The following is a 117756-nucleotide window of genomic DNA, read 5'->3' as shown; positions in this document are numbered from 1 at the left end:
AAAACCACATGGAGAATATACTTGTCACCTGTAATCTTGCATTAATTGAGAATTAAAGGTAGAAGTGACAATTGTGATTTGCAAAAACCTTTCCTAGTTATAGGTTTGGCAGCTTGTTCTTGAATTAATTTAAAATTTCAGAATGTGGTTCTCATTTAATATCGGACGCATGTGTGTTGTGGTAAATAAACCAACTTTGATTAGAGAAAAGTGTATTCAAATATAGTAATTGATCACATCATTTTTTTGGACTTATTGGGCTTTGAATGTTTTGGACTTATTGGGCTTTGGATATTTCTAAGAGCCCAAAACGATCGAATCATTTTTTCAGAACATAAAGCTTCGAGGATATAAACCTCGAGATTTATAAAGGATAGATAAGACAGTGGCTGTGATTGTTTGTGGTTATAAAAAAGCATGGTAGAGGTGATGATGGATGAGTTTGTTTTTTGTTTTAAAAGTAATTTTTTTAAAAAAAAATTATTTTAAATTAATAATTTTTTATATTTTTATATTATTTGATACATTAATATTAAAAATAATTTTTAAAAAATAAAAACTATTATTTTAATATATTTTTAAATAAAAAATATTTTAAAATATAATCATTACCCTACTTTTAAATACACGTGACTACTCGCTTTCAAAGGCGACTTTATGGTGCTTGGATTTTAAGAGAGACCGATGAATTTCGGGACAGGATTTTAGATTTGGAATTTTAGGATAGTTTCTTTCATTTTTTTTTTTTTCAATTTTTTCATGTTTTATGTTTTAGATCTCTAATAATTAATTAAAAATAAATAAATAATTGTGTTGTGGGGCCATGATGACATGTGGCACGTTTCATTGTAGTGTTTGGATGATAAAGTGCCATAAATGCTCAACACTAACCGCGTTATAGCAGAGGGACCCAAACAGCATGAAGAAGAGTACAAATTCTTAATCAAAACAATATGAAAAGTACATCATGAATCATCAAATTAAAGGCAAAATCTGCTAATAAAATAAAAAATAAAGAAAAACTCAAAGCTCCACTTCCAGTTAAGCACGCTCTATATTCCGTTAGAAGTTCCACACCAAGTTCACTTTCCAGTTCGACGGAAACCAGTGAAAACAGCCGGAGAAGACGAAAAACTTACTTTTCAACATAATGATTCAATGGTTTGGTAGGTGAGGGGCAGAAGTCTTCGGAGCTCTTTTCATGGTATTAGGGTTTTGCTATAGAATAGTATTGACAGCAGCGGTTAATTTCAAGCAGCAGTCAGCTCAATATGCTTTTAACTTCGCTCTTGAAACTTTGCTAGTACAGACAGGCACTGTATTATCATGTCCATCGCACCACAGATCTGTGAACTAACAAGTCAAGACTACTATACGCATCTAATTTATTTATTTTTTTAATTTAATAATTAAAATTTTTAGATGATATTTTAAAATATTATTTTTTAACACATACTCTTAAGTAAAAAAAACCTTTTGAGTTTGAAACTTATATAAATTTATATTATTTTTTGTTTAATTTTGTTTTATCAAATAAATAGAATGGTAAAATTTAAATTTGTAATTGTTTGGTTATTAGAGCTTTAATATAATATAAAAAAATTATTCTAACTTAATAATTTAAATTATTAAATAATATTTTAAAATATAATTTATATAATTTATTAGTAATGTATTCGCAACATCGCTGTTGGAGACTAGCGGTGGTGGATAGTTTACGAGCAAGATCTAGCAAAAATCCTCAGAGCCACAATCTATAGTAAATGAAGATGGTATACCAACCAGCAATAATAGATTTGGTATGCCCGTAAGTAGTTCAAGCACATGATGGAATGAATTGCATCCCATGTTTAGGTGCCAGAAAATATTGGCTGGAAATTAACATGAGAAAATCAATTTGATAAAATATTGGTTGGAAACATGAGAAACCCTAAAAAAAATCAATTTGATAAAGCAAATGCATTCCTCATTTAGCTCCTTAATTCGGATTACCAAATTACAAAAAGGAAAAGTGTTCAAATAAAGGGTTTAGAATAAACCAAATCATTATATATTCTAACGGTAAATTGTCATAGAGGTAGTGTTTTATAATATAGTAGTGGTTGTTTTTCAAAGTATTTTTTATTTGAAATATATTAAAATAATATATTTTTTTAATTTTTAACATCAGCATATCAGTACATCCAAAATTATATATATAAAAAAAAATTATCAAACAGCATACCCAAATACTAGTGATATTAGTTAATTATGCTAGTCTAGTTATGTAATTATTTGTTTTCCTCCTAACTAAGCACTTAAACCCAAGGTTCATTTTCATGAAAAGGAAAAAACAAATTTATGCAGATGTAATATATTCATTTGAGTGATATCTTCATTTGAGTGGTGCTGAACTGCTGGGTGTAACGACAACCTGGGCGAGATGTAATATAATGATGGGGCCATTTATTACTTCAATCTGACTTGTGATTTGTGTGGTGTTATATTTATGCAGTTTTCATTTTATTTTACACAATTTTCATTCAATGTCGTTTTATAAGATTTTATAAGGCAGTTTCTCAAAAATTTGAAATTTTTTTGTTTAAAATTATTATTTTTATTTTTAAATTATTTTATTATGTACTAATATTAAAAATAATTTTTTTAAAAATAAAAATATTATTATTATATATATTTTAAATAAAAAATATTTTAACTATAACTATTATTATACTTTCAAACATTCTTAAATAAACTAGAAGACAAGAAAAGTTTAAAAGCGAAAAAAAAAATCAGCTCTCAAAAAAAGTAAAAACACTGTTATTAAACCAAAAGTCATGACAAAGTTGTACTAAAATAGCTACATTGTTGATATGGTTTTTTTTAATAGTATAAATATAATATTTTTATGTTCATTCAAATGCAAAAAAATCATCTTAACAATTTATTTATATTTTAATATATTCAACATTAATAATTTTTACTTTTTTGAGAAAATCCATTGAAAAAAATTAATATTTTTATATCATTTTAATGTTAAAAATAATTTCTAAAAAATATTATTTTGATACATTTTTTAATAAAAAAATACTTTGAACTACACCACTACCACACTCTCAAACAATCTCAAAGGACTTTATTTTTTAGGTAGTTTTGTGGTTATAATTTTTTTTTTAAAAAAATTTTAAAAACAGTATTTTTAATTATAGTTAGTTCGATTTAGATATATGTTTGGTAAAAGCTATAGTAAAGTTTACGTTTAGTAAAAAACATGTGTAAAATTTTGGATAAAACTTTTTGGCTTTAATATTTACAAAATTTAATTTAAAAAACATGTAAAAAATGTTGTATAATACCCGTATTTTGAACTTAATTTTTTAATGAATCCCGTAACATTAAAATTTTTATTTTAAAAGTAAATTTAATTCACCACTAATATAAAAGCTATTAAAATACAAACACAGCCTACTGAGACCAGCAGACAAGAAAAATATTTAAACGCAAAGAAAATTTCAGTTCTCAGTGAAACACTGTTATTAAATCAAAAGTCATGACGACGTTGTAGGAGCAATGATATGTTAATATTAATGCCAGAAAGTCAGTTTAAAATAGCTGTTGATATAATTTTTTTGAACAGTATAAATACAATTTTTTTTGCATTCAAATGCAAAAAAATCATTTTAATAATCTATTTATATTTTAATATATTCAATATTAATAATTTTTACTCTTTTGAAAAAATCCATTGAAAAAAGTTTATTTGATGAAATAATAAATCTTTAAATAATATATTTCAATGTTTTTGGCTATATATATATATATATATATATATAGGGATGATTTTATTTTATATATTGAAAAGTCATTTTGGTTATTGATTTGGCTATTCTTTTAAAGCTGTAAAATCAGGGACAAAAACTAAAAAAATATTTTTTTTTTTTTTACTTTTCCGTTGAAAATGCCCCTGTAATTTCAAGGTATCATCGATATACCAAAGAAGGCATGTTTCGTTTCTTAATTTTTCAAGTTCAAATTTAAGAATTAGTTTGAAGATAAATTTATTAAATTCATCTAAATACATTAGAATTAGGATCACGTAAGGAATATATCTTTATAATCTTTTGAGAATAAAATCTAATCTAAGTTTATATTTGAATTAATTTGAGAATATTTTTTTTATTTTAAAAAAATAAACTAGCAATTAGAGCTTAAATATGAAAATATTTGGTCTACTATTTTTCATAAATCTCATCAAAATCAATATTTAAATGGAAAATAATAGACATAGACAACCAGTGAAACAAATATATATCTCATGATTATGATCTTGAAGAGTTGACAAAATAATTTATATGTCTATTTTTATGTTTTAAAAGTATTTTTAAAAAAATTTAGAATATTTTTTATTTTTTTGTTTATTTTAAATTAATTATTTTTTGATATTTTTAAATTATTTTGATGTATGATATAAAAAATATTTTTTAAAAAATTATTTTAATATTTTTAAATAAAAAATATTTTTTTAAAAAACTACACAACTAGTTAAAAACATCATCTTCAGTAGCAAAAGGTACTCAATAAAGTGACGAACGTGGAGGACAATTCAACTGGAAAGATTTGAATTTTCAAATAAGTTGTAGATTCGAGAGGGAAATATTTCCATGGAAATTTACCGAAATGTCGGCCAGGGAACAAGGGAGGTCCACTTGCTAGTCGGTGCTTGAAGTTGACTAGCCACAGCTGGTTTTATTTTTGAAGAGCCAGTTAGCTGACATGGAGGAGCGGAACCGGGATAGTCGCACGCTTCAATGTCTTACACGTGGAGCTAGCACCGACAACTTCGTATCAGAGTGACATGGAGACGATTTCTGATAAAGATATCAGTACCTTCTAATTTAAAAACAATTACATCGCTAAATAGCGTACGCTAAATCGATGGCGCGCACTACGCTGTATTTTTTTAATACATATAAAAATATATTTTTCTATTGCTAAAATAAATTACATGGAAGTTAGCCTAATATTACTTGATTGATTTTTTTTATAGATTTAAGTACAGCTCATATAACTAGTAAAAATATAATTTAGTTTATAAAAATTCAAGATTGTATTGTTTTTAAAAAATAATATTGAATCAATAATATATTTGAATTAATTCGACCCAACCCGGATTAACTTGCTAAATCCTCAACTTGAATTATAAGAATATGATAACCTCGCCACTTGCTTGAAAAACCTAGTGTTAGTTGTTGAAGGAATGAAATAATAATTAAAAAATAACAAAATTTGACATAAGTTGACTTGCAAAACTCGTGACTTAAATCATGAGATGATGATAATCTTATAGAAAGTAAATAAAAAAAAATGACATAAATCATGAGATGATGATAAACCTTAGTGTTTTTGCTTGTTTGAGATTGTGATAGGGATTGCGGTTCAAGTATTTTTTGCTTGAAAATGTATTTAAAATGTAATTTTTTTTAAAATTATTTTTGATATTAGCACATTAAAACAATATGAAAATATATAAAAAAAATTATTCTTGGTAAAAAATAATAAATTTTTTTAAAAAAAACACGATTTACACTGCATTCCCTAACAAACAACAACATGGAATCTTAGCTCCAACAAATAAATAAATAAATAAATTAAATATGAGCCTATTTGTTTATGCGTTTCAAAATTATTTTTGAAAAAATTGAATTTTTTTTAATTTTTTAATTAATTTTAATTAATATATTTTTAATATTTTTAAATTATTTTAATATAATGATAATAAAAATAATTTTTAAAAAATAAAAAATATCATTATTATATATTTTAATATAAAAAATTATTTACAAAATAACCATAATATATTATAAAAAAAAAGCTCACATCTTGCCGGAACCGAGTTAAAAAACTTGGATAAGCAGTTATTTTTTAAAAAAAAAAAAAACACATGATGAATAGATGTCACTATCTGTCACCAAATCCATAAATTCTCTCCTGGCGAGCTTTGAACTTGTTAACGAGAATCTCATTTCTACCCGCTGTACGGCACAGGTGAGGTCCCTGCTTCCTCATTCGGTTATTGCGAGTTTACAAATCACGTCATCTTGGAGGCGTTTATCGTGTTTTGCACATGGCGCGCATTAATCACGAAATTAGGCAGAGAGTGCATGTACTTTCTAGTCAAACAAAGCAGGTCCTAACTCCTAATTAAGCAGATTAATCATCTCCCTCTGTCTTGAAACGTGACCGGTTTGAACCTGCCTTCGCTATTTGTACTGCTTTTTAGGCACGTGATTAGGATACAGTACGTTGACGGTGAATTTCAAACATCATTAGTACTGGTTTTTAGGCACGTGATTAGAACAAATCACATTGAGTTCTCTTGTTCATGAATTATATATATATAGATATATAACATTAATAATTTTAAAAACAATACATTCAAGGCCTGTTATTTTAAATAATTAGATAGTATTATAAAAACAAGAGAAGAGTTTTTTTTTTTGGAAGTTGTTGATGAATTATTGAACAATGTAGTATTGTTTTTATTGCCTATTGTAAAAATTGGAAGACATGATTTATAATTTATATAAATGAAAAATCATTTTTCTCATGTGTCTTAATGCATGTTTAAAATCAAAGGATCAATATAGTAATTGATTCTTGACTGGGGATGGAAGACTTTATTTTTAAAATACAAAATCTGACTTCAAACCTATCCTAATAACACATTTATTTTATATTTTTGTCTCTATCTCTTTCACCAAGTACGTGTTTATTCTCACTATCTTATCTTTTTTATCTCAAGATAGTAATCAAAAGTTACCTTGTAATGTTGTTTGAGAAAGAAAAATATATTTATGGTGATACAAAGGATAAATAACACATTTTTTATTGCACTCTTTATTTTATTGGCATTTACCCCAGTACAAATTTTTTTTATATAGATTTTACCATCGAACTTATTATTTCATTAAGGAATGTGACATTTCATCTAACCCTGTTAGTTTAAGTTATATGTATGGATTAACCATTCCTTAAAACATTAGAAAATAAAATGTGAAATCTAGAAAAGATATAAGAAAGGGAAAAAAGAAAAAGAAAAGAAACACATTTCTTAAATTTTTAGATAATAATCACGCATACTGAATAACTTAACTTCTTCAGTTGATGAAAAATAATGATATTAGATGCTAACAATGGTGTTTAGATAATAAATAAAAACACTTTCTTATTCAAATACACCATTAAAGATCGTATATGTAGATTCCTATGTTGTGATTATTGCCTCGGGACAAAAAAGGTGGAGGCATAGAAAAATAGGGAATATATCTCCCTATACGATATATAATTGCAAATAAAAACATGATTATCTATAGTGGTTTAAGCTTAAACAAGCCGAGAGAAAAAAAAAATTCCTCATAGATTATTGTTGTTGACATATCGCAATCCTCTACTTTCCATATATCAAAGAGTCTTTTCAATAAGATAATTCTGGTTTAACTTTTTTTTTTTTCTCTCGTAACAATTGGGTTATTAATTTAAAGGCTATTCTTATATTACTAGTATTTATTTCTTATTTTATTCATTGAAATCTTTGTTTGTCAAAATTATTCAAGCTGCTAGGGCTGAACATTTCCGGGAATTTTTTTTTTTTAAATTTTTTTGAATTGAACCGAAAAACCGGTTCAAACCATTAATAAACCAGTGACCGCAATTTTGTAGAAATTCAGGAATATGAAAAACAAAAGAAAAGGAATGGATCTACTATTCCAATTCTATTTGTGGCACAGACTCAATAAGAGAATTAAAACCCAAAGGAACACAAATCCATTCAAAGGCAATGAGGGGGCGGCTAGGGTTATTAGCAGAGGGTAAAGTGAGAGAGATAAACCCCACTGTAAGAGCCAAGGCTACGGATCTGCTTGAGCTCCATTAGACGTTGTCCATCTCCAAAATCAGCTCGTATAACATCCATCATAGCACTTTTAAATCCTGGAGTATATTTAAACATAATCCCCCACCAATTTCCTCCCCTAAATCCTCTTTCTTATCTCCTGATATATAACTTTCCTTATTCTGATGCAGAGTGGAACTTCTCACCAGGGAATTCTTGTAACTAAATGGCACGGAGTTAGCTTGTGTCTCCTTCAAACTTTCAGAATTATTTCCAGCAGAGAAGAAAGAGAGTGAGGGGTCTTGAAGTGCTGGTTGATTGAACTGGTTCGGTTCGGTTCAATCGGTTTTAGGCTTCATGAGATTTTTTTTGTGATTTTTTAATTGGTTAATTCGGTTTTTTTTTTCCTCAAATTCCTTTCCTCTATTAATAAACCTACCAAACATCTTAACTATTTTATAATTGTTCATTTTATTTTTTATATATTCCAATATAATCTCATGAAGATGATGATTATAACTAGTAAGGAGAAAATAAGTCTATATTGCTTGAAAAGAATCAGGGCATTACATTATGATCCACCCAATGTATTTAAGTAAAGAAATAAAAGTCTGACTAAGAGATTTTTTTATTTTAACTTTGTCGTTTTAATTATTCTTCGTTTTCTTACATATAATATTTATCTTCTTAAGTTGTCTTATGATATTTATATTTCTAACTTAAGATGTGAACCATTTATGCTAACAATCATCATGTTCATTTTAAATTTGGTTTCAATAAAAGTCTAAATCCTTTTTCAAACATTTATAATGATGTTTAAGGTCCATTTCCTACCATTTTGACTTCAAGTTATAAATACTTTATTTATCTCATTAATGATTGTATTAAGATAATTTAGGTGTATTTTCTAAACACTAAGAGTTATGTTATCCATGTTATCCCTTACTTTTATAAAATGTTTGTCATTTAATTTCATTGTCAACTTCATGTCTTTCAATTTAAAATGATCATGAATTTGTGAATTGATCTCTTGCTAATTTCTTCAAGGCTCATAGCATCCTCTACCAGATAATATGTGCTTACACACTATAATTGATCATGTCTTTCAATTTAACAATGGTCATGAATTTGTGAATTGGTCTCTTGTTAATTTCTTTATGGCTCATAACATTCTCTATCAGATAATATATGTGCCTACACACCATAATAGAGTAGTAAAAAGACTTAAGAATCAATATATTCTAGAGGTAGCTCGATCATTATGTTTTACTATACATGTTCTTAAATTTTCATAGGCTTATACTATTTTGATTGTTTTTTTTTCTTATTAAAAGGATGTCTACTCATATTATTAACTATCAAATTTCTTTAAGGATGTTATCAAGGTTCCACTTTATTTTTTTACTCTTAATCTTCATTATATGATTTTTAACTATGCATTTTATATCCATATTCACTATATTTATAGGTACAAGTTTGACAATCGTGCTCTTTAGTATGACTTTTTTTGTTATTCTAATTTTTAAAAAGGATGTAAGTGCTTGTATCCTTTTATATATATAAAAAAATATTATAAGTTCATAGATGTTTATTTTTGTGAATAAATGTCTTATTTTTATAGGGATATATCTCTTGTTCTGTTTTATAAGGAATTAGTAGTAAATAAGAAGAATATTTATTGTTGGTGGATAGGATATTATGGATTTCAGGTAAATAGAAAGGTTTAACTACTTTAAGTTAGGGTGAAATCTCTTTTAATCTTGTACAAAAAGTTGTACATGAAAACCAAAGAGGGTAAGTATGAAATCCCCACTAGATTGCTATAAAAAGGTTACACAAAAAAAAAAAAATTGCAATTCATGAGCCTTTACATATAATCCTCCTAACTCTATTACTCCTTTTGATGATATTATTATGTCATAAAATGACTCTTTTGAAATTGATTCTATGGTAAGTGTTTGTTTTTCTATAGATCTATATCATGTATCTTTAGAGTTCACCGATTTGAAAACACAATTTAATGATCAACATAGGAGATATCCCATTTATAATCATAAAATGCTTAATATATTTGCTTTTGTCCAAATAATATTTTAATATCATTTATCTAATATCTGATTTTATCTCCTATCATCACTTGTTTAAGTCTCACTTATATTTTATCATTTTGTTATCCTTTATGTCTATTCCAAATCATTTTCAATAAACTCTCATGATATGGTTGGGTTGCCTTAATAAAAGAAGGTAATGAGGTGTATATAGGTGTTTGTGTTAGAGTATGGATCAAATGTGGTAGCTGATAGGTACATGGATATACTAGTTGTTAAAGGTTACATTCACACATGTAAGATTAACTATCAAGAGACCTTTGTTCCCATGATCAAGATGAACACTACTAGAGGCATACTCTCTCTTATAATTAACTTAAGTTGGTCATTATAACAACTCATTGTGAAAAATACCTTTCTTTATTATGATCTAGATCTAGTGAGAGAGGTGTATATAAACTCTTATCCAAGATTTATATAAAAAATGAGGTAAACTATGCAAGTTAAAAAAGGTACTAGATAGATTAAAGTAATCTTTAAGAGCAGCACCACTCAATACAAAAATATGGATTTAAGTAAGACTTGGAAATCACATTTTGTTCTATAAATGAAAATGATAATATTATATTTCATATTGTTTAAGTTAATGATATAATTATTAAGGGTAGTGAAATAAGTGGGATACAAAAGTTTCAAACCTATTTGGATAAGGAGTTAGAGATGAAAGACTTGGAAATTCTAAAATACTTATTGGCATTAAAATATTTGAATCCAAGCAAGGATGTTTTCTCTTTCAATAGAATTACATATTAGATATTCTTACCAAAACTAGTATCTTTGCATATGAATTTGTAAATACTCATATTAAGATGAATTATGGTCTTGTTATCTACCCTAATTAGGTTCCAATTAATAAAAAAACCAAAATTTAGTAGAAAAGTTGATATATCTATCCCATACCAAACCTGATAAATCATATGTAGTTAGTGTTGTGAGACAATTCATGCATAGTTCAAGTAACTAACACATGAACTTAATGAATGGTGTCTTGGCTAACCTGAAACTCTCTCTAGCTAAAGGTGTTATATGTTTTTGATATTACCACTTAAATATTATGGGATATCTCGATTCTAATTTTGTTATATCTATATAAAATAAAAATCTATCTTAAGGTATATTTTATATGTTAGAAGTAACTTAGTGACATCAAGAAGTAAGAAAACAGAATATGGTATCATTGTTTAGTATGAAAACAGAGTATTATGTCCTTTATCATGTGTTTGTAGAGCTTACTTGTCTTAAAAGCTTACTAAGTGAACTTAGAATGGATTTAAAAAACTCATTGATGTTTTTTTATGATAACACAGTATCAATCCTTTATACTAAGATAGTGAATCAACTAAGATGATATAATGACCAAGCACGTGTAATATTTATGCATCAACTTGATAAGGGAGAGTTGATCTATATTAACTGTATACGATTGTCAGTTAGTTAGCTAACTTTTAGTTTCTAGAATTTAGCTTATCCAACTATTGACTTATCTAATGGTTGACATGTATCATGTATAAATACCCTTCATTAATATGAATAAAACTCATCCAATTTAATTCTATTTTTTAATTTATATAGTGTTTGTTTTAAAGCAATCAAACCATTCAATATGTACAACTATTTTGTTTCAATGAGTGCAACAAATGATCATTTTTTCTCTTTAATTATAAAATATGTTTCCTTTTCTTTTTTTATATCCTTTTAAAAACCATGTTATATTTTGGTGATTCAACATATAATTCATCAACACGTGGCATTCAAACCAACAAAGTTGGACACAATTGTCAATGGAATAACAAGTTATTAAATGAAATTTTTTATATATATAATAAATAGGAGTATAATGAAAAAACATGTCATTGAAAAAAAGGAAAAAGAATATGAAAAAATAGTACAATAAGAAAAAAAAAGTATTAAATAAGTTTATAATAATCATTTAAAAAAATTTAAGGATATTAAAGTTGTTCAATAATATTTAAGGTTATTATAGTCAATCAACAAATTTTATAGAATTTGAACTTTTATATAAAATTATGGATTAAAAAAATTTATAATTATAGTGTCTCCAAATTATAAATTACTTTTATTTATTTATTTTGAATTAATTAAATACTTCGTAAAATGTGTTATTTATGAGAGATATAAAGCAATTACATTTCAATAAATATTATTACATTAAAAAAGAAAATAATATTATAGAATTTGTAACGTTGAAGTATACTCATTTATCAAATCATCAAAAAATAATCTTATCATTTTCAATTTTACTAATTTTACCATAATTGTGATAATTAGTAACGATAAAATATAATTAACAATTACTCATATTTAATGTATCGCAAATCTTATTAATTACTTTATAAATTTAAAATCCATTATAATTATAGTGTAGAAGAGCAAAGCTTTCTTGAAAAACAAAAAAAGATAGCAGAACCTAACTCCCTAGAACTGCCTAGAGCAAGCAACCTCTAGCTTGATTTTTTGCTTCATACGAAAACTGAAAAAAAAAACATAGTTTTTAGGGTGTGTTTGGCCGTGTTTTTTAGTTGGAGTTTTAAAAAATTCTGATTTTTTTTTTAAATTAATTTGATATGCTGGTGCAAAAATAAAAATTTTAAAAATATATTATTTTAAGATTTTTTAAATAAAAAAAATTAAAATCATTACCAAAATCTTAAACAATCTCTAAATAATTTCATGGGCGACCACTTTAAATCCTGTATAATGATGGCTTTGCGTTGCTTTGGCAATAATTATGTCAAGTGCTTTTTACTTAACACGAGAAGATGATTATGACATGATACTCTTCAGAACCACAAATCTGGGATTGATTAGTGTAATCAACGACTGCCCCAAAGGTTTTGTTGATTTTTCACCTGATGGCCCACCGCCAAACTAGTTGATGATGGCGTCATCATAAATTAACGACAGCCAATCGTCAAAGCGTACCGGAGATTTTTCACCTGACGGCCTTGGAATTTGAATAGCAAGGCGGAGTGCCGGATTAGAGATGGCGGCACGGAAAAGGACCGACGAAAAAATAATTAAATCCGCGCCACACACAGAGTCCAGTCCTGGTTGGTGAGCGCTCCATTTTCTTCGGTTCAAATATCGTTAGGCCTCAACGTTGACAGCACGTGGACATCGAGCGTCCTTCTTCCGTTGATCAGATAATTTTAGAAATACTGATAGTTCCAGCACTATAAAGAAATTGATCGATCGAAGGACCTGTCAGCAAAATCTCCTAACAGAGACAATAGTTTCGTACCTTAATCCAAACGGCATCCTTTAACATTAATTATAATTTATGCATAATAGCCAGATTTTTTACTTTTATAGTACCGGAACGTTAGACAGAACCACTCTCAAAGAGAATGATTTTTTAAATAAAAAAACTCGTAGAATGTCCACGAGATCAGAGGCTGCGTTTGTTTAATTGTAGATTTTGCATTTGTGATGCATAACACATAAAACTATATTTTTTACTGTGACAGCTATTAAAAAATTGAGTTTCAATGTAATTTTTGAGAAGTAGTTTTTACGTGTTTTTATAACCGAATTTCGTAAAATTCTATTTGTTTTTTTTAAAAAATTAATTTTTTATTTTACTTCAAATTAATATTTTTTTTTGTGTTTTTAGATCATTTTGATGCGTTGATATAAAAAATATTTTAGAAAAATAAAAAAATTATTTTTATATATTTCTAAGTAAAAAGCCATTTGAAAAGCAATCGCAACCACATAACTACCAAACATTTTATACATGTTTTTTCACTACACATAAACCTCAACAATAATTTTTACCAAACACTTATTTAAATTCAACTAACTTATATTTAACCATATTTTTTAAAAACTTATTTTTTTTCAAATCACGATCATATATAGAAACTGTCTAAATAACAAACGCACTTAATATAGAGTAGGGATATCTTTTGCATATCAAAGTGAAGTAGCGGTTTAGGAATGCATTTAAACTGTATATATTAAAATTTTAATTGTTTTTATAAAAAAATATAATTTTAATATATTTTTAAATAAAAAATATTTTTAAAAATAATCGCTATGACATTAATTAGCTATTTGCATTCATTTAATGCATGCATTTATGAGTGATTTACTATTTTAACTTTCAAATTAATTTCAACGTAAAAGTTAATTTTTTTTTTATTTTGATAACTTTGTTATTGCTGGATTTATTGTTTATATATATATATATATATATATATATCTGTGTGTGTGTGGATTGAAAAAAAAAAGTTTTATATATATGTTTTCAACGTTATCATATTAAGAATATTTTTAAAATATTCTATATTATTTTTAAAAACACTTTAAAATGCATTTATGAGTCGTAATCTTTCATTAGATAGTGAGAATCAAAGGTCTTCCCAAAGTCCTCCCCATTTCCACATCGAGCTCAACGAAAGCAAGAAAAACCGTTGCATAAATCACGCTTAGGCAAAGAACAAAATTAAGAAGGAAGAGAGAGAAGAGAGAAAGCGAAAGTAATTTATAATCTCATGTGAGACTCACATGCATGTGAGACGTACAGAATCCTACACTACACAGATTGAGGACACGACTCAAAGCCACTGCGATCCCTCTTTTCCCATCTCTCCCTCCCTAGCCCCTAGCCCCCCTTTACTCGCTTCAAAAGAATAAAAAGCTCGACAGGGGAGCTGGGAAACAGGGGAAAGTTGATGGCCATGGAGAAAAAGCAGCAGCTCCAATGTTATGGAGCAGCTCCAAAACCCACCTTCAGATTTGCAAAACACTGGGCTGTTCTCTTGATCTCTATCTTCCCCATCTTGAATACAGGTCTTTCTCTTGACTACGGTGATGCCTTAAAAAAGAGCCTTCTTTACTTCGAATCACAACGTTCCGGTCGCTTACCCTACAACCAGAGAGTAACATGGCGTCACCATTCTGGACTCACTGATGGCTTGGAACAAGGGGTCAGTATCAACTTAATTTCGTTGTCCCGGTGAGTTCTACATTTTAGTTTGGTCAAAATAATGAAGGATGTTGTCTGTTTAATTCTGTGCAGGTGGATTTGGTCGGAGGATATTATGATGCAGGGGACCATGTAAAATTTGGACTACCAATGGCCTTCACCGTGACAATGCTTTCATGGACTGTAATAGAATTCCAACATCAGATAGCCGTTGCCGGAGAATTGGAACACGCATTAGAAGCAATTAAATGGGGAACTGATTATTTCATCAAGGCCCATACTAGCCCGAATGTGCTATGGGCAGAGGTAAGTTACATTGCATCCATTACAGTTCAGGATCGTAATGCATTTCTGCTTCCAAAACCATAAAAGCTAATATCAATTTCAAACTTAATTACTCCATAATTAATATTTTACAGGTGGGTGACGGTGACACCGACCACTATTGCTGGCAACGGCCGGAGGACATGACCACATCACGGCAAGCTTACAGGATCGACGAGAATAATCCCGGGTCAGATCTTGCTGGAGAAACCGCGGCGGCAATGGCGGCGGCATCAATAGTGTTCAAGAAAACAAACCCTCATTACTCTCACCTGCTCTTGCACCATGCCCAGCAGGTAAAAATGATAAAATCAAGTCAAATCTTAGTCAATAGATAACTGAGATCCTGTGGGGTTATGCTAACAACTTACAATTGTACACAATTCTTTGTTCTAGTGGTTTCTTAATTAGGGCAACAAAATTTAGTATTAGGAATGTCACTTTATATAATGGACAACATTTGCTTAGTATAATCAATAAGGATTGTGCGGTTGAAGATATGTCCATAAAAAATACATTTAGATCCGGACCGATTCCTCGGTAAGGATTATTAATTATTGCCCGTAAGTGTTTTTTTAAACATCTTTCTAGTGGGTTTGGTTGACTAATACATATATATATATATATACATTTTTTTCTTCTTCGGTGTAGTTGTTTGAGTTTGGAGACAAGTATAGAGGTAAATATGATGAAAATATGGGGGTGGTGAAGAGCTACTATGCGTCGGTGAGTGGATACAAAGACGAACTGCTATGGGGAGCTCTGTGGCTGTACAAGGCCACCGACAATGAGAAGTATCTGGAGTACGTCATTAACAATGCTCATTGTTTTGGCGGCACTGGTTGGGCCATGGCAGAATTCAGCTGGGATGTGAAGTATGCTGGCCTTCAAATTATGGCTGCAAAGGTAAAAAGACATCCCATCACTCTCATATGCTTCAAGTTCAAATCTTGGGTTTACTGGTTATATAGTCAAGGAATATTTTCAAATCTTTATAGGATTTTGCTTATGTCCAGTTTCAAAGATGAAAAGACAACGATTTACTTTAAGAAATCACACTTTTACTTTTCTTTTTTCTCCTCCTCCCTGACCTTTCGGTAAAGTTGAGGGGTGGAGAGAGCCCTAATTAATGTACCGGGGTGTCATTGCTAGAGTTGAAAAAAGGTTACCCAGAAGCATAAAACCATGTGCAAGTGTTTAAATTTCTGGCAATTTTCAAATCAATCCCTCCATGCAGTGATTCTCTGAGTCTCAAAAGCACAAAACCAGTTGAAAGAGCATCCTAACATGTGATGACATAACATCACATGAATTTATCTCGTTGATACAAAAAAAAGGAGGAAATGAGATGGATATCAGATGCCATGTGTAGAAGAGCAAAAGGGGTAGGCCAGTCTAAACTTAGGTAGGCCCTGCTCCACAGCTCGTGGGAAGGGACACAATTCTTTCATTTATGAGTGCTTCCCTGTTAGATGAGGCACAGCAGCACAAGCTTGTTTTAATTGAGTAGACCCACAGATACTGTTGTGCCACTTATTGCAGTAAATCTCTGTGTTCATGGAACATTGCTGGATAATTACATGGGATTTATTATTATTATTTTTTTATTTTTCAGAAAATGATTTCCTAATAAATTTCTCTTAGAGGGTAACGATCACTCTTGTTTAGCTATTCATGAGCTCATCCCTTTTAAGGCCAAATTGAATGGCAAACTCATTTAATTTGACCCCAGAGGCTTTATTCTTGGGTCATATGTTTTTCTTTTCACAACTTCAGGCTCTTGTGAATTTTATTCATCTTTAAAGTCCCCTGTTTTCCAATATTTTCAATGGACCCTTGCGCATTTTATCATCAATTAAACCGCATTTATGTTTTTTGGTTGTAACTGCAGTTGCTCGTGGAAGAAAAGCACAAGGAACATGGCGACACGTTAGAACAATACCGATCAAAGGCCGAGCACTACCTATGCTCATGCCTTGACAAAAACAACGGTACCAATGTGAATCGTACTCCAGGTGGTCTTTTGCACATCCGGCAATGGAACAACATGCAGTATGTCTCAACAGCAGCATTCCTTCTCACTGTATACTCCGATTTCCTTCTAAACTCGAATCAAAAGCTCAAATGCCATGGTGGATCTGTGGATCACGAAGAGATCCTCGGTTTTGCTAAATCCCAGGTTGATTACATCCTAGGTTCTAACCCAATGAACATGAGTTATTTAGTGGGATACGGCCCTAAATACCCCGCAAGAGTGCACCATAGAGGGGCCTCAATTGTGTCATACAGAGAGAACAAGGGGTTCATTGGGTGCACCCAAGGGTACGACAACTGGTATGGCCGGGAGGAGCCTAACCCAAATGTTTTAGTCGGAGCATTGGTCGGAGGACCTGATTATCAGGATAACTTCACGGACCAGAGAAGCAATTATATGCAGACTGAGGCCTGCACATACAATACAGCGCCACTAGTTGGAGTTTTTGCCAAGTTATTACAAATGGAGGGCCAAAAGAGCCATGATAATCACAATCAGCCTTTGGTTGCTTCCTATTAAGGTTAATACTTGCAAATTTATGGAATATGGTATTGGATTTTCTACAGGGTGCTTTCTAGGCGGATGGACTAAGGTGTCCAAGCCTTGTTCGCGCTACTAGCCCTGGCAAAACAGAAAAAAGAAAAGAGGTCATGTTGTATCGTCTCTTCATTTTTTTTATATAAAAAAATGTTTATAACACTAAGTATAAAGCTCAATGTTTTGGTTACCAACCTCCAAAGATTTTGGAACTTTTTTATACATTATGGATAATATTGTGAAGTAACTTGAAAATGATGACGTGTACCTTCAAATGTATATGAGATAATAAAAACAATCAAAATCACTCAATTTCTGGAGACAATTTCAGTTCCCATCAATTCAAAAAACTTCATGTTTTTAATGGGCTTGTATCCTATGCCATGACGTGCGTGTGGGCTTTATGTATGAGCATAGTTAAAGGCTTGATCTTTCTTGAAATCCTTTACAAGAGGCTGTCTAATATTTCAATCAGTAAATATATGAAAAATAATAAATGAGTAGATATAATATATGAGATATCTACTAGGGATCTTTTGATGCTTAAGTTAATGGGTATATGAGAGAAGTAATATAATAAAAAATGATAAGAAAATATAAATGTAAAGAAGTGTAGAGTATGAGAAAATTGTCTATCCTTTTTTATACCTAGTGATCCAAAATATTTATAGACTCTGATCACGATTGGCTCACATTAAGACTTGAAGAGTTGCATTAATTGGTGCCAACCAGTAGATGCAGAGTCTAGTACTTCATCGATGGAAATGCTGGTGATTGTCAGGGAGATGTTGGCTAGAAATAATCAGTGGTCAAGGAAAGAAAAGTTTAATTTGCATAAAATATTCGGCATGTTTTCACTATTTACTATTAGCTAGAAAATATATGCTAATATTGCATAAAAGTTTTTATATATAAAGAAAGTAAAACCATGAAAAAAATTATATGCATAAGGGTGTGTGTGCAACGTTCTAACTCCTCATAGCTCGAGAAATATTCAAGTATGGGCATAATGAATAGTATGCTAAAAAAAAGTTACAAGGAGGAAAAAGAACTACCATTTTGGGCTTTGGCCCAAAAGGTATGGCATGGTGGTGGCCATGTGGTTTGGACCTTGGCGCAAAAATGTGTATCATCACTGTTAGATAATAATATAAATTATATCGTGAAATCTTATTTAACAGTTTAGGCAATTAAGTTAAATCAATCCTTTGACATAGTATCAGAGCCTTGATGACCAAACGGTCACAAGTTTGAATCTCATCTTCTTCATTCTCTCTTCTAATTAAAATCTAATTAATAGCACAAGTTAATGTGAGCATGTGAAAGTTTCAAGTTTAAAGAGCTTTTATTTAAAGGGATGTGTCATAAAATAATATAAATCATATTTTGAAGTTTTGTCTAGATAGTTTAAACTATTGAGTGAAATGGTTTGTTGAAAATCACTAGTTATATAGTAATTTCAATAATAAAGTTATTCTAGTTTTATTTTCTAAAATGTTTTGGCTTTGGAGATTTTTTTAACTTGAACAGAACTCTATATGATGTGATGAATGATTTTTAATGAACAACATATGAATATAAACATTTATAACTATTCAAAACACAAAGCTTATCATTGCATTTGATCGTGATTTATCTATTTGTTGCATTTTCTTCATGTTATGCAGCATTTCTTGTTTGTACGGTTGTGATTATAACCAACTAATTTTAAAGATGCAATTATGGATAAAAAACTCTTTAATTTACAAGAACAACATAGTCAAATAAAGCTTTTTTGGATATAAATCATACTTGACTAATTCAAAGAGAGCACCCAAATTTACTTGAAGAATATCATAGCGCTAAGATGTTTCTAGTAAACCAATTCTGGTTCGCAACTTTTTTTTTCCCCCAGCAAATTTAGACTTTAATCAAATTATCCATACTTTTGAATCCTAACTCTTTTCTAGAAGAGAGTTTGTTTGTTTTTTGTGTTTTAAAAATGTTTTTGAAAAAAATAATATTTTTTATTGTTTTTAAATTTTTTTAATGTGTTAATATCAAAAATTAATTTTTTTTAAAATTAAAAAAATATTATTTTGATATATTTTTTTAAACAAAAACATTTTAAAAAATTAATTTCTATTATAATATAAAGAATCCGTTTGGTATTGTGATGATGATTGCTTTTCAAAATACTCTTATAAATGCATCGAAATAATTTTTTTTATTTTTTAAATTTTATTTTTAACATTAAGATATCAAAAATATAAAAAAATAATTTAAAATAAAAAAAATATTTTTAAAATATAAAAATATACATGGTCGCTCGAAATGGAGATCGCCTTAAGAATTGTTTCTTATCTGGAAGATCTTGTCAACAAAGATCACATTCTTGGACTTAGGCCGACACGCCATTTTTTAGTTCTGAGTTGGACTCCTCCTTGAAATACCTTCCTTCGTGGGCTTAGCCATTCTTTTTAGTCTGCCTTTTCTGTCCTTCTCCTTTTTTCGAATACGTGTTCTTTTCAAAGAATGGCCACTTGATGAAAAAACTCGGGGCGTTTAGCTGGGTGGATACAACCATTATTTTATTAAAATTTATTTTTTATATATTTTTAGATTATTTTAGTATATTAATATCAAAAATATATTTTAAAAAAATTTAAAATTATTATTTTAATATATTTTTAAATAAAAAAACACTTACAAAAACAATTTTTATCACCGTTTCAAAAACCCTATACACATCTCTAACCCTTTGATTTTATTGATTTTATAACCAATAAACTTTAATTTGCACATGCTCATCAAGAGTTTTTCCCCGAGACACCAAAACAAGCCTTAATTTTCTTTAAACAACAATTTTAACATTGATCATAATAAATCTTGATATACTTCACGAGCTAAAACAAAACAAAAAAGCTGCAGAAATATATATATAAAAATAAAACTCTGACACTTGGGATTAAAAGATGCGGGGAAAAAATTAGACAGATACTCAATTATTGGACGTGTTCTTTTAAAAGAGTTGACAGGGAAGCCAAGCATGGCCATAACCCAGGTAATCAAGCCTTGCAGATCAGCCCCAAGAAATCTGGAAAGTGTGATATGCAACCTCGAAAAACACTGAAAAGAAAAGTAGATGGAAAGGAAAGGCACATTAAAAGTGCTGTTTGCTTTTTTATGCCGGACAATAATGGAGACACTGGTTGGCCATCAGCCTTCATAAATGATCTTGCATTACATGTCTGGACATGACATTTTTAGACTAGTGCATGATACAAGTGTCTTTCTGTGAGTTACCTAAAAGGTGATTTTTTTTTAGTTTAACGTGGGTGTCCGGGTTAGCTTACGCGCACCTCGACTAATCCCACGGGCCCTGAAGTTAACGACCATGTAAGCCTCCACCATCATATGAGCAACCTAAGGCTCGAACCTTAAACTCTTGGTCCCAAGCTCTTACCACTAGACCACCACCTAGATGTCGTCTATGATCTTCTTTATGCAAGTTCAAGAAAAAAAAAAAAACGATAACTAAGATTTCGTTTAATGCCATGTTTTAGTGGGAAAAAGAAGAAGATATCCGATAAAGTCAAATTTAACAGATCTAAAAAATCTATAAAAATCTAAAAATCTACTATTTTAAGCAATCATGTATGAGTGCTTATTTTTGGAGAAGAGACAAGAGTTGAATTTGAGAGAAAAACTTGGCTCTCGTGAGCTCAGGCTGGGGGGAAAGTCTATCAAACCATATTGTTGTAACCTATTTTTTAGTCTCCGCATAAAAAATAATAATAATAAAAAATCAAAAAAATATTATTAAAAAAATATTAGCAGTGAGAAGAGGATGTCAAAGCTCAAAAAAATGGTTAAAAATTAATTGAAAAGGTAAAAAAAATACAAAAATTAAAAATTTGAACAGTATCTTATTGATTGATGATAGCCCTGTTGATAAAGAAAATTCAATTTGAAAGAAAAAGTCCAAAATCAAAAGTTTATGTACTTAATTAAATTTTATCAGAGGTTCAATTGAATTTATATAGGTTTGAATTGCAAGAAGAATTGATTTTGGAGTTAATTTGGGCTTTAATTAGAAGAAATTAAAGTTCTGGAGTCAAATTATAATTTTTGAGAGTTAATTTAGTCAAATCAAGGGCTTAATTGCATAAATATTAAAGTTTGATAGCTAATTAGGAACTTAATTGAAGAAATTTGAAACTGGAAAAGGCGCGTAAATAGAGGAACTATAATTAAAACCGGACCGGGGGCCAAATTGAAGAGATTAGAAGTTTATTGCTCAATTGAGGGTCAAATTGCACTAATTCAAGACCAAGGATCAAAATGAAAAAGGCGGCCAACTTCAAGGCGTTGTTGAATTTGGCAGGATGTAATTGAATTGAGTTTTACAATTAAAATTACAATTGAGGACGCGATTGAACAAAATCACAAAGTTGAGACAATGTGAACTCTAACATTTAACTGCCTTTTTCATTTAAATGACATGTCATGTTTTTTGCAAAACGGTGCTGTTTCATGCACTGTTCCAAAAAAAAAGGAAAAAACCCAAAACAGTGTTGTTTCTTCTTCTTCCTCTGGACGCTCAAAACAAGGGAAAAAAAAGATTTTTCTTCCTTTCTCTGCCACCGACATCCAACCTTCAAAAAGACATCGCCTCCCCTTTAAAAAAGAAGCTGACTTGCCAACCGCTTTCCACGTGTTGGACGGGTGGTGCAGGGGCGGCAACACATTGCTCGCCCCAGCCACGTCCCCCCTGTTTTTGCCTATAAAACAGGGGAGGAGGACGAAGAAAGAAGAATAGGAGGAGAACAAGAGACAGAGAACACAACAGAGGGGAGATGGAAGAGAGAAGAGAAGAGAAAGAAGAGAAAAGAGGAGAAGAAAAGAAAAAAACAGAAAGAAAAAAACAGAGGAAGAAGGAGGAGAAAACCGTCGACCACTGTGCCTTCGCTGCTAGCAGCACTGCCTCGACGCCACCGCAGGTAACCTCCTGCCGCCCCGTCTCTTTCTCCTTTTGCTGAGCTGCTATCTGCATTTTCATGTAGAACGTGAATTAATTCTCGTTCTGCAGAAAATGGAGGGCTGGATACTGTGCTTAGACACAATAACCAACCCATTTGGTTTTGGGCCGGGTCTGGCCCAACTCACTGATATGGGCCAGGTCTGGCCCATTTTAAAAAAAAAATTAAGATTTTTTTTTTTTGTGTTTAGAATTTTACAATTTTTTAGCATAGTTTCTTTTATCCATTTTGGTCAATATTGGTCTGTATTTTATGTCATAAAAATACAAAACCAGTATTAAATACCCAATTTTCATCAAAACTTTCAAAAATACAAAAATTTAAAAGAAAAAAAAAATATTTTTGTGCATACGGCCAAAGTGTCTTAAAGCTAAAAAATCATATTATGTTTTTTCAGACACCAAAAAAATAATGTTTTTAGCATGCATTTTGGCTGTAATAACTAGTTTATTAAAGTCAAGAGAACATTGGCCAAAATTGCAAAAAACAATAATTTTTTTTATTTTGTTTGTCTTTTAGTATCCAGGGTACAATATTACACGTAATACGTATTCCAGATATTAAATTCTCTTTTCGGATGCTAGAACAGTAGGTTCTACCCCATTAAGATAAGAACCTCCTTATTAAGGAGGGTTTTTTTTAAACCTTAGATAGCCAACAATTAAAAAACACAACAAGACTTTAGATTTTATCAGACATTCAAACAATGTAGCCTATCTTAGGTAGGGCGTAGTTGGGGTGCTAATACCTTTCCTTTACACAACCAGTCTCCGTACCTGATATCTGAGATCAATTAGGGTTCCTAGTGATCAGAATACTAGGTGGCGACTCCTAGTCTATATTTTACTGAGAAGAGACAAGAATTTTTCCTTGTCTCTACACATTTGCCAGGAATAGACCATTCCATTTTTCCTTGAGGGTGGATGATCACCGCGACGCCGAACACGTGCGACACATATGACAAACCTAAATTTAATATGTCTAAAAATTCCATAGAGTTATAAAAACTCACGGTCTCAAGCAAACATATATGGGTTTATTCGTTCATGGGCTTGATTTAGGAAAAAAACTTAGCCATGGTAGGCTCGACCCAAGAAAAGAGCCCAACACTACGAACCTGGTTTTTTAGGACCTTACACAGGCCCTCCATATTTTTTACCGACCATGTACATTTTGAATCCTACTCTCTCTATATATTTTTGTTTCATTAATGTTTGAGTAAGTGATGTTTATATCTCATTAATGCTATTAGAGCAAAATAAATCTTTAGCCCCTCCATTAAATAAAAGACAAGATTCATGGGTTATAAATATTATATAAATTGCTCAGGTTCAAAAGACACATTTTTTAGCTTATATATTTTCATAATTTATCTCTCTAAAATATTATTACACTTTCTCTCTACAAAGATACTTACTTAAATATTTGAAAGTTCATGCATCAATCTAAGAAGACCTTTTGCAAGTACCAACTTCCAGCCATCTCAACTTACCAAGCATTAGCCACATTGGTTTACCATCCACCAGTTACTTGCTACCAACCACTTGATTTATCAGCCACTAGATACTAACCATCTTGACTAGAATGAATGAATTAGATTACTAGAATTAAAAGATTAACTAGTTATTCAATACATAAGCCTTCTTCCTAAACTATTTGTATATTTTAAGACCTAATCATTGATGTCTTCTTTGAGAAACTTATCAAAAAGCCAACAATTTCTTATAATACTTATTTTTGATATTTTTTAGTATTCCATCGAATACAACCAAAACACACCTAGGTTAGGATGCATGACAGATTTACCTGTTATTGTCGGCACTCCTACCCAACCATGTGGGCTTGCCAAGATTTTTTACTAGCCTAATACAATTTGAATCCTACTCTCCCCATGCTTCTAGGTGTATAAAAAAATATCTCTCAATGACCGATAATATTTATATCTCATTAATGTTTATGTAATGAATATTTATCTTTTATTAATGCATTTGTAAAAATATATTTATTTTCTCATTAATGTTATTAAGGCAAATGACTCTCTAATCCTTTTACTTTTTTAAAAAAAAAATTATGGATTATAAATACTATATGACTCTCCAAGGTTCGATGGGCACAATTTCTTTTCATTCTCAATATTTTTTAGCATATATATTTTTAGAGTTTATTTTTCTAAAATATCATTGCACTTTCTCTCTCTACAAAGATATTTACTTAAGAATTTTAAAGTCCCTATAACCATCAAAGAAAACTTTTTATAGGTATTAACTTCTAGCCACCCCCGACTTACAAACCATATTGACTTACTTAGCACCGATTACTAGCTATTCGTCACCTTAATTTATCAAACACTAGCTTCTAACCACCAACCATCTTAGTTAGGGAAAATATATCAAATTACTAAAACTAAATGATTAATTTATTACCCATTATATAAATCTTGTTTTTAAACTAATTAAATATTTTAAAACCTTAACATTATCTCCTTCCACAAAAGAAAATAACGGGCATGAGACGACATTAAAAAAACATGAAAAAGTAGTCATAAGAATAAAATGTTAGCGTCCATGTCATTAGAAGGCAATACCAAGTGGATTACTTTTAATTCATTTGGTAAGAGAAAAAAACATAAAATTGGATTGTAAATTCTAAAAGCTGGTTTGATGTCATTTTTCTGTTCTATTTTCAAAATTTTGAAAATAAAAACGAAAAGCTTAAATGTTTTGAGTTTTTCTATTGACAAAAAAACAAAACTAACATCATTGTCACAATTTATAACTACTATTTTGTTTGATTAAGAAAACCAATAAATAAATTCTCTTTCTATTTTCAAATTTGATTTTAAAAATAAAAATTAAAAAAATTGAAAACAATCCCAGATGACCTCTTAACTTTTTTATAAGCTAGATACATGTTCATGTGTGTAAACTGTCTGGTTACATTCAGATTTCTCCTTTTGTCAACATGACAAAAGGCTTGTAAAAAATATAATGTTTGCAAATATACTTGTGTCACTTATTAAACCCAGCTTAAAAAGTTGATCTAATTAAAGAGTTAAGTTCTAGGTAAATCAAAATCAATCCAAGTCTATCAAAATTAACTTGAAAAAAATTTAAAAAAATTATATTTGATATTTTAATATCCCTCATGTCTTTGAAACAATGCATGTGAAAATAAATTATATATATGTATTTCATAACAAAAAAGTTAAGAAAATGGAAATAGATTAATGAGTGTTTTTTGGTATTGCGGTAGCTTTTGTGGTTGTGGTTTGAAAAAAGTTGTTTTTTATAAAAAAGTACTTTAGTTGAGGTTGGTTTGAAAAAATAATTAGGTGTTTAGTTAAAACTGTGGTTGAAATTGAGGTTGAAGAAAAAGTAGTTTAATGTGTTTGTTAAAAAATGCTTTTCAAATTGAGGTTATAAATAATTTTAAAAAATATATTTAATATTGATGATTTTAAATTTAAATATTTGTAGAATTAAATTACTCCTATTACATCATGAATAATTAATACTTTATATAAAATATTATTTATTATTCCATAAACTATTTATAATTTCCATTACGTACAAAATTTTATCCGATAAGGACTATAGGTTCCATGGTTTTTTGAGCGTGCAACAAAATCAGGTAAAAATCATCAGAAACAAAATTAGAATTGTGATCAAATTCACAAATACTACGTCATCATTCGATATTCTTTTAATTTATGTAGTGTTATTAAATAATATTAAATATTATTTTTTTAAGTAAAACATAATTTTAAAAAAATTAAAATTTTTTTACCGGTCCAATGAATTATGCTTGCGTGAATAGTGAAAAATTCAACAGTGACATGTTAATGCTTCTCGCATTATAAGTGAATTAAATTCACCTGTCATTACCTGCAATAGGCACTGTTACGAACAGTGTACAGGTAAATAAAGAGAAGCAGCTCCAGCTGCTTTTGCAAAACCATGGTTTGATGGAAAAAAATTATAGGACCACCAAATTAAAAATAGCTTTTTTACGTTACTAAACGCTTGGTTTATGCGGTTAGCTTTAAAAGCAGAAGCTACCGCGTAAACAAACACCCACTATATATATATATAAAGTCAAATCTCACCTGGTCTGTGTTAGGTGACTCGAGTTTTGTGTTTCCTAGCCAATCATTCAGATTTAACAAGGTTAATTACGAGTTTATCAATATAAAACTCAGTTAAAACCTCTAGATAACTGGATTTGGAGTTAACATGTCGGTACAGAAAAAGTTTTTATTTCCATGGTCACCATCACTGCTTGCGCCAGCGTTTTTCAGATCACGGAACTTAAAATTGACGACACTTATTTTGGAGAGTCAAGAGGACAAAGGTGGAGCTACAACACCATCATGCCTTGCATCTATTATTGATGGATTCATCATTTGTAAAATATGTGCCGAATTTGCCTTTCTTGAACTGGCGAAGAAACCAAAAAAGCTTTTTGCGATGGGACCCTGGTCTCGATGAGTATTCAAATTTGAAGATACTGGTAACGTGCTCACCAGCAGTGGCAGGCCATGTCATCTTGTACAGTTGTACTCTATGATGAGTGGTAGCCATAGCTTACCACGTCATGATCTCCACCTCCATTGATGGCCACAGCTCCTCCTTTTAAAGCATGGCTTGTGGGCACTGCGTTCAGCCAAATTCCAACCACATCCTTCTTCTTCTTCCTTTTTATTATTATTATATTCGGAAACAGAGAGCAGAGAATAAGTTAGAAGGAAGTGATATGGTCGGTTTTGAATGCTAGAAGTAAAATAAAACTGTAAAAAGGCTATATTTATTTGCTGAAAAGTATTTTTTTTAGAATGTAAATTTTGAGAAAGTGAATTATTTTCTGATATTTGATAGTGTAATGAAAAATAAGTTGAAAAATATTTTTAGTGTTTGGTTATGTCATGGGAAATGAGCTGGAAAATAACTTATTAATGTTTTATTTTTTTCAAGTTTATTAAAATAATGAGTAACAAATCTTACAAATTAAAAAGTTGAATGAGAATGAAATTGAAAAAAAATATAATTTCATAAATTATCTCAAATAAAATAAATAATAATCAAAATAATAGATACCAAATCTAAAAAAATATATGAAAGATGAAGAAATTTAAATAATAATAATTAATATTTTATAAATTATTTCAAATAAAATAAGTAACAATCAAAGGAATGAGAATTAAATTTGATAGATAAAAAATTTCAATAAAAAAATAATAAGGAAAAAGCAAATAACTAGTATAAAAATAAGAACCAAAGCTAATATAAAAATTAAATTTTAAGAGATGAAATTGAAAAATAAATATTCAAAACAAAATATATATAACTATCAAAAGTTTGAGAACCAAATTTGATATAATCAACAAATAATATGACATTTCAAAATTTTTCACAACTTTCAGAAAATATTTTTTGCTCAAATTGTCTAAAAAAACACTTTTCTAGAAAGCAAACCAAAATTTTCTTTGACTGAAAAATATTTTCTGTTAACCAACTTTTCTAATGACAAACAAACACAAGAAAGTTCAGAAATCACTTTTCAGGAAAGGTCCAAATTTTATTTTTTTTTCCTCTAAACATTAAGAAGGGACTTGCCCCCATTCCATGGAAATGGCTTATAAGAATATTAATGGAGGAATCATCAGCTGTCCCTGAGAGCAATGGTCAGGAATCAGGATGGGTTTCGCTTTCTTTCCATGTAATTGGATTGGATTCGAATCCTCATTCGTGGCTTCTCCATGCTACTCCCTTTTGATCGAAATGAACTGAACAAGCAGTCATGGAAAGGGGAGAGAGAGGTGAATTTTTGTTCGTTCTCTTTGTTTAGAAACGATCAGATAGACCTAGCTAGAGCTGCTCTTTCTCACCTGCACGAGAAAATCATCCATTGACAGAGGGAGCATGAGCCCTGTATAGCTTCTCTTGATCTGGTTGGGTACCAAGCAGAGCTTGCTGGGAGATTTAGCCACCATGACTCCATATCTTGAGCTCGCAATAGGGTCACTCAACCTCTTGTTGCTAACGACTGTTCAGAAGAACAGGAACGAATTGAAAAGTTTGGTCGATTCATTGCTTAGATTTCTACCCCAAACGTCCCTGTAAAATTATATTCGATGTGGTTTCTTGTCGTTAGTCAGATCTTGCATCTCACAACGATGGTCAAAAGACAATTTCGGGACTGACTTGAAATGCTTAATTAATCGCTCCTTAGGATAGGACTAAAAGTTCATGACCTAGAAAACAATAACGATAGGACTGCAGTGAGGGATGTGGCCCAGCAGTAAAAGAAATTTGTTTTTTTTACATGAATTGGAATTTTATTGTGCATGTTTGTCGTTCTCGTAATGTTTTACATGATTATTGAACTTACAAGATGCAAGATGTTTAGTGGATCCCAAAAATTAGTTGTGATGCGTACAAACTAGCATAAACATCTCAAATTACTAAACAAAAAAAAAAACCTGATATGACCAGACATTTCTCTAAACACCAAAATCAAGGGAAAATCAGCAATTTGGTTCACGAGAATGATCTTTTTGATAAAATAATTGATGAATGCATCTTACCAAAACACAAAATCACAGAGTTTTAACCCTACCATCCTCAACAATTCTCTCAAAGTAACTTTTCTCACAGAGTCATCTTACCTGCTATCTCAATCTAAAACAAACAGGGCCTACAAGCAACGTTTCTCCTCCATTGCATCAGGAAAAAAAAAAAAAAACAAGAGAGGTTTTTGTCTAATTCTGCATTATTTCTCTTGCATATAAGCACGTAACATTATAACCTCACTTGATTACTCCGAAGTCGCCAATTTGCCATCATTGCTGAAAGAAATCAAAAACTGGTGGGGACACCACAAATATTCATTCTACGTAACAGTAACATACGTGATTCTTGTGGATAAAAGTATGCTTTCCTGGGTGATGATCCAATATGTACAAAAATAGTGTTTTAGTATTTGAAAAGTAAATGGCCATTTCTAGAGATAGGAATAGCAATGGTGGTAGAAATCTCAGTTATTACTGTAAAATAATCTTTTTTTTCGTAGGGTTTAGGACTTCTTCAATGATTATAACAATAACTTTATAGTAAAAGATTCTAATAAATAAAGCGAAAAACATTTAACTCTAAGAATAAAACTCTTGCTATTAATTATTAGTTTTTATATAATAAATGCTTTGAGAATGTATTATAAAAGAATAAAGATGTGTATCTTTTTATCTAGATAATTCAAAAGATATTTATGATCATTGTATTTTGAGCCTTATTGTTTTGCTTAAGGGACTGGAAGTCTTTTTTTTTTGAAGATTTTAGTAAGGAAAAAAATCTCTTGTATCAATATCAATGTTTATGAAATTATCCTTACATATCATTAATGTTGATAAAACAAACAAAAGAGTTATAGATTATCATTATACATCATTAATGTTAATGAACAAATAATAGAGGTATATAGAACTTTTATGTCTTATTTTGTATACAATATTTAATGTTAATGGAAATGACTCAATCATAACATTAATATCAATTGAAATATAATAGACTTTTAAAGGATTTTTTATATACCTAGGTGTCGGGGAATGATTATCCTAAGATCTGATATTTGGTTAGACTCACATGTACTTAAACTCAATGTGAATCTGAGAGGTTTGGGTTTAATGTCTTGCAAGACCCACCTGCATTTGGACTCTGTGCACAGCTAAGTCCAAGAGAGTTGGGTCTAATATCTTGCTAGACCTACGAGCGGTTGAACTCGGTGTATAGCTAAGCTCAAAGAAATTGAGTTTGATATTTTGCCAAACCCCTTGGGCTCAACTCTGGTATCTTACTAGATTCATAGGTGTTTGGGCTCGGTGTGTAGCCGAGTCTAAGACGGTTAAGTCTGGAATATTGTTAAACTCATAAGCACTTGGGCTCAGCACGTATCCGAGTTCAAGGGTATTGAGTTTGAAAATAAAACTATACTCGTATCATTAAGGCTTATTATTCTATCAAGCTTATAAATGTTAGTTCATCATTTTACATTAATGAATTGTGTATAAAATATGTCGATGCATAACTAGGACACCACTTGACTCGACCTGAAAAAAAAAAAAAAAAACAAGCATCTGGTTTAAACGATACAAAGCAAAGGTGTTGGACGACGTTTGAAATCTCATAATAATGATGTGATGAGAAGATATACGAAGCGAAATTAGAATGCAAGGATTGTCACTTCCCCAAAGTTTGCGAGGTTGTGGCTGTTGGGACCTGAACCCCAAGATGATGATAAGTCCAAACAACAAACAATCACAAGCCACTCTTCACCACTAGCAGAAAACGTGAGACCACTTCCTTCTAATGTCCGGCCCCTGTCATCCTTATATTCCCTCCCAACCATGAACTCATTCAATAATTATCTTAAGAGTACTACAGAACTAAATACGTAGTCCCTAATGCACCTCCATTCTGTTCTTCCTCTGTAAAGTTAAGGTCTACATAACACCGATCTTCGCTCTCTGTTTCTGTCTCTCTCTTCAATCATGGTAACCACTTGCCTGAACATCTCCACTGTGATACTAAATATTTCATCGGTAATATCTTATTCTTTTATCATCTCTCAACTGTAACAGGTTTTAGCAACAAGCCACAGTGGGAAGGATGGTGCACACGCTGATCCTGCAGTAGACTTTCGAGGAAATCCTGTGGACAAGTCCAGAACTGGAGGATGGCTTGCTGCGGGGCTCATTTTGGGTGCTTCTCATCAGCAAGAGCATGTGTGTTACTAATTATATGTATTGAAGCACTCTGTTAATCTCCACCTTAATTTGTTTTGCAGGGACCGAGCTTTCAGAGAGAATATGCGTCATGGGCATATCCATGAATTTAGTGACATACCTAGTAGGAGAGCTGCATATTTCATCGGCAAAATCTGCAACCATAGTCACCAATTTCATGGGTACTCTCAACCTTCTCGGCCTCCTAGGAGGTTTCTTGGCAGATGCTAAGCTTGGTCGGTACTTGGCAGTTGCTATCTTCGCATCCATAACTGCTTTGGTAAGCTTCTAACTAAAACATTGCATGCCTCCATGTCACTAGCTTAAAGAGGATAAAATCTCTGAGAATTTATGTTGCTCTAGTATCGACGTGCTATGAGAGCTGGAAATCAGCCATTGCATTGAACATTGATACCCTTTCAGTTCCAGCTAAGAAAACCAGCAGCATATAATTTAATCACTTAGCCGAAGATTGATGAAGGTGTCAATAACATGGACCTAAAAATGAAAGGAGCTAGGCCTACCAAAATCTGCGCACAAATCATCTCTAATTTAAGGCCACACTGCTAATTCCTTATCATATGCACCAGGGGCTCAGTCTATTAACCATGGCCACAACCATTCCTACCATGAGACCCCCACAGTGCGATGACTACAGGAAACAGCATCATCAGTGTATCGAGGCCAGTGGAAATCAACTGGCTCTGCTATATGCAGCACTTTACACCACAGCACTTGGTGGTGGTGGAATTAAGTCTAATGTCTCAGGTTTTGGATCTGATCAGTTCAATCAAACAGATCCCAAGGAGGAGAAGGCGATGCATTTCTTCTTCAATAGGTTCTATTTTTGCATCAGCATCGGGTCATTGTTTGCGGTTATAGTGCTTGTATACATACAAGATAACGTGGGAAGAGGGTGGGGATATGGAATTTCAGCGGGGACGATGGTGATCGCAGTAGCAGTATTGCTCTGTGGGACACCGTTGTACCGTTTCAAGAAGCCTCGAGGTAGCCCATTAACTACCATATGGAGGGTATCACTCTTGGCATGGAAGAAGAGGCGGCACCCTTATCCTTCCCATCCCAGCCTTCTGAATGATTATGACAGTGCCACGGTTCCCCACACAGAGAAATTCAAGTAAGTTCTGACTTGGCAAAACAATTACTTCAGAAACAATTATTTATTGGCTTATTCTCAGGCCCTTAAGGAAATTTTCCTTCTTATATCCCAGAATTCAATCATCATTACTGTCACTGCTGATATAAGTTTGCTCATCTGTTATTCATCAGGTATCTTGACAAGGCTGCAATCATGGATCCCACCTCCAGCGCACAAAAAAATGACCCTTGGATAGTATCAACTGTTATGGAAGTTGAAGAAGTGAAGATGGTACTAAAGCTCATCCCAATTTGGTCTACATGTATCCTCTTTTGGACAGTCTACTCTCAAATGACTACTTTCACCATTGAACAAGCGACCTTCATGAACAGAAAAGTTGGCTCCTTGGTTATTCCTTCAGGTTCATACTCCACCTTTCTCATTATCACCATTCTCCTCTTTACATCCCTAAATGAAAGACTCTTCGTTCCCCTGGCTCGGAAGCTCACCCGCAATGCACAAGGACTGACAAGCCTTCAAAGGATTGGAATTGGACTCTTTCTTTCAATACTAGCTATGGTGGCTGCTGCTATCATTGAGAAAGAAAGAAGGGAAACTGTTATTCAACAAAATACAATGATAAGTGCCTTTTGGCTAGTCCCTCAATATTTCCTAGTGGGTGCCGGGGAGGCTTTCGTTTATGTTGGGCAACTTGAGTTTTTCATCAGAGAGGCACCAGAAAGGATGAAATCAATGAGCACTGGGCTTTTCCTTAGCAGCATCTCAATGGGTTTCTTTGTTAGCAGTTTGTTGGTGTCTTTAGTTGACAAAGCTACCAAGAAAATCTGGCTCAGGAGCAACTTGAATAAAGGGAGGTTAAATAACTTCTATTGGATGCTTGCAGTGCTAGGACTGTTGAACCTATTCATTTTCCTAGTTTTTGCAAGGGGCCATCAGTACAAAGTCCAGCAGTATATCAAGCCCAAGAACTCTGAAGAGAAAGAGCTTAAAACTGCAAATGATTTGACTGTTTTAGAGATGGTGAAGGAGGAGCAAATGATTCAACTGTCATAAACATACAAGAGGAAAACAACATTGAGGAAAAGGAAGGACCGTAGTCTACATGCTCTCCAAGGCCTTCCTGATGTTCTGAAATTTCTTTACACAGCCTTTAAAAACACAATTATAGAGTGCTAGTTTATACTCAATTTTCAGACCTATTGAAAATTGAGCTACTTTAGATGTGATGTTGGGTGTCCATTCATTGTATGATTTAAGACACGATTTTCAGATTCATATATTTAAAACCAAGTACTTTTTAAAATCATTGGTTAAACAACAAAGCTTGTAGATGCAAATGATGTTGCTAATTTTGAATTCTGATATCTATGTCAATACCCAAGCAAAGAGATGTATAATCCACTGACTCCACTATGTAGAATAAGGACAAGTGTAAAATCAACATCCTTATAGAAATACAGTTCTGAAAAAGAAAAGAAAAAAGATATCTTGAGCAACACATGCAAACTTTGAGAAACAGAAAGCTGACCTCTGAAGAATTACATAGAACAAAATCTTAAGAAAAACTGCTTGCAGAGGCAGGCAAGTGATTTATGACCAATGGCGAGCGTAAAGCTTGGTGGTTTGCCTCATTTTGTTTGCGGGCCTTGTACATCTCTTCTGTCTCAATCACAACTAACCTCTTTACCTGATGGGAAAAAGAATTACATTCAAAACAATGACCTATGAGTCGAAGCAATTACAAGGATTTAAGACTTTATTTTTCTGACAAAATGCAACTGAAGACTTAATCCGAGCTTATACTAAAACCTGCTGGAGCATTCCCATGGCTGTAGGAGTATTCCATCGCATGACAGTCCGATTGCACTTGTGAAGACGCAATGCCTCTAAGGTACGCTTGTGAAGTCTCCTAGTTCCTGGAATGCCCCTCACCAAAGTTATATACAGGTGCGGACTCCATGCAATTGGAACTTGGGCTTTGAATGCAGTCATGTTTTCTCTTTTGTACCTGCATTGGACGCTAAAACTTCTTAGCAATGTTATTTTTCATATGGAATGAAATGCTAAAGGGACAGAAACTTCAAGAAGAGATGACTCCAAGTAAATGAATGGAAATACAGAAAATGCATTCAAAAGGAGTAAAGAACATGATATCTTGTTTGATATATTATATGAAAGGCACATTAATGACAACTGACTGGTACTGAGTAATGAAGGCAGAAGAAACCTGTTCTCTAATTAAATGTCTCGAGAGATAACAAACATACCCGCATTCTGTCTTACTTTATCAGTAAATATTAAGAAATTGAATTGGTAAGACTATTTACAAACCTAGAAATTTAAGGATGTCCCAACTCTTACCCAACAACATTGTGAAAAATTAGGGGAAAACCCCAAAACTCGATAAACCTCCAGCTGATACACAAATATGTCAGGTAAAGTACCTTCCCCACATTAGTTTTCCCCTTGTTAAATATCTGATTCAGATAAACAAAGCATCCTCTATCCAAGGTACACAGAAAGAATCCAAACAGTAGGCGTACAAATTTTATCAATGGAATCGCAGTATTAGCACAAAAAGAATTACAAAGGCCCAAACAAGCTACGAAGTTAATACCAAGATAACGAACCGGGTCCAAAACAAAGAGAGCAAGAAATACTATACCAAGACAGCCCACTACGACATAGTAAAAGCTCAAGGCAAAGAACAAGAATCAGCAGAGTGCAACCTAATTAGAGAACTCAAGAAATGACACACACATACACTCTGTGGCATTGCATCGAACAGTTAGCGTGCAAACTTGGAACCAGCTAAAGGGCTTTGTTCGTTTAAAATTGACCAATCCTACTTCAAACTTTCCATTGCAAGTTTAATTGGATGCAAATCGAATGAAAATGATGGCTAAAACATATCTAAGTAATTAAACAGCAAGATAACTAGTTTACCAAGTTCGTCAATTGAGAGAAAGAACTAACCTGTGATTCCGTCCCCCGGCAGACGCTGCTCGTTTTTCTTTGTGAAATTTGCTGCGGCAGCTATTCAATGGACGTTCATTTTCTTGTGGTGGCTCCTGGGCTATGATTTACCAAGCCCATCATAAAATGCAGGATGAAATAGGCCCACCTCTTTCAAGCTCAGAAATATTTGATTTTAGATTTATCCCAGGTATTAAGCGAAGGTCCAATAAGTCTCGAAATTTAGAAGGTCCACAAGAAGATTTATTACTACAGAACTAAACACGTAGACAGAAACGATTTACATACTCAAATAACAAAAATAAAAACAGAGACACTCAGATAGAAGATTTTGATTGTGCCCCTAAATTACAAGCTCAACAAAAATCAAAGGATTACTTCAACTGTTTTTTGTTATATAGGGACTAATTGGCTAGTTTTGAACCCGGAAAGGAAATTCTATATAAACGCAGAAGGAATAACAAAAGACAGGTGGTTCCTGATAAAAGTAAATTCGAACAAAAATGAATAGAAATCTCATGTCAGTTGCTAGAAAAGCTTTAACAAAAGCTCACAATCCCGCCACCAATAATAAACTGTTTGTTGCAGGTCTATCTCCGTCACCCATGTTTTATTTTTGCTAGACTATCTTGTGTGTGTGTGTGTGTTTGTGAGAGAGAGAGAGTGTGTTGAGATTTGCCCTTACTTTCAGAGATTTTTGTGTTTTCAAGGTTTGTCATGGTCAGTTGACGAGAAGTCATTGAAAGATGCTTTCTCTTCCTTTGGAGATGTCACGGAAGGTACTAGTACTTTGCAAAATTATTATGTCATCCATCTGTTCGATGAATTGTCTCAGTGAATATTTCAATCCCCTTCCTTTGTCAAATCTAATCTAACGTAATCTGTGGTGATCTCGAATTCATTTGGGATGGTCGTGGTTCAGTGAATATATTGTACGATAGAAACAGTGGTAGATCAAGAGGGTTTGGTTTTGTTAGTTTCTGTAAAGAAGATGAGGCTGCATCTGCGAAAGATGCAATGGATGGAAAGGTGAGCACGGGTATTCTTGCTTTGTTTTCATTTCTTGTGTCAGTGGTCGAAGTGCTTCCAGAATAAAGGTAAATAATTTCATTGCAGGCATTGTTAGGTCGTCCATTGAGAATAAGCTATGCTCTTGAAAGAGTTCGAGGCGGACCAGTCGTTGTGCCTCGCATTCCAAACGGAGGAGATGAGGGCTACAACGGCAATGCTTGAACTTCGTCAGAATCGATTGAACATGACGAAAGGGGAAAGATCAAAATGCACCTCTGATCCCCTTTGTGATAATTACGAAATTTATTTGGATGAATGTGGTAACAAGCACATCTTATTGGTTTTGTGCGGCAAGCAAATTATTTTCTTCTCTGATTTATAGCTGATTTTTAATTTTGTTTTTCCTTTATATATATATATATATATATATATATCATTAAACATCTTACAAAGGATTATTTCAAAGACAACTAAACAATATTTTGATGTTAAAATATGATAGTTAAACAATGGATGCGTGATATTTATTGTAGTCGACCATGTCTAATCATGAGACCTAAATCCGGCCTCAAATCTTGTTATCTTGATACATCCATGCAAAAAATAAAAATAAATATACAAGACAAACGAAAGAAAAAAAAAACTAAAAACAAAATAAATCCTCAGGGTACCATAAAACCTACATGGTAGCCAAAGAGAGTAAATAAAAAATGAAAAATTATGCTTGGTTTATATATTATATTTTAGATTGGTATTGTTAAATTAATTGCAATTAAATAGACAATAATCACTTTGGCATCCACAAGAATAAAACATGAAGCAATATTAAGCAATATTTTAAATGATTACGGGGGTATTCGGTTTGAAAGTGTTGTTGGTTTTTTTTTTTTTTTTTTATGAAACTCACATAAAAAATATATATATTTTTTGTTTTTATAAGATGTAGTTTATACTTTTAAAAAAATTACACCTTAAAAAAAAAATAAACACGTCTTCAAGCAAAACAGTTACTGTATATAAGTCATTATATTTTATTATGTTTTTAACATTATAATTACATAATATACTACCTTTAAGTAAAACATGGTAGAGAAATGCATCTAATTTTTAATATGTGTTTTTCAATTAAAAATATATTAAATAATAATTTTTATTTTTTTTAAATTTAACATATTAAAGTCATATAAACTTATGTAAATAAAAAATAAATTTTAAAAAATAGTTTATAACTTTATAACGTAAAATCAAATACTTAATTAGCATAAAGCAATTTTATATTTATTTATATATTTATATAATTATTAATTTGGAACCGTTCTCTTCGCGTGCACGTATACATTTCGTGTCCCAGAGAAGAGGACAGTGTCTGTCACCGTTGAGTTCAAAAGGCATTCCGCTAAACCCAAACAAACAAACAAACAAATTCTCACAATCGCCAATCCATCCATGGAAGACAACACAGCGGCATCTAATCTCGATCTCAATGACACTAACAACGCTGCCTTAATCGACGGTTTCTGCGAGATCACCTCTTCTTCTAAACAAGAAGCCCTGTTTTTCTTAGAAAGTCACCAATGGGATCTCGACTCCGCCATCTCTACCTTCATGGACAGCGACTCCGACCCTCCTCTGGTAACCGCAATCCCTCCTCTTCCTTCTCATCCTGTTAACTCTCCTTCTCCGCCCCCTCCACAGTCTCACTCTCCCTCCCAGTCGCCGTCTCGCTCTCGCTCTCCTTCTCGGGCTCCCAATAGGCTAAGATCGAGGGATAAGAAGCCCAGCGCTAACCGGACACGTGGCGGAGTCAGAACGCTTGCTGATCTTAATCGGATTCATGATGGTGGGTCCGGTAGCGATGATGATGATGATGAGCCGCAGCAGTATTATGCTGGTGGCGAAAAGAGGTATCTAAACCCTAGAATCTTAAATTAATTAAGCTGAATTGTTGAATTAGGGTTAGTTCAATTTTGTGTTAATCGGAAGTTTTTTCTAGTGGAATGCTGGTTCAAGACCCTACCAAACGTCACAATGTGGATGCAATTTTCGACCAAGCTAGAAATTCAGGAGCAACTGCTGATTACCTTCAGCCGTCTTCAAGTTCGAGAAGCTTCCCTGGAACAGGGAGATTACTTTCAGGGGATACAACAGTTCCACCTGCTCCTCAACCACCTGCAGCTGTCAATCACACTGTCACTCTATGGAGGAATGGGTTCACCGTGGATGATGATGGTCCTTTAAGGAGGTTTGATGATCCTGCTAATGCCTCCTTTTTGGAAGTAAGTTTTTAACCCTGTTCTTTATTTTCAAGTAATTTTTTTACGAGGCTTTGAGGACTAGTCTAGTTTGCAAGGTAAAAGGTTATTGCGATTGGATCTAAGCACGATAATGTTATTGGAGTGCAAGTTGGATTTGCGAACCGTGTCAAATAAGCATAACAACATGCTTTTTTAATGGTACACCATTGTTAATTGGTTTTATGTTTGCAAGTATCTTTCTGACTTCTGGGCTTAGCTTGATTCTTTTCTGGTTAAATGCTGGATTTAATTTCGCAGTAAATTCTGCTTTATCCAACTTCCATTGGATATGTGAAGTTATGATGCTTATGGAAGGACTTGCATTTCGTTTAGTGTTCACCCTCTAATGGAAAGTTGTGCTTATTTAAATGCTTTTCTTGCAGAGCATCAAGCAGTCTGAGTGCCCGAAAGAGCTTGAACCAGCAGACAGGAGGGCTCAAGTGCATCTTAATCTCATGAGGCGAGAGGAAAACTACTCTGTGAGTTCCCTTTTTCCACTTTATTTTTCTTAATAAAATTTTATTTTCTGTATTTATCTTTTCATCACTGTTCCCTCGACCTCCTGTTTTTATGCAGGAACCAGAGAAGCCTCAGGTTCCTTTCCAAGGTGTGGGAAGAGCTTTAGGTAGCACCAGCACCCCTACCGGCCCTGCTGCCCCTGAGCCAACTGTCGCTGTTGCTCCTCTCAAGGCTGCTCCCCACCCAACCCCAGTTCTAGTTATAGATTCTTCATCACCAACTACCTTAATTCAGCTCAGGTTAGCAGATGGCACTCGCATGGTCCCTCGCTTCAACTTAAACCACAATATTAGAGATATACGAGCCTTCATTGAGGCATCAAGGCCAGGTGGGGCAAGCAATTATCAACTGCAGATAATGGGATTCCCTCCAAAACTACTCACCGATCTTGATCAGACGATCGAGGAGGCCGGCATGGCTAGCTCTGTTGTTATCCAGAAATTCTAACTAAGTTGCTGGTGGAATTTTGTTCCACTTGATTGGATTCATGACACTTACATTAAATATGCTTTTATTTCCAAAGATCATGGAATTTGTTTATACGTAGAAAGTTTTATTTAATTAGTTATAAAAATTTGTTTTCCTACTAGAAGAATTGATTGAGGCAGCAAGTCCCATCCGCATCAAATTTCTATAGTTCGAGGAGACAACAGAGCTAGGTATTCAGGCCCTATTCGCTTAAACAGTTTGAATTGCGTCCTGCTGCTTAGGGTTAATAAAAATTTTTTGATTAAATTGATAAAACTGAACTAAGAATAAAACTGAATTAATTAATTAAAAAATATAAAAAAAATCTGGTTTGGTTTGGTTTTAAAATTTTAAAATTAATTGAATTAAACGGTGGATTATACATACACCTATAAAAATTGAGTTTTTTTAGTGATATATTATTTATTTGAAGAGTAAAGTTGCTCTTCACTCTTCTTCCTCTTCTTTTTTTTTTTATCTTTTTTACATTTTTTTAATATTTCATCCTCATGCTTTTTAATCATTTTATGATGTAATTCTAAGAGATAAAATTTTTAAATTATAGTAGAATGTTAAAATTAAAAGAAAAAGGATCATAATGTAAAAGATGAAGAAAGTGTGTGGCCATTTTTTTTTTTTTTTTTTTGATTTAAAAGTTCATTTTATTTATTTTTCAGTTTTTATGTTTGAGAGATGAGAGAGAAGCTGAAAAATAACAAAGAAACAAAAAAGTTGTCGATTGGTCATATTCCAGTTACAAAAAATAAGGATATTTGTGTAAATAAGTTCTTTTTCTCTAAAGAAGTTCGATGGAGGTGGGTTTTTTCTTTAAATTTGACAAAAAGGTAGATTGGTTCTGTTTGATTTATTTTTATTTAATTGATTTTTATTTTTTAGAGTAATTTTAGTATTGTTAAATGTTTTTTTTATTTTAATGTTTATATGATGTTTTAGAGGTTTATAATTATGGATACTAATATTTTAGTCATTGGACTGAAAAAGTGATCAGTCAGCGATATCCCGCACAAATAGCTTACCATTATAAGTGATATATTGCCCACCTTAAACAGTAAAAGAAAAGGAAAACATGGAAGCTAACCCCAAGGAATTGTTTTTAAAAACAAATACTAGTGTAGGCCTAGGTTATTGATTAGGGTCTGACCCATCAATGCCCATTAATCCTCTTGTCTCTCTTTTTTTTAAAACAAATTGAATTAACTTTATTTTTTAACATAGTATTTGATCTTTTTAATTTTTTTTTGTTGCATGATACTTCAAAAAAATTAGTTTTATTTATATTGAATTTGTTTTTTCAATTGTATTTACATCAAGTTTATATATATATATATATATATATATATATATATATATATATATATATAAAATCATTTATTATTATCAATAATTTTTAAAATTAAAATAAAAAACAATTAATATAAAATATTTTTATATGCATCTATCTTTTATTTCTACAATGAAGATTTTTCTTCTCACTTTAATATTTAATTAACGTTCACAATGTTTTTTTTTATTTAGCAGTTCATATATTTCTTAATTTATTTTATAAAGAATAAACATCTTTTTTATTCTTAATTAAAAAAAAAGTGATATATAAAAATATATCCATAATGTAATTATTTTTTTCAAGTTAAAAATTAACTTGAAATACTAATGGCAACATAAACAGTATGTTTGCATTTCCAAATTTTAAAAAAATTATGATATTTTAAATTGCATCAACAACATTGATACATTTTTTTTTTATTATATTCAAAATTAACTTGGAATTATACTTGCAGAGTGGTGCGAGTGAAAATACCAGCTATACCTCTTCATCCTATATTTATCAGTTTGAGGTGGGATTTAGTACAATAAAAAAAATCTATAATTATTTTATACTCACATTCCAATATTATATCTATAATAATAATTAATATATAACATAGTTTTTTTTTCTTGAAGTTTCTTCCTAGTATTTATCATTTCTCATTAAATATGTAAGTAATAAAAAGGCAAACTCATCAACAAATTTATTATAAAAGTATCAATTATTTAAAAAAATGTATCTAACAAAGGAAAAAAAAATGTATATATTTATGTTCCTCGTATATCAGAGCATATTCCTCGGCCCACTTTATATATGCATTAGAAAAATTATCCACTCCTATTTGATCAGGTTTTGTTTGGATAAATAAGTTTTTCATTCATGCCTTTTTCCTTTTAATCTCAAATCTGAGACTCATGTCCATACTTTTTTATCATCTAAGTTTTGCAGGACTTGAATGTAGGGATGACGATAAATATTCCACCATTTAGCGTACAAACATCAATACACTAAAAATATATATTATATAAACTCAGATTATAAATCAAATTATAAATAATTTTTTTTCATACATAGTTTATACAAACAATAAGAAATTTTATCAATTAAAATGTGATGTACTTGTTCTTATGTTATAAAATCCTATCATGCAAGATCTAAGAAAAAAAAGTTGGAAGTGATTGGTAAGATTCTATGTAAAAAAAAAAACATTAAAAACAACTATATCACCACATCTATGCTTCATTGTTGGCTAACACTAGTTCTAATGCTCCCTCCAAATACATAACTATCTCTAGTGTTTTAGTTTATCTGATGTCTTTTGACTTGATGAATAATACAACACTTTTAGATAATATTATGCTTTCTTTTAGATATTGTTATACTTACATAAGTTTTATATATTGTTTGTTACACACCATAAATCTCAACAAGTGGATCAATAAGTGATTGTAGGCTTTGTATGAACTAAAATAAATAAATCAAATAATTCAAAGTGTGTGTGTGTGTGTAATCTTGAAATCTGGTTTATTGTTAGATCATATCTTAGATAAGTTATGAGATTTTCTACAGAGAAATCATAATATTATAAACTTGTTTAAAAGACTATGATATTTAGGCATAAACATATAATGGATCAAATTTTAGATTATACTCTGTAACTATTTTTTATAAAAATATCCTTGTAGAATAAGAATTTTCAAAGTTTTTTCCCATAATAGATATTTTTATTTGTTAGAAAAGTTTTAAACAAGATTATGTTTTCTTCATCCTTGCACTTTTGATTGTAGAAAAAATCCATGGATACAAGCACTTGTGGGGCTCATGTATTAGTGAATAAACACAAGGGTATTTGATGAGAAATATAATAATTGAAAATATAGGATTATTGTAAAATAATATAATTGGTAATAAAATTTTGATCTTACCCAATTTTACACGACTTTTTTTTTTTGATTTTATTATTTTTTTATTTTTACATGATTTTGCACGATAATATATGTTTACTCGTAAAATTATATGATTTTACGAATCAACTCGTAATTTTAATAACCTTATCTATATAATTAAGTTAGAATTACTTGCTTGTCTTTGCTACTTCAGCCTACATAAAAAATGCTTTTTTTAAGTTTTCTATTTCTATACAAAAATACGATGGCCTTCTGATCAGCTTTCTCCTGCAATATCCTTATCAAGTGTTTTCATCTTAATTGTTTTCACATACGATTTTATCATCTTCAATCAACTCTTTTTTTTTTTTGTTACTTTTTTATCATATTTTTCAAAGTAGGATAGTAAAAATAAAATATTAAGAAAATAGTATAATTAAAACATAATTAGAAAAATAGCATAGTTTATAAAGTCACATGTGACATTTGTAACTCATGAATTGTATTTGACATATACGACTTTAGTTAATTAAAACATCAAATTCCCTTTTTTCTTCTCATTTCTTTCCTTATTTCTCCGCTCTTTCCATCATAGCCGTCAATCTACTTTCTCTTTTTCGACAACGATAGTCTTTTTCTCTCTTCATCATGACATGCAACCTCTTTTTCTCTAACACGATAGCCTCTCCCCTATAATTTGTGTGACTATTCACAAATCCAGTCTTCATCACCATATTTTGCCACCACTCACCACCCAGTTTCAATAATTTCAATTATATTACACCCCCCTCTATTAATTAAATGTTTTGAGCTAATTTCTTATTTTGATTATATTAGGGTTTAGGGTTAGAGTTTTTAAGATAATTTAGGATTTTTTTTTAGTTATGTATAAATTATATTAATTGGTTGGTTATAAATTAAGATCATACAAGGTGATGACTCCTTTACAAAGATAAAACCTTTCCTCCTTCTCAAAAATATATAAAAGAAACATTTCCTTTGGGTTTCAAGGAAAGAGAGTGGGTCACTATGATATTAAATAATGACATTAGGGTTAAGGTTTTTTTGTTAATTTAAAGTTTAGTTGAATTAACTATATATTTTGGCAATTATCTTTGAATTACACCAATTGAGTTCATAAATTATGTTATTTAAGGAAACAAATATGATAAATTATGGTTCTATTGATGATGTTATGGTTTAGTGTTTTGTTGATTAAAGTCTTGTTGAAATTATATACATTGATTAATTTGCAATATTCATAAATTAGGATTGAATTTTGTTGTGTTGTTTTATAAAATATCTTTTAGCATTGAATTAATATGCTTTTATGGTGTACTATTGCCGATATCAATAATGGTATCACTTATAATAAGCTCTTAACTACTAGATTAGAAATGTCTTTTAATAAGCTAAAAATATTTATATATGGTCAAATTGGGTGGAATTTGAGAGAATTTGAAGTTAACATTAATTGGAAGATGCAAGTTAGGGCGTGTCCTATTCTTTATATTGATGAATCCATTTCTAGTTATGGTAATTTAAATTTAATGTTTGAGATGGACACCGAAAATGAGTTGCAAACTTTAGAGCTTTGTGCGTGTTTGGCACAGCGTTTCAAAAGCGCTTTTAAAAAAATTTGAAAATTTTTCTCTTTTTTTTTGCTTTGAATTAATATTTTTTTTATGTTTTCAAATCATTTTAATGTGCTGATCTCAAAAATAATTTTTAAAAAATAAAAAAATATTATTTGCATACTTTTTTAAGTGAAACGCATTTTGAAAAACAACCGTAATCACTTCCAATTACTTGAATAATATACCTAGAGGAGAAAACTCTTTTAATATGAAGTTCACTTAGATCTTAAAAGACACATAAATGAGCATACAAACATCACAAGCTATTGGTCCTTTTAGTTTTGGTGGTGATGAAATGCACCTAACATTGGCACAAAAACTTATGGATATAAAAGCCTGGTTGGGTATAACAGCTGCTCTATATTATCATGAAGAATATAAAGCAAGTGACGACGAAGATGATTGTCATATTGACATAGTTGAGAAATATAAAAAAGATGAGTTAGTTGAGCCACTAAGCTAATTAATGGGACCTCCGGTTCCTAAATTTAAGGTTATGAGTAGTTATGCCCAAATGACATTCAATGACTAGACTTTGAGTTGTTGGAATTCAGGCTTATTAGATAATAAATCAAAGGTTGAATAAAAAATCAAATATAAGTTTGAATGTACTATTATAGTTAAGTAGTGGCATATATAGAATTAATTACAATATAAGGTGCAATATTCAACCAAAACTTATGTGCAGTTGCAATGTATTCATGAATTGGCCTTTAATTGGTATTTGTGTGAGGGTATGACCAAAGATCTGAATCATTTGAGATCTTAAAATTAAAAGGCTTATAAAAATATCTAAACCATTAGTTTTGCAAGGCCATCGTTAGATTAGATCAGATCTCATTATTAAGGTGATGATGACAATTATGAAAGCCCATACAAGTATGTAAATTGTAAATATTCAAGTTACTACACATAGGGATCATAAGCATAATGTCTTATATTACAAGACGTGGGTAGTTAAACATAAAATATTGGAGATATTGTTTGGTATGCACAATGAATTCTTTCAAATATTACCTATGATTATATTAGCTTTTAAAGAATCAAATTCAAATACAGTTTTTTAATGGGATTATAAAATGGTTTATTAAACTACTTGTCAATGAAAAATATTAAGAGGATATTTTCAAGTAGATTTAATCTTGAAATTTATTTATTTCAAGTTGAGACCCTCATATAGCTGGCAGTTGAAGAGAGGTGAGACAAATAGTTAACAATAATGAAATAAGTTTTAGTTGTGGTAAATGACAACTATACCATCAACCATATTTATACCTCATTGCATATTACACCTTGTAAAATATTGACCATCAATAATTTATAGATCTTTTCTATTATAATGAAATATATAAAAATGCATATGCTTTTTATTTTTAATCCTTACCAGACGTACATTGAGGCCTAACTAGATAGAGAATAAAAAATGGTTGAAGAAAATCCATTCATCTATATAACAAAATGGATGCAAAAGAGAGGCAAACACAAAATAAATATGGTGTATGCGATGAAAGGGGCTATGGAAAAAAAAAAACATGCCAAACTGCATAACATATATGAATATTTGGATCTTTTTCATTCTTACTATTAAATTTATGTGACATTTTATTGCAATATTAACAGCTTGTTTTGATGGGGTCATGAGACAAACATAATATGAACTAAAAGAGGTACATCAAGTTCTACTATAGGCCACCATTAGGACTATTTAACAATGTATCTAGGTATTAATGATATATCAGTTTAACAATTGTAGGAATAACATCATTTAATATAAAAAAAATTAGAACGAACATGTAAGTTGGCTTGAATAAAAATATAACATATTTGTATTAAAATTCATAATCATTTTAATAATTGTATATAGATTGACTATCGGTGATGATCATGTGACATCTTGTTAGCATACTGTTATGGATTTACATGAATTGGATTTCTCATATATTATAGAGGTTGGTTTTCATAAGGACAGCTAACTTTACAATATCAATCTTGATAAAAAAGAAAAAAAGAAAAGTAATTGCTACATTAGTTAAGCAATGAATATAGAAGACCCGTATGTTTTACCTATGTGTTAGGTAGATGTCACTCACATTGCATGATGTTTTCATGTCAATTTTCTATTTTATAGACAAAGCCTCTTTGACAGGTAGATGGGTGATTTATCAAGATAATCCATGTTTTCATCTATTAAAATGCGTGCCTCCACCCACTAGTTTTAAAGGTGATAATATCAAGTTGAAGTAGTTGTCTGATAATTTTAAGGACCCTCCACATGATGCGATGAAGATGCAATTGACTATGTATGCTCAAAAATACATAATGCGTATGTTTGTGAGTATCATATTCACAAGTTTGATTGGTAATACAATGTTAATCTACTTTTTAACACAATTTGATGACTTATAAGCCATTTATAACCATATTAGGAGCCATCTATGCATGTATATCTATATTGGCAACCATGTAAAGTATGCATTCACATAATCTGATGCATTACAAACACTATTTTTTTGAGATAAAATCAATTGGTATGCGTTATATTTTTATAACATTTATTAAATATCTTGTTTATATATTATAAATGATGAAGATTTTTTTTTTATATAAATACTATATGCATTATTTAATAGAAAAGCTCAAAAAACTATTGTTGTAATCAAAGAGTTGATAAGATGAGATATGTTGTGACCAACACCACACTTTTTTAATGTCATAGTGGACTTTAAGAAGAAGTTGGGAGGATAAGCATTTTGAAATGACATTAGTGGGGGATGAAAGCATTTTTCATTAAGGAGAACTTTTAGTTGGGGAGGCAGATTGATTAGTACTTAAAGTTGCATTTTTATCAAGGTTTTATATCATTATTTTACACTTGAAGTATCAATAACTCCTTAAATAAAGCATGTTTTATGATAACAAGTCTGATACTATAAGATACCTTAATATATGGTAAATGTTCATCTTAAATGCAGGCTTATCATATAAATCAAAGGATTGATTGATGAATTCAACTACTGAAATTGTGAAGATAAAGAGAGGGTGAAGCTTAGAAAAGTGATGCTAGTTCAGTTCAAACTGGAACACTGTTTGGTAATTGGGTCATATCTGGAGCTGTAGATCCCGAATTTAGGTCTGCTTTATATGGATGGAAAGATAAGACATAGGCCTAAAACTTTCATGTGGAGTCCAAAATTTAAAAAAGTCGTTTTCAAGTTCAAATTATAGCAACAATTGAGAAGTTCGAATATGTCCTGTAGCCCAGATACTGTTCAGTGTTCAGTCTATATCTCAAGTTTTAGAAGTCCAAATGACCTCAATTTTTTTTTTGGAAAGCTGAGATAATTTTCTAGAACTTTCATGAGTAAAGTTGATTTAAATTCTGACGTTAGCAATGACGTTTTGTTAAGACAAGAAGATAAAGATTGTTACCAAGTCAAGATGTGGCCATCCACTCAGTAATTATTCATCAAATTAATAGTTCTAAATTTTAGCCTATAAAAGGAGACATTTGCCATGTATTTAGGCATCTTGGTGTTTAAATCAAGATCATGCTCTTGCTCTTTTTCTTTATAGTTTTGTAATGTTCAAGTTTTATTTTATGTTATATTAATCTCTTGTTTATGCTTTTCATTTCATTTCCATAATTATTTTCTTATCTTGTTTATTTATGTTTCTTTCTTTCATTATGTTTAGCTAAATTTATTATGTTAATGTGAAAAGGTTACACTAATAGTGTAAGAATAAGTATAGTATAAACTCAACATGGACTTCAATGCTTGATATTAACATGTTTTATATTTATTATCTTGCTCACTCTAAATACCTTGCTTGTTAAATGGTTAATTTAGATTTGTACTGAACAACCATTGGTACAACAAATACTTGGCACTTTCATAGCCCAATTGTATGGTATGACCGACACTTGTGCTATGAAAGGAACTTGATTTGTTGTTAACATAAATTATCACAATGAATACCTGATAATATTTACAAGTATTGGCATTACTCGAATAAGATAATTAATGTAATCATGTTAACAATTTATAATATAATTGGAACCTCCTTTGTGTGTGGTTTCCAGTTGAGTAATAAGAGTTTATACTATACTTGTTTGAAGTACCATGAGTGGATTCTCTAACCTTGACATTTGTTTTTTATCATTGTTTAATCCTCACGTTAATTTTACATATCAAAATCCTCTTTACTATTACTATTAATATTACTACTACTACTACTACCACCACCACTACGACTACTACTACTATTGTTATTATTATTGTTGTTGTTGTTGTTGTGTTGTTTTTATTTATAATTTATATAATTAACCTCCTTGTGGTTCGACCTCGGTTTTGCCGGGTTATTTATTACTCCAACACTCTTGCACTTGGAAAAAAACATCAATCTTTTGGTCGTGTCACAAACCCATCCACGAGCTTAGGTGATTTTGGTGTAGGGCCCTTCATGAGCAGTTCAAGCCTGTTCAAAAGTTGAGGTGATGTTTAGATATAGTTAATTGATATACTTAAATGTTATGATAATTCATTTTATTTAATTATAAATTTAGTTGAAATTAAATTAAATTAAAGATTTTGTGAATTATGATTGAGTTGAATAGTAAATTATTGGGTTTATTATTTTTTGTGGCAGAAAGTTGAGAGGTTGAGGAAATTGTCCATGTAAAATATTTTTTGAATCAAGTCATATATAATTTCATAAACTGTGTTATTTCTACAATTAAATTTTTAACCAAATTATTTCCTCAATATTTTATTTCTATTGCGTTACTTTGAAAAAAAAAAAGTTTTTTGGTAGTAGATTATTTATGATGGCTCAGAAAAAGTCAAAAAATATTTTTCAGGGACTATACCAAAATGGCTAGACACTTTAGCTATTTGGGATAACCCAAATGATTGGAGTTTGTCTCTTTTTCTTAGCCCAACACCCGATATTTATTTTGAGTTTATCCAATCTTATCCGATATATACCTTTATGTATTTTTCTAGTTTACAGGATTATGCAGGGATACATAATTCTATATGCAAGAATGTAGGCGCACACAAATTTTCTATGCCCATAATATTTTTTAATATAGAGAAGGCATCATTTTTACACACCAATGGTTATTCCATCACTAACATTTGTTTCAATATTATAACAAGTATCACATCTAATAACAACCAGCAACATCTTCATCATTAACACATTTCTATTCTCCACATATACCGAGGTATCTGCAACACTCTATTAAGTAAGCAGACATGACTATGGTTTATAAATACCTTGTTTACAAGGTAAGTCTAAGACATGTAATTAAATGAGCTTTTCACAACCAAAATCATACAAAAACCAGTCCACATGACTTCACACACCACTCATAACCTTCAAAGGCCACATGCTATTTCATATATGAGCATTAATCACTTAATAATTTTTAGAGCAAAAAACAACCACTAAATAATTCCTAGAGTCATCAACAACCACTCAATAACTCCTAAAACCATAAAAAACCACTCAACAATTTCTAGAGCCACAAACAACCATTCATAAGTTATACAAATTTATAGATAAAAATACAAAAAATAAATATACACATTCCCTACAATTTCATTCCATTTTCTTCTAATGTTCATTAGTCTTTCCTCCAACATTTATTAACTTAAGCATCAAAGGTCTATTATTTTAACAAAGAACTTGTTTTTTCAAGTGTACACGAGACCAATGTTAAGACTAGTCAACAACTCAGAGACACAACCATGAAAAGCCCAATTCTATTTTAAAGTTTTTTCATGACTTCATCAAATTAGTTTATTAAAAACACGAAGTAATAAATTAGTTTTTTTTATGAAAATCTTTAAAGGAACAAAGTAGAAATCACCTTCTTGTTATTGTTTTATAAATGGTTTGACAATATTATAAGTAGTATATCAGTTACTTTTGTGCACCTATTTATTTTCTTATATTGTTGTTTTATTGCTCATGTGCCCCATTATAAAAAAAAAAAAATTTATGTTTTTTTTTAAAAAAACTTATTAGAATAGGTTCAACAAGATGATGTTCTTAGATAGAAAACTCATTTACAATCCATGAAGAATGAACCCCTGATTAAGTATGACACTTTCAAATCAACAAGATAATACCTTAAAGATGACTTATACATCCAAATCCTGCACTATCTCATGGTCAAACCTAATTTATTCATTAGTCTAATCTTGTTAACATGTATAATGTGTGTGTATATTATTAAGGAAGATATTTAGACCAGTTTGCATGTATTTTAATTAATTTTATAAATTTTAAAATTAATAATTATATAAGTATTTAATAATTTCGAAAAAACTCATACTCCTGACAACATTTACAATATATTCTTAATATTAAAAGAAAATGTACAGGTTCTTGTCACCATTATTTTATAGAGTTTCTGTGCTGTATACCATGCCTGCATGTATACTTTTCATTAAAAAAATGCATAAAAAAGCTGACGACGGTGATGATGTGTTCTCCACCTTGTTTCACAAACAAAATCCACCTCACTCGCTCTCTCTTACCCGGTCCCTCTCGCTATATGCTCACTGTCCCCAATTTCTCAGCTCCTGCCCCGCCCTAGGGTTTCTTTTCCTTCCACTTCCCTGTCAAACAAACCTTAACCCCTAAGAAAACCTCCCGTAATCCTTACACTTTTAACATCTGTTGATTATTTTTCTTTGTGTCTCCAGAAATAGAAGTAAAAATCAGCGCTTGACTACCAGCTAAAACCAAGCAATTCATGGCCAAAACCAAACCTGGCAAAAAAGACCTTGATTCTTACACTATCAAAGGCACCAACAAAGTTGTTACACGTGAGCATTTACCTTGTTTAAAACCCATAATTTCTAGCAACAAGCTTCTTCTTGTTGCTATACAATTAAAAATCCATCAATCTCTTGCTTAAAGTTTCCCTTTTAGACCCTAATTGCCAAAATGTCTCCCTTTTTCCTTTCAATTCTTGAATACCCCATCGTTTTTAACTCTCTTCATTCATTCTTTGTTTTTTTTTTTTGGCTTTTTTTTTTCTGAATTTGGGTAGATTCATGCTTGTTATTGCAGCTGGTGATTGTGTGTTGATGCGCCCATCGGATACAGATAAGCTTCCATACGTGGCACGTATAGAGAAAATCGAGGCAGATCATCGAAACAACGTTAAAGTTCGTGTACGGTGGTACTACCGGCCGGAGGAATCCATTGGGGGACGCCGTCAATTCCACGGAGCAAAAGAGTTATTCCTGTCAGACCACTTTGATGTGCAAAGTGCACATACAATCGAAGGCAAGTGCAGAGTGCACTCCTTCAAGAACTACACTAAGCTTGAAAATGTTGGAGCTGAGGATTACTTTTGTAGGTTCGAATATAAGGCCTCCACTGGTGGCTTCACTCCCGATCGTGTAGCTGTGTGAGTTCCCTTTCTTTGATAAGATTTTGAGTTGATTTTTCTGGGTTTTGAGTGTTGAAATGAATGGCCTTTTGAATTGGTGTCTTTGTAGGTACTGTAAGTGTGAAATGCCATACAATCCGGATGATCTCATGGTGCAATGCGAGGGATGCAAAGATTGGTAATTTCTTGATAATGCACTCATTGCTGTAACTAGCAATCATGCATTGTAACTGCAAGTTTAGTTTGTTTATCTCATCTGATCTCTGAAATTATTGGAGCTACATCAGTCAGAATCATGCTTTGTTCTTCACTTGAATTCATTGCGTTGCTTAATGATTAGAACTTATGATAGCTTTTTCCATTTGTTTCATTCCTCTAGTAGTTTCTAATTTTACTGGAACTTCAAGAAAAACTGTGATTGGTGAGAGAAATAGGAATTCATTCTAGAGTGTAATAGTCGTCTGTCTATTGCTTTTAAGTTTACGTGGGCTTCTTTCAACTCTGTTTTATGTTGCAAACTTCATGAGAGCTTAATAGGGATCAGTAAAGCATATCAAGCAGGCATGAGAAGTAGGTTCTGTGAGATTTATCTAGTTTCATCAAGTTGTAAGAGGTCATTTTCTTCTTAATATATCCAGTGATGGCTTCTTTTGGATTTAAGCTGATACCTCTTATCTTGTATAGAAAGTTTACTTCCTATGCAATAATGCTTTTATGGAACTAAAGATACTTTATTTAACACACTGCAGGCTTTATTTAGCCATTCTTAGGCCATAGCTTATTTGTTCTGCACCAACTTCAGCTGCCTGTAACACATGGGGATAACCATTGAGCTTTCATGTTAGTAGGGTTTTGTTAATCCTCCCTTTTCATTTTCCGCACCACCATGATCCTTGCATAGTTTATCATGTTGTTATTGTTTGTAATTTGTTTCTGCAAGTCTTCTCCCAATTTTCTCTAAATTGATTAATAGTTGGTAGCATTAAACCCGTGTGTACTTCTCATGCATGCTTACTACTTATATGGGGCTCTTTGTGTCTGATCCTCATAGTCATATATGTTGAAAAATCTTGGCAGAGGTGAATATCTTATACATATTTTGATTGAAATACTGTTCTTAAAACAGATATCTGATAGTGCTGGACTTTTGTGTGGTTCACATGCTGAGAATGAACTCTTAGGACATCAAATTAGTTAATCTGTCAAGTGGATATCTCATTTATCAGTTTTGTTTTCCTTCAACCTTGAATTTGCTTGGCTTTTGAGTTCTTAATGGTTGAATATCGTAGTTTAAGCATTAAGTATTAACAATTGAAGAAGTGAAAGATGATTAAAGTACAAAAGTATCATTTTAAAAGAATTATTAAGTATTAGTGGAAAGGTCAATACATTTCCTAATTTTGAAGGGTGAAAGACAATATTCCAGTTTACTGTGGTTATTTTTCCATTGGTTGTTGAAATTACTCGGTGACTAATTTGCATGCCAAATTTTGCTATAAATTTCATTCTTTCATTTAAGGACCGTGTTAGAAATTTAAACCTAAGATGGGTGAAGGAATTTGAAATTGGCATCAGTTACCGTTGTCTTTTGTATCGCAGATGGTACAAATCAAGGTTGTAAGGCTCCTTACAGATAAGGAAAAAGGGGGGTGGGGTGGGGAAGAAAGAAGCCAAAGAACTTATGTGTTATACTCTTGTACTATCAACTTCAAATGAAGTATGGGATTTAGCTGTCTAATGAGAGTAGTGAATGGTATTTAACAATTCCTTTTCAAATAGGCAGTAATTAGAGGATGTAGCAGGCAATGTTGAGATGCAATTAGGAAACTGATATTATATAGGAGGTGATTTAAACATTCACAACTTTTAGAGTTTGCATCTTAAACATGCTATAATGGAGTTTGAGAGATAGTTTGGACAAGAAGATCCTCATTAGGCATCGATGTAATGTCATTTACTAATGCTTTCAATGAAAATCATGAACATCACATTTTGTAGCATCATCAAAAGATGATGGTTGGATAGATTGATTGAATTTTCCTTTTTTTGTATTATTTCTCAATTTTGTCTTGGTCAAATCTGGTTGATCTTGTAGATAGCATATGATTCAATGAAAAGAACCATTTCTTTGGAAATAAGAACTTTCTTTGCAATTTTATAGATGTAAGTTTTGCACTTGTAGAGATATTCAATTCCCTTCTTTGCTGTGTATTTGGAAATGACTGAAAAACTGGATTTGATGGTTGAGAACTTATCTAATTGTAAAAAATGGTTTAGATTTGAAGGCTGTTATGGAGAGAAAATGAACACCTTGTATTTGTTGTTTGGCCAGAAGTGAAGAACTCATACAAAATCAAACCATAAACAGAACTTAATCAAATTAAATAAATAATATCTCTAGGAATTCCATCTCATTAAGCATTCTGCATGTCTGCTATGTATAGTGTTAGCCAGATATCTTTCAAAGAGGTTAGAGATGATTCTTCTCTCTTAAATGCTCTTTTCTTATGTTCCTTCAAGCATATTCCAAATGTAGATACATGATACAACCTTTTCTTTCTATCCCACCCTCTCCCAACTCCAAGTCAATTAGCTTAACCATGACCATGGAAATTTCCATCAATCTCCGTTAGTGAAACTGGCAAAAGGGAGGAAGTCAAGGCTGAAGCGTGACTCAGGCACATTGTGCGAAGTCCCAAAAGCTTTCCCATCCAGTGTAATGGTTGATCTACAGTTTAGGGTGTTGTTATACAGAAAAAAAGAATGATTCCATGCAAAGATCTTCTCTTCTTTTGAAGATCATTAATAATTGAACTTCTTCCCCAAATAGCCTCCATAGGCAAAAATGGTGAAGTAAGAACTTTGGGAGGAGATATGAACTTCTACAGTGTTATACAAATTAAATTAGGCATTGGATATGACACACAACAGGATTTGATGCTGAAGTTGCCATTTTAGCTGATCTGTATCTAGCTTCATTTTTATTTAGTTCTTTGGTCTTAACGGTATAAACCAGCTTGGTTTTGGTTGCAGGGAGGTTCAATATGCTAATCCTGTGCTATCATATGATGAATACCACTTTCAATTAATGCTATTATCAATGATGTCTAAGCAGGAGCTTATCAAGATAATTTTTATCTGTAGTCATCTCTAAAAATTCATGATTTGATTGGTCTGTGAGAAGAGAGAACTATTTATGTTGTTTAGTTGTACGGTTTTTGTTGGTATTCCACTGCTTGTTGGTTTTATAATATTTTATGTACTAATTACGGTTTATGTCACGTGTGGTTTCTTGTAAATTCAAGGGTTATGCAATAATAGCACAAGAGTGTATTGCTTCCTGATCATTTTTTACTAATGTGCTGCAGGTTTCATCCTTCTTGTATGGGTATGACAATTGAAGAAGCTAAAAAATCAGATCACTTTCTGTGCTCCGACTGCTCATCTGATGATGATGCAAAAAGATCTTTGAATGTATTCCCAGTATCACCATCACTTGAAGTTAAGGTAAGAATGTACTCCAGTTGTTTCAACATCATTAAGGAAACTAGAATCAGTTTAGCTGTGCAGCAACATCTTTTACTGCAATTTATGTTTTATCATTATGAATAAATGAGAGAGAGAGAGACTGTAATGGGTTAAAAATGAATTATGTCCGGTTTATGTTAAGTTGGAACTGCCTACTTGACCATTTTTGGTTTCCATTGATGGGTATGGAATGTTGTATCTTAACCTGGAGGTCTTTCAACCAAACTGATTGTAGTACCATGAGAAAAAGATCTTAACTTCAAGCATATATTGTTGAATTGCTGTGATTCTATCAGTAACAACTTGCAGAAAACTAAAATTTATCTCATAATCAGGCACCGTTAATTTTCCTAGGATTTTCTTTCTAGTTTTAACAAGGATTCCAGCTGATTCTGCTTGCTGCATAAGCAGGGTGAGGAGACAGAAGCTTTATGAGTTTTATGTTTCATTATCTCCAAGGAAAAGGTAGTCAACAAAAATAATACATACCTGGTTAATGTTGATAAGAGAATGCTAGTTTACAGAGAGAGTTGCTGGTGTAACTTGTATTTTTTTAGCTGCAATAGAATCAGATCTATTAGGATATTTTGAAGTGCTACCTAAAAAGTGGACTATGGATGTTAATAATCAAGGGTATATGGGTTCCTCTGCATTTTTGTGGAATTCTAACTCATGAAAAGAAAGTTTTTTGAAGGAAAAAGGATATTCCCTTGTTAAAAATCATAGTTACATGGGATGGGTTATTTCAAGTGATGAAACCATTGCAGAGCTATCACAGTAAAGCTGTCATAACCAATATATGTGTTAAGGCTGTAAGATGTGACTTCTTAAAGTTCAGGTGGAAAGGAAACGAGACATCTTGATTAAAAGCTATGTGATTTTACTGAATATCTTTGGTCGTTAGCAATTTGTTTCACTAGTTGTCTTTGCTCGTTCTCACTCACTCATAACCATGCAACCTGGAATCTTCTTTATTATTTTCTACCCTTTCTGAGGTAGTTGTCTTTGATTTTATTGCTAGGTGGAGACAAAACGCAGGAAGAGATGACTGAAGTTGCGGTGCATAACAAAGTGTTAGTAAATGTTCTTGCACTAGCTCCACCATCGCTGTCATCTCTGTTGGGTTATGTTATGGAATTGTACAGTGCAGAGAAGATATCGTGCTTGCACAAACAAGAGGCATTTTATTAATTATCAAGTTCCAGTGTTTGTATGTGTTAATGGACTTGGGAGATGGTTTTGTGATCATTGATCTCCTTGCGAGTCTCTGCCAAAAAAAAAAAAAAAAGCAGTCTCATAAGTACCTACCACGACAGTGAAATTAAAATTTAGAGAACTTTTAGATTTTCTTGTGATATTCTGCAACTCTGTCATCATAGCATTGTTCTTTGTTCTTTTTCTTTTTTCTTTTTTCTTTTTAATAAGAAAGGGGATATAAAAGTAGATAAGATCGGAGCTGAGCAAGAGCTCTGATGGAATCTCCTGGTTGAAGCAAATCACAAGAGGGTCTGCTGTTCTTTTTATAGGTTCTGTAGAAGATTCCTTTGTCAAATTTGGAATGATTTGTTTCATTTACTTTTGGACTTTATCCTTCCTGATCTGAAAACATTGAGGTGAAATACCAATTAGCCTTCAACAAGCAAGAAAAGAGGGGAGAGATTATATATCATCAGCTGGAAAATTTTCATAAACTGTTTATTGAGAAAGCTTACATATCTGGGAAGTTGGATTTCACCAAAGGAAAGTGTGATGCTGTCACCAGAACTTCCTAGAATTGCATGCGTAGCAGTAACAGTTTTAATTAAGATAACCTTAACAAAAAAAAAAATAAATAATTTGAGTTATTTTAGATTTACCTGTTATTCAACAATGAGATTGAGATAATTTAATAAAAAATAATTTAAAATAAATAAATTATGAAGTATAATTTTTTATAACTCATTGTTAAAAAATATAATTGAAAAAAAAATAATAAAAATAATAATAATAATTTAATTAAAAAAACTTTGAATGATGAATTTTTTTAAAAAAAAAACTTAATTAAAAATATATATATATAAAAAAACAATGCCAATCAACGTAGATTAACACATTATAATCGTAATTTAAATTATTAAATCAAGATAATTTTATAAAAAAACTAATCAAAAAATAATTTGAGTTAATATGAGATAATTTATTAAATTCATGATTTAGGTTACATAGACTTAGACAACCCCATAAAAAACAAGCCAAAACAAATTATAAAACATAATTCTTAATCAATTTAATATTGAAGGGTAAAGGATAAAAAAAATTCAATTAAAAAAAGTCAAAAAAACTTGAACCGAGTCAACTTGGATCAACTTACTAACCAATTAATCAGGTCATGAAACCAAGATAACTTCATAAAAAACAAACTAAAATAAATTATAAAGCCTAATTTCAATCAATAAAAAGTTGAATGAAGAAATTGAAAAAAAAAATTAATAAATAAAAGAAAAAAAAAATGAATCAATCAAGTTAACTCGCCAAACCTGTGACTCGGGTCATGAGCATGAGATAATCAAATTGAAATAAATTATAAAGTTCAATCCACAACAAACCAAATATTAAAGAATAAAATTGAAAAAAAAAAACAAAAAGCTATTATTCATAATGAATAATGCTATATGAGGTGGTGCGCAATAAAAACATCATCTTTTTAATGTCGTGTAACTAGATAATTCTGTGTACTATGCTATTACAGGACCAAAAAAAAAGTCTAGATTAAGAAAAATTCTTTGACAATGTCATTAAATCCAATTCAACCAGTCAAACGTGAAATCTTCCAACCATATTCTTTGTCTAGCTCAAGTTTCAAATTAAGGAGTTATCTAGTTGCGACCCGGTTGACTTGGAGGATTAAAGAAAAGTCAAACGACTGGTAATAACATGATTTTGATCTATTTTTTTTTAAATGATATATTTTCTTATAAGAATATTAAGATAACGACACATTAGATCAAGATAGGTTAATCTACTAAATCCATGATTCAGATTATGAAACTCCATTGAGTTTAATAAATTTATTTTTTTAAAACTATTTTTATTTAATTATATCATAAAAAATATATATACTTGCAAAATCGAGCATCAACTCAATATCTTGATTTTTTTTTCTAAGATCACAATAACCCATAAAAATTAATTTGAAATAAATATTATACTTAATTGTTAATAATTATCTTTTTTTTTTGAAATAATTTTTTATTTACTAATATGATAAAAAATAGATGCTAAAAAAATCAAGGACTAATCTAATATTGATATGTTATTCTAAGATGGTGATAACCCATTAAAATTAAATTAAAATAAATTATGAAATACAATCGATAATAATTATATTTATTTGAACCACTTTTTATTTAACAATATAATATATCATTTTTTAACGAAGGTGAAACAGTAAACACTGTCACCGGAATCTTTGATTCTTACACCATTAATTTTGTTGACTCTTCTGTGCTATAAAATTCTTCCTGAAAATCCAGACAAATGGAGAAACAGACAGAAACTTAGGAGGCAGCTCCTCGATCGCTGGTTTCTCTACATTAATTTTAAAATGTATTTCGTTTTAAAATAATATTGTTTTAAAAAAGTTATTTTTGGTATAAAAATATAATAATTTATTTTTAAAAAAAAATTTGTAATGTAAAAACAAATTTGATAGACAAGATCGTGAGTCAATTGGGCAACCGCGGAACAAGTTAGGTTTACCAGCGTGTTGATTTTGAAAGGCACTTGATGAGAGTTGACTCGACTTTAAGCTGACTAATGAGAGTTGACTCGATTTTAAGCTGACTGATGAGAGTTGACTCGATTAAGCTGACTTCATTTTGTTTGGTTACTTTGGTAAGTTTAGAAATTAAGGTGGAATGAACCAAGTTTCGTAGATAAGCAGTGACGGTTTTTAATGGTATAGTTGTAATTAGTTGTTCGTGCGATGTCAAGGCAATTTTTTTTGAAAATGTTATTAAATCAAATTTCATAAATAAATAAACAGTGGTTCACCGTTTCGGTTTCTTTATAGTGGATTAAGCGGGTCAAAATTAACTTCTAATTACTGGGAGTTTGAGTGAGAAAAATTAGCTAGTTGGAAATCAATTGAATATCCTGATCCACAAGTATATAAATTTAAAAATATTATCCTGGTTGTTTTTTAAAATATTTTAAAAAATATTTTAAAATTTTATTTTTATTTTAAAATTATTTTTTAATATCAGCACACATCAAAATAATCTAAAATTATATAAAAAAATAATTTAAGAAAATAATTTTAACTTTTAAGAAGATATATTTTCAACAGGTCTTAGTCAAAATAAACGGTGGACGATGGACTTCATCCTTGTCCCCAAAACTAAAAAGTGTATGCCTTGGATTAATTCGAATTTTGCATAGTTATAACATACTTCCATGAAAGTTTATAAACCGGCTACTGTCAAGGGTCATTATAACTTAATTCATAACTTGATTCGCTATTACATGGAAGTGAAAAAGGTTGTAAGAATGTGAGTTGTTAAATATTATAAAGGATTATCACAATGGTCAAGTTCATGTTGTAATAAGATTAAACAAGAAACTTAGCATACATTTTAGACATATAAAATAAATTTATATTTGAAATCTAGTATGCATACCATAGTTTTTAAACTCGACCCAATTCAAGACCCGAGTTCTAGGTTTTGAGTGGACCACTGGATTTTGATTGGGTAGCCGGGTCATTCGAGTCAATTTTTTTTTTTAAATCAAAATGATGTCATTTTCGTAAAAAATAAAAGTCAACGAGCTACAACTGGATCTTGTCAAGTCAACCAGGTTGTCAGGTTAACCCACCAAGTCACCCCTAGTGTTTTCTCTTTTTATTTTTTTTTAAACCTAGCCCGATTTCAGCTGAAGGTAAATCAATCGAGTCAGACCAGGATTCAAAATTATAATGCATACTTTCAAATACATATAAACTAAAACTAGAGAACCAATAGTGCTTATTTATTGAAGAAACTAAGATGCATAAAAGCTAGCAACTTTTTAGCTTTAAAAATGAAATAAAAACCTCACAGTTTTTAGTTTTAAATCTATACATTTTTCCCTGGGAAAAAATTGTTCAGGAATATGAATAAGACTGACCGTTCATGCATTTTATTAATAGACTGGTAAAAATAATTTTTTATAAGACAAAATTATTTATAATAAATTAAAAGTCAAGTCCTGAATAGGTTAGCTAAAAACAAACCCGAGTCTCCTTGTTTGACAATGTGGTTATGGTTACTTTTTAAATAGCTTTTCGTACTAAAATACATGCCAATGATGTTTTTTGATTTTTTAAAAATTATTTTTAACATCAACACATCAAAATGATTTGAAAACACTAAAAACATATTAATTTGAAGTTAATAAAAAAATAAAAAAATTTCAAAATTTTTTAAAAGTGCTTTTAAAACACAGAAACTCATTAGCCTTTAACTCTCTACTATATAACAAAAAATAAATTCTCTTTTCTTTTCTATATAAAATAAAAACTCTTACGTTTTACAAAAAAAAAACATGCAAACCTAGAGTTTTTTTTTGAGAAAAATTTCTTGTTTACCCATTATTTGTTTTAATCATTTTAATATTTTATCTTAAAAACAATTTGTTGAAGAATAATTTTTGACAAAATTTTAATCCTAAAAAGTGATTTAATCTTAATTAACACGTAAGTTGATATAAAATTATTTACATTGTCAAGTAAATAAAAGTTTACCTTCCTCTATCACACACACACACACACACACACACACACACACACATATATATATATATATATATATATATATATATATATATATATATATATATGCCTTGTAATCGTAGAAGTGGAATGCCCTCCTAAAATAAGTTTTCCCATTTCGTTTCTTAGCTCGCCACGCGCAGGAAAGTTTTGCCGCCTTGGTCCTTACTTCTTTAGCCATGAGTGGCGTGGACTGTACAATCCACGTAAGAAGGAATTTACCCAACGTATAGAAAGTGTTATATAATTAATTATTTAATTTAAATTTCAATGCAATGATTGTTGATTAATGTAGTACGAGATAATCATGGTTGATTTTTATCTAAAAGAAAAAAAAAAGACATTATTGTGAGTTTTTTACTGAATAAGAAAAGGGTGAGATCTTGAGTTTTAATTTTATTTTTTCAATCTATAATTTTAAAACTAATAGAAGGACTGGAAGGAGAAGAAAAAAGAAGTTTTTAAATTATACTTGAATCTTAAATTTCTTAACAATACCATTCTTACTCGATGTATCATTAAAACTAGTATGAAATCTGCTTTTTCATTTGCAATAGGAAAAATTACATCAAGCTAGCTTGATTGTTTTTTCACTTTTTTTTTTTTCATTTTTTGACACGTTACGTCATCAATTTAATAACTCCATAACACTTTAATTATATCCTCAAGTCGGTATAAAAAAAATCAACAAAAATATTATTGGATTATTTATAAGTTTGTGCTATTATATTCTACTTATAAGAGACTTTATATATTGAATATTACACCTTTATCTTCATATTAAGAACTCTAATAAAAAGAACTTTTATAAAAAAATATTTTCATTTTTATAAACAATAAAATCAAAATAAAAAATAATGTCAAACTATGATGCAATTTTTTCTTTGTAATAATAAAAAATAAATTAAAATTCACTATGGCAAAATCAAACTAGTAACCACAAGTCGGTTTGTTTTGAAACACAAAATAAACTGACTTGTGATTACTAGTTAAAAAAAATGTTTTTTTTTAAATAATTTTTTTATTATTTAAAATTAATTTTTTATTTATATTTTTAAATGATTTTGATATATTAGTATTCAAAAATTAAAAATATTATTTTAATATATTTTTAAATTTAAAATATATTAAAAAATAACCAGAAAATACTTACTGTAATAATAAGAAGATGAAAAAAGAAATGTCAACTGCGGGTGATGCAAGTAAAACCAGAAGGAAAGAAATTCAATAATACCCATTAAGAGACCAGGACAACCCAAAAATAAATAAATAAATAAATAAATATCTGAAGTATTTTTATGTGATGGCTTGGATGGGAGGAGAGATTAGTCAATTAAGCAAGTCAACCCAATCCACAGAGCCCCCATTGCTCACCTATACAGAATATGTGATGATACTGGGTCCATTTGCATCATAATCACTGGTCATAAAAATTAAATCCACCAAGAATAAATAATTAAAAAAAAAAAACGTAGAGGAGGAACTAATGGTAATTTGAACTAATCTTTTTGCCCTGACAAGAAAACCAAATACCAACCTGTTTTCAGTCCTGGGTTTCGATTTCCTATGTTTTTGTTTTTGTTTTTGTGCTCTCTCAAATCTTCCTTCTCCTAAACTTTGCACACAAAGTAAGAAACACAGAGAGAGAGAGAGAGTGTCTCATCTCTCTATTGGCTATTTCTGTAAATGCAACTACCATCTTCCTTTTTGTTTTTTTTTGTCTCTTATGGATTTTTAATTTGACTTTTGTTTTTGATAACCTTGTTCATGTTGTCTCCCTCCCTCTCTCTATCTCTCTGTGAAATCAAGTTGTGGGTTTTATCAATCTCAGATCAAATTTCTAGGGTTTTCTCGGATCGCTCTGTTCTTGTCGTCAATGTAAGTAATTCCCTCCTCCGTATACGAAATTAGGCAATTCATCAAGTGGGTTTTTTTTTTCTTGCTTTGTTGATGAATCCTGAGGTAGGAGTTTGGATTTTAAGAGCCTTACATGCGCAGCCTCGTTTGATTTTTCTTTTTTTAATTTACTAATTTGACTAGGCTTCTGTTGCCTAGCTGTGAAAAATGTATTGAATTTGAGGTGATTAAAAGGTGGAGACTTTGTTTTTTTTTTTGGGTGGGAATAGATTAGGATTAGTGTTGGGGTTTGGGTTTTGGCTTAGCAGCAGAAATGATCAAACAAATTCTGGGTAAGCTACCTCGAAAACCCTCAAGATCATCGAGTAACGACTCAAACAATGATGGTGGACTCAATGCCCACTCGTCTTTGAACTCATCTCATGGAGCGAATTCCATTAACAACTCAAAGCCCTCTTCCAATTCATCCAAAACTTCGAATCCGAGTTTGGGCGCTTCACGCTTGAACAATGGGATCCTGGCACCGAATAGCAAGATGAATCAAGGGAAAAAGTCAGCTTCCCAATTGGGTCCTGTGATGACTTCTGCGGTTTATGAGGCATTGCCTAGCTTTCGTGATGTTCCTAATTCAGAGAAGCCGAATCTCTTTGTTAAGAAGTTGAACATGTGTTGCGTTGTGTTTGATTTTAGTGATCCCTCTAAGAATCTAAAAGAGAAGGACATTAAGAGGCAGACTTTGCTTGAGCTTGTTGATTATATTTCAACTGTGACTTCAAAGTTCAATGAGATGGCAATGCAAGAAATTACAAAGATGGTGGCAGCCAATTTGTTCAGAACACTTCCATCTGCAAACTATGATAACAAGAATCTAGAAATGTTTGATCCCGAAGATGAAGAGCCAGCTATGGAGCCGGCTTGGCCTCATCTTCAGATTGTTTATGAGTTTCTGCTTAGATTTGTGGCTTCATCAGAAACTGATGCCAAGCTTGCCAAGAGATACATTGACCATTCATTTGTGCTGAGACTGCTGGACTTATTTGATTCTGAGGACCAAAGAGAGAGGGAGTATTTGAAGACGATACTCCACCGCATTTATGGAAAGTTCATGGTACATCGACCATTCATTAGGAAGGCTATCAACAATATCTTCTACAGATTCATTTTCGAGACAGAGAGGCATAATGGGATTGCAGAAATGCTTGAGATATTGGGAAGCATTATTAATGGGTTTGCTCTGCCATTGAAGGAAGAGCACAAGCTTTTTCTTGTTCGTGCCTTAATTCCACTTCACAAGCCCAAGTGTGTGTCGATGTATCATCAACAACTGTCATATTGTATCACTCAATTCGTGGAGAAAGATTTCAAGCTGGCTGATACTGTAATTCGAGGTCTCTTAAAGTATTGGCCCATAACTAATAGTTCCAAGGAAGTTATGTTTCTTGGCGAGTTGGAGGAGGTCTTAGAGGCTACTCAGGCAGCAGAATTTCAGCGGTGCATGGTTCCTTTATTCCATCAAATTGGACGCTGCCTCAACAGCTCACATTTTCAGGTACTGGATTCAGAATAATTATTTATGAGTTTTTGGTGGTTGATAAAAGGTTAATCATTTTTGAGCTTTTAGTGCTTTGTTGTTTCTGCTGCTTTGTAATTGCATTTATCATCTCACCATTGACATTGTATTTGTACCATTTTGATGCAACATATAGCGAAGATAAAATTAGATTTCTCAAGCTTTAAGGTTATAGACCTACTCTAGAGAAATCTATAGAGAAAATTCTCTGTTATTTTTATTAAATCTGAATAATAGTATGAATCTTTAAAAATAAACTAGACATCCTCTATTTATAATAGTTCCAATCTTTTATAGAAAAGGATTCCTAATTAGAACTTTCATAACTAATAGAATCCATCTAGTATTAGGATTTTTAAATAGTAAAATGCTAATTAAATTACAATTCCTAAACTATGTAGGAAAAAAATAATTAAAATCCAAAATTAACTAGGAAAATAATTAAAATATAAAAACAGAAACTTCAGGCTTCATATCTGATGGTTCCGGGTTTCTTCATGGACTTCCTTTCAGGCTTAACCTTGTCAATCTGGTCCATAAACTCTTGGGGTATAATTGTTCACATTTAATTACTGATCATTCTTTCCGGCACTTTAGTTGCACTACAACTGAAACTTTTTTTTTTTTTTTGCCATCTTATGTTAGGTGAACTTTAATTGTTTTCATGAGGATATTTGAATTCCAAATTGAATAGTTGCACATTTAGTTTATCACTTATTTATTTGCGCTATCTTTTTACTTGTGTATACAAGGGATTTGAGCTTTTCTGAATTTATGGGCTTACTGGGTTGCTGTCATTTTTCTGCTCTGAATTATTGAAGTTGGGTTTATGGTATTGATGATGAGAGGTGTGGACATCTGTCTTGGCTTCAACAACTACATGCAATTTTATTGATTACGTCATGTGTTCATGGATTTTCTGTGTAATAGGATTCTTTAAATCGTGCAAATAATATGCAAACATAAAGGGATCTGGTCAGAATTTGCATTTTTTTTCATGTCATTTGCCAGAGTTTTTTTATCATGCATCTTCGAAGATATATATCCACTACTCATGTAACTATGGATTCAATACCATTAAGAACCTTTTAATATGCTCTTTTAAGACTTTTGTCATTGACCTATTTAATGTTCTAACTGATATTAAAATCAAGAAGGCTGAGTAAAGTGCTATGATGTTTCTCCCTGAGATAAAAAGTAGGGGGTGCACCCAACTCCATAGGAAGTATATAAGATAACCCCCTGAGATAAAATCAAAGAGAAGCCTAACATTCCATTATAAAGCTACTTGAGAAGTCCAAAGATACTTTCCATGAAAATGAAAAAACATAGTTAGTATGAAGGAAACATCCATCTGTACTTAGACCTTACAACTGGAGTTGATGTATTTATGATGGGAGTTCTACTCCATAAGGGTGAGATTTTGTTCGCACACACTTAGTCAATGAAATGAACACAATAGCTCTCCACTCATCATCCTTGTGAAGTGTCCCTGCAGTCCCTCGCCATGACTTAGAAGCATAAGGCATAATATTAATATTTGATTATTTAGGAATATAACTACAAAATAATAATCACTAATATTTCTTAATAATACTAAATATCTTTGATGATCATACAGCATTAAAATTTAAATGAAATATTAATTTCGATTGTTGCTTTTCTTTATTTCCAACCAGATTCTCTATCAGCTCCTCACATATCTTTCACACATCACCACTCAAGAGTAGTGTGTTTCCTATTGATTATGCTATCAACATAAGTATCTTCCCGATAGCAGCAGTCCAAGTAAAAAAAGCTAGCTTAGAGGGTGTACCTGTCTTCTAGATGCTTTTGTGTGGAACCACCCACATGGCCTAGTAAAATTCTTTCACTTCTCTTTTTTCTTATCAGAACCCCACAATTACAAGGTCATCTTATGAACACTAAGAGATAATTTTGACACTTTAGTGAGAGGCCAAAATTATTTTAAACAAGCTACAAGCAAGTCATTTCTATCATCTGCGTTGTCATTATGATCACAGCCATGTGTTGTGTCCACGGTGATTTATGTTTCCAGGTAGGACAATAGTTGGAGGTAAAGCCATTGGACTTCTTGTTCTGAAAATAAGTGGAATGTCTGGATGCTGAAAGCTCAGCATTTGTATGGTAATGGAGGATGTAAAGAGTGTTTTATGCTGTGAATATTTTTACCTGTAGCTTTATTTTAGGATTCAGCTGCTGCTTTCTGGTTTCTTTGGAAGTGCATGCTACTCGTAGTTTTGATATGATTACTCTTTGGTCAAGGTAACAATTGTTTGACAGACTATGATTACTCTTTGGTCAAGATAATAATTGGTTGACAGATCAAGATAATGCATGTATTCGTTAATGTTTAAGCTGAATAAGCATGCTTTTCAGTTTTCAATCTGCACGTATGTGGATTAAAAGGAGGCTGAATACCAAGAACATGAAGGATGTTGGAGACTGCATATGTGTGCAGTGAGCTGCACATCCATAGCAATGGATATTTTCACTTCAGAGCTTATACTGTCTTGGTGAAAGCTATATTGCTTGATAGAATCAAATGGATTTGCATATTATCTACCCTTCTACCATCTGAAGGATTTGGATTTGGACTTCAGGTTGTTGATATGGATGATCTTAATCTGGTTGTTTTGGCAGGTTGCAGAACGTGCATTGTTTTTGTGGAACAATGATCACATAAGAAATTTGATCACGCAGAATCGCAGAGTGATACTGCCTATAATCTTCCCAGCTTTGGAGAGAAACACAAGGGGGCATTGGAACCAAGCTGTTCAGAGTTTGACCCTGAATGTCAGGAAGATATTCTCAGATGCTGATCAAGAACTTTTTGATGAGTGCTTGGTCAAATTCGAAGAAGATGAAGTGAAGCAGATGGAGACACGGGAGAAAAGAGAATTAACTTGGAAGCGGTTGGAAGATTTGGCAACCTCCAAGGCTGTAAGCAATGAGGCTGTGCTTGTCTCAAGTTCTGTCTCATCTATTGCCATTGCCACTGGAACAAGTCCTCGGACCACTGCAGGTGGTTGAGAGCCTTGACTAGTGTAAATTATGAGCTTACCCTCATGAAGGAATATAAGGTGAGACCTGCGATGTAGGAATTGTTCAGCCTCACTTCCCATGGTTCTCTCATTAGCCCATACCTGAACAATGCGGAAAGTGAATGTTCGGTTTTGAGACACTGAGGCTACTCACCTTTTCGGTTCTATGCTTGCTCCGTTTTCTTCTTTTCATCCATGAAAATGTAATTGTGTGTAATATAAAGGATTTGATTCATAGAGGTAGCGCGTCTTTGGATTTCCTACCTGAAAATTTATTTGCTGTAATGATGCAAAGAAGATTGTTCCTTCTATGCTTCGACTTTGATGACTTTCTTAAAATTATTAGTTCTTTTAAACTGCTACTTCTCAAGCCAAAATATCGCCACAATCTTCCTTAAATGGCTCACCGTTTGCCATTTTGGGCCCTTGGCACGATCATCATGTTGACACTTTTGACGGGCGTTCGCAAACATGCAAGTCTCCGAGGAATGGCAAAATTTATTGCTAGGAATTTTCTGCCTGTGCTCTTCAACTGAGTATTCTGCCATGAAGTTCTAGCATTGAGAATGATTCTCAGACATGGTTTTTAGGACAACATACAAACAATTTCAAGATAGCATCAATGCTTGACAAGCTTTTGTTTATAGGGTGTATCCTAAAGTTCTGAATGAACAAGTTGAAATTACTTTGCTATGGTCATCGTGATAGTGTTAATTTATGAACTAATTCTTGCTCGAACGATTTATAGTATAGATCACGGCAGTTCATGGTGGCTATCAATTAGATTCTAGTGGTGGTTTTTACACCAGCGCAGCTAACCAGGTACCTGGTCTATGTATCTGTTTAGCATAAATCGCACAATTTTATTTTCTGAAAGCTCATACTTTCGTTGTTACTTGCAACAGCAGTTGGAAACAATACCAACACCACCACATTCCATTTATGATTTAAATCAAAATGCACTGATCCAATTTGAAAGTGGTTCATGATAATAAATTCAGGATTTCTAAATCCTTGTGGCAGAATCCATTGACAACCACAGTTGCAGCAAATCAGTACATAATATCCAGACCTGCATTAGGGAGTCTATAACTGAAAAATCATGAGACGATATTTTGATCATTTTACATTGGCGTTCCAAATTGCAGATATTGAGTTCATATTTCTATTCTAAAATGGATGCCTTTGAAGCCAACACATAGAAACAAGCATTGCATTTCTCAATGAGGTACACAGAAAAGGATTAGCTGTCATCACCATAAGCTCGGAAACTATATCGCTCTTGGTATGGAGCATTGAAAAAGAGGTCAGCCTCAAACCACTTTGGGTAGCGAACAAGGTCTCCTGCAACAAATCGCATGTATTTTTTGCTCCCTTCAGGAACTACCCTCACCTCTCCTTCCTCAATGTAAACTAACTGGTCCACCTGCCAGTCCCAGGGCAATTTGCACTTGTCAGTCTTCCACACTGACCATTTTGAAACCCCAAGCTCTGCCAGTTTATCTCGTGACACTTTCCTTTCCACCCTTATGTTGTACAACTCCTCAAGAGGCTTCTCGATGTGCATCGCCTTTATACCTTGACATTGCCGAATGGTATTTTTCAAGATTTTACAATCTCTGCTGCTTCTGTTGATAGAGAAGGTTGGGGATATGATCATGCTTGCCATAGCTACATACAGTTTCTAGCCTTTCTCGTCTGCTCAAGCTAGCTAAAGTTGTGTCGAATGACTAACACAAGTTCAAAACATATAAATTAGCAAAGTGACAGGTAATTCAAAACGCTGGCAAAATCATCTTTTACAGCGAATATTCATGTGTATTCCCCGTGTTCCAACCATCATAATAAAAGTAAACCCTTGCACAAAAATACAAGTTCCCCAAGATAAAGCAAACATAAAATACATAACTGTTTTTTAAACTACAATAACCAGGCCTGCTGGAATTATTTCAAGCACAAATTCATTTAGGCTAAGCAGATAGGTATCATCCATCCCTCATGCCATTCTTTCCTGGCGTAAGTAACTAATGCATTCAGTTCAAGTTTTACACACCTTGTATCACCGATTCTTCTTATTTCCTGAGTTTTGTTTCTATTTCTATATGTTTTTCATCTTTGGCAAAGATTGTTGCTTCATTAGCTTTGGATCATAAACAAAACCTTAACTTTAGCCTCATTCCTCGTGGACTCTAGATGGGGAACTTGTAGCGATTTCTACTAGATTTTTAACACAGCAAAAATTTCACATTTCGCATATAACTGGCAGGCTAAATCTTCATTTAAGTTTGTAGCTACTTAGACTTTAGTTTCAGGAGTAGAACAAATACAAATAGGGAACGCAAGAAATTTAATTTCACAAAGCTAACCAAAACAACGAATCATATACATGAAATGTACCAACAACAATAACCTAAACTCTCGATAATTTTTTAACGCCCAGTAAAGCAAAAAACTTCATTCATTTCAAGATTTCATCAAAAAATGCAGAGCTCCAAATATTTTATTTCATTTTCAAAAACCAAACAGAAAGCAGATAGAAAAGAGAGAAGTAAAATCACTGATACCCAACATTTGATAATCACAAACACAATACCGAGAATAGATGGAACAAATCATACTTTGAGAGGTCTCACTTGATAATTATGGAAAGGAAAGTTTGCAGAGCCAAAGAAGGAAGAAGGGGGAAAGTTGGAGTCTTTCCGAAAACCTGATAAAGTTGAGAGGTTTATCTTCTATCTGGTCGGTAGTGTCACATGTAGGTGAACTTTTAAATGTCACCCGTTAGTCAAGGTTTACTGGGTACCGGGTCTCTCGGTTACCACTTTTATTTCCGCTTCTAATACATAATATTTAGACATCTACGGTCAAACTATATATATTTTTAAATTTTTAAATTTAATAAAAATTAATATTTTTTTAATTTTAAATAGTTTTAATGTAAGCTAGTTTTTTCACCTGCACTCCATAGCAGGTCAATAATTATTTTTTAAAAAAATATAAAAATTATATAAAAAATATATTTTAATAGTATTATTAAACCAAACCAAACGATTTAATTTTTAAATTTTCACTCAACTCTTTACTAGAACCAAGTGTCTTGGGTTTAATAGTCACGATAGATCCAAGTGTCTTGGGTTTGACAGGACCCAAGTGTTTAGGTCTGACAGCCATACCAAACCTATGAGTTTTTTTTTTTTTTTTTTAATATAGGAATTCACTTATAATTTTTCTAGAAATATATTTATTTTGTATTTTTATCTTTATTTTTTTAACTAAAATATTTTTATATTTTCTATATTTCTTTGTTCTATTTTAGGACATTAACCACACGTATCCCTAAAATTCACTTAATTTTTTTTATTAGTCTCTTATTTTAGCTAAGAAATTATCTACAAAATTGCATAAATTAAGATAGTTAAAAGGACAATAAATTTTTTACATTTACAGTATTTTCTTTTCCTATAATATAATGTATCAATTCAAAAGTTTTTTTTTTCTTATGATCACATATTTCAAATTTTTGTATATTACTAATAGTTATAGTGTAGAATAAACTATCATTATAACAAACTTTGACAATTAAATCATACAATAACATTTCAAATTTTAAAAAAACATGAACCCTTTAAAAAACTGTTCAAACACTTGAATGAAAATGTAAAATTAATATTTTCATCTAAAATGCATACAAAAAAGAAAAATTTATTTTTTAAGACTTGAAATAAATAATTTAGGACTCAACATTGTTTTTCTATTCTTTTCCGTTTTGAATATAACAAATTTATAAAATAAATTGCACAAATAAAAAAAAGTTTGTAGTTAAATTCTGCTGTATATGAATGAAAAATTCTGCTTGAATGAGGTAGTACTTGTTTTTATAGTTCAATCATACTTTTGAAAAATTATAATTTTTTTGAATTAGGTGTTTGGGTATGACATGGTTGCTAAACCCAAGCGCACGGGTTTGGCAGATCTAGGCTTATGAGGTCTTGCAAACCATACCAGACTCAAGGTGCGTGGGTCTAATAAATCATGCAAGATCTAAGTGTTTTGGGTCTTGCAAACATACTAGACCCAAGGTGCTTGGGTATGATAAACATGTTTGATTTGACAAACAACAAACAAAAAGAATAATTGTGCACTTTAGTTATAAGGAGAGAGAAAAGAAAGAAAAAACACAAACAATCGATCATTACGCGCAATCTAACCTAGTCTACATGCGTCACACCATGTGTAAGAAAGCACGATTGCACATCCAGTTAGATAACGAATGACAAGATTTGGCACTTAAAGTATCATACGAGTCTCTTTAATAATGCAAGCATTGCTCAATCGCTTGGGCGTGAGGAACACTAGCCTGCAACTTTTTGATTAATAAATAACAAATACATTGTAAAAATAATAAAACACTTCTCATGATCCTTTTAATACACAAAATACCAAAATAACCCCAAAATAAAGCTCTTTTTTTTTTTTTTTTTTTTTCTGAGGCTAAAAACATTATTTAATTGTATTTAAAATCAAAAAAACTAATACTCTTGTAGAAAAAAAACCAAAGAAACTTTTAATCTGCTTATGAAAAAAAAAAGAAATTAAAAGTAAAACTACCATTACAATCCACATTAAAAGCTCTTTTAATATACAATAATTTCTTCACATCATTTTACTTTTGTTATAATTTAAAAAATATATATTATTTTAATATATGTTTAAAAAAAAAAAAAAAAACTTTTAAAAGTTTGCTTTATCTCATTATCCTACATGTCCTTAGAATAAAGGGAAGAGAGGGTTTTCGGTCGTGGAACGTGTCCAGTTCTCTTACACTTGTACATTGGCATCCCGGTAATGTTGGAGATTTGATGATAACTTGATTGAAAAAGGAGCTAAAAATCCAGGATTTTAGATTTTGAGCTCAACTCAATATGTTGATGGTTCAGCTTGGACAGTGCAATGGGGTACTGGGTCAGTACCCAAAGCTGAGCCCTTTGGTTCGGAGAAGAAAGGAGAGGATTCAAAGGAGCATTTCTTTGCAAGCACAAGCTCTTCCCTCTAGAACCCAGGTCAAGTTTTTTCTAAATTCTTCTTTTTTCCACTTTTAATAAAGAATGGTTCTTTCTCTTTGATGGATTAAAAGGAATATGATAAAGGGTTTATACCTTCTAGTAAATGTTTTTTCTGTTTGTAATTGAGTCAGGGCTACATGTATCTAAGTTGGTGTTAAAACCGATATTCTTATTGACTGTTTATAAATGGAGAAAAATAGTTATTTCTTTGCACATTGATTTTACTCTTTGTTTCTACTTGAGAGAATTCTGTGGAGATTTTTGTAATGTGGTAGGGTTCAAATGCTCTATAGTATAAATGATAAATGCAACAATCTTATTATTTCTCGAGGTGCCTGGAGGTTCACTTAGTCATCCAATTGCAAGTTTGCAACATAGTAACTGCGCTAGTGATCGCTCATGCTGGGAGTAGAAATGAATAGAACGTGATCAACTCTATGTTTTAGGCTGTTGCTGGTTCGGAATTCAAGTTTAAGTAACTTCTTTTAAAGCAAAATCAAGAATCCATCTTCTTTCGAAGTTGGTAGCTTCTGCCTTTAGTGTGCTTTATTCGGAGTAGTGAATTATATTTTAGAAGAGGAATACGGTGTACTTATGGTTCTGTTATGACTTCAAGTCCAAAGAAATACATATTCCCATTTGACTTTTTTGGATTTTCCAATTGCTTCATCCTGTGCTTTCTAATCTGACATGTTCTCTTCCATTTTGTAGAGGATAATGGAGAGTATTGCAGTTGAAGGTGAAGTTGGTGGTGCTGGTGGGGCTTACTCATATAATGCCTTAAAGAGGTTGGACCATATTTGGTCTAGTATCTGCTCCACTGTAACAGGTACAAATCATGCAACTTACTTTGAATGATGATTCAATGTCTATGAAATCCTTGAATTCTGGCAATCTTTGTATCCATTTGCAGTTTCTCAAGAGCCTCAGCAAGTTGTTTCGAGTATTCCAGGAGTGTCAAGCCATTCTGATCTCACTGGTAAAGTGGTTGATAAATTTGACGTGGTAGTTTGTGGAGGTACTTTGGGAATATTCATTGCCACAGCCTTGAGTGCCAAAGGTCTTCAAGTAGGCGTTGTGGAAAGAAACACACTAAAAGGGGTATAACGTACTGCTACTTTCAATATAGAGACAACTTAAGGCATAACAAATTGCTTTTGATATGTGAATTGTTTGAAATGGTTAGAGGGAGCAAGAATGGAATATCTCAAGGAAGGAGCTGTTGGAGCTTGTAGATGTTGGAATTCTGGAAGAGAATGACATTGAACAAGCTATAGCTATGAACTTTAATCCTGTGAGTTCTTGAACTTCACAAATCAAATAATTTTTCTTAGTTCAACATTTCAGTTGTGTACCAAAGAATGGATTGGAGATAAACATTTGATGCTAGGATCATGTTTGCCCCATAGTTATTTGTTTTCTATAACTCTACATGCTTTCAGAAAGCATTCTCTTTTTTATTTTATGGACACAAGCACACACATATAAAGATAATTCTTCTCAGAAGAAGGTTCTGCTATAAGCTATATTCTCTATCAATCTCTAGATAGTATAGCTGTGATGGCCACTTCTCATCGCAGTGGATGTCTGATTACGATTGACAGCAGTTTGGATGCTCATAAATCAGCTTATATTTTTTAAGTAGTACAGAGTCTGTATTTTTAGGTACAAAAGAATGACTGCCCAAGCCATCTTTTTTTCTTTTTGTTTTTTTTTTGTGAGAAGGGTGACTACCTATGCCATCTTTCCTATGACTTTTCTCCCGGATTTATAATTATTGCAAACTTCAAATTGCCTCAGAAATTTCTAATTTTAAGCACAATCAAATGAGCACATGTATATAACCATGCCTTCATTTGTGCAATTCCAGCATGTTCTGTATCTCTTCCATTTTTTGACTATTGTGTCTAGATTTTCCTCATTTCTATGAGGTTGCATGGATTTTGTCGATCCATATCCAACTGCCTACACTGCCTGATCTCACCTCTTTGGTATATTTATTTTGTTTAAAATTTCACTAAATGTGCAGAATAGATGTGGCTTTGAGGATAAGGGCGAAATCTGGGTCAAAGACATTCTTAATCTTGGTGTTTCGTAAGCTATCATTTCATTTTTGGTAATAGCATGTTGTATGCAACTGGTAGCGAGATTTAATTTTAAGATGAACCTAAACCAGGCCTTGGATCAATTCAAAATAAAAACGTTAATCTTGCTTATATAATGTTAATTTATAATGTTGTAACTCTCCTTCCATGGACTGTTGGGTTTAAAATGCATGTCAGACTATACAAGAAAATATTGATTTCTGGAGAATTCTAAATATCATGTGGCATTAGATATCAAAGAGAATATAGGTACAAGAAAGGCATGAAAATTTGCAATAAATGCTGCCAAAGTTTCCAATAAAGTCATTCAAATCAATAATGAAAGCTCTCTTTCATGAAATTATTGCGAAGATATCACGGCATCCTCAGTGACATCTGTTCTTATAATGGGTAATGACTCTCAAACTAAGCTAGGCCATGATTTAGCTTATTTTTATGTAATTTTCATAGCAAGTGGTTAAGGACTTCTGAAATTTTCAAAAGCTTGAATTTTCTTTTTTCCTTTCGATTCTCACTCCTTTATTTGTTTTTGTGGCATGCTGATGAAGCATGATTTAATCTCTTTCAACAAGAAGTTTGGTGGCGTCATTTGACAGGAACATCAATCTTGTTTCTTCAATAGTCGACAAATCCTTTGGATTATAATTATTTTATCCTTACAGACCTGTGAAGCTCATAGAGATTGTGAAGAAACGTTTTATTTCCCTTGGTGGAGTCATCTTTGAAGGCTGCAGTGTCTCCAGCATCTCTATATATGAGGATGCATCAGTGAGTCTATTGAATCTTGCAAAGTAATATAATCACAAGTAATTTTGATTAAATAAAGTCTGGTAGGATGGAAAGAAATATAAGGATTTGTGTTGCTGACTCCAACTGGTTTGAGACTAAGGCTTAATTGAGTTGGGTTAAAATTTAGTTGATGTTTTTTTCTACCATATTTGAGTTATAGCTGAATTCTGGTCTGGTGCTCCAATTGAACTAATGAGAGAACTTCATAACGGGCCCCTCTGGTTATGCAGCAACATGATTGGACACATCCACCAAACATTATCGAAAACCATGTTTAGTGGAATAGCGTTTCAAGATGTAAGTGAGAACAACTGAAATTGTAAATTAGAATAAATAAAAAAAAGTCTATGAGGAATACAAATGAATCATGATTAAAGAAGGCCGAAGGAAAGAGAACGTTTGAATTATTTAATGAAAACACTGGCACTCACTTGGAAGAAATTTTAAATGAGTTTTATGCTTCATAATAACCATGGAGGTCTAGCTTTCAAAATTCCAAAAGGGTTGTCTTTAAGTTCATGCAAGGCTATGCTTCAAATAATGGTGCATTGCTTGCACAGAAAAATTAAACATTGATTTTGAATAGCATTTTATTCTCTTAGTGAACATCAATGGTTTGATTAACTTCTCTCAATAGGTCTTGAAACTGGCGAAGGGGAACATTCTGTCATCTCGTCTCATTATTGATGCAATGGGGAACTTTTCACCCGTGGTAAAACAGGTTAGACTCTTCCTCTTGTACATATTTATCATTTCTTTGCAATTATGCACTGGACCACAAGCATCATTGTTGACTACATTTTACATAAGTACATGCATTTTAATGTAATTTAGGACACTAGATTTTCAGTCGTTTCCACTATACACAACCTTATTCATTTTTGCATGTTTGAGTCACAGGTAAATGAACTGAGGCTGGCAAGCCCTTCATTACAATGTGCCTTTGCTATTTCTTAGATATTGAAATATAAGCTCCAAAAATTTCAAAAAATGATTCACACAAGACAAATAACAACTTATATCTAGTACATGTCTGCAATCTTGGCAGAAACTGTTTCTCAACTCTATGTTTTTTAGATAAGGAGAGGAAAGAAGCCAGATGGTGTTTGCCTTGTTGTTGGATCTTGTGCTCGTGGTTTTAAAGATAACTCTGCCAGTGATATCATATATAGTAGTTCATCTGTAAAGAAGGTTGGCGATTCCGAAGCACAATACTTCTGGGAGGTTTGTAACAATCTAGTGGGATGCTACCATTTATAAAAAGACTTTTTTCCTTTAGAGAGTCAAGCTTTGAAGTACTTTTGACAGGCATTTCCAGCTGGATCTGGTCCTTTGGATCGTACTACATATATGTTCACTTATGTCAGTCCTCAACCAGGATCACCAAAATTAGAAGAATTGTTAGAAGACTTCTGGGACTTGATGCCAGAATATCAGGTTAATTTTCAGATTGCAATCTGCAGAATTACATTCACTTTCAACTTTTGTAGTTCTGCATCTTGATGATATTGGATCCGCTTCATCCTAAGAATGCTGTTACTATTCAATCTACAATATGCACCTTGTCATTTACTTTATGCTAAATCTGTTTTTTTTCTTTTCCTGTTGTGCTCAATTCATTTATGGAAATTGTTTCCATATCTAGGAGGTTTTCCTAACTCTTAAGTACGAATTCTGAACTCACAAATCTGGTTAATACCTGAGTGTTTAATCTCAGGACATTATGTTTTGTAGGATTGTCCCACTTTCCTTACTCATGATAACTATAATCGCCACAGCATTAGAGAGGCCAACCTTATTTGTAATTATTTTCTTTGCATTATTATGACATGCATTTGACTATAACCCCCACCCAAAAAAAAAAAATGATGTAAGAATAAAAGCAGTACATGGGTAATGTTGTGGAGAAAAAGACTCGTTTCTTTGTGGAGTATGTTCTTTAGGGATTTCTAATATCTACTGCTCTATGATATGCAATGAGATGTTGAGGAGCAAACTTGTTTTGTATTGGTTGCAATGTCAATACTGCTGCCTAAACACTTAGCTGACTGCCTCCAAGTGGTTGGTTTAGGTGGTGGTAAGGAGAAGATTCATTTGGACTTGGGTCTCAGGTTTGAGTACTGCCACTAGCTCCTTGGTGAGGTGCAAGATGAGTGTCGTCTGTGAAAGGGTTGGGGTCCACCTATCTATAAACCCATTTTTCAAAAAAGAAGAAAGAAACTCTTAATTGACCATATTTCATGCCCAACTTTAATCAGCCTCAATGTTTTACTCTTTTCTTTTGCTTTCTTTATTCATTTTCTTTGATCAATGCGATGAAGGACAGGCTTCCCCATCCATCTCTAAAGCACCGAACAGAACTTGATTCAGCTGGTTGTCTGTCTGCTTCAGGAAGAGTGAGTTTACAAGCAAGTAGTTCAAAACCCTTCCTTCTCTTATTCCCAGCTTGGATAGATATAGATAAGCCGGGCATCTCAAGAGGAAGACAGGTTTAACACAACCTAAGTCTTTTCTACCCTTAAGGGCTTCTATCACCGCTAGCTCTTTTGGTTTACTGAAGAATGAAGCCTCTACAGCTAGAGAGTAAATAGAAAAGGGGGCTTTTGTAGAGTTGAGGAACCCATCTTTCAATTGACATAGCCTAATCCAAAACTCTTAATTGACCATATTTCATGCCCAACTTTAACCAGCCTAAAAGGGAAAAAGAAAATTGATCTAGGACATGATGTTAGCCTGTGGTTTAGTAATTACATTTTAAACCAATCAAGTTCGTTTCATGTTGCTGCTTGCAATGGATAGGAAGTTTAATAATGCATGTATTTGGAATTTATTGGTGCATGCCTGTAGTCAGGGGATAGATATTTTCTTTCTTATTTTAAACTGGTGTCTTACTTGGCCTTAGACATTGTCTGTTGAGATCATTAACAAGTTCTATTTACAAGCTTTTCCTTCTCTGTGATGCCCTCAAACTGATTGGTAAGGTTATGCACTTTTTATCGCTCATTTTGCAGGGAGTCTCTCTTGACAATCTGGAGATACTGAGAGTTATCTATGGCATTTTCCCTACATATCGTGACAGGTAACGATGCAACACATGAACTCCAAGGCTTACTTGCATGCTACTGGAACTGCATTATACATGTAAACACATTTACTGAGAATAATACGTTCCAAAAGAAAAGGCTACAAAAAGCTGCTGGCTTTCACAGGACCAAAAGGTAGAAAGAATTGTGGACTTCACCTGGGAAAATGCAAGCCCCTTGCTTTTGAAATTTTTTCCGTATACAAAGCATGTTTGTTGGCATTGTAGTCTATTGCTCAATATATTCAAGTCAAGATATCCTTGATTCTTCTCCAAATCCATGATCCTCCTTTTTTGTGTGAAGCATTCAGATAAAGAAGGATCTGAGATATTTTAACTTGAGTATATTGAGCAATAATGGGAACACAAGGCATGTTTGGCGTTGTAGTCTAATGATCATAATTTCTTCTATCTTGATTTGAGACCAGTGAATTTTTATAAATATGAAGCTGTGTTTTTTGTAAACTGCTTGTTATTTGCAAACTATATTAACTTGAATAACTTGTATTCTCATGTCTTGTCTGCTTCATGCCAAAAGTGATCTTGCTCTTCTTTTCTGTTGAATATTCTTATTAATTTTGGTCCTCAAGTCTAACATCTTTTAAATTCTTAATGGGGGTGGATCAACTTGTCAGTCCATTGCCTGCAGCATTTGATCGTATCTTACAGGTGGAATAAGTCACACAATTATAAAGCTCTTACTAGATTATGGGCACAACACAAATGAGATGCAAGCATCACTAATTCATTCTCTGCAGTTTGGGGATGCTAGTGGCATCCAGTCACCTGTTTCATTTGGTGGTTTTGGAAGCTTGACAAGGCACCTTGGGAGATTGTCAGCAGGTATATTGTTTGATTGAATTACCGTAACATTCAATTAATTTGCTAATACTTGAGTTCAATTGATTATTTTGGAGGGATAACACAAATTAGACAATTTAGTAGGCATAACAAATCACTTCAGATGAATATACATTCTTTTCCCTTGTAAGTACTTGGTCCCTGATTTTATACAAAACAACAAATTACTTTCACGGTGTCTCCATAAGCATGTGCTATGTAAAGATTTTCTAGCTGAAAGCTTACCATTTTTTTCATGAAATAAAGGAGTATATGAAGCAATCAATGGAGATTTTCTCGATGCATCCAGCCTGTCCCTCCTAAATCCTTATATGGTTGGTGACCCCTGACTTTTATTTATGGCTATATGGTTGAACAGCCTCTCTTACAATTATCTGAGTGACATTTTCTTCATTGCAGCCAAATTTAAGTGCTTCTTGGCTGTTTCAAAGAGCAATGTCAGCCAAGAAAAACTCCAATGTTCCTTCAGAATTTATTAATGAGCTTCTTTATGTCAATTTCCAGAGTATGCAGGTGGGCTTACAGGCTATGTAAATAAGCCATGACTTCTTTAATTCTTCTTTATGAGTCTGTCAGTTTTCTTTCTTTTCCTAACGAATCTGCGTATCTCTTCTCAGAAGCTGGGGGATCCAGTTCTAAGACCATTTCTTCAGGTTTATTGTCTTATTTCCCCTTTTCAGATCTTTTTCCTAGTTGATTTGATTGGTATGGTCCAGTTATTTGTCTTAGGAGATTTAGTTCTAAAGGAAAAACAGTTATGAATATAAAATAATAATGCCAGATGCCGCTATATGGTCACAGGATGTTATACAGTTCTGGGCTCTTTCCAAGACGTTAGGCCTTGTTATGCTAACTAAACCTCAGATCATCCCATCAATATTCAAGCAGGTATGCATGAACTTCAGAGGTGCTCTTTTTCCTTCTTTGTAATTTCTCTTCAACTTGAGATGCTGGTATAAATTCTTGCAGGTTTTTCCCATTGCTTTTTTCTTTTGAATCTTTTAACTGTGCATCGTATTTTTAAAATCATAAATTCTTGCATGTTTATCTCATTTTCTTTGCTTTTATCTTTTGGCTTGAAGAATAAAAAACTCGAATGATATTTTGCATAAACTGGGTGGTGTTAGGTTGCAGGCATCTAGAGAAAAGCACTTGATTTTGCATTTATTTAAACACCCATTGGTTATTTCCTTTCCATCTTATAGACTTTAATCTTTTATAAACAACTTGGTAATGTAATTGCTGCAGCCTCATTCTATCTCGCAGCACCAAAACACTTGTAATTTGCCACTGGTTTCTGTTAGAAGAATTTAGCATTGTCTCTGCCACCTTCCTGTGCCGTTAATGACCCTTCGCCTTGGCTTGGAAGCATTTAGAGAAATGAAATGTCAGCTTCTTTACTGTGAAATTATAAACTATTTAATAACGGTATGCACTATATAGATTGACAGGAATTCAGTACAGTAATTGTGGTGTTGATACAGTGATCATAAAACCTTGAAAGCATGCACGTACAGTAGTTAGGTTTCTCTGTATCCACCTTCTCACATGATTCAGATCTTACGATGGACACAAGCAATGTTTGGTAATGGAAATTACCACTCATCTTAACCATCTTTTCATCTTCAGGTTGGTATTCCTGTGCTTCTTGACTGGTCCAGTCATTTCTTCATGCTGGGCTACTATACTTTTCTCTCCACCTATGCAGATCCAGTAATAAGGTATTGTATACATTTTCCACTTTTAGGTTTTTTAGTTTTACTCTTTTCGTTTTTGTCCATGTTAACAGTAATAGAAGCTATTCTTCTGTATGTTCCCTTGTACTGTTGACCTCTTCTTCACAGACCATTCTTAACTGCATTTCCATCCAAGATGAAGTACGAGTGGAAGCGGTATCTTGAGGCTTGGAAATATGGGTCTGGTTTAGATTATAAGCTGTAACGATGCAGGCATCATCAGTGTAATGGAGACTTGGTGTTTACATATGGACAGCTACCTGTTCCCCGGAGTGAATCAGATCCGGCATGTTCCATTTAAAGAATTAAATCTCATGCACATCCGAGAGAGTTTCTTCTCACTGAAATCAACAGAAAACTTTGTATCCATTGAACTCATGACAATCACAAGTTTATAATTCATTTATTCTTCAAACGGGCTAGCACTTGTCCACCATTTTGATTAACTGTAAGTTCTTTTATTGGATGAGTACTCTATTCTTCCATTTTCCTCTGTTTTTATTTTTCATACTTCGGTTTTCATTTTCTCTACCCTTTTTTTTCTGGGTGTATTTTCAAATTTATCCCCCTTTTGCTCTCTGGAGTGGCTAAATACCTGTTGTTGAAAGCAAGAGTAGAGGCCAAGGCTGTGAGAGGCTTCTGCAGAAACATGTTTGGTCCCTAGATTTCTCACAGCTTTGACCAAAAAACTGCAGCTGAACCAGACATTGAAATTTTAGGTAAAACACTTTCCAAATAAATATTCACGGCATTGTTGCAGCAAAATGCACACGAGAACTTGAATAACATTTGATTGATGATACAACGTTTTCACCTTGTTTCTTTTATTTAAGAAAACCCACCATCATCACTGTTACACATTATTTGCACGATCGAAAACGTTACACAGATATCAGTTGGAAGTTTTTGCGCCCAGAATTTTAGCAAGCTCCTTGACCATAGGTTTCTCTTTGACGTCTTCCTGCCTATCAAGGTGCCATTTCTTCGATGTATCTTCCGCCTGAAAACACAAGGTACAAGATATATGACCACAGCAAAAACCACAAAAAGAATTGCGAGGAATAGAAGAAAAAACTAAAGCAATCAAAACCAGAACTTGTAAGAATCATATACCCAAGTTTTTAAAGGCACAAATTGCTCTCTGATGACATCAAGTTTTGGCTGAACCAGGTCTTTCCCTCTAGTTCGGATATCATCACCCTGTCAGAATAATTAAAAAGAAAAGGTAAAGGTAAAATGGTGGAGATTCATTTCAAAGATGGTCCTCCAAGATCTAATACTAACACGAATTATCCACAATTAATACCAGTGATTAATGAATCAGTTGCATAAAAAAGGCATAATTTTCTTCTTCGATTACTTACATTACGGAGGTCTAGCTTGGAAGCTGCCAAAGAAAATACCAGAGTGGCGCCACCAAACACAATTGCAGTTGCAACCGCGAATGCCTTCCCAACTGTAAACACAGTAATTAAGCCAACTATCAGCACTAATAAATAGGCTCGAGCTTGCATTTTTCAATTCTGGTTCATGTAGTAAAATAAAATCAAAAGAAGAAAGAAAAGGTAACTATAAGTAAGCCCCTCGGTTGCGGCCTTCAATTTATCGGGATTAATAGTGGTATATCTGTCTTTTCGCATTTCATTCGCCGTCGACGCCAGTACCGAGTGCTCCTCGCTCGGCAATTCCCATCTGTTCGGAATCATTCCCCCACCAATGTTTAATCAAAATTGAAAGAAAAAAAGAAAGAAAGAAAGAAAGAAGAAATGTTATATTTATCGAAAGAAGGGTGGTACCTTTTGGGACCAAAAGTGACCTGGGGGAGGGAAACATAAGCTCGGAGAGGATTGAGAACATCAGGGGACACGGTTGAACTACTATTTGGATGATCAGATCGTAGGGCCCACTTGGATGATGTGGACAGAGAAGACGGTTCGTACGGCTTGCCGAAGATCTTGGAAGGAAGAGTATGTCTTAAGACCTCGGGAAGCACGTCGGCTTGGGATTCGTGCTCTATTGTAGAGGAGGAGGCGTGGGGTGGGAGGTTCTTGACGGTGATGGAGGATTTCTCTGCGAGGCGGTTAACGGCATGTTTGGATTCCTGGAAAAAGAAGGCTCCTTCTTTCCCTGCTAATCTTCCCGCTAGAAAACTCATAGCTGCTTTCTATATTTTGTTGTGGATTGGACGAGGCTGACCTGACGAACAGACGGACAGGTTTGCTGGATTTGGATTTGGTGTTTCCAGGTGCTGTTTCAACATTAGATACGATAAAATGTTGAATGCGGACTTTCTGAAATAAAATAAAATAAAAAATCCACACGAAATCCTCACTTTAGAAAATAAGACTATATAACATTTTATTGAATTTATTCAAGTGACTGTTTAGTCCCCGTGTTCTTCGAAATTAAACCTGCTCTCAGCTTCATTTTATCACATTTAGAAAAACGGTAAGAACTGCACCAAAAAAAGAAAGAAAGAAAGAAATGGAACAGAAAACATAAAAGGAAATAAAGAAAGAAAAAGGCTACTTGGCCAGCTGTCCCACTTTTCGCTACGAGATGGAGCAAATTTTTTACCCTTCTTTACCCTTTCCCAGCTTCTCTTACATGTTGGATCTTCATCTCGTTCAGTTGGAATGAAATATGAGACTAAATTGATGTGTTATTAGAGAATCAAACACTAAATTAAAAGGAGATTGATTAGGCTCAGATTGAATGAAATTGAAGACTCAATTGAAGAATTAGTATTGATTTTAAGACTAAAATAAAAAAGAAGGAAAATAGTTGACACTTAATATACACGAGCCAACATGTAAATAGGGTTGCCACGGTTTGACGATGTGTGGTGGCCTCCGATCTCTTAAGTGGCTGTAAATGACATATTTGGTTTTGTCTTGTCGAGTCAATCATCCTAAGGTGGTGTGTGGTGTGAAAAGAGTCTTGATGTGGCTCGACAATCATTTCTTCTTTTTTTTCTTTTCTTTTCTTATTTTTTTCTCTATCTTATCTAAAAGAAAAGAGCCTTTGTTTATCTTTATTTTCAATTCTAGTCTCTTTAGTTTTAATTTGTTGAAAAATAAAAAAAATCACATTATTTTTTACAAAATCAAGAATCAACTAAAAACCATACTATATAAAGCTTAAATTTTCAACCCATCAATCGCTAAAGATCTTATTGGAAAACAAAAGAATATGGTTGTAAGAAAAAAAACTCTTAGGATAAGAAAAAAAAACACATAGTAAGTCCACAGTGAATGATACAATAGAAGTCTAAGGCTAACTAGTTTATTTCTTGTACTAAAATAAAAGCAAGAAGAAAAAAAAAAATTCAACACATTTGTCGGCTATCTTTCGTGTTAACTACGCATGTATTTTGCTGTACAAGGTTCAATATTTCTAACTTACATGACTAATGTGAAGTTGACCGAAAGAAAAATAGAGAAATTGTGTAATTTCGACATTAAAGAAATCAAAAGGAAGTAAACGGATTGTCACATTCAATTGACGAATTATAAATCATAAAACTACATATTGGAGAGTTTTTTCAATTTTTCATATGTATTTTAGGAGAATTTCAAGACTTTTTCAAGAAATTTTCTTCTCCTCATAATATCTTATATAAAATTTACTCCTAATATTTTTACTCATAAAATGTTAATTATCGAATCCTTATCATTTGAATCTTAAAATAAAAATAACATAATTTTAAATATAAGTTTAATAAAGAATATATCATAAATAACTTTTCTAAGGTTGTGTAAAGGATAACAAAAGGAAATATTAAAAAACATACCCCTGATATCTTATAATTTAATCGAAATTTCTCTTGTCTACCAAATTTTAAAAAAATTATAGCTTGTAACCTAAACATTAATACACACATAATAGCTTACATCTTATACTTGATACACCTAAAACAAATCAACAAAAATTATCTAATTATTTATAAGTTTGTTATTATTTTTTATTTAATGACTAAAAAGTTCTTATTGTATTAAAATAATGAAAATACCACAAAGGCATATATTTCATCTTCACCTCAAATTTGAATTCACATCATCCATTCAGATCCACGTATTAACACTTCACAATATTAAAATTAAAAAAAAATATAAAAATAATATCACCATCCTTGTATATCTCTCTTTCTCACACACAAATCTCATACAAAGTTTAAGCTCCATTTTTTTTTTTTTTTTTTTATCTTTCTATGCATGCATATCCACACATTCTCTAAAAAATAAGAATATTGTGAAAACTATTTTTCCCTTGAAATCTAGGAGGAGAAATATGAACAATCTTAGAACATGAAAATATATACTGGCAAGGTATAATTTCTATAAACTCCCAATTTTTTTCTAGAAATATTAGATTTTTTTAACCCATAGATAAAATGGGTCAAATTAGAATTAAGAAAATTAAAATTTAATGGCAGGAGAAAAAATTTTAAAAAAATATTGAGACACTAGATAAAAAGAGAGAAAATCAATCAAAAATTTCGGGGGCAAATTAAGATTTTATACTAATGAGGGCTGAAGTGTATATAAAAGCCATATAAAAACAATCTCTCTCTCTCTCTCTCTCTTTTCATGGCCAGTATAGTTGGAACAAAAAGAAAAGGAGGAAGAATTAGTTTTTTCTTAAAAAATCCTTAGAGAAAACACTATAAAAATCAAAGAGAAATTGAGAGAATCACTCACCACCACACCTAAAATACACAAATAAGAGAGAAAAGTGATGGAATTCAAGGGGATTGAAAACCCCTATCATGACAACAAAGGTATTTAAAGGGAAGTTCCAAAAATTTTCAACTGATTGAGATTCGAAGACTAGATTAACATTCGTTAAGAAGTTCTAAACTTAATCTAGCAACTTCATGCGAAACGAATAAAAATTAAGATAAAAATCATGAATTTTATGTTAGGGTTCATGGTAGAATTTTGGGAAAAATATAAATTGACTATAAATTGATCAAATCATGTTAGATTATGTTGTATTGGGTGTTAAATTAAGAAGAAATAATGAAGAAAATCAATCTTTCCAAGTAACACCCAATACCGAGTAATTCCTTTTTTCCCACATTACTGAGTATTATTTTCATTTTCAAGAATCTTGTTTCATTGTTCGATGTCGGGCTTTGGTCCCAATACCAGGAAGCTAATTATTGCCCCCTTTATCGAGCATTAGTTTCAATCACTAGAAAACTAGATCATTTGCTATAAACCAAAAATTTATGTATAATATAAAAGAATATTTCCAACATATTTATATAATAAGCTAAAAAAAATAATGACAAGGTGTATGACACCTACCTATTGTCATAGCTCGAGTAATACCTCTCTGTTGTTGCGCAGGTCCGTAGTCTCTTCTATATCAACAAGTATTCCATATTATTATTCATTGCATTCTCACTCCACAGACACACACACACATACACTGATATGTACGTTCATGTTTCTTTTTATATTTATTATTTGAATAAGTTCCACAACAAAATAACTTTCTTTATGAAAATAAAACTAACCAATTCTAGTCAATTTAGGCTATTTAGTCAAGGATGTCTTCTCTCATTTATTTCACAATTATAATTACAAAAAATAGTTCCATTTGTAACTTATCTTATCTAACAGGCATACTATATTTAAACTAAAAGAAGGGAGATTTAATTCAACCTTAAAACACCTAAATTTACTAAATATCGTTACTAGTCGAAATTGTCTAACATAGATTTCAACCTTTCGACACTCATATTTTTTTCTATAACCGGAGACTTATAACTCCAAATTATGCATGATTAATTTTTTTTTTTTTTTGTAAAGTTAACATTCTTATCTATAACTTCTATGAATAAACTAACTTCAAATTTCATCGTGCGTTTGGCACTGTGTTTCAAAAACACTTTTAAAAAAAATTTAAATTTTTTATTTATTTAAATTAATATGTTTTTTATGTTTTTAAATTATTTTGATGTGCTGATCTTAAAAATAATTTTAAAAAAATAAATATTATTATTATATTTTTTTAAATAAAAAATATTTTAAAAAACAATTACAACTATATTCTAAAAAACACCACATTACTCTTACATTCCACAGACAACATTGTTTTTGGTGTCACACACTCTCTCTTCACGCGCGCGTACGTATGTCCCGGTCATTGGGCGTGCGTTTAACGGTGCGTGAGTGAATATTTCTCATGTTGACTTGACAATAAAGCTACATAGATTTTTCAATGGCGTAATAATTTGTTCAACTAAAGTTCAAATATATTACAAAATGGACCACAGCCCACACACACTACTAGCTCATATGTTTTTTCCACCTGCAATTATGTGCACAGATCTCTCTTCTTTTTTTGTTCCATTTGGATCATAAATCACCCCCACGAATGAGAAATAATTGGACGATAAATCTGAATTTTAAGTAAATTTGTTACCATTTATAGCTCAACTCCAGAAGAAGTCCTTACAAGAAGAATCACATGTGCGTACCGTTTTAGGTTTAAAAGATTTGTATGCACTCGTGGATCCTCGACAGGGATGGCAGGGTCCTCTGGTTTTGAAATAATTTTTAAAATTTTATTATTTATAGTATATATAGTTTTTATATATAAATTATTTTTTGATTTTTTTATATAAAATATTAAAGATAATATTTAGTCATGTCTCCAAGAACTTTAGTCGTGATCTGTCACTGTGTGCAGAGATTTCACCTTGTATGGTACACAGTTGACCTGATTAATACTATTAAAGATGAAGTATAGTCGAGAACTGGCGTACAGGAACGATAAGTACTTGAGGATTTGGAGGAGGAGCGTGTGGAGGACCCAACAGCTAAAATTGTATTTGGAAATGTGGTTATTATTTTTTAAAGTATTTTTAATTTAAAAAAATATTAATAATATTTTTTATTTTTTAAAAATTATTTTTAAGATCAGTATATTAAAATAATTTGAAAACATCAAAAATATATTAATTTTAAATAAAAAAAATTTATATTTTTTAAAAAATACTTTTTCATCGCAATACCAAACTTCCTCTAAAACAGTAACAAATATTATGTTCTATTGAAAATTTTGGAGGATTCTAGATTAATTAGTGCAGTTTTAAATTTGTTTTTTTAAAAGTGATTATTTTAAATATTATAATTTTTAAAATTATTGAAAGCTTATATAACCATTAATTTTAAAATTTTAAAAAATTAATCAAAATACATATAAATTATAAAAAAAATATTCGGGCACTGTTTGTTAATTGCTTGGTGGTTGTATGAAATAATGGGTATTTACACCGACCATTAAAATTGGGGTCTACGGGTCAGGAGTTGAGTGGGCTAGCTAGCCAACCCCCTCCATCGTGCTCACTGTCTCTCAGAGTTCCTGTCCGGAAATCAAACTGAACCGGACCGGTCTTTCGAAATTAACAAGATAAAGCTGCAAGTTGCAACCACTGCATATAAATCTTGATTGGTGTGCTGTTTGATCGATGGTGATAATCTTTCTATTTATCGCACTGATCAACAATGATTCAGCTCCGAGAAGATTAATATTTAATATCATCGAGTCGCAGTCGGAGCAGTTAATAGCTATGAAAATCAAGGAAAATGATAGCTAAGGAAACCAACCTTCGCCCGTGTTGCTGTTATCCGTCAATCTGTATTTTTTTTCTTGCTGTGTTCTTGACTTAATTACCATACTGAGAGCCCATCAACTTAGAACCACGCGCCAAAGTCGCAAACCACACAAAGATCTAGCCTTCGCTAGCTTGGATCATGCACACGTTCCAATACAGAACTAACATTTCAAGCCCTGAATCACTACTAGAGTTTATATCTAGTGCAGATAGGATATTAAGATATTGAATGCTGCAACAGTTGATCTTACTGCTACAGAAATATAAAGGTAAGCATGTAAATGGATATTATTAACTCGTATATATACATCAGGAACATCATTCAAACAAACATTAATTTATTAATTTAGATACGATCTGCACAAATATCTCTACAAAGTGTATACATCAATCATGTGATACAAGTAAATAACAGAGTGCTCCTAATGTGTGCTATAGCTTAGCATATAATTAACAGCCTAAGTTGCTGCTGTTAAATCCAATAATATAATTAAAACATATATATAGTAGAAGGAAGAGAACAAGGGTCGTACTAGCTCTGCCAGAGAACTTTGCAAGAATTATCGCTTGTTATGCAATGGATTCGAGCCTGTAGGAACCTTTCGCTTCTGTGACTCGAATTCTTCAGCTCTTTCTGCAAACGGTGAGGCTCTGAACGGGGAGCGAAAAACCTGACGGCTTGTGGAAGGTGCAGAGAAGCTCCTGCGAGCTGCGTGACTGCTCCTAGGAGCACTGCTAAAGAAAATGAGAAGAGCAAGCAGGAGGAAGAGGTGAAAGCGTTTCATTTTTGGTGATTATTCAAGGTTTTTTGAAAGAGAGGTGTGGATGTATAACAAATCAAGGCAATGTGGGAGCCTAGTAGCTAGCTAGCTTCTTGTTATTTATACAAGGGAATGGATACTGGTTGGTCCACTTCTAAAGCTGGTAAAATATGTCATGTAAACACCTAAAGTTTCTTGGCCATTAAAATATTTGTTTATGAGGTGCCGATTTCCTACCATCTCATCATTGATCCAAGGGGAAAGAAAATTGTGAAAGTGGTGTCTTTTTCTAGCTGTAGCCAGGGTCAAACAGTAATATAACATCACTAGCAGAGAAAAATATGAACATGGAAATCGTCAAACGTGAGCTTGAAGGCGAAGGCAATCGGGTGTTTTGCTTGCTGTGACTTGGGATCTCTGTTCAAGGACCAAAATGCCTGTCGCTTTCAAATTGTAATCAACAAGATGTTCAAGCTTGAAGACGGGCTCTGGTCAAAAAGTACGCAAGAGGTAGCTAGTATGGACACGTATAGAGAAGGTCGGCTGCATACGTATCAAGACTGGGATTTCGGGTCAGGTTCAACGGAAAAGAACACACGGGATCCGAGGATTAGCTGTCCAACTCCAAATGCAATTTCCGACAACATTTACCTCCAATAGAAACAATGGCTTCTGGAAGACAATTCTACAGCGGACTGGCCAATTAGAACCAACTGGGGCATAGCAATACTTTCATCAGTGTGCGTGTTCTAAAGTGGGTCTTCATTGTAAAGTTAAAAGGAATATTCATGCCCTAAATGATGTAATGTTGAATGCAAGAAAACCCTAGTGAAATACAGGAAAGGGAAGATGATTTAACCGTCCGGGAAGCATGATTTTTTTATTTATTTTTTCAGTGCACGGGTAGCCAAAAAGCTTCTTTTCTTTTTGTTCCTCTTTGTTTTTAAGTGCTTTTTACTCCATATATATATATACATACTTGCATCTAAACAAAGCCCTCGAAACGCAATTTCATTGAAGAACCTGCAGGTCAACAATTTTCGACACAAACGTGATTTTAATTGCCAGCAGACAATGGGGAAATCAGAATTTGGAATACGGAGATCAAATAATCCTTTGACGGTAAGCTAAAAGTCAACTCTCTGCTAACAAAGTGGGCAAATCCGATCTTGCCTAGATATCACAAGTTTTTATCAGAACCTATGAGAGAGGTGGAAAAGCCTACAATGTTCATCTGACAATAATAATAATAATAGTATGGAATTCAGGGGATCCATTCTTCTTTGTACGGCATGTGTTATTTTGCCAACCGCCATAATTCTCGTCCAACCATAAAATTCTATTGATGATGGCACTGATTTTCAACAATCCACCCGCAAAGTTTCACTTTCTTTCAAGTTTCAAAGATGTGTTAATTAGCTAAACATATAAAATCCTCACCGACTCTACCATTAGCCAATACGAACTCTTATGATAATTTAAAATTGAATAAATAATGTAAATTGATTATGTACATGATATATAAAATATTAATAAAAGAATTATAAAGTTTGAACTAAAAAGAATATGTCAAACTTAATTATAAATCAAACTTAATAAAACCTAGAATAAAATAAAATAAATGGATAATTACTTAAAATTATCTTGAATTTTTTTCTATTTAAAACATATGCAAGACACTCTTCAATTCAACCATCTTCAAAACACATCAACAGCAAAACACTCTTCAATTCAACCATCTTCAAAACTTATTTATTGAGTAGGAACACATGTAATTGTAGACTGATAATTAGAGGCAAGAAAAAAACTGAAAAACTGATTAAACTGAAAAAATTAAACCATGAAAAAAAAATCAATTAAACCGATTAAAATTTTAAAAAAACAAACCAGTTCAATTTTATAAGCCTGAAACTGAAAAAGTCAAACCGAATTCAAACAGAAAAAAACGAAGCCAAATCAGAAAAAAAAAAAAAAAAAACTAAAAAAACCGAGCCAAACTAGTTTAAACCGGTTTTTTGTCCTAAAAAACTGAAATAAACTAAAACCGATCTTTGGTTTTTTTCAAAAATATAATTTTAATTTAGTTATTTTTTATATATAAATACTGAACCGAACTCTGATAATTATAAGTTTGTAAAAGTAAGCTTGTAATTTTGGGTTTGGAGTTTTCATTGTAATTGCACTCATTAAAAATGAAAAGACAAAAACATATTATCTCATGTAAAGAACAATTTCATGATTAATTTGAATTTCTTTTAGTTGAGACATACTAACAAAAAAAACCCAAAACAATATCTAATAAAAATTATTATGTATTCCACGCTTACATATCTTATAAGAATTTTACCAGGATTGAAAATAAGATAATTTCATTTTACAAATGAATTATGAATGTGTCAAATAAAGGGAAAAATCAGTGATGAGGCTACCGTGCAAGCCAATTCCTTAAGAGGATATTGTCTGTAAATGGCATGTACATATATAGTTTCCTTGACGATGGATCTTGCTCCCCTCTCATCCCACCTCTCCCTATCTCCCATGTGTTGTAGTTGATTGCGAGGCTGTTTGGCACTGCGGTCCAAACAGTTTTTTGTAAAAATTCAAATTTTTTTTTTTTTTGCTAAGATTGAGTTCGGTTTGTACTTTTTGGATCGTTTTGATGTGCTAATATTAAAAATAATTTTTAAAAAATGAAAAAAAATATTATTGGCATGCTTTTCAGCACGAAAAACTATTTGAAAAGCAACCACTACCACACTTTCAAACACCCTCGCAACTAGTTTAGGTCAGTGTGGTCATTTTGAGAGGCACGCTCGGTGCTGAATTCTTGATTGGGATCAAAATAAATATTGAATTTTAGAGTCCTTACTAATATCAAATATCATGATGTATAATATATAATCTCCTGTCTTGGGGATTTGCCGTCAAATTAGCAGCACGGACCAATCACTAGCTATTTTGGATTAATTGTAAGCGAATATATATATTTTTAAAACCATTTGTGTTTTTAACCGAGATTAAGAAATTTAGGGGAGTAAGGATCTGTTTGGTTGTGTTGCTCTAATATGGTTGTTGTGTCGTGCTCCGTTTTGCTGTGTTATTCGTGGTTGGGATGTGATGTAAAAGCAGCGTTTATTAGTAACTTAATCATTATGTTATGTTTAAAGTAGCCATGATGTGCTTTTGAGATATAAAACGATCTGTAAAATTTTTCATATATTAAAAATATTTTAACAAATACATACACACATCATTTCAAGTAAATTAACAATATAAAAAAGATTAAAATGTGTATTTAAGAAATAATAATGGAGAAAGTTATCATACACCAAAAATAATTTATTTTGTTGTCAAATTTAGGTTATTCATCAACTTTCTTTTTTCATTTATTATTTGATGACTTAATTTACGATCAAAATAAAAATTATAAAAACTAAAAAGATCTAAAACCAATCAATAAAAAATATAGGGACTAATCATAACTTCTCCACGTGAATCTAAGTTAGGCCTCCTAGTTTTGTTTTTTTTTTTTTTTTTTCTAGTTAGGTCGTTATTATTTCAATCATGTACCAATGCTATAAATTAAAACAAATCTCATTAAATTAACCCACAATCAAGTTTCAAAATATTATAATAACCTTCATATCTCAAGTAATTAAATGCAAGGAATTCAAACCATTTACTAAAAAACACACACGAAAAATACTATTTAAATTAAAAAAAAGGATTCAAACCCAAAATGAATTAGAAGAGAAGAAGGGGGCTTAAAAAAGGGCCACCGGGACCATAATGGTTTCCGCATTGAATAAATTTCCAAGAATGGGTGCCTGAGGTCCTCATGTGACATCAAACATTGACAATCTTTCCATTTCTGTAACCCACCAAACTAGCAATCTTGCTTGCCCTCTTACGCTCTTGTCCATCACTTCTCCTTTCTTGGAGGAGACATTGTCAGTGTTGCTACTGAGGATTACAACTGCAGCGTCATGTCAGCTCCCTCGTACAGATCAGAGTCCCTCTCATGATGATGAGCTGAACAGTCACTCTTCCCATCAAAGCTCTCATTGGATATGGAGTTTGATACCACCGGCTCTTTTATCAACAAAAAAAAAAAAAAAAAAAACCTAAAATGTGTTTACACTATGGGTTAGGATATTGTTTTCATGTTTTTCCCTTCTCGATAGAGACCAATGTTCTTGTTGTTAACAGGGGTAATGTAGTCTTTTTTATATTATTTATTGGTCATTATTAAATTGATTTGGATAAATTAATTTTTTATATTTTTTTCAGCTCAGTTTACTACCCTTTAATATATATATATATATATATATATATATATATATATATATATATATATATAAACTAGCATCCAAGTATTTATTCATTTTTTTTTCTATTTTTAGCATATTGGAATGATAGACTTAGCCTTATGATAATAAATTTTTGTAATAACCGAGTTAAAAGAGAGGCAATTTAGTATTTTAATAAATATAAAATATTATTTAAAAAGGTAAGGTAGTTGGCGCAACGCATGTTCTAATGAGTAGAAGATGTTTGCGTCATTTGTATGGTGTGTGAGGTGTTTTTTTACCAGTCTAATAGTGGCTTTTGAGGTGTCATTTGGATTGTCTCATTGACCCTTCCATCCCAAAACAGCACATGTAACTAACATATCTACAATTTGACACTCGAGACATTTTCTTTTTCTTTTCTCTCACAACCCCAATTTCCACGCCTACCTCTCTAATTTTTCTAAGTTTCCCTTCAATTTATTTTTCTTTCAAATTTAGTCTTTGTTCTTGATATTATATTTTTTATTTAAAATAATATATAAAATTGGAATTTTTTTTCAATCTTATCCTCCTTCAATTTTTTCATCTATCATATTTAGTCCTTGATCTTTTGATTATTATTTCTTAGTTTTTATAATTAATTTATTTATTCATTTTTTATCCCTCATTATTTTATTTCATTTAATTTTTATACTAGATTTGTTTCTCAATCTTTTTATTGATTTATTTCATTTTTCAATTTCATCATCATTGTTTTATTTCATTTAGTTTTTATACTAGGTTTAATCATTATTATTTTGATTGTTATTTTAAAAAAAAAAAATTATGATTGAGAATTTCGCTTTGTGGTTTTTTCGAGTTTGTCTTCCATGGGATAGCTCAATCTCATGATCCAAGTCACGGGTTTCAAAAGTTAACTCGATTTGAATTCAGTCTTTTTTCTTAGGTTCTTTTTTTGTAAATTGATTTTTTTTTCAATTTCATCGTTCGATATTATGTTATTAGGCCTTAATCTTTGTGATTTTTATTGCTTTTCTTTTTATAGGGTTATTCTGGTCTCATGTTCCAAGTTGGCTAGTCAATCTAACCCGGGTTGACTCGAATTTTTTTAAAGGCCGAAAATGAAAACATATGCAGTTTAACATAAAGATAAAAGAAATTGACCCTAGTAAATCTAGATTGGTGGTCTATGCAATGTCGTGAGCTGCACGAAATTGTTTATAATGTAAAAATCTTTTTAAAGAAAAAGGAAAATTCATGACTCTGGTAATTCACCTCACTGGATCCACTAAGCCGGGTTAATTTAATAACATGACTAAAAACATTTTAAAAAAATAAATAATAAATAAACCATGAGATAATCGGGGTTATTTTGAAAATTAGTAAACAATCCTTTGAAAGAAACAATAAAATAATGAAGAACAATTTCTAATTAAATCAAAAGCTTAATGATGAAACTGAAAAAACATGAGCTTAAAACATAGAGATATAAAAAAATAAATGAATATTTGTCTTGTACTGTGTCACGGGTCAGATAATTATTTTTTTATGAATTTAAAAAAATGAAAAAATTAGAGATGGTGACATATTGGACGATATATTTTTCAAAAAATAATATTTAGGAATTCATTTAATTTAGTTAAAAAAAAAGTATTCTAAGAAAATCTAAATCTAACAAAGAACAACAATTAAAAAAAATCTAGGCTACTTTTAAAATTAATGAAAATTCCAATATAAAAAATAATAAAATAATAGAGTTCAATCTACAATTAAAACAAATATTGAACAATGAAACTGAAAAAACTAAGTTTGGAAAAAAAAAAAAAATATTAAAATAAACTTGGACGAATCTTTTAAACTTGGACTAATCTCTTAAATTTACAACCATTAAATCTTAGACCCATACTCAATCAAGAAGCTCAATTTAATATTAATGGATGAAATTATAAATAAAATATCAATTTTAAAAACTTTTCAAAGAAGAAAAATAACAATAAAAAGAATGAAAATAAAATCTGACATTTAAATAGAATAAAGGAAGGTGAAATGATAAAAGAAATTCAATTTTAAAAACTATCCTAAATTAAATAAATATCAATCAAAAGAATTGAAACCAAATATGGCATATAAAAACTCGAGGATGGTGTAATTCGAAGAAAATTTCAATTATATAAACCAATTAAAATTAAAAAAAAATAGCAATTAAAATAACAAGAACCAAATCTTAAAGGAAAACATCCATTAAAAAAACAAGAACCAAATCTTGAAAAAAAACATCGAAGTAGTATTGTAAAATTTTTTAAATAAAAATATGAAATTCAAGGAGGAGAAAGACAAAAAAATCAATCATGACTACACTAGAGAGAATTGAAGGGCATTTTTTTACCATTATAAATGGCCACACGTGTCGCCTAAGCATAACGGGGTGGCTTATTATGTGACGTGTTTCATGCCCGCACTAACAATTTTTTTTAACTCTTTTTTATTTATTTATTGAAAGATCAAATTGTCCATTGTAAACTCATGGTATGAAATTTTAAGAACCAGTTAAAAACTGAAAATGATGATGAGTTTAAATAAGTGTAAACTCAACTAAATGTTGCAGACCCTCATGTTTTAAAAATTTATGAATTTTATAAATAGTGGCAAGCTTTGATAGAAGGAAATAAATAATTAAAATAAATCAAATAAAATGCTATTTTTTAGGAGAAGGTACCAAAATTAATCAAGAAATATCAAGGGATTTGGATATAAAAAAAATATATAAAAAATATCGATAACTAGGTAGTTTGCATAAGGTAACACAAGAGAAACTAAATAATGACATAATTATAATTAAGCCAAAATTTATCATTCAAGGTCGGCGAGAGCTAAGGAGAGAATAGCATAATTTTCTTCTCATTTTGACAAGGTTAGAGAGAGAAGCAAGAAATTTCAAATGAGGAAGATAAGATAGGAGAAAATTTGACAAGGAATCCATTAATTGAGTTCAAACTTGGTTGGTAAGATGATTTCTACTATCTTTTTCATTATTCTAATGATTTTAGATTGAGAAATATGAAAACCCAACATTTTGATTTCAATATTCTTGAAGAATGTTTGAGAAATGAGTGTTTTGAAGTAAATTGGTTATTTTAACATGAAAAGGGTGTAAACTAAAATTATGAACGAAAATTGAAATGTCTAAAGGAATCGACGTCAAACTTATCAAATCCTTAACAATTCATGCCAAGATGGGCAATTGGAGGTCAAGAATTTATATAGTTACAAAACATGAAATGGAAAAGAATTGGTCCGAAATTATTTGCAATTAATTAGTGGTTATGTTATAGCAAACGTGATGGTATGTTGAGTTCTTTCCATTTTGGGATATATATAGTAAATTGTCTAATGAGCTAATAATGATTGGAATGCTATGTTCTTGTAAGTCCATAATATATATGTTATAGTTTTGTTAGGTATAAATATTTTTATGTAAATTTGTAATTTATAATTGTTTCAACAATTTTACATATTAAACCATGTTATGTTTATTGTTTCCATCTTTTATATATTTAACACTATTGTATTGTATTATATATGTGTTCGTGTACAATGCATTTGGAATTTCGTTAAATTAGATAATTATGCCATGTTAAAATAATTAATTATCGGTGGAGAGCGATGCACAAGCAATATGTCTAGGTGATGAGCCTGTTATAATAATAATAATAAACAATAAGGGGGTTACGTGGAGTAAATAAGAGTAATATATTAGTTATTTTAAAAATAAACCTTAAAACATCATTAAAAATAAACCCAAGGCTAGAAACTCTTTAAATCAAGAATAATTTAGTTATTATATTATTTATAAAAAATTAAAATTCCTAAAAATTCCATGGAACCAAGGTATTTTTATTTATTTATTAAGTATAATATATTAATTTAACTGTTTTAAAATTTATAAAAATACAGTGTTGTTATTGAATAATTCAAAAATAACAAATGAATTCATGAAAAGATTGATTTAATCTCAAAGTAAGTTTATTTAATTAAAAAAATTATTATTTGAATTCATAGTAAATAAAATATGTAAATTACTTTTCCCACTTAATTTATATTTTTTTATTAGTTTTCAAATAGAGAAAATACATGTATTTTTAAATTAAGTAAAATTATGAGTAGTCAAAGTGAACCGGGGAGTAGTGCCGGGTCCAATTAGAAGAGACGAAGTCAAACAGCCGGCGCGCGTCCTTTACTTTATAATTTCTATGCTAACGAGCCCCGCCCCGCCAAACTCAACAAGACAAATTCATTTAACAGAAAACCGCGGGGATTTAACTGAACACTACAAACGTCAGGCATCGGTCAAATCAAAACTCAGTTTCTCTAGTTCATCTTCCTTCTCCTGGACAGGAATTTTTCGAACCAATGAATCCCAAATTAGGGTTAGGTTTTATTCTTCTGCTTTTACTCTGCTACTCAATCGAATCAAAGTGCAGAAAAGGCTGCGATTTGGCTCTAGCCTCCTACTACGTTTGGCAAGACGCAGACCTCACATTCATCGCCGAAGTTATGCAATCAAGCATCTTAAAATCATCAGATTTCGACACCATCCTCCGTTACAACCCTCAATTGCCAAGCAAAGACAGCCTCTCATCCTTCATCAGGATCAACATCCCTTTCCCCTGCGACTGCATCGAAGGTCAATTCCTCGGCCACTTCTTCAACTACAACGTCAGATCTCAAAACACTTACACTGACGTCGCTAATACATACTATGCCAATTTGACCACGATCCCGTCGTTGGTGTACTTCAATAACTACTCCGAGTTTAATATACCCGATAACGGAAAACTCAATGTGAGTGTTAATTGTTCGTGTGGGGATAGCTCGGTTTCTAAGGATTATGGCCTGTTTATGACGTACCCGCTCCAACCCAACGATACTTTGGAGTCCATTGCCAAACAGAACAATGTTACTCAGGAGTTGCTGCAGCGGTATAATGTTGGTTTCAATTTTAGTCGAGAGACTCAGACTGGTGTGGTTTATATTCCTACCAAAGGTGATTTGTTTATTTTGATTATTTTTAGAAGAATTGGAGAAATAATGTTTTGTTTTGATAATTAGTTAGTTGGGGGTAATTGAATTAGGGAAATTAATTAAGAAAACACACAATTAATAAGTACTGGGGTGTTTGTTTGGAGAGCTTAGTCTATATTTCACGGTCCGGATTATTAAATTTATGTAATTGAATGTTCAATAAATTCTAAAGCTATTTATTGATGACTGAAATAACAGTTTTTAGCGGTTAGATGCTATCAATTTGTCTTACCGCGAATCTGTTTCTTCTTTATTTACAGATGCAGATGGTAGCTACCGGCCCTTGAAGTCGAGGTAATAATTTATTTATTTTTAATTATACTACATTCTAAATTTGTTCTTCGTTTTTTACTGTTTGTTTGTTTGTTCATTTGTGGGTTTTATGAATTATTACATGTTTGTAATTTCTTTTTGTTTTTCATTTTTCCCTTTTTCAGCACAGGTGCTTTGGGCTTCTCTGATTCTTTATTTTGATATTTGGACTTGAATGTAAGGTGATAAAATTCAAAGTTACTTGCTACTTTGAGCTGACGTTGTACTTTCCTGTAACCAGGAATAGCAGGTGGAGCTATTGCTGGCATAAGTATAGCAGCAGTAGCTGTGGCACTGTTGTTGGCAGTTCTTATTTATGTGAGATTTTACCGAAAGAAGGAGAAGGGAGCAATATTGCTGTCGGCATCTCCACAACTCTCTCCACGAATTCTTCATGGTATTTCTATCATTATCCCTGCCCTTTATTTATGACTGAAGAGTTCTCAATGAATTAATTGGTGTCAGCAAGTTTCTCTCTTTTTTTTTTATTTCTCTTAGAGAGAACATTAGGAATAGGTTTTGCATGAGGCATGAGCTGATTATATTTTATTACGGGGCATGGTTACAGGACTCCCATGCATGGCTAAATATCTGCAGTGTTCCCAAAATCTTTGTTTCCAAACTTATAGTTGCTAGTTATGGGTTTTATTTTAGTACTAAGTCCTCAATATAGTTCAATTTTCAGTTCACTAACACTTTATCGACATTGCAATGCAATTGTGGCATGCCATCAAAATAACTCTGTTGCCACGGTATATATGTCATGTTTATTGAGTGTAGAGCTCAGTCCTATCTAACTGGATTAGGATAGCTCTTCAATGTATCTTGTTTTTAGTACCATGATCACCATGCTCCACTTTATGATTGTTCTTTTTCATTGTGTGAATGCATTTAAACACAATCATCTCATCTTATGAGTTCTTGATTCTCTTATTCTTCTGGAGAAAATGAAATCATGTAGATGACTAAACATGTCAAACATTTCTCTTTCTTGCTTCAGTAACTGGAAGTAACTCCAATAGACCTGTGAATGCGACTGGGTCTCAAGGTCTTACAGGCATAACTGTGGACAAATCTGTGGAATTCTCTTATGAAGAACTTGCTAAGGCCACTGATGACTTTAGTCTTGCAAATAAGATTGGTGAAGGTGGCTTTGGGACTGTTTACTATGCAGAACTGAGAGGCGAGGTCTGTAATTACTGTAATTTTTATTTATTTATGATCCCCATTGTTAAAGCAATGATATAACATCATGCATTTTCCTGTGAGGTGTTGAATGTTAGTTATTGAGTTTGAGTTAGTTTGGCACCTTCACTGAGTTTTTAATGATAAGAGCGGGTGCCTGATCTTTGTTCCTATTTTTATATTGGTAGTTATAATCTCCCATCCACATAACATAACCGTCAAGGAATGGATCTCAAATAAAACACAGATCCATTTATTGTAGAAGGCCATTTATATTTATGTTGTTGAGGACAGGCTTATTCAGCATATTTTGAGTTTAGGATGATGTTACTTTGCCACGATTTATATTAAACACTTGATGTGAACTGACAAGACTTTGATTTGTTAATTTGATCAGGTCATATATATGATTCTACCTGCTTTAGAGAGATTTATGTTTGCAGAACATAGGAGTCCTAGAGCCAACTTCATATAAGCTATGTGGGGCCTAGTCATTGGTCAATTAGAACTGGGAATTCAAGTTGTGGAAATGAATGAAAAAAATTCTACTGGGTGAATGGTACAGGTGGATGAGCAACTACGTTAACTGTTAGCATCTGCCTGGCTTGAATTGAAATAGTGGTTGCTGAATCTACATTTCTTAACATCTTCTGTGTTCTTAAGGATTGAGGTCCACGCCTTTTCTTTTCTTAGATTTTCTTGACTCATGTCAGCATAAAGGGTGAGTGAAATTTTGTCAACGTGAATTTCAGAACTGACTCTTCGATGCATTCAGATCGATTGTTTCAGATTTGGTTTAATTTGGAAGAAAAGTGTACAGTCTCAAATGCTGGAGTTCTGTTTAGCTTTGGAGAAGTTGAACTAAACCAACTGAACAAACCTATTTATATTCTTGAAATTGCTTTTTAATTTTTTGATCAATTTATCATGCATTTATAACATATAAATGGGTTGGAAAATATGAAGCGCCTTAAAGTGATGTACCTCTACTAAAGAACCTTGATCAATGTATCTTGCATTTTTTAGTCATTGTCTATTTTTAAATTGAACAGGATGGAACTAGTTCAGTCTGGATTCAGCTATTTAGTTTTGGAATTTTGTTAATAAAAAAACCGACAATTTACAGCTGAACTGACCAAATGCTTGTCCCCAACTAGGCACCCCCAAATGTTTATTGCATATTACACTTATTACATGCGTGTGTGAATTTCCATTCGAAAATTTATTTATTTTGACTTGTTATGCAGAAAGCTGCAATCAAGAAGATGGACGTGCAAGATTCAAAAGAATTTTTTGCTGAGCTCAAGGTTTTAACACATGTTCACCACCTGAACCTGGTAATGTATTCATGTTTTTGCAATTACAAGAAATATGTACTGTACTTATGAACATGAATCGGTGCTAGAATCTTTTCTGTACTTGAGAAAATGTAATACATTTTTATTTAGGTTAGCTAACAATTTGCTGGAAAATTCTTGAGATTACTTTTTAGATCTTCATTTTAAACTGCAGACAGTATCTTCTTATCCTTTAATTAATTCCACCAATTTTTCAATTTAGCATGGTACAGAGGAAGGCACGGTTAGCCTTGCATTCTCTGTTCAAGGAACTGTGAGTGCAAAAGGCCTATATTCATGTGCTTAGCAACTTTGATAAAGTTGCTGCACCCTCTACTCCTTTACATTAGTTTTGATGTAAATGGTTTAGTCCACTTATTCACCCAAAACCTTGCACACTATCTGTTATTGGCATTGTTGGGTGCACGTGTGAGTGAAATGTCCCACATCTGTTTATATACAAGATTGGACCCGTAACCCTCCAGTTTAGGCTTTTGGACTAGAGGTGGTGTCCATCATTATGTGTAAGCCCTCGTGCGCACAGGTCAATTCAGACATTATGGCCCATGCATCTCCCCAACACATACAGTTCCCTAACAGGCAATACAATTTGGAACACTGTATATCTCTTCCATGGGGGCATGATCTAATTTTACGTCTACCTCATCATAAATCCATCCTATGCAACATAAATAATAGGAAGATCTACAGTTGCATTGGTATATGGAATTTCGAGATTATTATGCAAGTAAGGAAATGTGCTCCATGTTATATCAGGACATATCATAGACCTTTAGAGCACCCTGCCATGTGACATTTTTTTTTTTTTTAATTTATGGAAGGAATTATAGTTGGCAAATATTGAATGGTCCTTCTATTTCTGGATGGAATTTATGTCGGTTAAACATATTCATGGATCTGAGTGTAAAAATAATTGATGGATGTCCTGCAGGAAGGATTTTTGCATGTCAGTAATTATTTAATTATCATTGTTATGGAAGTGAATAAAATAGCTGTATGTGCACTTGATCGTGTGTATCTGCACACACGAGTTGCATAGATGACCTTGTTAAATTTTTAAGTTCTCTTACTTTCAATGAACTGGTAATGTTTTTACTTGTACTTTATGCACTAAGTAGTACTATCTACACTTAATTGCAGGTCCGATTAATAGGATATTGTGTGGAGGGTTCTCTTTTCGTAGTTTACGAGTACATTGAAAATGGAAACTTAAGCCAACATTTGCGCGGCTCTGGTGAGACTACATGTCCATTGGGAACATCATTTCTAGTGATAGGAGTGTCTAGAATGGCAATGATAAAAGTGTTGCTTGTTTGCAGGGAAGGATCCATTGACATGGTCTACAAGAGTGCAAATTGCCCTTGATTCAGCTAGAGGTCTTGAATATATCCATGAGCATACTGTCCCTGTTTATATTCATCGTGATATTAAATCAGCAAACATACTGATAGACAAGGACTTCAGGGGAAAGGTTGGATTGATATTTTTTTTCATGATGGTGTCCCATTTTAAGCCTTTTTCACATAGCTGTACTGAATCCTTTATTACACAGGTTGCAGATTTTGGATTAACAAAACTAACTAAGGTTGGAAGTGCATCTCTCCTTACACGTCTTGTGGGTACATTTGGATACATGTCGCCAGAGTAAGACATTTTCTCCTTTAACAATTCTATAAGAAGATAAAAACTTTGGAATATGTTTCAGATAGGATCATGTTTAGCTTAACTACTGGCTGGTTTCAATTTCTTAACAACTTGCCCTGTTTATAACTGTCTGGAGTTCAGAGAAAGAGCCCAAAATCTGTGTCAGAGCAAACAAAGTTTTTATGAGTTGTGTGATTTAACTTATTCTTATCTGCAAATTTATGAGTGTCATTGTTTGGAGCATCTGATATAATTTTAAAGTGGGGTCAGTAAATGGCACATGTAGGTGGCAATGAAAATGTTCTGATAGAAGGCTATTGAGAATTTTGTATTGCATCTATTATCCATGTGTACTTTGATGGCATAAACCCCGTGAAATCCAAAAATTTTCAAACCCTGAGGTTTGTTGCCGGGCAAGGAGGGGTATGGGATGGGAGATTGATCACCCAGTTTATAATTCATGACCCAGAATGTGAATAAAAAGACTTCATGAGGGTGGTGAAAAATGAATAGTGAGTCATATGGAGGAGTCTGACTATAATGCAAAAGAGTTGTTTTTAGAGTGGGAAGATATGCGTGCATAGCACTGCTGCAGCCAAGTAAAATTTTTGGGTGGTATGATTATAATTATAAATCTAACAGAGTTAGAAGTATATCTGATGAAGTCCCTATAGTTTGCAGATGAAAATTTAATGCCATTTTTAGTCTACGAGAATTATGCAAGGGTATTTCATGCATCTAGCAGGACAGAGCAAAAACTTAAATGATATTTTTATTTTTATTTTTGACGAAACATAGATTAACATTTCCCATGCTTCTATGCAGATATGCTCAATATGGTGATGTTTCTCCAAAATTAGATGTTTTTGCATTTGGAGTTGTCCTCTATGAACTTATTTCTGCTAAAGAAGCTATCGTCAAGGCAAATGATTCTAGTGCTGAATCAAGGGGCCTTATTGCTTTGGTTAATTTTCTGCCATTCCTCTTATATCTATTAATATTATACCAGGCTTAAGTGGAGTTGAATTGAACTTTACAAGCGCATTTGAGACTCTCATAGATCTGTATTAAACTTCCAAGCCTGTCTATGTGCTGCTTCCGAATTTTTCTCCAAGCTGACCCTTTTTTTTTTTTTACTTCATTCTACAGTTTGAGGATGTTCTAAATCAGCCTGATCCTGGAGAAGATCTTCGCAAATTAGTTGACCCAAGGCTTGGAGAAGACTACCCACTCGATTCAGTTCGAAAGGTAAAAAAAACACTTATTATGGAAATAAATATCAAGATCCTGTTTTTGCAAGTTAGAATTAAAGCTAGGTGCCTATTTTGGTCCCAGGTGGCCCAGCTTGCCAAGGCATGCACTCATGAGAATCCTCAGGTGCGGCCGAGCATGAGATCCATTGTGGTTGCCTTAATGACTCTTTCATCATCGACCGAGGATTGGGATGTTGGCTCCTTCTATGAAAATCAAGCTCTCGTCAATCTGATGTCAGGAAGATGAAAGGCAATGGAACGGCATCGCTCATGTCAAAGCTTGCCTTACCTGAAGAGCTGACGGTGACATGACAGACGCCTTTAACAGTGGAGCCCCCAAAGCAGAGTTATGGATTTGAGTTGGGGGGGAAGAGATGGCTTCTTGTTTGCACCTTCCTCAGGTAATTTGAGCTGTTTTGTTAGAGGAAGTTGGAAAATTGGCTGGATTTTCTTTGATTAATATTTTACAAGAAGCCATAGCTAGCAGATGTAAGGTTGTATCATGGCAGTAATGTGGGGCTTCAGGCATACTATTAAAACCCATCGACACTCTAATTGATTCTCTATAGTCTATACACAATATACAGGGGAGGGACAGGGAATATCATTGTTTTCCAAATCCTACCTCGTGTCCCTTGCAGTGGTGTTTTTATTATGTTTTTGGTACTGTAGTGAAGAATATTTTTTAAAAGTATTTTTAAATTTTATATATATATATATATATATATATATATATTTTAAAAAAAACATATTGTAACGCAAATAATTACAATGAAACAAGAATTCTCTCTGCCAAGATAACAACAATGAGACAAGGACTCTTAAGGGTGCCTCGTTACTTTAGCTTAATCACTAGTTTCCGGAGCCATGTTATCCTATGAGTTGGATAAAAAAAAAATTAATCTAAAATAAATGTGTGTAATGAAAATTTTTTTTTGTATTGTTATTAAATACAATTTAGCAGATTAAATTTAAAAACTATTAATTCAACTTATTGTCTAATTTGTCTTTCAAATTAAATCATATAAGAGATGTGACTCATTTGACTTGATGAATCCAAAAACAACTTAAACAACTAATAAAAAGCGTGGTTTGGCTAAAATAAAATCAAAGATAATTTATTTTTTAATATTAATACGCTAACATAGTATATTGGCCTAGATTTCACAACTTAATATATCAAACCCACAACTCAGATCATAGTCTCTAGATTTAACAACTTTGTTTTTTTAAAAACTATTTTTAAGTTAAAGATATGGTAACAAAAAAAAAGATAGATGCTTATAAAATTAAGGATCAACCAAATATCAGGAGGTTTGTTTAAAACTCCGATAATCTCATAAAAAATAAATTGAAACAAATTATGAATATCAATTTAAAATCAAATCAAATGTTAAAAGATAAAATTAATAAAAAAAATGTGAACAAAAGATTCAATCAAAAGAAAAAAAAAATAGAAGGTGGGTTCTTTTAAAAAAAAAAAAACTATTTAACATTATTATAAAACTCAACATACCAAGTTAACTTTGAAACCTTTTAATTTGCCTTCTTATTTATCCCTAGTTTAAAATTAACATGTATTGAAGTTGACTTTACAAATCTAGTTGACTTTATGTATTTAAAGGTAATTTAGATGATTAATAAAAGTATAGTTTGATTTAAAAAAATCTCAAGATGATATTATTATTATTAAGATGATGATATATTGAATTAACTCGAGTTTTATAACTTAACTTGCAAAACCCACAACCATATCATGGACTCCACTAAATTTAAAAACTTTTTTTTATATAATAATATATTTTATATGATATCTTTTTTTCTTTAGATAAAACTCCAAGTCAATCATCCGCTAATATGTAACAAATTCTTTTCTTTTATTTAGATTAATTGTCTTCTTGCAGGACTTATAAAAGCTATCACGTGACACACCACTTTTTTATTTTACCATATGAAGCAAAAGGAGTGACATTTTTAATTTACCACCATGTTTGCACCTTATGTATGACTTGACAAAAATGGAGTAAAACAGCAGTGTAAAATCTTAATAAATGTGCCATTGATCATATATGTATTTTATTTATTTATTTAAGAATAAAGAATATTTTAGGATAATTATTTAAAAAAAAACAATCTTAGAAAATATTTCTGGAAATGAGAGTGTAGACATGTTTAGGAGTATGATTGCGGTTATTTTTTAAAGTGTTTTTCGTGCTAAAATGTATTAAAATAAAAAAAAATTTATTTTTTTGATTTTCCCATTAAAAAATACAAAAAATAAAAAATAATAATTTTTTATAAAAACAAAATTTAAATTTGTTGGAAACACAATTTTTGAGGAGCATACGAAACTCAACTGGGCTAATTGTACAACATTGGGTCCCAACAGGCCTCAACTTAAAAACGAAGAAAAGAAAAGCCCAGATCCTTCTGGAATTTGGAAACGATAGTAAACTAATCATCATCGTCATCACGGTCGTCATCGTTAGTTTGAAAATACTTTTTTAAAGTATTTTTTTATTTTAAAAAGCATTTTTAAAAAATTTATTTTTAAACTTTATATATTAAGATGATTAAAAAAATTAATTAAAGATTAAAAAACAAAACAAAAGGTTTGAAAAACACAATTTTAGAGCAATTCCATCTCCGCGTCCGTTACCGACCAGACAGAGAACCAAACTTATATATCAATTACTCCACGAATTGATCCTTAAAATATCTACAATATTGCGAGGGTGGTTGGTTGTCTTGTAGAGAAAGAGAGAGAAAGAAGAAGATGGATTTTGAGCTGAGAAGAGCGAGAGAGAAGTTAGAGAAAGAACAGAAAGAGAGGAAAGAAAGAGCCAAGCTTAGACTTGATAGAGAGAGGAAAGCCAAAGAAGAGGCAAGAAAGCAAAGAGAAGCCATCGAAGCTGTTCATCGATCTCGAAGGCTCGATGCCATTCAAGCCCAGCTCAAGGTCCCCCCCTTTTTATTTTCCCTCGAGATTATGCTCGCTTTCTTGATTTCCTTGTTTAATCGATTTGATTGCTCTCTATTTCCTGTTTCTCTTGAGATTTCAAATAACATCAATAATTGATCGGGTTTTTGGGGATTATTTGTGTTAATTAAGAATTTTTTTTTCTGGAACTTTGAACCTATCTAAAGCAACATGCACTGAATTTTTATTTGGCCCTCAACTTTTGTGGCATGTAAATTTCATCCGCCTGTTGTTAAATGTTGCATCTAATTTCAATTTGTACGGAGGGAACCATACATGATCAAAAGAGGGAGAATGATGCGTTAATGTCTTGATTTTATAGCAGGACTGTGGTCAGGCAAACTTGAATTTAACTGACATGATGGTTAGATACATCCTGAAGATGTTTCACTTATCTGTCTCCCTTCTTCCTTTTCTGCAAATCTCACCCTGTAGCTTTCACGGTATCGGCAATTTGTTGAGGATTTGAATGCGCTGGGCATGAATTATTTGTTGTTGAAAAGTTTCTTTCAATCATTATTAAATGATTAAAAAGCTTTTCTCGAGTCGTAATCAAATGTTTGAAAAACTCATTTTCTTCCTTATTTTCTAGATTTATGGAAATATGAATTCTCTAACCTAATTCACCTCATTGTTTCAAAGAACATTCAACATTTCATCATGAGTTATAGAAATAGAAAGTTTTTGGCCGCTAAGTGGTCACTGGCTGCCATATTTGACCTCAATATGAAATGGAATTTTTTTTTTTTTTAACGTAGTTATATAATGTTTAGAATGTTAATAGATGGACATGAGTCACTCCACATAGTGCTTACATATGTATATGAGCACACTAGGAGATTCTCGTGTCTTGTTTTTCTATTGCAAATTTATTTTTATTTTTATTTTATTTTGTTCAGATTAGAATGTTAATGGTCTTTTTTATGCTCAAAAGAAGTTGGTTTTCTCTGCAGGTTGATGAGCAAATGCAAGAAAATTTGCTTGCAGGGAGAGGAATAGTATTTTCTCGCATCCTAGAAGCTGTATCTTTTCAGGGTAGTGGAGATAAGATTAAATTACCTCCTTCTTGCTTCACAGGATTGTCTGATCAAGGTGCATTTGATAAAGGACCATTGTATTTCCAATTATCAGTTGTTCATCAAGAAGGTTCTTCAGAGATGATTGACACTGACTCAAAACAGTCGACGACCCACTCAGGTGTGCTTGAGTTTACTGCAGAAGAGGGTTCAGTAGGGCTTCCTCCTCATGTATGGAGTAACCTCTTTCCTGTAGATTCTCCAAAGGCTCCTTTGATTGAGGTTCAGTATGTCTGGCTGCCTAAAGGAACTTATGCAAAGCTTCAGCCAGATGTTGTTGGGTTTTCAGACTTGCCCAATCATAAGGCTGTACTTGAAACAAGCCTTCGGCAACATGCTACGCTTTCTGAAGGCGATATGATCACTGTCAACCATGGGATACTGACATACAAGTTACAGGTTCTGGAGTTGAGACCTTCGTCGAGTGTCTCTGTCTTGGAAACAGATATTGAGGTTGATGTTGTTGGTCCAGATTCCGGTCTGGAGAGCAGTCAACCTGTGCTGAAGCCTCTTATATTTGGGAAGGCAGAATCTGGGATGGTGGAAGAAGGAAACTATAACTATTTTAAATTCTCTATTGATAATGATATTTGGGACAGAATTGCTGCTGAGGATGTTAGGGTTGAGGTAAGGATAGAGGCCGAGACCAATAATAGCGACACTGATCTTTACATGTCAAAGCATCCTCTTATGTTTCCAACCAGACACCAACATGAATGGTCTTCTCATGATATAGGTTCAAAAGTTTTGATACTTGGCTCTAAGGATAAGAACTTGGGAATGGGTGCTTACAGCATTGGTGTATATGGTTTCAAAGGAACAACAAAGTACAATGTAGCAGTGAGTGTTCAAGAGAATAGCAACCACAAGGTGGGTCAACAAGCTGGATCTTCATCGTCTATGGACATTGATGCTGTGGAGTGTAGGAACTGCAAGCATTTTATACCCAGCAGAAGTATAGCATTGCACGAAGCCTTCTGTAGCAGACATAATATTGTTTGTTCGCATCCTGGCTGTGGAATTGTTCTGAGGATTGAAGAGTCCAAAAACCATTTGCACTGTGACAAATGTGGGCAAGCTTTTCAACAGGGTGAAATTGAGAAGCACATGAAAGTTTTCCATGAACCACTTCAATGCCCATGTGGGGTGGTCCTTGAAAAGGAACAGATGGTAAGCTACACAAACCCTGCCTCTTCTTCTCTTCTTAAAATTCTTCGTTGGTTTATTTTACTGTCTGATTTAGTGTGAATTTGCATTTGCATTTGCATTTGCAATCGAAGGGGTAGTATAGCCAGTTGGGTATCTAAGGCACGTAGAACATCCAATTCATTGTCAATGTTAAATAAACCATGAATCCATCTGTTAGGTGAGATTTGGCGTAATGTTAGTTTCAGATGCTGGGGATAATTTTCAACTGGTTGAAGTTTCGTTTGGTTCCAATTTGGCTGGTGATGATAAATGCTACTGTGTTTTTTTCCTCAATTTAGAATTTAAATTGAATTGTAAAAATGCAGTCTTTTGATTCTGTTGACAATTTCCCCGAAATTCCTCATGAAACAAATGAAATAAGAAGTCAACAGACTAAATGAAATTCCCTGAGCTTTTAAAGGGTTGTATTTATCCTGCTTGAAATCACAACCATGATTACGTAGTTACCTCAACATTTCTTAGCAATGTTGTATATCATCTATTCATTTGCCTGTGGCAGGTACAACACCAGGCTTCAATCTGTCCCCTCCGTCTTATTACATGCCGGTTTTGCGGTGACATGGTTCAAGCTGGGACTTCAGCTATGGATGTGCGTGATCGATTGAAAGGATTAACTGAGCATGAGAGTGTTTGTGGATCTAGAACTGCTCCATGCGACTCCTGTGGGCGATCTGTGATGTTGAAGGAGATGGACATCCACCAAATTGCTGTCCATCAAAAAAGTTGATGCCCTACATAAGTTGCCTGTTGAAGGTGCTGCCCATGTGGTCGTGTTGTGTGGATGCATGATATAGCAATCTATTAAATTGTGATCTGACCCTGGTCTCGTTGCTCCGGGCTGTTGGAGTCCCTGATTGATGATCAAGCTGACTGTTGTCCATATGGAAAGGTATGACACAGACAGTTGATCATGTCAATGTAATGTTATTAATATTAATATTGTCTGTATCTCTCTGCTCGTGTCATTATTTGTTTTCTTGAATTTGCTATTCTTTTTAGCAAAAAGATGTAATATTTATCTGCTACATGGACAGCGTGCATCTTTAAAATCTAACATTAAAAAAAACAACCACTGTCACATTATCAACTCTATCAAGGCTCCCAAAATTCTTCCATGTTCTGTATTCTGTGCAGTTTGAACCCTTAATTTTGTGTGTGTGTATTCAAAACAGAAAAACACCTAAACAATAAAATTATTTTAACCATAATTATAAAACTCGTTTTAAAAGTTGATCAAGAGTAACGTCTAGGTCACACACAGGATGGTTTGGCCAAAACTAATTCTAAAAATAAATTGAAATAAAATGACATTGTTATAACAAAAAAAAAATATTCAAAAACAAAGTTAATAGGTTGAGAGTCAGGTTTTGACCGGTCAAGTCCGAAGTGAATGAATTATTGGGTTAACAATGTTTTTTTTTTTTTTTTTTCTTCAATCTGAATTAGTTCGGATATCAAATCAACACCATCCTAGATTTATCTGTTGAGCTAGTTCATATGGTTTTAAAGAAAAGTTTATTATTTCTTGTATCTCGATTGGATAATAGATACACAACAAAATAATAATATTGATTTATTATTTGAGGTGTCAAAATAAAATTGAAAATTTTAAAATATAAATTGACTACAAAGATAATATTTTAAAAGAAGTTGTAGAAGTATCAGAACAACAACCAATAGAATTAATTAGATGGGTGATATATTATTGGTGTGTGATTGTGAGTGTGTTATTTATTTAAACTTTTCAGAAGTAGAAAAATATTAGTAAGTTAAAAAGTATATTGAACACAAGATTGATACTAATAATTTCATATAAATGAATATTTAATGGCAAAAAAATTAATAAACATAAGATTGATAATAATAATTTAATACAATTGAATATTTAAGGGTAAAAAAATTAAATATATTTGGAATCTTCAAAGGAAAATGAGATAATAGCAAAATTAATTGTAAGCCCACTAGAAATCCATTAGAAGCCCATTAAAAAGCCTATTAAAGGTCCAAAAAAAGCCCAAAAAATGTATATAGGTTTGTCCGGTTTTTTGGCTAAAAAACCGGAACCGAACCGAGCTGGAACCGGCCAGTTTGGGCCAGGTCCAGTTCGGTTTCGGGTCTCATTTTTTTTTTTCCGGTTTGGTTGCTTTTTTTGGAGAAAAACCGAACCGAACCGGAAATGATCACCCCTAATATATGTTATGTTGCGGGTTAGTCTTAAATTTTTTTAATATTAAAAAAAGGGTTCATGTGATCACAATGTTTTTAAAGAAATAAGAAAAACTTGATGATCAATGATCAAGCCATTAACTTGATTGTTTCTAATAACATCAGGTAATTTAATATTCTGATCTAAATTACAGGCAATAATAACATATGAAATGTACAAAAAAAAAATCATGCAACAATTAACTAATTTTATTTATATATATATATATAAAAAAAAAGAGCCAACGATAGCATACATGTAGAATGTTGCTCATGATCAAAAGAGTCTGTTGAAACATTTTGAATCTCATTGTAGAAAGTTGCATGACGATGTCAAAAGAAACTACATGGATTGCAAGAACAATACCTTGAAAAAGCAAACCGAACAAAAAATAGTGAAATGAGAATCTATCAATATTCAATCGGTTAATTATATTTAATTTAAGAATAAATTTCATTTTGAATAAATCAACTTAACAAAAACAACAAATAAAAAGATTTGAGATATCCCAATTAAATATAAAATAAAATAAAAAATGTAGAAAGCAAATAAATAAAAAACCCAATGTCTAAAAAAATAAATATCAGAGGATAAAATTGAGAAAAATTAGCTTAAAAAATTATTAAAAAAAACCAAAGTTACCTCGGGCAAACTTCCCAAACCTGCAACTCATGAAATCTCAGGCATAGAAGTAACTAATAAGTTTAAATCTAAACCAATTTAATATTCAAAGATAAAATCAAGTAAAAACATCAATGTAAAAAATTTGACAAAGCAAAAAAACTACAATCAAAAGAATTAGGATAAAATTTGATAGAAAAAAAATGGACAATGAAATCATAAAAAAAAAAATCAATTCTAAAAATTATCTCAGATTACATAAATAGCAATTAAGAGAAAGGAAAAAAAATAAAAAATAAAAAAAAATCAAATGAGAATGAAATTGAAATAAATTTATTTCATAAATTATTTAGAATTAAAAAAAAATTAACCAAAGGGCCAGGGACTAAATTGAAAAGATCTAAATTACATAAATAATAATTAAAAGAATAGGGATACAATTTGACAAATAAAAAAAATCAAATGAGGATAACATTGCCTTTAACCATCAAACAAGTGTTTATATATATATATATATATATATATATATATATATATAAAGATAAGATAGCCAACAAGGATTATAAACAACACAATAGTTATTGTTGACTGTAATTTGGACAGTAAACAATACAAATTAGGTCCTGATACTACTATATATAAACACTACAGTAGTTCCTAAATGTTTTTTTTTTCTTGAAAGAGAACCTCAACATCTCCTCCTATACAATCACATCTTGTTTTATAATATTTTTCAATTGTGATTGTTCTGCGATACACAACAAAGTAAAATAACCAACAAAAATTGTTAGGTCTTTATAGAAGTTGTTTGGCAGTGCATTCAGAAAGCGTTTTTGAAAAAAATTGAATTTGTTTTTTACTTTGAATTAATATGTTTTTGATATTTTCAAATAATTTTGATGTGTTGATCTCAAAAAAAAAAAATTTAAAAATAAAAAAAATATTATTGGCATACTTTTCTAAATAAAAAGTATTTTAAAAAACAATCACAACCACACTCTCAAACGCGTTTGATACAAGCTAAAACAAGTATAAAAGAGTTTATTACGAGTTAAAATCTTCAAGTACCAAGAATACTATAAATATAGAAAGGCTCTTAAAATACTTAATTTTATTTATTTATATTTTTGCTTTTCAAGAGACGGAAAAAAAACCTAGAGAATCCTAGTAATATTAAATAAAAAAAAAACTATGGAAAAATATTCCCACCAAATAGAAACAAAAAGTTAAAAAGCATCACAATAAATAATATAAAAATAAAATTAATTAAGAAAAATATTTATTTTCTTTAAAAAAAAAACTATCATATCAGTGAGTTGGCGAATGAGCCACGTGAAAGAGAGAGGGTGAGGTTCGCCCATTGTCGACAATACAATGTTAATGGAAAAAACAGGTTCTGGGATGTTTCACTCACTAGAGAGATAGGGTGATGATTGATGTGGTGTAGTCTTAATAATAGATTTTGACATTTGCAAATGGATAAAATTGAATTAAGGCAGTGGGTGTGTTGGTTTTGATGATTTTAATAGAGCTTTCTTCAATGAGGTAGTCTTCAATTTATCAACTTCAATATCCCTTGCTACAATCATGGTTTTGCTTGCCACTATAAAAGAGTTGTGCCCTTGATGATCTCCATGGCTTTTTCTTTTTTTTATTGTTAATATGGATGTCCGGACCAACTTATATGTATCTCGATTAATTTCATAATTTTTAAAATTAATAATCATATAAGCCTCTAGTGGTTATTATACTAGCAACTACATTATTTAAACTTAAAATCACAAAATGAGTAAATATCTTAATCTGAAACTTTTATTACTGGACCACCTATTGAGACCGTTTGGGAATGCTTTTCAAAAGCACTTCTGAACAAATTTTGATTTGTTTTTTTTACTTTGAATTAATATGTTTTCAAATTATTTTGATGTGCTGATCTCAAAAATAATTTTTAAAAAATAAAAAAAATATCATTGACATATTTTTCTGAGTGAAAAGCACTTTAAAAAATAACAACAACCACACTCTCAAATATACACTAAATGGTTTCTCCATAGCTTTTCTTGAAGATACAAGAAGATAAAATTTTAGTTTTTTTTTTCTTAATTCTTGACAATGTTATAATATTAGCTTGATGGCAAAGTGGTAATTATGTGTTTAATGATAAAGTTATAATATTAATATTGTAATGGTAATTTAGTCAATTAAATAAAATATAATAACGATGCTGTAAATAATTTGATATTCTTATTGATTTTTTTTTTAACATGCTAGCATGAGAATATAAAGTGCTATGTAGGGGTGTTCACGGTCCGGTTCGGTCCGGTTTTAATCAAAAAATTCAACCGAACCGGAAAATAGTATTTATGGTTAATATAACCCGAACCGAACCGAGAACCGGTTCAAACCGAACCGGTTTTGTTCGGTTCGGATCGGTTTTCTAACATTAAAAATCAGAAAAACCGAAATGTTTTTTCTATGAGAGCATTATTCGTATAATTGCAAGAGGCGCGCATTACACACAAGAACTTGAGTGCGGCAATATTACAAAAGGCTTTTCAATCATCAAATGCGCAGAATCATGGCTTCCAGTGAACTTTCATTTTCTGCAATTTTTCAACTAGTTTAGAGTAGGATCAGATGTCTTTGTGATTTGATGGTAGGAATAAATAGCAACCACTATTCACTGCAACTTACCTTGGTGAGGAAACATCAGCAGATGGAGAGTGAGGCAGCAATTTGGGTTCCGAGACAGGGACAACAAATGATGATTGCTCATGGATCGAACTCGCTTTCTGTTAACATATGAGAGAGAAGAGCACAAAGAGGAGGGAGGGAGGGACGGGTGGGGCGGCTTGAAATGGGGGAAAGGGGAAGGGCAGGGGCAGGGGAAGCGGGGGGAAATAGAAGAGGGGCGGCTGGAAAAAGAGAGGGTAAATGGAGGGGGGGCTGGAAACGTAGGGTTATGATATTTAGGTTTAGAATGTTTCTTTTTATACCTTTATTTTAGATTTAATTAAACCGGTTCGGTTTGGTCCGGTTCAATCGGTTTAAGTTTTTTTAAACCGGAACCGAACCGGACCGGGTGATTTTTCTTGTTTTCTAATCGGTTTATTCGGTTTTTTCTATCGGTTTGGTTTTTTTCGGTTATTTTTTTCCGGTTTTTTCGGTTTAATCGGTTGGTCGGTTTTTTTGAACACCCCTAGTGCTATGAATTTATAAATGTGAGGAGTGATATCTCATACAATAAAAATACAATCAAACTATACAAAACCCAATATAATATTCTCTACTTAAAAACAATTTAATCAATAGTCCAGCTTCTCCATCAATTGATGCGCACGACGCATGTTCTAAAGGTCAAAAGTTGAAATTAGAGTGAAATATCAACTCTCTCTCTCAAATCTAAAATACGAAGGATCAATTTTGAAATTATAGGATCTAATGTGAAACGAAGTTAAACCATATAAATCTCAAATAATACTAAGAATGTGATTGTTATTGCATTGAAAACATTGTTTTTTAAAAATTAAAAAATATTTTAAATTAATTATTTTTTTATATTTTCAGATTATTTTAATGTGTTAATATTAAAAATAAATTTTAAAGAATAAAAATATTATTTTAATGTATTTCTAAGTAAAAAATATTTTGAAAAGCTAATACTATCATATATTGTCAAACATGCTCTAAATCAGTTTTCTTTAATAGAAAAAATAATTTTTTTTTCAAAGAAGCACAATATAATTTTTTTAGATAAATAACATAATTGAAAACCTTTTTTTGTTGAAATAATATAATTTGAAGAGTTACAATTAACACCCGTAACTTTTAAGTTACATGTTTCATTTGTGATTTTAAAGTTGTAGGTGTTATTTGTGATTTTAAAACTGCAAATATCACCTATAACTTTTTTTAAAAAAAAATATAGTTAGGCAATTTCTTTTAGATTAAATCAAATTCTCAACATATTTAACATAAATATTCTATAACAATAATCCAAAAATTCAAGAATCAACTATAAATCAAATCTTGTGCAACAAGGCAATTAACCTCCAACTCTTTTTAAAAAATTCAAACCCTTTATTTTATAACCTTTAAGAAGTCCAAAGATATCCACAAGAGTCAAATAAAAAAAAAAAACGGTATCCAAAAGTATCTTTTATTTTATTTTCTAGTTCTTTTTTTTTAATTTCATCTGTTATTATTAAATTTTTAATTCTTCTATGTTTTTTTACCTCTTGTTTTTTTATTTTTTATTTTTTTTCTAATCTCATTTTTTAGTATGAGATTTTTATTTAATTTTATTCTTAGGTATTGAATTGATTTTTTTTCCCTTGGACTTGTCCAATAAACAAAACATGAGTTTACACAATTTAATTTAAAATTTAAATTAATAAAATAGTTAGACTAGACTTTTTAAAATTTAAGTCAT

General features: G+C 31.8%; 12 protein-coding genes across 17 annotated transcripts; 9 read left to right on the top strand and 3 right to left on the bottom strand.

The window, feature by feature from the left end:
• Nucleotides 1-14379: 14379 nt before the first annotated feature.
• LOC118037742 (endoglucanase 11) lies at nt 14380-18015 on the top strand. Its single transcript, XM_035043866.2, has 5 exons — nt 14380-14930; nt 15023-15235; nt 15349-15549; nt 15905-16159; nt 17145-18015. The coding sequence occupies exons 1-5, from the start codon at nt 14676-14678 to the stop codon at nt 17805-17807; spliced, it is 1587 nt and encodes a 528-aa protein (XP_034899757.1). The 5' UTR covers nt 14380-14675; the 3' UTR covers nt 17808-18015.
• Nucleotides 18016-31002: 12987 nt separating this feature from the next.
• Nucleotides 31003-34045, top strand: LOC118037826 (protein NRT1/ PTR FAMILY 6.4). The gene is made up of 5 exons (XM_035043972.2): nt 31003-31391; nt 31479-31599; nt 31685-31902; nt 32213-32760; nt 32913-34045. Exons 1-5 carry the CDS (start codon nt 31389-31391, stop codon nt 33793-33795), a joined length of 1773 nt encoding a protein of 590 aa, XP_034899863.1. The 5' UTR covers nt 31003-31388; the 3' UTR covers nt 33796-34045.
• An 83-nt stretch (nt 34046-34128) lies between these two features.
• Nucleotides 34129-35875, bottom strand: LOC118037964 (uncharacterized). The gene is made up of 3 exons (XM_035044283.2): nt 35719-35875; nt 34552-34750; nt 34129-34429 (listed from the first exon to the last, which is right to left on the bottom strand). Exons 2-3 carry the CDS (start codon nt 34732-34734, stop codon nt 34298-34300), a joined length of 315 nt encoding a protein of 104 aa, XP_034900174.1. The 5' UTR covers nt 34735-34750; nt 35719-35875; the 3' UTR covers nt 34129-34297.
• Nucleotides 35876-36011: 136 nt separating this feature from the next.
• LOC118037889 (glycine-rich RNA-binding protein 4, mitochondrial) lies at nt 36012-37108 on the top strand. The gene is made up of 4 exons (XM_035044076.2): nt 36012-36306; nt 36429-36497; nt 36641-36747; nt 36835-37108. Exons 1-4 carry the CDS (start codon nt 36222-36224, stop codon nt 36949-36951), a joined length of 378 nt encoding a protein of 125 aa, XP_034899967.1. The 5' UTR covers nt 36012-36221; the 3' UTR covers nt 36952-37108.
• A 964-nt stretch (nt 37109-38072) lies between these two features.
• On the top strand, nt 38073-40064 carry LOC118038078 (plant UBX domain-containing protein 4). The gene is made up of 4 exons (XM_035044403.2): nt 38073-38633; nt 38723-39005; nt 39407-39502; nt 39600-40064. The coding sequence occupies exons 1-4, from the start codon at nt 38176-38178 to the stop codon at nt 39987-39989; spliced, it is 1227 nt and encodes a 408-aa protein (XP_034900294.1). The 5' UTR covers nt 38073-38175; the 3' UTR covers nt 39990-40064.
• Nucleotides 40065-51362: 11298 nt separating this feature from the next.
• On the top strand, nt 51363-57374 carry LOC118038158 (chromatin remodeling protein EBS). 3 transcript variants are annotated; one of them, XR_012167894.1, is made up of 5 exons: nt 51363-51699; nt 51947-52289; nt 52381-52449; nt 53021-53111; nt 55640-55778. XR_012167894.1 is itself a non-coding variant. In XM_035044507.2 (5 exons), exons 1-5 carry the CDS (start codon nt 51627-51629, stop codon nt 56845-56847), a joined length of 651 nt encoding a protein of 216 aa, XP_034900398.1. In that variant the 5' UTR covers nt 51364-51626; the 3' UTR covers nt 56848-57374. The 3 variants fall into 3 exon arrangements, 2 of the variants coding, with proteins under 2 accessions (XP_034900398.1, XP_073260550.1); XM_035044507.2 differs by lacking the exon at nt 53021-53111 and adding an exon at nt 56821-57374 and having other exon boundaries at nt 51364-51699; XM_073404449.1 differs by lacking the exons at nt 51363-51699; nt 53021-53111 and adding an exon at nt 56821-57374.
• Nucleotides 57375-63035: 5661 nt separating this feature from the next.
• On the top strand, nt 63036-68435 carry LOC118038250 (serine/threonine protein phosphatase 2A 59 kDa regulatory subunit B' gamma isoform). Its single transcript, XM_035044593.2, has 2 exons — nt 63036-64993; nt 67679-68435. Exons 1-2 carry the CDS (start codon nt 63758-63760, stop codon nt 68066-68068), a joined length of 1626 nt encoding a protein of 541 aa, XP_034900484.1. The 5' UTR covers nt 63036-63757; the 3' UTR covers nt 68069-68435.
• A 733-nt stretch (nt 68436-69168) lies between these two features.
• Nucleotides 69169-70843, bottom strand: LOC118038342 (uncharacterized). 3 transcript variants are annotated; one of them, XM_035044692.2, is made up of 2 exons: nt 70698-70843; nt 69169-69809 (listed from the first exon to the last, which is right to left on the bottom strand). In XM_035044692.2, the coding sequence occupies exon 2, from the start codon at nt 69746-69748 to the stop codon at nt 69323-69325; it is 426 nt and encodes a 141-aa protein (XP_034900583.1). In that variant the 5' UTR covers nt 69749-69809; nt 70698-70843; the 3' UTR covers nt 69169-69322. The 3 variants fall into 3 exon arrangements, with proteins under 3 accessions (XP_034900583.1, XP_034900657.1, XP_034900735.1); XM_035044766.2 differs by having other exon boundaries at nt 70713-70841; XM_035044844.2 differs by having other exon boundaries at nt 70673-70805.
• A 2009-nt stretch (nt 70844-72852) lies between these two features.
• Nucleotides 72853-82200, top strand: LOC118038530 (uncharacterized). The gene is made up of 18 exons (XM_035044948.2): nt 72853-73139; nt 73854-73971; nt 74056-74243; nt 74329-74436; nt 75172-75236; nt 75910-76015; nt 76674-76757; nt 77114-77260; nt 77345-77473; nt 79048-79115; nt 79754-79787; nt 79877-79961; nt 80226-80293; nt 80379-80492; nt 80597-80632; nt 80781-80867; nt 81609-81700; nt 81824-82200. Exons 1-18 carry the CDS (start codon nt 73002-73004, stop codon nt 81918-81920), a joined length of 1764 nt encoding a protein of 587 aa, XP_034900839.1. The 5' UTR covers nt 72853-73001; the 3' UTR covers nt 81921-82200.
• A 266-nt stretch (nt 82201-82466) lies between these two features.
• LOC118038613 (uncharacterized) lies at nt 82467-84128 on the bottom strand. Its single transcript, XM_035045059.2, has 5 exons — nt 83512-84128; nt 83286-83407; nt 83080-83171; nt 82829-82915; nt 82467-82715 (listed from the first exon to the last, which is right to left on the bottom strand). The coding sequence occupies exons 1-5, from the start codon at nt 83868-83870 to the stop codon at nt 82608-82610; spliced, it is 768 nt and encodes a 255-aa protein (XP_034900950.1). The 5' UTR covers nt 83871-84128; the 3' UTR covers nt 82467-82607.
• Nucleotides 84129-98668: 14540 nt separating this feature from the next.
• LOC118038702 (lysM domain receptor-like kinase 3) lies at nt 98669-105872 on the top strand. 2 transcript variants are annotated; one of them, XM_073404261.1, is made up of 11 exons: nt 98669-99442; nt 99741-99774; nt 100116-100189; nt 100793-100980; nt 102225-102314; nt 103476-103569; nt 103655-103806; nt 103888-103979; nt 104805-104943; nt 105129-105227; nt 105315-105872. In XM_073404261.1, exons 1-11 carry the CDS (start codon nt 98809-98811, stop codon nt 105477-105479), a joined length of 1761 nt encoding a protein of 586 aa, XP_073260362.1. In that variant the 5' UTR covers nt 98669-98808; the 3' UTR covers nt 105480-105872. The 2 variants fall into 2 exon arrangements, with proteins under 2 accessions (XP_073260362.1, XP_034901307.1); XM_035045416.2 differs by lacking the exon at nt 100116-100189 and adding an exon at nt 100034-100098.
• Nucleotides 105873-107829: 1957 nt separating this feature from the next.
• On the top strand, nt 107830-111612 carry LOC118038948 (uncharacterized). The gene is made up of 3 exons (XM_035045538.2): nt 107830-108191; nt 109166-110458; nt 110997-111612. The coding sequence occupies exons 1-3, from the start codon at nt 108009-108011 to the stop codon at nt 111222-111224; spliced, it is 1704 nt and encodes a 567-aa protein (XP_034901429.1). The 5' UTR covers nt 107830-108008; the 3' UTR covers nt 111225-111612.
• Nucleotides 111613-117756: the final 6144 nt, after the last annotated feature.

Source organism: Populus alba, chromosome 14, assembly GCF_005239225.2.
Source record: "Populus alba chromosome 14, ASM523922v2, whole genome shotgun sequence".
NCBI classification, from domain to species: domain Eukaryota; kingdom Viridiplantae; phylum Streptophyta; class Magnoliopsida; order Malpighiales; family Salicaceae; genus Populus; species Populus alba.
Note: the sequence above shows the minus strand (reverse complement) of the source record. Positions and strands in the feature narration are given on the sequence as shown.

Bases quoted from the DNA above. Each gene is read 5' to 3' on its own strand.
- LOC118037742 (XM_035043866.2), top strand. From the start codon at position 14,676: ATGGCCATGGAGAAAAAGCAGCAGCTCCAATGTTATGGAGCAGCTCCA. The intron at 15,236-15,348 runs GTAAGTTACATT...AATATTTTACAG, and splicing joins CGAATGTGCTATGGGCAGAG to GTGGGTGACGGTGACACCGA. The intron at 16,160-17,144 runs GTAAAAAGACAT...TTGTAACTGCAG, and splicing joins TTCAAATTATGGCTGCAAAG to TTGCTCGTGGAAGAAAAGCA.
- LOC118037826 (XM_035043972.2), top strand. The intron at 31,600-31,684 runs GTGCTTCTCATC...TTTGTTTTGCAG, and splicing joins TGCTGCGGGGCTCATTTTGG to GGACCGAGCTTTCAGAGAGA. The intron at 32,761-32,912 runs GTAAGTTCTGAC...GTTATTCATCAG, and splicing joins CCCCACACAGAGAAATTCAA to GTATCTTGACAAGGCTGCAA.
- LOC118037964 (XM_035044283.2), bottom strand. From the start codon at position 34,734: ATGACTGCATTCAAAGCCCAAGTTCCAATTGCATGGAGTCCGCACCTG. The intron at 34,430-34,551 runs GTTTTAGTATAA...TTTTCCCATCAG, and splicing joins CCATGGGAATGCTCCAGCAG to GTAAAGAGGTTAGTTGTGAT.
- LOC118037889 (XM_035044076.2), top strand. From the start codon at position 36,222: ATGAATAGAAATCTCATGTCAGTTGCTAGAAAAGCTTTAACAAAAGCT. The intron at 36,307-36,428 runs GTCTATCTCCGT...TGTGTTTTCAAG, and splicing joins TAATAAACTGTTTGTTGCAG to GTTTGTCATGGTCAGTTGAC. The intron at 36,498-36,640 runs GTACTAGTACTT...GTCGTGGTTCAG, and splicing joins CTTTGGAGATGTCACGGAAG to TGAATATATTGTACGATAGA.
- LOC118038078 (XM_035044403.2), top strand. From the start codon at position 38,176: ATGGAAGACAACACAGCGGCATCTAATCTCGATCTCAATGACACTAAC. The intron at 39,006-39,406 runs GTAAGTTTTTAA...CTTTTCTTGCAG, and splicing joins CTAATGCCTCCTTTTTGGAA to AGCATCAAGCAGTCTGAGTG. The intron at 39,503-39,599 runs GTGAGTTCCCTT...GTTTTTATGCAG, and splicing joins GGCGAGAGGAAAACTACTCT to GAACCAGAGAAGCCTCAGGT.
- LOC118038158 (XM_035044507.2), top strand. From the start codon at position 51,627: ATGGCCAAAACCAAACCTGGCAAAAAAGACCTTGATTCTTACACTATC. The intron at 52,290-52,380 runs GTGAGTTCCCTT...GTGTCTTTGTAG, and splicing joins ACTCCCGATCGTGTAGCTGT to GTACTGTAAGTGTGAAATGC. The intron at 55,779-56,820 runs GTAAGAATGTAC...TTTTATTGCTAG, and splicing joins CACCATCACTTGAAGTTAAG to GTGGAGACAAAACGCAGGAA.
- LOC118038250 (XM_035044593.2), top strand. From the start codon at position 63,758: ATGATCAAACAAATTCTGGGTAAGCTACCTCGAAAACCCTCAAGATCA. The intron at 64,994-67,678 runs GTACTGGATTCA...TTGTTTTGGCAG, and splicing joins TCAACAGCTCACATTTTCAG to GTTGCAGAACGTGCATTGTT.
- LOC118038342 (XM_035044692.2), bottom strand. From the start codon at position 69,748: ATGGCAAGCATGATCATATCCCCAACCTTCTCTATCAACAGAAGCAGC.
- LOC118038530 (XM_035044948.2), top strand. From the start codon at position 73,002: ATGTTGATGGTTCAGCTTGGACAGTGCAATGGGGTACTGGGTCAGTAC. The intron at 77,261-77,344 runs GTTTGTAACAAT...TACTTTTGACAG, and splicing joins AAGCACAATACTTCTGGGAG to GCATTTCCAGCTGGATCTGG. The intron at 79,962-80,225 runs GTATATTGTTTG...CATGAAATAAAG, and splicing joins CCTTGGGAGATTGTCAGCAG to GAGTATATGAAGCAATCAAT.
- LOC118038613 (XM_035045059.2), bottom strand. From the start codon at position 83,870: ATGAGTTTTCTAGCGGGAAGATTAGCAGGGAAAGAAGGAGCCTTCTTT. The intron at 83,408-83,511 runs GTACCACCCTTC...GATTCCGAACAG, and splicing joins GTCACTTTTGGTCCCAAAAG to ATGGGAATTGCCGAGCGAGG. The intron at 83,172-83,285 runs GTTACCTTTTCT...CTGTGTTTACAG, and splicing joins AACCGAGGGGCTTACTTATA to TTGGGAAGGCATTCGCGGTT.
- LOC118038702 (XM_073404261.1), top strand. From the start codon at position 98,809: ATGAATCCCAAATTAGGGTTAGGTTTTATTCTTCTGCTTTTACTCTGC. The intron at 100,190-100,792 runs GTATTTCTATCA...TTCTTGCTTCAG, and splicing joins CTCTCCACGAATTCTTCATG to TAACTGGAAGTAACTCCAAT. The intron at 100,981-102,224 runs GTCTGTAATTAC...CTTGTTATGCAG, and splicing joins ATGCAGAACTGAGAGGCGAG to AAAGCTGCAATCAAGAAGAT.
- LOC118038948 (XM_035045538.2), top strand. From the start codon at position 108,009: ATGGATTTTGAGCTGAGAAGAGCGAGAGAGAAGTTAGAGAAAGAACAG. The intron at 108,192-109,165 runs GTCCCCCCCTTT...TTTTCTCTGCAG, and splicing joins CCATTCAAGCCCAGCTCAAG to GTTGATGAGCAAATGCAAGA. The intron at 110,459-110,996 runs GTAAGCTACACA...TGCCTGTGGCAG, and splicing joins TCCTTGAAAAGGAACAGATG to GTACAACACCAGGCTTCAAT.